The following is a 142,612-nucleotide window of genomic DNA, read 5'->3' on the forward strand; positions in this document are numbered from 1 at the left end:
TGGGGGTCTGTGCACAGTCTCTGACATCAGTGCCAGTGGAGCTGCATCCAGAATCTGCAATCAGATGAGCCGGGCACACCTGGGTGACCCGTGTGACGCTTCTCCCTGACAAAACCGCCGCGTCCCCCTAGGCTCCGTGATATTGAACTGGGAAGTCCCAGTCCTCCTCTTTTCCGTGCATCAGAGCAAACCCAAATTCATTTTTGTCAATAACCTCGGGTTAGTTAATGTTTATTGGATCCATATTGCTCACTAATCATTCTGCTAAACACTTCACATGCATTATCTTGTTTAAGTCTTACCCTAACCTTAATCCTCAGCCATTTAAATAATAAAGTCTGTAAAACAGTCAGAGATTGCGTGGCTCTGAGCAACGTGACTTCTATGCAACTGTCCATGACAAACTGGCTGTGAAGTGCAGGTTGCAACGTGGTGTAGCCACAGGCTTTGCGAGGTTGCCAGCCTTTGAGAGGTGGAATATTACTCAGCAAGGAAAAGGGACAAACTGTAGCCCCACACACAACTCGGATGAATCTCCAGGGATGCATGCTGAGGGGAGGAAAGCCAACCCCCACTGGTCACATGCTGTATGATTCCACTTATGTGATGATTTTGAAATGACAGCATTTTAGAAATGGAGAACCGAGGTTAGAGATGGGGAGGGGTAGGGTGGGAGGGAATGCATTATAAAAGGATGTCATGAGGGATCCTTGCGGTGCTGGAACTGTTTTGTATCTTGACTGTGGTGGTGGCTGCACAAACTTACACGTGATACAATTGGCAAGAACTAAACACACACACGCAAATACATGCAGGTAAGATAGGGAAAGCTGGATGAGCTTCGTGGAATGAATCGATGTTAATTTCCTGATTGTGATCTTATACTATGGTTTTGCCAGATGTTACCATTGAAGGGAAACTGGATAAAGGATGCAGGGTCCTATCTCTATTATTTTTTATAACTGCATGTGAATATACAGTCATCTCAAAATAAAACATGTCCGAGGATGTCCACTGAAGACGATAACCGGGGATTTAACAAGTGGTGGGCAGCTGGGCCAGTCCACTCAGATCCCTACTTTGTGATAACAGAAGTGCATCATCTGACTATACACTGCTAATCTCTAGAACTTTGCCAATAGCCAGTGGAGCTTTTGAGCACTTGAAACACGGCCAGTCCTAATGGACATGTGCTGTTAGTGTAAAACACACCCTGGATTTTGAAGACACAGTACCAATGAAAGAATGTAAAATATCTCATTAATTTTTTATATTGACAACATGTTGAGATGATAATATTTTGGATATATTGGATTAAATATATACATTATTTAAATTAATTCCACCTGTTTCTTTTTTAATGTGACTCCTAGAACAATTTAAGTTACATATATTTTATGTATTTCTATTCGTCAGCGCTGCTCTAGAGCCACCAAAATTATCTATGGTTGTCGTCAGGAACCCAGCCTGCATGTCTGTCACTGGACATCTTCATCTGATTCCCCAAGAAGCCCTCTCCATTGGCTCTGATTTGGCAGGATTCACAGTGGGCTCTGTGTGGGCATCAGAAACCAGCTAGGGTCACAGAGCTTGACCCAAGGACTCCCCTAAAGGTCGAGAAATAATCACTAAAAGCCACACTCATGTGTTCTTTCTGGAAGGTTCTGTCATCAGGTGGTTCAGAGGGTTGGGGACAAGGCTGGTTCGTTCTCCTCTCAGGTCCCAGTGCAAATGTCACCTCCTCAGAGACGCTGCTTTGGGCACCCTTGAGCATGCTCAGGGCCATGGCACCTTCTCTCTACGCCAACCTCGGTGTCTACTGCGGCACCTGGTTCTGCGGAGGCTCCACCTGGCCTCGCTCGGGGAGCACCCTGTTCCGGCTTGCCCCTTGCACGTCTCACCTCCTGCCTGGGGTGAACTCTGCAGCAAGGCGCACAGTGGAGAGCCTCTCACAGCTCGAGGATGTGCAACGCCAACATTCAGAAAGAATTAATGCCGCATGGGGTAGATCTTTGACCAATGGGGGAGCAATGCTGATGGACCAACGCTTCCCCTGACACGCTTCCCACGAGGCTTTAGCTTAGCCTGTGGGACTGAGCAACCAGTGGCCCACAGACAGCCATGGACAACTTGACACATATCTTCATACTGCCTCTCCCTCCTGCCCTCCTTGCTGATTTGCTCCCACTTCCCTGGCTCCTTCCTGGGATCACACCACCCATAATGTACTTGCACTTAAGGCTTTGTCTCAGACCCTGCTTTCAGGGGTGCCCAGGCTAAGACAGAGGACTTCCCTGGCCATCCATTCCAAAGTGGCCCTCCTGACCCCAATCCGTGATTTCCCTCTCTCTCGACATCTGGCTTTCTTTTTTTTGCAGCATCTTTTGTGCTTCCGATGAGTGTGATCATTTGTTTGTTGACCCGCATTTTGCCTCTCTCCCCACCTAGACTGCAAGCCCCTTCAGCGCTCCATCCCCATGCCCGGAACCATCTGCTTCTCTTTCAGGTCGTGAGACTGAGAAACCCAGACACTCAACTTGGCCACTGAGGACAGGCATACTTAGAGTAGGATACATGGTAAGCTAACGGGGCCTTATTTCAAGGAAAGGAAAGTGGCACTTTTTTTTTTAAATAGAACACTGCCTTTCAGAGCCACCCAGATAGGTCCTTGGCCATAAAAGTGATAAAAGGTGAACAGAGAAGCAAGGATTGAAACCCACCAGTCAGAGAGCATTTTGAGCAATTCCAGGTCTTCTTCCCCAGGAGCTTTGGTTACCTTGAGCCTTTATATCAACTGGGCACTATTAGGAAGTCTGACCAGGCTCCAGAGAGCAGGCTGGGCTCTCGGAGTTGAGAACAAGAACTTTCCTTTGCAAAGTGGGAAAGGTAAGTTTCTAAGGTATAGAGCTAGGCTTCCATGACCTCATTCATCAGATTTGTACTGTGGGTTCCTTAGGGGGTTGACAAAGGATTAAATAAGACACACGTGCAAGGGCCCGTGGCTCCTGGGGCAAGTGTAGCTTCCCCTCTGATCCTCCGTTGCCTCTACTATAAAATGGGGAGCTCAACACTCACCTCCTTAGGTTATAGGGAGATTAAACAAAATATTTCATGGAAAGGAGTTTAACTCGGTTCTGCACAAATAGTCAAGAAATGGGGCTGTCCTGGGTTGAATAGTGTCATCGTCCTATTCCTCCCACGCAGAGCCTCAGTCAGTGACCTATATTTGAAAACAGGGTCTTTGCAGATGTAATTAATTGAGCTCAAATGAGGTCAGACTGGGTGAGGCTGGATCCTAAGTTCAATACCTAGCATCTTAATAAGAGAAACAAGTGGGTGATTCTGACACAGAGGGAAGCACACAGGGAGCAGGCTACGTGCAGGAGGGAGCCTTGGAGGGATGTGTCTACAAGCCGAGGAATGCCAAGGAAAGCCGGCAGACCCGGAAGTCAGGACAGCAGCCTGAGTCCTCCTCCCTCGGGGCCTTAGAAGGCACCAACCCTGCCAACACCTTGATTCTGGGCTCCTGGCCTCCATAACTGCAAGAGAATACATTTCTGTCATTTGAACATTGACCTGCACCACTCTATTGGGCAGCCTAGAAAACCAAGCAGGGGCTGCTGCCACAGTCACGTGTGCCGTGGCCCACCGAGCAGGTGCACGTGGAGTGCACAGAGGTGGCCGTGACCCGGAGAGAGCCCGCACAGGTTTGCTTTCCAGCTCAGCTCTGGTTCCCAGCACGTATCTGTAGCTCGGGGGTGGGGTACGGGTGGGGTTCCACAGATCCTGGAGAATGGCTCCTCTCCAGGCACCCAAAGAGATTTACAGTGCCACCTATCAAGCTCTCAGAGGGGCCCAGAGCCTGTGATGAGAAGTACACGTGATGCGGTGCACTCCATCAGCACCACCTGTGCCTGTCACCCGCCCCGTGGGCCTGCAGGGCTCAGCGCGTACCCCAGCACACGCGATTCCCGGCGGCTCCCCAGGCAGGTCTGAGGAGAGGCCAGCCCACCCAGGCCACATGGACAGAGCACCCTGCCCACCGCAGGTCTTGACCACACGTGGCATATACTGAGAGCACACCAGGCATGGCCGCTCGGAAGGTTCTGGTGACCCACCGACTGCATCCCTGTAAAACAGACCTGTTACCGCGCAAGGCAAGTCCACAGCGCGCCGGCCGCATCCACCGCACCCCGTGGGCGTCTGCAGCTCCGGGGCTGTGGCTGGGACGTCTGCCCCAAAGAAATGGCTCAGAGGAACTTGGAGGAGCTATGGCACATGGAAAGCAGAGAAGGAGGAAAATCCATTTGGGGCCAAGAGCTCTGTCTGAACTTTGTCCTTTTCTCAAGCAAAAGAAAATATTATTTCACCCTCTAAAGAACCACACATAATAACGGGCGAAATGTCAAGACCAATGTTGATATAAACCCCCAAGGAAAACAAACATCTCCGTACCTTCTCTGCGGCCTCCCCACCTCGCCCTGCTCAGCTAGTTTAAACAGATCTAGTGGTGGGCAGAGGGGAGGCGGGGGGAGCGGGGAGAGCCGGCCTGAGTCGAGAGGATTGGGAGGGCGGCTGGACCAGGTTCTGGATGAGGAGCCGGCTGGGAACACGCAGCGAGCCTGGCCCGGGGAGAAACACGCTCCAGACCTGTGCTTAAGAGCTCAGCCTGATTTCAAATCCCAGTTTCCCTCACTGGCTGTGTGACTCTTGCGCAAATAGCCTGACCCCTCTGAACCAAGTTTTCTCACTGACAAAACAGATAGGATGACACAGCATAATGCAAGAGCTGAATATGGGTGGCTGTCATTCCTGGTTGTTATTCTCTGCCCAGCCAGGGGATGGGTCCGCCAGGGAGACCCTGAGGCTGCAGGACTTCAGGAACCACCATTTCCTGAGCACCTCCTAGGTGCCCAGCACTCGTCCAGCTACTCTATCTAAATTGCTCCACTGAGTCCATGGAACACTGCAAAGTGGAGATGATCATCCTCGTATTGCAGGAGAAGAAACTGTTTCCAAAAAGGGAAGGGACGTGTCCAAGGCCACGCAGCTAGGAAGAAGGGCTGGAATTCAAAGTCAGGTCTGTCTGGCTGCAAGAGCCCCAGGCCAGGATAGCTCCCAGACTCGTCAAGGAAGCTGGAAGCCCAGGCCTGGTCCCAGAGCTCATGGGACTCTCTGCACCTGGGGGTGGGGGTGGGGGTGGGGATGGGGGGATAAACTGCCCAACAGACCCCCAAGTTTGGCTCTGGCTCAAAGCCACCATTGACCAGCCTCTGGCTATTGGTCCTCAGCCCTCAGCTCCACCCAGTGACTTACAGTCCATTTTTCTTTACTTTTCTTTTTGGAATTTGAGGCAAGCCAATAAATAGATGTTGAGCTTCTCCTTTATGCCAGACTGAGCACTAAGGACATGGAGTTAAATTCTCCTAGAGACCTGACCTCTAGAAGCAACCAGCCCAATGTGGGAGGGGAGGGGAGAAGGGACAGACAGACATAACAAGGCAATTACAAATACTTGCTTTAATAGATACCTATGTAAGCTCTATAGGACCATAGGAGAGGGAGCAACTGGGTCTTCCAGGGGAACCAAAAGGAGGTGGCATTGGGGCTAAGACTCGCAGACGAGCAGGAGTCTGCCTAGGGGACAGGGAGGAAGGTGTTCCAGAAGAAGGAACGGCGCATACACACACCGGAGGCAGGAAAGCCTCGAGTGTCGGGGAAATTCTTGTCGTCCTTTTTGATATCGAACGTGGGGAGACTGGCGAGTCTTAACTGATTCAAGACCACACAACTAGAAAGCAGTTCTGAGAAGTTGGCCAAGCCAGATCACAATGGGCTTAGAAAGAGACGTGTCCCATTGTGAGGGCAGCAGGGAGCCGCTGAAGGGACAATGTAAGACCAAATCTGCATCTGAGAAACATCACTCTGGTACAGTGGAGAGAAGAGCTTAGGGGGGAGGGTGGGAGATGGGGAGGCCAGTGAGAGAAGAGGGCAGCCTGAATAAGGGCAGAGGCACAGGGGGTGCCGATGGGAAGGGGGTTCCCAAGATATGCACAAGGTAGAAGGACAGAACTTGCCTACTACTCTACTACTTGGAGGTGTAGAGAATGCAGAAGAGGGAGACATCTACAGGGACACTCCGGTTTCACACCTGGGTGAGGGGCTAGATGGCGGTGCCTCCCGGTGAGATGGGCAACCCACAAGGAAGGTGGCCGAGGCAGTCCACGGTGGCCATGCTGAGCCTGGGGTGCCATGCAGCGTCCCAGCAGAGACGCCAGGAGGCAGTTGGCCATGTGAGTTGGGAGAGAAGCCGGAGCTGGGGTGCATATTTGCACCTCAACACTGGAACTGAGGAGGAAGAGATCACCCGGGGGCAGGGAGCAGCCGGAAGAGAGCTGGGGCCTGGGCGGGACCATGGGGCATTCCAGTATGGAGGACTGGAGCAAAAATGGCGCAAAAGAGGAAACGTCAAGGAGTAGCTGGAAAAGGAGTAGCCAGAGGGGCAGGTAGTAAACCAGGGAAGAGAAACGATGTAAGATGAAGACAAAAAAGCCTGAAAAGTTGACCAGACAACATGGAGGTCAGAGATGGCTTAGCCAAGAGCCATTTCAGGGGTGGGCTGGGAACAGAGGGCAGATGGCACAGAGCTGGGGGACAGAGGGAAGCGAGGAGGCGGACGAGCACATGGGGCCACACACTAGTCCGTTGAAAGAAAGGAAAGAAGAATTAGAAGGCGGTGGCTAGCAGACAGCTCGGGGTCAAGGGAGGGTTTTTATTTCAAAACGGAAGACTTGAAGAGCCATTGGTGGTTCCGAAGCCCGAGTCACAGGACGGAGGCATTCCTGGAAGCAGGCAGGCCCCTGCGGAGGGCAGTCGGTAGAGATCAGGAGCCCATGGAGGGGGGGATGGGGTTCCTGCATGGAGGCTGAGGGACAGAAGTGATGAGTTGTATGTAGCGACATTAACAGGAGAGGGTGCGTCCCAGAGAGCAGAAGGGGTGGGCTGTGTGACCGGAGGCTGCGGGATGTCGGCACCCGGTGGCGGGGTCTTCGCGGGCACCAGGGACTGAGTAGTGTGGCAGGAAGGCGCAGGCACCGGCTTTGGACTCAGACTGCCCAGGGCGTGCGGCCCAGCTCGGCCACTGGCCAGTGTGACCCCGAGCGCGGGGCAGGGACAAATGCACGAAAGGCATTTAGGCCGGGACCTGGCGAGCCCAGCCCAGGACCTGGATGGTGAACAAGAATAACAAATAACGAGGAGCTATCGGAGGGTTTGAAGCCGGGAAGTGACAAGGTCAAATCTGTATTTTAGAAAGACCCCTCTGGAGGAGGAGGTAGCCTTGGGGAGAAACTAAAAGGTCATGCACTTCTCGAGGTATTTCTCTGAAGTCTGTGGGAAGTTTGTAGTGTCAAGTTAAAGATTTTATTGGTTCCATGTTTGGTTTTTGATTCGGCTGCTTCCTCGGGTCCTCACGTGTCCTGCGCGGCTCTCGCTGGCGCGCTCAGAGTCGGCCTGGCAAGTCGTGCTTGGTGAGTTGGGTCTATTTTGGGGGCTTCAGGATGTATTTCAGAAACGAAAGAAATGGGTGGGAGAATTAAATACAGAAAAATAAATAAGTAAATAACACAGAGGGGGTTCGGTGGGTAGGGCCGGCGCCGGCAGGGGTGGGGGCAGCCGGGCAGCCCATGCAGAGCTGAGACAGGGCGAGCGGCGAGGGGCGAGGGCCCCACCAAGAAGCGGCTGGGGGTGAGCCTCTGAAAGCCCAGATCTGTTCTTCAGGAGTAATCAGACCCCCCCGGCCTCAGGAGAAAGCGCTTCCACCTGGGGAAAGGCACTGCAAGGCCGCTGAGACCCACAGGGAGCCCCAGGGCCTGGGACTGGGCAACACAGGAAACCAGCAGTAATAACACTGATGTTAGCCTGTTGCGGAGCTCGTACGGTGTGCTAGGGCCCTTGTCCACGTGCCCAGCCTGCTAATGAGACACGTACTGTCATTAGCTCCATTTCCCAGAAGGAGAGATCGAGGCTCAGAGAGTCATGCCCCTTGCCCAAGGCCTCGGCTTCAGTTAGGGTCCCTGTTTGTCTGAAGCCAGGACACACACGCTTCTCCATTCTTCCCCAGGGACACTGCCTTACAATGGAGCCCGGAGCACCACTTCCTTCATGAAGCCCTGGGGACACAGGCTTCCTCTGCCTGGAACTCAAGCACAAAGTAGAAAGAGCCCAGAGGAGCAGGTGGCCTCTCCGCTCCCCATAGCTCTCTGCAGTGTGACCGTGGGCAAGTGGTTTCCCTTCTCTGAATCTCAGCTGCCTCCTCCTTGGTCAAGTGTTGTGGTTCAGTGTCTAAACCCCAGTGTTATTTTGTGGATTCCTTTGGCTCCTGCCTGTCTTGGGCTTAGCACATAGTAGGCACTCCATGGAGACCCGAGCCCTCTTCCCAGGGCTTCCCTGTCAAGGCCGATTATCTCCATGGAATCCACACTGTGAAAATAAACATGAACTCAAGTGGCCCCAGTCTCCGTGGCAGCCAAGGGGAAGCTCGGTCCCCAGCCCGTGTCTGTTCTGGGCAAGAACAAAAGTTTCCCTGTGAAGTTGCCCCCACCCCCGCTTCCCTTCTGGAGCCAGCTGGGATGGGGAAGGGGTGAAGGGGCAAGGGCCAGGCCTGCAGCCCCGGGAGCTCAGCCGCCTGTCAAAACCCGGCCTCCCTCCTGCCCAACCCATCCCTGTACCACTGGGGCTGAGGCAGGTAAAGGGCCTTCAAACTCAGGAGCCCCAGAGGCAGAGAGCTGGGTCCAGTGGTGGGATCTGAGCAAGTTAAGATTCTTGAGACAGAGTGGTTCTGGGAGGGAGGATGCAGGGAATGGCGTCCTAGGACACAGATCAGGGAAGCCACCCAGTTATCCTTGTACAGAGCACTGTGCCCATTCACCCATCTCATGCCCCTTCGCCAGCAACCTCCCTGCTCAGAGGCTGTCAGAACATGGGCTTCAGTAGACGGCAGGAAATGCGCTGGCCCTGGAGGATACAGCAGAACCAGCGCAGAACTTGGTGTCAGAGAGAAATGAGTTCGAAGTTTTGCTCCATCATAACTTGCTATGAAACCTTGGGCAGGCGAGCGCCTCTCTGAGCCTCCATTTCTGCAACTGTGTCACAGAATGGATCACCTGCCTGGAGCTGAGAGGTGGCACATCCAAGTCTGGCAGCACACTTCCGTTAGGCAGCTCTCTGTACCCACTGAGGACGGGCAGCCTCCTGGGGACAGACATGAGGCACATTCACAGCAGGTTCGTGCATGTGACAGTCTGGGGGAGAAAGGGAGCTGGGGTGATGGGAGCAGGATTTGGGGGAGAAGGAGGGAAGTCCTGAAAGAGAATCAACCCCAGGAGAAAAGGAGGCAGCAAAAGTGAACCGGACTCCGCCCAGGACCTGAGGATCAGAGGGACAGTGTAGCCACTCTGGGTGGCAGTGTGACATCTCAACACCAGCGTGAGTGCAGCTCTCCTGACAATGGGATCGCTCCCCGGGGAAGACAGGAGCAGTGTGGAAGAAAGCCCTATTTCACGAAACTCTAACCCTGCACGTGCCCACGGGGTCCTGCCGTGGGACCCTCTAACCAAGCATAAGCCAGAGGGGTGGCCTCACCTTGTCTTCCCAAGGTCCCCAGAGCACAGGGAGGGGCAGCTGTGCACGGACAGTGGGCCCCGTGGAGCCAGGCAGGCGAGTGGCAGCAGTCGCGACAGAAGCAGCATTGCTTGTCCTTGAAAGGCCTCCGCCGGCTCAGAGGCAGCCAGGAGCAGGTAGGTACTTGGCATGGCCGGTGGCCCTGAGGGTGAAATTTTCCTAATGGCACAGTGGCATAGGAGGTGAGCGAGGAAAAGAAGTTGTCAAATGGCAGCCAGGACTTCTATGAATTATACCTCCATAAGGCCGTTTTACCTTGTGTCTGATACTTCTTTTATCTACCTTATGGAAAGATGAGTAAAACATATGGATTAAAAATAAATAAATAATAGGGGGAACAAATGTCAAAATAAATTTAGTAGATTGAAATGCTAGTGATCAATGAAAGGCAGGGGTAAGGGGTATGATATGTATGAATTTTCTTTTCTGTTTTCTTTTTAATTCTTTTTCTGAATTGATGCAAATGTTCTAAGAAATGATCATGATGATGACTACATAACTATGTGATAAAAAAGAATGTTCATATTATGTTGATTGGTTTTATTAATAAAAATTTTTTTAAAAGGCCGTTTTATAAAAGCTTCATTTCCCATTGTTCATTGCTAAGATATAGAAATACAATTGATTTTTGTATATTAATCTTGTATCCTGCAACCTTGCTAAACTCATTTACTAGTTCTGGTAGCTTTTTTTTTTTGTAGATTACATTGGATTTTTTACGTAGATAATCATTTCATCTGCAAATAAATGCAATTTTATTTTTGCCTTTCCAAATAAAATGACAACCGGGGCTTACCCGTGGGTGAAGTGCACGCTAAACACCCCTCGGGGACTCTCTGAAGCCCTGGAAGAATGGGGCTCTGCAAGTCACGGGTCTTGTGAGTGGAGAGACTCATGCTCACAGCCAGCGAGATCTAGTTTATGTCAACATGGGCTGGTGACATCAGAGTTATGGTGATCACATTCTCTCCCCTAGGGGGTGATCATAAGAATTCACATTAAGGCTGTGAAAGTGTCTGCTGTGCAGAGTAGGATTTGGAGGCCTCAGAACTGGGCTCCCTGTTGTCTGGAAAAGACATTCACATTCTTAACAATATATTTTATTCCAAAATTAAATATTCCAGTAAAAATGACAATGTAGATGTTCAAATCTTTCAAACTCTTTGACTCTGCAATCCTACCCTTGGAAACGGATAGAAATGTATCAAATGTGCAAAGGCTAGATAGAGAGAGATGGTGGAAAATATCATTGCAACATCAGTTATACAAAAATAAAACGATTAGCGATCATCTGACTATCCAACAATAAAACGGAATGCTATGAAGCCATTACAAATGGCTGTACTGTGCAGATATTTCCTTATGATGTTTTGTATTCATAGCCCAGTGAACTATGTTTCAAAGCAGTATTAAAGGATAATCCCATTTTGATTTTTATAAACACATGTATACAAGAAAATGTCTGGAAGGAAAATATACCATAATATTTATCTGATTATTCCTGAGAAGGGAGGTTAGGATAATATGAAAATTTTTCCTGTTTTCTTTTGATTTAATCTGCATTTTCTCATTTTTCTAGTTAAGGTGATAACAACAATATAAACAACTTCCCCTTATTAAGCAGTTAGTTTATGCCAGGCTCTATATCAAGGGCTTTATATGTGTTTCCTCATCTGATCCTTACATCAACCTAGGAGACAGGCACCACCACGCTGTCGGGCAGAATTCTCTCAGTTGACGCAGCACAAAGCCGAACTCAAACTGGCTCAGCAAAGAAAGGATTGATGAACTTGAGTCCGTGGAAAACGATGATCGCCCTTGTGCAGGGGCTCGCAGTGGCCCACCACACTGTGGTTTCTTTTGGTTTTACTTCCTCTGACAGCTCCTTTCTCAGACAGAAAGTCCCATTTGGGGAGCAAATGGCTTTGCAGCAGCTCTGGGGTTATCCTTCAGCAGCTGCAAGGCCATGGAAAAGAAGTTGCTCGAGCAGAAGTCCCGAGAGTGACTCTGCGCTGCCTTGGGTCACATGACCAGCCCTGAAACAAGGTCTGTGGTCAGGTGATGGAATGCAACTCCTTGGCTTAACTGAGCCCAGGTCATGTGTTCCCCTCCTGGAGCTGAGGAGTGAGATCATAGTTCAGAGCCAGAGAGAATTGGTTCTCCCAAAGCAAAGCAAAATCAGAGCCATGGATGCTAGGTGTGAAAAAAATAAGGCACCTGTTGTAATTATCATCTCTAACTTATAGGTGAGGAAAACTGGAGCTAAGATATGGGAAATACCTTGCTAGGAGTCATACAGGTAATATGGGGGCTGGGATTTGAATCCCCATTGTTTAAAACCAAGGACAGTAAACATGTACTACATGATATTGCCTCCCACGATTATTTGCACAATAAATTTGATAAATGTAAAAGTAAAATAAAAATCATAACCCCCAACCAAGGGGACTGTAGTGCCTGGCTGGGGTCAGGACATGCCTAGGAGACGTCTATGCACCACGACTTCGCCATCTGATAGTGGCCATCTAGGTGCTTCATAAAGCCTGGGTGTCTTTACAGCAAGTCAGGCTGCTAACAGCATCACTGATGCCAGCAAATGGAGCATACAGCTTGGGGAAAAAGAGAAGAAGCTTCAACACACACAATATAATAATAATAGCAAATATTTTGGGTGGCTTATCATGTGCCAGGCACTGAGCTCTTTATTCCTCATGACCATCAGGGCCAGTGGACACTGATTTCAGATGCTGCCCTGTGTTTCAGATGAGGCAACTGAAGCACAGAGAGGTGAAGTTCCTTGCTAAGGTCACACAGCCATCTTCAGTGAAGCAGTTCTTAGGTTTAAGTCTGACTCCAGAGCCAGCCCTTGCTGACGCTCTAATCCCTGTATGACAGTTCCTCTGCAGCCAAGACGGAATTGTAGTGGTACATGCAGAGATCAGTAATGTAGAAAGTGAATGCACCAATAATGAAATTCTTGAGTTTTAAAGGAGCCAAGGAAGGCTGATGCTTCTGGCTGATGCCTGCACTACATTTCCTGGGCATTTGCCAGGAGAGGTTGGAAAGACTGTGCAATCAGGGCTGAGGTGCTGTGTGCAGCCTGGAAATCTACTCAATATTTTTCATGTTTTTATTTCAGCCTTATCTTGAGTTTATAATTATGGTGAAGATGTCATCACCGGAGAAAATAAATCCAACCTCTAAGTAGACATTGAGGATTAAAAGGAGGTTCACTTAGGAAAATACTCATGATACATTGTCAGCGACTTTTTTTTTAAAATGCAAACTATAAAGTCATATATATAACATGATCCAAATGTTGTTTTTGTTTATTAAAAGGATGTTTATACATTAAAAGGCCAAGAGAAAAAAACAGAAAAGGATGACTCTGGGGGTTGGTATTATGGGTTATTTTTATTTTCTTATGTGGTTTTCTATATTTTCCAAATTTTCTAGAATAAACCATGTCCATAATTTGTGTGATTACTTTTTTACAAACATTTCAGATTGTAAGAGGCATAACTTCCATAACAACCTTAAGTCTTGCTTTCCTTTTACATTTCTCTCTCTTTACTCATTCAACAAACACCTGCTGATTTCTCCGGCACCAGGCTCTCATTCCGAATGGATCACACACGCAGTCCCTTGAGGGGCGGAGGGTGGACAGACAGGCAGACAGTCAGCCCTGTACTCCTATGAGTGACCCATTAGGAGTGAGCCCGTGAGGGCAGGGTCCCTTCCGGCTCATCTCTGTCCCCCAGCACCTGGGACAGGGCCTGAACAGAGCAGGGTGCCTGGAAATGTTTATGGAAGATGAAGGAAATCAGAGGGCCACGGGCTCTAACCCCAGCCCATTGAGTCTTCCCACCTCTGTGAGCCCGTTTCCTCTATTGAGACACTAGGGGACCAATACCTACCTGGTGGGGATGTTTGAAGGACCAATCATACAATGCCTGGAAATAGTGCTAGGCCCTTGACAAGGAGGAGAAATGATTTGCTTCAAATCGGGTGGAGGGCGGTGATGTGTACATTCTGAGGTCAGCCTCTTTCTACAGGCACTGGATTTCGGCTGGAAAAAATGTGGCTTCAGATCTGATGAACAATGTGTAGGCTCTACCCCCATTTATCTAAGGAAAGGGGTTTTTCAAAACGGAAGGATAAACCAAAAACTTCAAACAGCAAATTTATCGAGGGGAGAAAGGAGGAAATATTCAACTTCCCCATCTGGGGAATTCCTGATTTTCTTGCAAGCAGAGGGGACAGAAATAGGAATCTGAGCACTCATAATATTCCTTGTTTTGTAGATCTGGCTCGGAAACTAGGTACGTATTTTACGTAATTATAAAACAATGTTAAATGTTTCAAAAAGCAAATTCCAGATATCAAAGGCAAAATGGAAAACAAACACCTAACTTATGACAAGTTGGTGACAAAATCACATGAAGGGAAATTGCCAAGTGACTAAGGCACTGTGATTTTGACTGTCCATCCCTAATAAGATTTTCCCACAGCAAAAATAAACAAACTGCAAAAGAAAAAGAAGACTCTGTTTTAATAGTTATACCCTTGACTGCATTGGTAGTCTTATCTGAGAGTATCATATGTATAAAAGGTGGGATTCAGCAAATGAGTACATCTTTCATCGGAAAGTGGGAAGAAAGGACAGAGCATGGGAGAAAGGGTGTACAGATGTCAGACTTATGAGGTTGATATGAACTCATGATGTAGTGTATATTTTCAAACAATCTATTTCCTAGTTCGATCTGCTAAAAACACCCAGAAGCAATGAACAACGCCATAGCAATGAGCTTTGCTTGAACCTAGATTGTGATGTGAGAGATGCAACTAGGTGAATGAACCTTGAGGACAGGATGCCGAATGAAATGGCAGAAACCAAAAGACAAATATTATCATGCCTCACTCATATGGACTAATATAATGTACAAACTTGGAAAAGTGAAGTCGAGAGCATGGGTTATCAGGTTGGGGCCTACTGTAAAGGGTCCGAGATGTAAGCTCTTACAGTAGTCACATCCATTCAGGAGTTGTAACCACTTTTCTAAATTCTGAGATACTGAACGAGTTGCGTATAACCTGATCATTCCCCGAAACTGAGTATTTATGTAACTCCTGAGACTCAGAGTTAGAGCTCTGAAACTATGAAAGTCAGCATTACCCCATACAGCAACCATTAAAAAGTTGAAAAAGTGATAAGACTTCAACTATAGATATGAAGCTGATCTGGATAGGACTAAGGTAAATCAGAATACAGGGTAAAGGATGAAATGGTCCATATTTTAAAACTTCAACTTCTGTGTGAAACCAAAATTTTGGTGCAAAATTTATATTTCGGGTAGCGCATTATCTAATTTAACGTGTATGGTAGGTGTATTTGAATACCATTAATTACACGGAATCTTCAATAGGGTGTGAGAATGTGTTGGTTTTTTACAGATTAGTGTGATATCCTGATATATCCCAGAGTAATTTGGACAGAGAACAAAAAATTATTTGCAAAGTCCCCTTGGGAGACTGGGGAGAAAGAAAGAAATATTCAACTTCCCCATTTGGGGAATTCTTGACTTTCTCGCAAGCAGAGTGAACAACCAGTTCAGTGGGCTGAGCCCCCGATCTTGGGGTTCACCACCATGAAACTTTTTCCTGCAAAGAAGAAGTTAAGTCCACCTATAATTATGCCTGTGAGTCACCTGCAGAGAACCTCTTTTGTTGCTCAGATGTGGCCTCTCCCTCTAGGTCAACTTAGCAGGTGAACTCACTGCCCTCCCCCACTACATGGGACATGACTCTCAGAGATGTAAATCTCCCTGGCAACGTGAGACAGGACTCCCAGGATAAACCAGAACCTGGCATCATGGGATTGAGAAAGCCTCTTGACCAAAAGGTAGAAGAGAGAAATGAGACAAAATAAAGTTTCAGTGGCTGAGAGATTTCAAACAGAGTCGAGAGGTTATCCTGGAGGATATTCTTATGCCTTATACAGATATCCCTTTTTAGTTTATGGTGTATTGGAGCGGCTAGAGGGAACTACCTGAAACTGCTGAACTGTTTCCCAGTAGCCTTGAGTCTTGAAGACAATTATATAACTATACAGCTTTTACAAAGAAACCATGTGATTGTGAAAACCTTGTGTCTGATGCTCCTTTTACCCGGGATATGAACAGATTAGTAAAAATAAAATTAGGGTAAAAGAGTGAATAAATAATAGGGAGTATAAAGGGTAAAAAATTGGGTAGATTGAAATACTATTGGTCAGTGAGAGGGAGGGGTAAGGGGTTTGGGATGTATGAGTTTTTTTCTTTTTTCTCTTTATTTCTTTTTCTGGAGTGATGTAAATGTTCTAAAAATGATCAACTATGTGATGATATTGTGAGCCACTGATTGTAGAATATGGATGGACTATATGCGTGTGAAGATTTCTCAATAAAAATATCAAAACCTCGATTGTGGTCTCTAAGTAGCATTTCCCATTCAAAGAAACCAGGGTTCCTTGGGGGAAATGGCTGATTCCAAGTCTGGGGCGGAAAAAGTACAAGATGAATCTGTAGTATCTTGTGATTCCAGAAATCAAGTCTACTGGGGTCAAAAGGACTCAGGAACCAACCTGAAGAAGTTCTCTCTGACTCAAGATGGAATAATATGAGCATCACTAAGAAAAATAATTGCAATGGATTAAAACACATCAAATGTATTTAAATCCCTACGTTCATAATGATCCTTTAAAAATAACTCACTGGTCACCTTTGGAAGGTCCCAGGAAAGCATCTCACTATTTAAAAACTGTTAAATAAAGGGAAAGAATCAAATCTTTGTACTGTCTGGATTGTATATGTTAGACTGTACTTGTACTGTAACATAGGGTAACTAAAGACGAGAAGTTTCCCTTTAACAATGTTCCAGCTAATAAATGAAGACGGAAGATAGAATTCGAATGCCATCCTTTTGCAGTCCCTAATGAAGTAATGAATCAAGGCTGCTAACTTCACAAACAGAAAGATCACAAGATGTTACAGGCCTCCTGATGGAAGGACACGACGCCCTCTGTGGAATAGTGTGTCAAAAATCGAACCTGAATCTAATCAGGCCTCTAGATCTAATTAGGGGAAATACAGAGAACAGAGGAATATGTTAAAGGACCCCACAGGAATACAAACAGCAAAATCCAGATTGCGGGAAACTCTGCAGGACAAACAACCAGATTTCTTCAACAAATAAATGGCAAGCAGGGAGAAGTGAGGGAAGAGCAAGAGAGAAACTATAGATTAAAAGAGACTAGGGTGGGCCACGGTGGCTCAGTGGCAGAGTTCTCGCCTGCCACGCCGGAGACCCGGGTTCGATTCCCGGTGCCTGCCCATGCAAAAAAATAAAATAAAAGAGACTAAACAGAATCTGGAATATAGGTTGCCAGGGGCTGAGTCGGGAGTGGGGAGTTAATATTTAAACTGTACAGTTTACATTTGGGTTAATTGTAAAGTTTGGTGGTGATGGTAGCACAGTATTGTGAATGTAATTAACGAACTGAATTATATACGTAAATGTGGTTTAAAGAGGAAATGTTGGGTTGTATATGTCACTGGAATAAACTTTAAAAAGAAAACATGACTGTACAGCACACTGAACCCTAGTGTAAACCACAGAATACAGTTAATAATACAAGTATAAAAATATTCTTGTATGAATTATAACAAATGCATCACGTTAATACAAGTTGTTAATAATAGGGTGTTATGTGAGAACTTCGTATTTTATGCATGATATTTCTGTAAACCTACAACTTCTCTAACAAAAAAATTAATAAGAATTTTTTTAAAGATACTTAAGAGACACACCAACTAATTGCAATGTACGGACTTGGTGGTGGGTTTACAGAAAAATCATGTAAAAAATATAGCATTCCCACAGTCCCCCTATTGCTGGCACTTTGCATTAGTGTACTACTTTTGTTACAACCGATGTAAAAGTATTAAAATTGCAGCATTAACTACAGTCTGTTGTTTACATGAGGTGTATTTTTCCCCATATACTGCCCCATTATTAACACTTTGTTTTAGTGTGGTACATTTGTCATAATTTGTGAAAGAACATTTTTATATTTGTACTATTAATTATGGTTCATCATTTATGACAGAGTTCACTGTGTTATATGGTCCTAAGTTTTTATTTTGTATTCTAGCAACACAATGTATGGACTTTTTAATAAGGTATAAAAACTTAAATGAGACAATAAGGTAATGTGAATACTGACTGGATATATGTGATAATGATTCCTCCAGGTTTGATAATGGTATAATGGCTATATTTAATTTGTAAGAGTCCTTATCTTTTAGAAATACATACTGAAATCGTTATGGATGAGTTGTCATATTGTTTGGGATCTGTTTCAGAACAATTCGCTGGCACAGGGAACTTGGGAGGAGGGGCGGGTAGTATAAATGAAACAAAGTTTCTCAAGAGTTGCGCATGTTTGAAATTCTCTATAATGAAAAGGTTCACCAAAAACAAAAATAAAAGACAATTAGCTCCTTTTCCAAAACAAAGGCAGAGGCAATCCAGAATTCCTTGCGCCTCTGATGTTTTTATGTTGTCACCTCTGTGTGTAAAATGTGGACTAACTGAGTGGTTACTTTTTCCTGGGTGCTTCTTTCTTCAAAGTACCAACTGCTGAATTAGCTCTAAGGTGCCTAAGAAGGTGGAGAGATGGGGTGAGAAGTATGATCCCCGTCCCCATATCAGCCTGCATCCTGGGAAAGGCCACCAACCATCTGGCAGAGGGGGCTGAGCTGGGTTTGGGTCCCAACTCTGCAGCCAGCTTTAGGGGCAAAGGTAGAAGCCCTATAAATCCAATTTCCCCAACCCTTCCTCACCTGCCAAGCCGCTTCCCTCTGATGCCTGGACAGCTTCTCTCAGCCATGTGCAGTTCATCCTGGGCATAAGCAAGGTGGGTTCAAATCCCAGTTCTACCAATCAATACATGTGTGACATCAGATATGAGCCTCAGTTTCCCCATCTGTACAAGTAGGGATGTAATAGTACTTTCCTCATAAGGCTGTTGGGTGCATCCTGTGTGAGAATATGTGAAGCTCTGAGTTCAGTGTCAAGCTGGAGCAGGACCCAACAAATGGTGGTAATTTCTGCTGCTATTACCATATAGACAGAATAGAAAGTAGGGCTTTTTTTCCCCAAAATCATCCCTTATATTTTGACTTCCTACAAAGGTGTTGCATTGTGGAGCTCAGTCCCAATTATTTCATTTGAACAACAGAATGCAGTTTGGAAAAGACACATTAACCTAAAATGACCTCACCTGATGCTCATTTTGACTGTCAACCACAGTAACCTGACAAATGGGCTAAAAGGGAAATAAAGTAATTGTATGTAGGTTTAGAATTTCTCCTGAGAGTGGGGCCTTACACATGCAGGGGTTGGATACTGTTGAAAATAAGCCGTTTATAGCCCACTTTATAACGCAACATAGGAACTGTGCATAATGTGAATTTACACCTACAAGAAGAATAAAAAATAACCGAGTGCCCTAATACTCAGTGAATGGGTATTTGTGGCTTGGGATAACAATGACAGCAACAGATATGAATCTGTATGTCAAACAACTTAGAGATGGGCACTCTGGAAAATGATGCTAGACATATCAAAAAGTGGCTTGGCAATAATAAAGGAGACAGGTGTTGAAAATACAGGTAAAGAGTCTGAAATCAAATTGTTTCAGAAACTGAAAGAAAAAGTAATGTTTCAGTTTATTTCCTTTTAAACCAATTCATCAGGATATTGGATCCAAATTGACTATCAAAATTCCGATTGTAATTTTGCAGGTAAAATCCAACTCATAAACTTAATATTTCAAGTAGGCATTTGACAGTTTCATCATCTTGAGTTGATATACTCAAGTTGGCCAAAAACATTTGAGGAGGGGGTCTTCTCATCTTGAGAATGCAGGGTGTTCTAGCAGGCGTGGGGCATGTATGGAATCATCTCCCAAACTCGCATCACCACCCCCCCATCACCCTCCTGGGACGTCCCCTGCCCTCTCGGGCAGTCCTGGTCCTTTCCGGGCTCCCACGTGCCTTGAGTCCAGCACTCAGGGCCCACGTCCTCCACACACCCTGCCCTCATCCCCGACAGGACACACCCCCTACTCCACATACCAAGAGCATTTAGCACCTAAAATGTTTGCATTTTTGTTGTGCTTCTTAACGTTCTTTTATTTTAAAAGAGTGAACTTCTGAAAAAAATGGCTGTAAACAGATTTTTTTAATTGTTTCTGGACCCCAAACCTTCAAAGCACAGTTTTCACTTTGCTGTCTCCTTCCAGTTGTCCCCGTGGTGAGCCCATTCCTTGGGAACGTGACCCACAGGCATCTCACAGGTGGCAGCATGAGTCAAGTCCTTACATGGAATCCTGACAGTCACCCACTCACTGGGTGCCTATGATGGGGACTGGCTCTCTTGACCACTTGCACCATGCAGTCACACCTGGTGTCTCCTAACATGTGCAACAAGCGAGGGACATCTGCCGAGTGCTCTGAGACCCTCGCCAAGCCCCCAGGAGCTGCTTCTTCGATGCCATCAAGAGTCCCCAGGATTCAGCCTCTCTTTTCCTCACTCCTTCCCATCATCCATCCCCAGGACTCTTGTCTCCCCACCCCCTCCCCAAGATCCTGCCACCTCTGTTTCCCTGGACCACTCTATCCTCCCCTAGAATCTAGTGAACCCCGAGTTTCCATCTGTATCTTCTTCACCCTGAGTTGTGAGTCAAAGCTTTCTTCTTCCCCACCCTTAGTGTTCCTAGGCAGAAGGGAAGGGGGGATATCATGGAGGGGGGGTGGTGAAAGAGGAGAAGAAGGAAGTGGGGTGATCATTCAGTTCCAGCAATCAATTAGTCTGGCATGCCAAGAAGTCCTTTCATGCCTCCAGCCCTCAGCAAGCCTACAAAGGAGACACATACCCCCAACCATCGAGCTAGCACAACACGGACCATACTGTATTTCTGGACAATTGTCCCTTCCCTGTCTTAGCTTCCATTACAGAACCCCTTGCGTTGCCTGGAACTTAAGGGTGCTTTCCCAATCACTCCTTCCTAATCATTCCTGGGTTTCTCCCTGAGTTTGCAAGGGAGCATGGGGAAGGGTAGGGAGAACAGATATTCCCATCACAGCATGAAGGAAAAATGCAGGCTGCTGTGCACATACAAAAGGTAGACCTGAGTCAGCCTGGGAGGGGAAGGAAGGGTTCTTGTAAGAGGTGACATTTTAATTGAGACAGAAAAGATGAATAGGAGTACACAAGGAAAGAGTGGAGAGAGACTTCCAGGCAAAGGGAACTGCCTGTTCAAAGCACTGCGGCAGGACAAAGTATGAGCTGCTTGAGAAACTGAAATGAGGCCAAAATGCTTGGCAAGTCGTGGAGAGTGAGAAAGGGAGGGAGGTGGAGAAGCGGCCAGGAAGGTGGATACTGGTAAGGCCAAGTGGGGCCTTAGAGGCCATGAGGAGGGCTCTAGACTGGGAGGCTTTTCCTGAGTTTGGAAAAGCCCAAATTACCAAGCGCTTCCAGGGAGAACAGCTCGGAGGGCAGATTGCGTGGACGGGAGTATAGGTGGGAAGCGAGGACACAGGGATGGAATTTTCTGGCTTTTCTGTGCACTGGGAACAGTCGCTGGGCTGTCAGGATCTCACAGAGCTCAACGGCATGTCCAGCTCACCAGCCTTCTGAGGCTGCCTGCACACCCAGGCAGCAGCGCAGGGCAGTGGCTATGGCCTGTCTCTGCCATTCAGCAGCTTTGTGTCCTTGGGCAAGTCGTTTCGCCACCTCTAAGCTTCAGTTTGCTCGTATGTACAATGGGTATCAATGACAGCCACCCCATAGGCATATTTTGAGGAGTCCATGAGATCACTGATGCCAGAGATAAGGACCTGATATAATAAGTCATTAATAAAGGTTAATCATTAGTAGTATAGTAGTAATATTAGTATTATTAATGTTTGTAGCCCATTCCAATTCCTGGGCACTGTTTCACCTGCTGGCTGCTGGACTGTTCCAGGGACAGACACAGCCATGCAAAGCGGCCCGGATGCTCTACTTTTTGGCATAAGTGTGCATCATGCATTCAGAAGAGCCCCTCCTTCCATGCTGGGTCCAGCTCGGCTGCTCAGGGGACACATTCCAGAAAGAGTAACTCTGTGTAACATGAAACCCTGAATCTGGAAACACAACCTCTATGGGAAATTAGAGGATAAGGTCTGCTCTGTGGACCGCGCAACCTCATTCCATACAAAAGGGATACTGAAAAACCCAAAGGTCTCGTCACTTGGCCTCCTGCCTATGGTCTCACTCCTTCCAGCCGAGTCCCTTCACCGCAGCCAGAAGGATCATGCTAAAGAACAAATTTTCCCGTGACACTACTATTTAAACCCTTCCACAGTTCCACACTGCCGGCGGGTTCAAGCCCACTCTCCTCAATGTGACCTGCAAAGCCCTGTGGTCAGGCTCCTTCTGACACCTTGTGCCTTGCTCCAGCCATACCGGCTTCCAACGGAGCAAATTCTTTCTGCCTCAGGACCTTTGCACATTGCATCAACTCCCTACCCCTTTTGCAGGCCACTGCCTATTCTTTCAGATTCAAAACCCCACAGACATTGTCAAACCTTCAAATAGTAATGGAAAGTAGTATCGCCCCCACTCTCCAGACGAGGAAAATAAGGCCATGAGGAACCCCACATGGTTCCTCGAACTAAGCCTGAAACCAGAATCCAAAATCACTGAGCTCTAAGGAGGAAGTATGTGGCCTCGCGTCCATCATGATAGAATGGAGGTGGCTCAGATGGGAGAGCCAAGCCAAGGGGGAGAACCAGCCCCAAAGCACTGAAGGCACCTTCCATGCACTCAAAACCCAGCTCAGCTACTCATACACTGTGGACTAAGGCAATCTGACCTCTCTAGGCCTCAGTTTTCTCATCCGTAAAGTGGGGCTAAACAATAATATCAACCTCGCAAGCATCTTGTGGGTATCCAAACATGACATGTACAAAGTGCTTGGTGTATGGTGGGTGCTCAGTGACGCATGATATGCTGCCCTCCCGTGGTGCATCTGGGGCGGCTGCACCAGTTTAGACCAGCCCATCCAAGACTAGACTTGCATCCCTCGAGGTTAGGCAGCCAGGGCCTGGGAACCATCCCTACCCTGTTTTCTGTTTTGGGTTTTGTGTTTCCCAGCGTTTCCTTTGGAAAATGTCCAGCTTCCTCCCTGCTGGAAGGAGGCAGGAGGGGATTGTTCACGCCTGGGCCTAGATGCCCAGAGGAGCCATACAGGGAGGTGACAAGAGCCTGGGGTTTGGAGTTGGGCCAATCCAGGTTCGAATCCAGGCTCTGACCCTTACAAAGCCTTCATGTTTGATCCCATTTCTCTGGTCACCTCACTTCTCTGGTCTCTGCCTGGTCCCTACCTCAGAGGGTACTGGATGCAGATGGAGGGATCAGGATAAGAGAAGATTTGGGATGTGTTTCCCAGTGTACCTAAAGTAAGTCCTTTTGGGGAGGGATTGAAGATCAGGGGAGAAGCCATAGGTTTACAGCAGGAGTTACTACCACAAATGCTCCCTCCCTGGCAAACTGAAGAGTACCCACCTGAGGTAAGGATGTGGTGGGGAGGGTATGGGGTGGGGTCCACAAATTAGCTTCAGATCATCAACACCCTGCAAGAATAAAGGCCTAAGATTATCAGGTCTCTGAGTTTTTGGAGAAAAATCCAGATTTCCATGCAAGATCTCATGATTAAATTATGGTAAGGAGTATATACTGTATAATTCCATTCACATAAAATTCAAAAGCAGGCAAAACTCATCTATGGTGATAGAAAGCTGGACAAAAGTTTCCTTGGGGGAAGAGGTGGGTAATAGTGGCCTAAGAAGGGATTTTTGCGAGCCAGACAGATTCTGTCTCTTAATCTGGATATTGGCTACATGGGTGTGTTTCCTTTGTACGTTGTACTTCATGCACTTTTCTATATGTACATTATACTTCAGTAAAAGTGTCACTTAAAATAATTTAAAAACAAAGAAGCCAAGGTTGTGGGATGGGGAGGAGAGATAGCACGGGACAAACAGAACATACCTGCAGGCTGCATGAGGCACTGTAGACACCCAGTTGAGAGCTGGGATGGGGCGTGGGTGCTCTGAGCCCCTGACACCCTCGACTGCCCCTTGCCTTTAGGGAGCAGGTGTGTGATGGATAACATCCTCCTTTCTGAGCCGCACAGGAAGAATTCTGCTCCTGCCCACCCTGGCTGCTCTGTCGGGAGAAGGCTAGGCACCCACAACTCTGCTCACTGCCGCCTCTCAGCCAGATTCTGCAGAGCTCAAATTCTAGAGAAATAGACACACCCTGCCACACTCACACTGATAAAATGACACACTCATTAAAAAAAAAAAAAAAAGACATCCTTGTTCATTATTCATTTGACTTCACCCAGAATACCCAGAGGGCTGGAATCAAAAGGCAAGGAGAGTTCTGTTTCCAAAAAAGCATTCCTAGAGTCCAGATTTCATCAAGCCGGCCATCCAGCCCTGAGCAGCTCCACGCAGCCAACCCACAGGCTGCAAAGTCATGCCAGGTGCTCACAATATCAGTGGGGCTGCCCCAGCTCCACCCCTCTGCCTGGTCCTGAGAGGTTGGTTTTATTTTCACTATTATTCTTTTATTTTCCGAGGGCCAACAGAAGATGCGCACGCCTCCTGCATAAAGCGGCACTAGCCAAAACAAATGCACATCAAATGTATTTATTTGCACAGACACTCATAAAAACTTTACTAGACACCAAATAATTACAGGAAGGGGGGAAACTCAGGCTCTGACGAGCCTCGGCGTTTTGAAGTAGATTTAAGATAGAGATCAAATAGGATGGGGCGCTGGCCCCAGCATCACTCCTGGTCCCCTCCCCCAGCCAAGGACCCCTGGGGTGAAGGCCAATAAACTTTCTTGCTTTTGAGAATTTGTGTCCAATTCTTACAAAATGTCTTTCTGCAAGTTATCTTTAGTGCTCTAATAGGGCTTTTATGGCTCCAATATCGTCCTTGACCTTCTCTTTGTCCTGGCTCAGGTCTTCAGCGGGGCATCTCCCTCCAGGGATGTGCTGCTGAAATAACCCAACCCATCCATTTGGAAAGAAATCCAAAGATTCTTGATTACAGCATCTTCTTGAAAAGATATAAACAACACCTTGCGAGTTCCACACGATCAGTTTGGGTGCAATAGGCTGAAGCCCTAATTCTGTCACCTTCCAAGGGCTGGACTTCCAGGAGGTAGCTCCTCCCAGCCCAGGGCTCTGGAGCCAGGCTGAGCAGAGAAGGCTGAGGCTGTCAGTCCTGGGAGGCTGTCAGTCCTGGATGCGTGGGCACTGCCTTGGGGTTCTCCTGTGCCTAGCCCACAGTTGCCTGGATCTGAGTTTCATCTGTACAGAAAGAAAGTGTGTGGCTGAGTTCAGGAGGTGTGCTCCCTCAGGCTCTAGCTGCAAGAGAAGGGCGCAGTTGGGATTCCTCCAAATCCTGAAAGCAGGGCACCCATTCCATTCCAGTATTCATCAACTTTTTCTGGAGGTCTATTATGGGCCCTGCACCGTGTTAGCACTTACATTTCATCCTATCAACAACCCCATGGGATAGATGTTATTTTTGTGCCCATTCAACAGACAAGGAAACTGTGGTATGGTGGGCAGGACTTTCCCCAGGCCCCACAGCCAGATTCTGAACCAGATCCAGGTAACTCTCTGGGGCCTTCTCTTGACCACTCCTGACTACGACCTGACCATGGGAAGACCTTGGTCTTGGGCCACCCAGCCAAGGCACCGCCCCTCCCTGAGCTCCAGCCCTCAGGGCTGACAGCAGCCTTTGGAACTGAAGGATCCTAATCTATTGACCCACCTAGGAGGAATCCAGTGATTGATGACCCAGACTTCGTGCTGAAAAGTCATTGATCTGTGGTCACAGACCTCACCTGATGGTTGACCCTGGGGGTCAGCTGAAAGGGAGGACAGAGGGACTTTCCTGGGGTTCTCCCACATTATGCACACACACATACATACACCCCACCACCGCCACGACCACCACCACCAAGGCCCACATGCTGCCTCACCACCAAAACCCTGCCTGTAACCCTGACCCCCTGCTACCCTTCTCCCCTCAGCCTAGAACACCCCATACAGGAAAGTGAGAACCAGCTCCCAGTCTCTGAGCTGGAGGGACCCCAATCCAGACCCCTCCCCGGTCATTACTCATTGGGCCTCAGGGCCTCTGTGAGCTCTGGGACCACAGACACTTTCAACCAGGCTGTGGGAAAGGAACCCATGTATCCATCTGTCCTTGCACCGGATGGTAAAGCCCAGCTGGGGTGGGCAGAGGGGACTGCGTGGTCATCACGGCTTGCTTCTGAAGTCCTCGGCTCTCGGCCCCTACCCGTTCCGCTCTGAGCGTCCTCTCTGCACGGTTCTCCCAGGTCCCCCACCCCGGGACCGCCTCCTAGGGACAGCAGTCCCCAACCCAGGCCACGGCTCCCGGCTGTCCTGAGCCAGTCTGTCTCCCGGGGATCCCAGGATCTCAAGGGCCGAGGCGCAACATCCCGTGCCCGACGGCTCCGGGCAGCGTGGGTCATCGAGCCTGGGGGTTCCGGGGCCCTGGCTCCGGAATCGTCATTCGAGCAGCTTTTCGTACGCGTCTTCTTGCTCCGCGCATCCGGCCAGGGCTACGCCGTCTGCTCCATCCAGCCCCGGATCTGGCCTCCAGGCAGGGTTGCGATCCCGTGAGGGGACCCCGCGGGCTCCGGCTCTGATCAGAAGCACAAAACGGACCGGGTCGGCGCTGGGAAGACAGACGGGGTTCCGCGCGAGGAAGGGAAGGTCATAGGGCCGCGTTTGTGGGGGATGGGCAGCGCAGAGGGGGTGGAGGAGGGGCTGTGAGTGCAAATCCCTAAGGAGAGGAACAGGGGGGACAGGGCAGGGCTCAGTGAAGGTGGGGCGGTCCGCAGGACCGGAGGAGCTTCCTATCGGTTTTTGTTTTCTCCCGTGCGATTCCGAACCGCCGACTCTGTCTTTCCTCGGGTGGAGAAAATCCGAAGCTGTTTCTAACCGCTGAGATCAGAGCGCCAGAGGACCCCGTATCTGCCCGAGCGCGCCAGTACGAACCGCTTAAGCGCGGAGGAACGCTCAGAGGAAGCACCCCGCGATCGCGCCCGGCTCGCGGTCTCGGCCCGTTTTCCTCCGTCCAGCCCGCGCTGCTTGCGAATGAGAAGTGGTCCCGAGGCGCAAGAACCCGATTGCGCTTGGGAGAGACCCAGGGCCTCTGCACGTCGGTGTGCGAAGCACCTGGTATGAGCAGACTCCGCTGGAAGTCTGGGACACGCGGGACGGGGACTACCGGCAGGGAGCAGGACCGATCGAAGTGGTGGTGGTGGGCTGGAGGATCAGTGGACCCTGAGCGGCCAGGAGGTTTGCGAACTAAGAAGCCCCCCACCCCCACCCCAGGCGCGGGAGGCGCGTCCGGGCCCAGGCCTCACACCGCGGCAGCTGCGGACAGCAGCACCCTTGCCAGCGCGACGTCCGCCCTGGTGGTGTGGGTTGTGGCCGCGGCAGGGGCGCCAGGAGGTGTGCCAAGAATATGAGCGGCCCTGGACAGAAGAGCCGCAGTAGCGGAGTAAGACTCGTGGTCTTGCGCTGAAACCCGGCCTCCAGGAAGCCCCCGGAACCGCGACTCTATGTACAATCTACGGCCTCGACTCGGCTCTGGACGCCAGTTCTAGGGTCTCAGAGACGGCTTGGAGGCGGGCAAGGGGGGCTCCCATATCAGCCCAGGGGGAGAAGAGAAACGTGTAGAGGGGGAGAGCAGCGCATAGAAAAGGAGGGGAGTGGGAAATAGAGGGGATGGAACGCTACCTATGCGGAGAGTTGGCGAGGTCCGGGGTGGTCTGCAAGGTCCGTGACAGGGGGAGGCTTCCCAAGCGAGCCCTGGAGCAGAGGACGAGGACCTGGAACCCTGACCTTCTAGCCCACCGGCAGTAGCCCAACAGCGGTGCAGGGACGCAGCGCGGCCAGCAGAGGGCAGAATGCACCCGGTCCGCCGGCCCGTCCCGCGCGGGCTCAGCACCTCCCCTGCTCCGCGCGTCGGAGCCCTGCCCGCCTGGCTTCTGCCGGCAGCTGCCGCGCCCCCGCCCCGGATGCCCCGAGAAGGTGGCCCAGGCCCAGGCCCAGTCCCAACTTCGGGGACTCAGGGCCTGAGGTTTCCAGGTTGTGCAAGGATGGGTGATCAAGGACGTGTGAGACAAACTCCCCACTCACTCATTCTATCCACCCCCCCCAACACGCATATACACACAAAGACACCGAGAAATACACGAAAACAAAGCCACAGAAACAACTCTCAGACACACGAACACGCACATTCAGAAACTTGGAGATAGCACAGATACCCAAAGGTTCCACGGAGACACTACACTTACAGGAAAAAATACCAGACACAATACAGAGGCTGAGAGACGCACCAAGACGTATACATTCGCGTAGAGAGACCCAGACACACAGGGACACACACAAAGAGACCTCGGGTCTCTCCCAAGCGCAATCCGGGTTCTGGGGTAGAAAACCCCAGAAAATACAAAAGCATGCAAAGACCAGAAAATTCACGCCCAGACACACACACACACAAGGATGCAAAGGGAATCAGGCCTAAATTCACTAACACACTCAGAACCCATAAAGTCGCAGAGGCATAGAAATGTGTGTGTAGAGAGAAACTGGTGCACACGTCGCGACAGCCTCAGAGGTGGGAGCGCCGGCAGGCACAGACACACAGAGATACCCACCGACACACACACACACACACACACACACACACACACACACACACACACACACACACACACACAGGTACCGGGGAGGGGAGGGAGCCTCTAATCCTCCACAAAGCCGGGCCCCTTCGCGGGGCCCCGCGGCACAGGGGGCCACTTCTGACCAAGCCTCCCGCAGGCTCCAAATCCGATCCGCCCTCTCGCCTCCAGCGGGGTCAGGGGACCCGCCTTCCCCCCTCCGCTGCCCTCCATCCCCGCCCCGCTTCGCGCCGCTGCTCCGCTTCGGGAGGGGCCGGGGCCACCCGATCCAGACTACGGGATCAGCCCGCGCCTGCCCGGGACCTGCACTCCCGCTCCCGGCCAAGTCGTATCTCCATGGGGGCCCCGGTGCGGTGGACTGTAGTCCGACGTAACCCGCAGGGCACGCGGCCTCTCGCACCCGGCGCGGGTGCCAGAGCCGGTGGGTGCCCGCTCCGCGGGAGCTGGAGTCGGTCGTTACTCTCTGGCTGGCGAGGCCCACTTTGGCTACGCTGGTCAAGGAGCTGCTCCCGCCCGGCGTGGCCCACCGACCCCAGGCCGGGTCCTTCGGCCGCCAAAGGGAGCTTATCCCAGAGGCCAGTCGGGTTTCCCGCGTGCGGCTGAACACACGTCCCCCGGATCTTCCGCCCGGGATCCCGGGACCACCACTCCTCTCTGCGCTCTCCACGCCGCACCCCGCGAGGTCCGACTCTGGCCTACTGCCGCCGCTCCAATCTCTTACACTGGGAACACCCTTCCCGACCCAATCGTCCTCCATCGCCAGACTCCGGCCTGACCTTCCTCTCCTGCCCAAAACTTCCCATCCTCGATCCCGAAGCCTCAACCCCGTCTTCGGCTCACCCCTCTTCCCAATCTCTGCCATGCCTGAAAGCCTTCCCTGGATCCCTCATCCCAAACTCGGGGCCCAACAACCCCCTCCTTGGGCCAGGGCCCCCTTTGGCGAGTCCGGTGCCAGCAGCCCTTCCCTCCTGCCCGCTCCCATCCATCAATCCCCAGAGCCGGCCCTTTCTATGGACCAAGCCGGCCCTGACCAGGCGCAGCCGCCCGAGGGACTCCAACTCAGCCCCATGCGACCTACCTTGGCCAACTGTCGGGGTCCCCAGGCGGCCACTCCTGGCTGGCGCCGTCCCCTGGCGGAGCCGCTGCGATCTCCGCGCTCCGGGCAGTCTGGTCTCGTTCGGGGCCACTCCTCATAGTGCTGGATCTTTACAAAAATTAATAGTAAAGAAGGCAAGAAAGAAAAAAGAAAGCCTTCGTTCCCCAACTCCCAAATCATTTTTTTACAGGGGGGTGGGGCAGAGGGATTTGTTTCGAAGGGGACCCAAACTTCTGCAAACGGTCAGCGGGGCGTCCGGCGTGGCCGAGGCTCCGGGGTCTGTGTTCAGCGCCCCGCGCGGCGCAGGGCGCAGGCTGGGGGCGCGGGGAACCTTCCCGCGGGGTGGGGGCTGGGGGCGGCGACGGCACTATTTGACGTGGAGCCGCCGGCTCATCCCGGCGCAGGGATACGAAGCGCACCAATGAGTTCAAATGTCAGGAAGTTTGAGGAGGGGTGAGGCGGCTCTCGGCCGGAGTATCCCTCCGCCGCCAGCCCCAGCTCTAAACCGAGCGGCTCCGCGGGCGCACCATGGCACTGGAGTAGTGCGGGGAGCGCGCCCGGAGCCCCGCGGCCCGCTGCGCCCCGCCCGGGACCCCGCTGCGCCGTTCGCGCCCCCCCCCTCCAGCCCGCGGGGCCGCCCCTGCACCCCCGCCTCCTCCCCCACCCGGCGCTGCCGCCGCCGCCACCCCCACCACCGCCTCCTCCTCTCCGCGGCTTGGTCTGCCGCCGCAGCCGGGCTTCGGGGCTGACAAGCAGGTGACAGAGGAGCCGGCGCGCGTGGCTGCGAGTGCCCGGGAGAAAGCGGCGCGGGCTGCAGCCGCCCCGGCCCTCCCGCAAGACGCCGGGGCCGGGGGCCAGCGCGCCGCTCCACGCTCGCGGGGGACAGCCGGCGGCCCCAGCCAAGCCCCAGCCCCGCGGGGGCCGCGCCTCCCGGCGGGCCGCGGCGGCGGCGGCGGCGAGCGGGCAGACGTGCGGACCGGCAAGCAGCCCGGCCGGCGGGTCCCGCAGCGCGCCCCGCCCTCCATGGATATAGCAACAGGTCCAGAGTCGTTGGAGAGGTGCTTCCCCCGCGGACAAACCGACTGCGCCAAGATGTTGGACGGCATCAAGATGGAGGAGCATGCCCTGCGCCCCGGGCCCGCCACTCTGGGGGTACTGCTGGGTGAGTGTGGGGCCAGACTGCCCGAGTGGCTGGGGTAGGGGACAGGGGCGTCTTCCCGCTGTGGACACACACATCTGGGCCAACAAATAATGGAGATGGATTTGCAGGACATGGGGGAGGGCAAAGACAGGACTCCTGGGTGATCACCAGAAGGCAATAGGCACACCTAGACAGGCATCCCGAGGGGACAGAGGTGTTCAGAGACACCATTCAGGAGAGGGAGAAGGGACAGCTCCAACCGCCACCCACCATCCTAGCGGGCTTAGATTCTAGAGCTGCCACTCCGGGCGAATGTGGGAGGCGGGTCGCAGGGGTGATGAAGGACCTAAGTCCTCACCTTGTCGAGCTTGGGGGAGGTGCCAGGTCACCCGGGGAGAGAGGCTTCTAAGAGAAAGATGCCCCCGGGCTACCCAAACCAGAGTTCTTGAAGAGACTGGGGACAGAAGACCAGGAACGCCACCAGGGGTTGGGTCAGCCAGCGGGTCCCTCAGCCTCACCTCGCCTGTGCTGTCCCAGCAGGCTACTCCGCGTCGTGGTCGTTTCGTTTATATTCGTATGCGGGCGCTGAAATCTCTGGAAAAGGGGAGAGAGCAGCACCGAGCCAAGGCTCGAGGCCCCGCGGCCTCTCCCCGCCGAAACGCGGACTGGGACGAACTTGCCCGGGCTGCCCGACTCTGATGCGGTGGCCGGGGGAGCGCGGGCGACGCTTCAAGGGCTCCTCGCCCTCGGGGCAGGGGGCGGCGAGCACCGCGCGGCGGGGACTCGTGGCCGGTACGTGACCCGCCGCGCTGACTGGCCCCGGCTTTCGCCCTGTGCGCTGCAGGCTCCGACTGCCCGCATCCCGCCGTCTGCGAGGGCTGCCAGCGGCCCATCTCCGACCGCTTCCTGATGCGAGTCAACGAGTCGTCCTGGCACGAGGAGTGTTTGCAGTGTGCGGCGTGTCAGCAAGCCCTCACCACCAGCTGCTACTTCCGGGATCGGAAACTCTACTGCAAACAAGACTACCAACAGTAAGCGCCTTTCCTCCTCCTTCCCCGTCGCCGCCCGGCACTCGAGCCCGGCTGCCCCCCTGCCGGGCCGGGCCCGCGCCCGCCTGCCGCCGGCTCTGCGCGCCGCTGGGCCCCGCCGTTCCCAAGCCTCCGCGGGCTGCGCGTCTCGCGGCTGGGACGTATCATCCCAGCCTGACCGGCACTGGTGGGGTGGCCGGGAGCCTCTTAGCGGCCCCTGGGTGCCATCCGTTGCTCCGGAAACTGGCCACTGAATTGGGGAGCAGGACAAGGCCCTCGATGACGGGGGACGATGTGGCCGCCTTGGGACAAGGCCTGGCTCCACCGAGAACTGAATTGAGGACCTAGAATTGATTTCCAAACGAAAGAAGTGCCTTTGAGGGAGCCGGGCCCTGGCTTTGTGCTTTCCTAATAAAGAGTCCGGTTCGTGTAGATTTGCAGTTCTTGAAGCAGGTTGGTAGAATATGGGAGGTGGTGAATTGGCCTTAGCAGCCAGGGACACCTCCTTTCTGCCAGGTTCCCTGCTGCACTTTTAACCCCTGGTGGAGAGAAAATATGTTCATCATCCCCAAACCGTTCCATGCGGGTATTTTGCACTTTTACTTCTTTTGGTTGGGGAAACGTAATCTAGTAAGAGGACCTCAAAAGATGGCACACAACAATCTGGGGCTCCCTGTGCAGTGGGAACCAATAGAGCTTCAGCAGGCCTCGTTTCTTGTGTGTTGGGAGTCAGGGCAGTGGCCCGTTTTGCCCTGGTATAGCCCAGACTTTAGGGTTGAGGCCAGGAACTATGGGTCCAGCCCTTCCTTCTGACTTTTGTTTCTATTTGAGTCTATGGATTATATGGTAAGGGGCTGGGGATGGATAAGGGAAGGTCACATCTTTTGCTTTTGACCTTTTGGGTTTTGTGGCTGGCAGTAATTGGGAGAGAGCAGTGAGGAATGAGAGCTTCCCTTCCAGTCTGGAAGTGTGGGGACCCTTAGAGAGACCTGGCGGAGACAAGTGGATGCCTGTGAGAACTTTCTTTCTAGTGAACCCCTGAATACCTTCTCAGTCGGGGCTGCAGGGTGGGCAGGCTACTCTGATGGTTTGGGGCTTAGAGAAGGCAGTGTATCCCAAGCCTCTGGTGATGAGTGCAGCCTCCCTGCTCTGCCTGGGGTTTGTCCCCAAACTCAGGGCCTGATGGGAAGTGGAGTAGCCAGTGTGCTACATCGCTATCTCCCCAACTTGGCTGAGGCCTGAGAAGAGAACAGGTTAGAGCTGTGAAAGGTTAAGCTAGCATAACCTGGCCTTGCCCCCATAGGCTAGGGGCCTAGCAGGACCCGGGAGGGAGAACAACTTTTTGTGCCTTTTTCTTCCTGCCAGCTGGAGGCTCTGCGGGCAGGTATTGGGGTCCAGTTCAAAGGGCCAGCTCTTTTGCTGTTCCAGAGCCCATCTGAGGCCTCCTGCCTCTGAATGGAGTACCCCGGATTTAGGCACACTACCATTAGTTGTATTTGTGCTGCACCCTGGACTGATGTGATTGTAGTTCCAGAAGAAGGTGAGGCCACCGGTCAGCTCAGCTGCAGCCTGTCATGGAGCAAGTCAAATAAAATGAGCAAGTACTTTGGTATAAACGGGGGTGGAAGCTTTGGACCAGCACAGGAAGCTGCCCCTTTTTGCAGAGCATTCCCACCTCGAGCCTCCCCGGCACCCCTTGCCCTCCTCAACTTTCTCCACCCCGAGCTCAGCCCTGATGGTGCCACTTCTCACCCAGCTCAGCCCCAAGCCTCCACGACTCAACACCTGAGAGCAAGGAGCGAATGAACCTCTGACTCATTCGTGCAGTTTGGGGGAAAAAAACATTTCCAATACATTGGAAAACCCTTTTCAACCTCTTGTATCCATTTCACTCCGTTTATGGAGATTCTCTTTGAAACGGGGAAAGGATGCCCCTTGGTTCTTCAAAGAACCATAAAACCAACAGAATTTGAGGTGAGCTGGACAAACCCCTCAATTTACAAAACAATTTAATTTGTGGCTATTTTATCGAAAATGTATTTGTTTTAAAAGAAAAAGAAAGTAAGTGACCGAAGAGCCTGCTTCTTCCAGTGCAGCTTGGGTGTGTTTGCGAGGGAATTTTGGAGCAGGATAAAATTCGCTCTGGAAATGGACTCTGGGTCTTGCCGGCGGCAAGCCTACAAGGGCCGGCTTTATTCACGCGGCTCGCGGTCCCCTCCTCCGCCCTCGTCCCGGCTTTCTTTCAATAATGCCAATTAGGTATCTGCACTAGGCAGCCCGGCTCGGGTGTGCTTGACGGGGGTAGGTATTGTTACCAAGACAAGCCTGAAGACAAATAGGGAGAGTGAGCGCAGCGAGGCAAGCAGGAGCTCACCGGGAAGCGATGTTCTTTGTACAATAAAAATACGTTTCACGATTTTATTTTTTTTTTTAATAATTGAGGATGCCTATTTACTGCATCTGTGCTTTTCGGACAGAATGCAGGCAAGAAGGTGCAGAAACGTGCCTTCTTGATTTTGTCAAGTCTCTACGTCAGCAGTATTGGGAAATTAACGACCCCCCCACCTCCCCTAAGAACTTTTGAAAAAATGTGTCCTCGCTGGCGGTAGAGCTGCGGGGCTCGGTCCTAAGAAAGAGGTTGCCATTTTTACTAAGCGTCTCTTCCTCCTCTTTCGATTTGTTCTCAGAGATCCCAAACACCCAGTAGTGCAGTTATTTTACGCACGACAAGGGTGATTAATTGATGTTCACGCACATTAAATAGGAACTGATAAAAATCTACCCTCACGTTCTAGACCAGCAAAGCAGAGCGCAGGCCGAGGCGGTGGAGCACTTTCACGCATAACTCGAAAGGTCTCCTTTTTCCTCCGTACGTAGGGGCGGGAGTGTCCCATAACGGGCGGGGGTGTCCTTTAAAAAAATGAACCAACAATGAAACCCCATCAGTTCGTTCTCCTCCTGTGCGGCGAGACTCCAGCCCCTCCGTAACCCGAGCGCGTTTTTGGACCGAAAACCTGGTTAGAAACCAGGAGAAAATGCGGCCTCCAAATGCAAATCGGGAAAGCTCTCTCCTTGCTCCACCCGAGAACACATGAAAGAAAATGACAACAACCCCCCACCCCACCTCCCACCCCCCCACCCCCCACCCCACCCCCACACACGCTTTTTTCTCCTTGGTGGCTTGGCCAAATAGAATTATGTAACTCTCTTTTCTTGCCGTCTGTCTCTCGTCTGGAAAAGGTTTCTATCCTGAGGAGGTGGCGAATTCCTGGAGGAGGCTCCGGAAGGGGGGAGGGTCGGTGGGAGAGTCCAAAAATCTGTCACAAAATGGAGTCTAATCGCTTGTAGTACAGCTCCCAGATCTGGCGACCCGAGACTCGGTGTGCGAGCGTGAGCCTGCGTGCGCGGAAAGATGCGGGACTCCTGCCTCCGCGGGCTCCCACCTCCGCGGCCCCGAGCGCGGGTGCAGTTCCCCGGGCCGAGGCTGGCCAGGACGGCCTCGCCTTCCCGCAGCACCCAGTTCGGGATCTCCGCTGAGCCCGCGAGTTGTCCCCTTGGGCTTCTGCCTAGGTAGGATGCGCCCACTTGAGCAAAGGGGTGCGGGATGAGGCTTTGAGTTTCACAAAAAGTCGCCTTAGTCCTCGGGTGATTTTTTTTTTTTTTTAATTTCAATTTTCCCCCAGTTGGCAGTGACGACAGCGGTCCACCCCGTTCTTCCCAGCACATTCCTTTCCTTGGAAGTGTTTACACGGGGAAAGACCTTCCTGGGAGGCTCACCTCTCCTCTGAGCACCGGCGGAATGCTGCGTGGCCTGGGGGAGAGCAAAGTCGGTCTCCAGCCTTTTCTAACTGCTGCTTCTCCCAGCCTGAGAGGCCTTGCACAGTGAGACTCCATGGTGTGGGTTACTGGCCGCACCCCTTCCCCCGTGGGTGCCACAGCTGGCATGGTGCCCCCTGTCTAACTAATCCAGGTCTGTGGAAATCCTTGCCCGAAGCCAGGGCCGGAGGGTCTGCCCTAGAAAGGGGTCTGCTGGGCAGGAGCCGGGGCTTCACCCCAGGCCTCAGGGCTTACTCTGCCTGCCAGATCTGGGGACACTTTGGCCCCTTGGAGGACACCTCTCCATTTAACCCCAGCACCTTGGCTGCAGGCAGGAGGTAAGTGAAGGCCTTCCTGACGCTGCAGTCGCCTGCTGCTGAAGGGAGGCATTATTCACAGCTGACTCCTGGCTCACCCTGCATTCCCCAGGCAGCGGGCTGGCGTGGTTTAATTTGTTTGCCGGATTTTTCTCGAGTGGGGAAAGCAGGCTGTACAGATCTCCTCTGGGGTATGTGATTTGTGACTCTCAGCTCCCTCCTTCTCCATCCATCGGGTAGAGGAAGGATCCAGGCTTAAGAATCACTCAGTCCTGGCACCTACCTGAGCCCCTTTGGTAAAATGGGAGCCTACCCACAGGGGGCTTGGGGAGGGGAGCAGTCTTATATTTGAGATAAGGTGCCCCAAAGGGCCCAGCGTTTTATTAATACTCTGGAAGTTATTGTTGTTGCTATTGTCACCATCTGCATGGCAGGGAATTCCTTATCTCCAAGGCCACACAGCCAAGCTATCCATGGGCTTCATGCCTGAGGTGAGGCCGGCATACTGGGCTAGCCATGAGCCTTTACAGGGGAGCTGGATGAGGAGTACCTGTGGGGGGACTGCTCTGTTAGCTGAATAGGACATTGGAAGGGTCCTGCCTCCCTCGGCCATGAAGAGAGCTTGACTCAGACCCGGCTTGTCTCCCAGCCCCACCACCCAGCAGCTGTGTAATCTTAGCCAAGTGGCTACAGGTCTCTGAACAGTGGGTTTTCTATCAGCAGAAAGTGGATAGTAAAGATCACTTTGAGGAGGGATTGTGATTACATAGGGCATCTGGCACCTGGTGGTTCCATTCTCCATAGAATCCATTATCCCTTCCTGCACCTCCAGAAATGTGGAGAAACTTCTGATTGTGTGGGTGAGAACTGTGTAGTATCAGGAAGGGCCGGCAGCAGCGGGGTGGGCCTGATGTGCTGAACTGTTTCTTCTTGGGGGCGAGTGGATGTGGAGACTGGTCCAGAACAGTGGTTTTTCCACTGGGGGACAGCTGGAATCTCCAGGGTCTGTGTATAGGTTTGAAAAGTATACTCAATAATATAATTTCATATTTAGAAACTTGTCCATGCTCATTGCTGTTGTGATTCAAATGACAGAAAATAAAGCACAACCAGTATCTCGAGGCTGATAGTAAGGTTCAGAAGAGGACCAGCGTGGGGGAGAGATCTGGGAATCTCTGTCTCAGAAGAAAGGAGAGGTTTAAAAAGTCAAGGAAAACCAGCCCAGGAGATCTGAAGGGTCCTCCAGCCCAGGCTCTCAGCCATGTGAGGTGTTGGCCCTTGATGGACTGGCAGTGCTACCCCCAGGGAGCTTCGCTGTCCTGTGGCTATGTTGGGTTTTAAGAAAAGAAAAAAGAAAAAAAGAAACAGCCCTACTTTGACATCAGTTGGGCTAAAAGATGGAAGATACTCTCAATGACATGAGTTATAACTTCCAATTTGTTGGTCACCAGAGTCAGGTCTCAGCTTTGGGCGGGGGAGGCGGGGAGGGAGGGAGGGAAGGATGGTCTTCTCTAAGGAGCCGCGTGTGAGTTGTCAGTTCCTGGGGGTCCTGGAGGCTCCAAGGCCCTCATCTCTCTGACCTAGCCAGAAGCTCCCCTAGCCCTCTTCAACCCCCAGATTCTGTGCTGATGGCAGCAGAGAGCAAAACCAAAATTATATATATTTATTGCCACTGCAGTCAGGAATGGGAGGTGGTGGTGGTGAGGGGGAGTGAGGCTGAAAACCATATTTGAAAAAGTTGATTCACAAAGGCAGAGGAAGCAAAGTGGCAGACGTTTGCCATTTCATCGACCGGCTGGTGTTCTCCATTCATGTCATAAATGTCTCCTGTCATTTGATGCCAATAGCAACATGATTTGGTTCCCCGGTGGCCTACAGGGTTTTTCTTTTTTTGGAGTAAATGTTTATTTGTTAATAATATACTTTAAACAGCCTAGCCTCGACCTCAAGTCTCCTGAAGCATCCATCTTCTCAGAAAAATCTTTCAAAGTTTGTGTAATTTGGGGGGGAAGGTGTAACTGATGGGGCAGTGAAGGGCCTGTGTTTACTTTCACTACCGCTGCAGCATGGAATGGTGGGTTATAAGGGGCCACTGTGCTCCTAATGGCAACTTTCTTGGGTTTCAGGCCTGGCTGACAGCACTTCCTCGCTGCCCTTTACCTTTGCTTCGCCTGGTCAGTACAAATAAATGTCTGCATGGGCCCTTCCTTTGTTATTGCCCCCGGGCAATATTGTATCCATTTTGTTCAGTTTCTTGACTGGCAGCTGTAAACTTGCCCTGCTGACCCTGGAACCCTGGAGGGACCTGGGGAACATAGGGTTCTGGGAGATGTGTGGATACGTTTAGGTGGCTTTGTCTCAAGTGGGAGTCCTGCTCAGGCAGCCTGGGATTGAGTGTGCTGGATGATGGCAGAGCACGCCCAGCTGGCCTGGTGCTTGGTGAACTAAGGGGAAGTATTCCTAAAGGGAAAACCCGGTTCCTGGAGTCTGCTTCCAGAAGAAACAAAGATGTTTGCCTCCTGGCCAGCGGGTGCTATGAGAAGCTTCCTCAGGAACTGTGGGGAGGTTGCCAGTTGAGGAGGGTTCTGAGGACTGCCCAAAGCAGGAGAGGCTCACCAGGGTTGTTGGGGCAAGATGACCACCAAGCTGCTGGATAGAAACAGGAAGATGAACTGAGGAAGCTGGACACAGTGCTGCCAGGGGGACCCTCCCCCGGCGGCTCCTTGCCCAGTGCTGCAACAGTGATGACGGGAGAGGAGGAGCAGCGCTGGGTGGGGACAAGCTGGGTGTGACCACTGTTCCCCCTTCTCCCGCCTCCTGCTTTCCACGGGGACTTGGTGACTATTGTCATGTGACTCTAGGATTGCCATAGTTACTCGGCTGCTGGGGTGTGGGCACCAGCCCTGGCCTGGAGCTGCACGAACCTGGAGACGACGAGAACCAAGGTGCCCTAGGGTCACCAAATCCACATGGAGGGGCCCTGGGTGGGGCTTGATGTCTCAAAGGAAAGAGCGAGATTATTGGTGATTTCAGATGGGGGAATAGAAAACGCCCCGGTTGCTCAGTGACACAGGCTTTGGGGAAGGACTGACCATCTTCCTGAGCTTCAGTTTCCTCCTCTATGAAATGGGCCAAATAATTCTGATTTCACTAAGGTGAAAAACCCAAAAGGGCCTGTCTGCATCGGGCATTCATTCGATGTATGTTTCCTTTCTTCCTGCGGGGAAGTAAGCCTGAGGCTGCTGGGTCTGGCAAGAATGCGTTGTCTGCCCCGCGTGGGAGGTCAAGGAAGTACATCCTCCTGGACGGGCTGTGCGCATTCTCCCGCACCTCACCCAGATCCAGGGCCTGTGTTTTGAAGTTTTCCGTTCGGGAGGGAACCGGGACAGCTCTGTCTGAGAATGTTCCTTGAAGGCAGGGGGCAGCCTGTGACGGGCCTCCATTAATACCGAGCCACCTATGTCCTATTTGTCCCATCCATAATCCGGTTCAGTTTCTTGACTGGTAGCCGCTGGACCTACCCTGCTGACCCTGGGGCCCTGGAGGGGTTAGGGAGTATGGGACAGTGTAAGTTGGGAGCTTGCGGGAAGAGCCCCTGGAGGGGCCACAGTGCATCTAGAAGAAAAAAGAATTGGCATTTGTTGTGTCCCTCTTACGTGCACTGACCTAATGGCCCTAGGTCCATTTACAGCTGGGGAAACTGAGGCGTGGGAGGTTAAGTAATGTCCCCAGGCCCAGAGTTTCTCCATAGCAGATTTCCCCCCAGGCGGGCGTAACTCCAAAAGACAGGATCCCTAAGCCCTCAAGTCCTGACCTTCCAGGAGACCCAGATGCCCCTCTAGAACAGTTCATTTTGGTTCTTCCTAAAGTACCCAGACTGGGGGGAAGGGAAACAGTGTCACTGCCCTGGGCTGGGTTCCCCTCCCAAAGCCTAAATGCCCCCTGCAAGGGCCAGTCCTTGCCAGAGGAGGAAAAGGGGTTGGCATAACTGCCTTCCCCGGACTAGAGAGCTTCTTTCGCCTGCCTGGGAGGACGGGTGGGGCGGGTTTTCAACGACTTCCATCGGCGCCCTCCTCCAGGCCCACATCTCTGCCGGTTCCTTCTTGGCGTGCCTTTCCCGAGTGGGGCAGCTTAGTGCACAGGCTCTTCGGCTCCCGGGGTCCTCGGCCCAGCCGCGGGCGCCAGCGGTGGTTGATGAATTTCGGTGTCACCAGGGGTTTAGCCCGGATTTGGGAACCGCGCGCTCTAATACGCGCACACGGTCCTGCCCTTTCTAAAGCGCAGCCCTTTCACCCAACGGCTGATTTATGAAGGAATCTGATCCTGGGACGGGCTCGGCTGGAGCCGGGAGCTCGCGGCCCCCGCGGCAGCCTTTGGGCTCTTTCGCATTTCTGGGGCCCCTGGCGTCTCGGGGGCTCCTGTTCCGGTTTGGGCTTGGGCGTCTTGCGGGGAGGGAATTCCCGCTGCCCGGGAGGAGCGGGTTCTCTCGGAGCCTCTTAAACCCGCTGGAAGGGAGCGGGGCTGGCGGGGAGGAGTTCGCATTTTCATTCGGGGCTGAGCAAAGCCTTCGCCCTCGCGCCGACTCTTCTCAGGCAAGCCCACAGCAGCAAGTCCGGGAGGTTTGTTTATCGAGGGAACAGAAAATTGAAAAACGAGTCAAAGACCTTTTTGCCGCCACAGAAGTGTACAAAGTCTCTTGGCTCCTGGACGCAGCGAGGCGACCCAAAAGCCGAGTTCCCCGCGCGGACGTTCGGGCCCAGCCCAGCCCCCAGCTCCCTCCCTCCAGCGCCCCGGCCCGAGGGTGACGGGAGGGCGCGTTTTTTGTGGGTTTTTTTTTTTTCTTTCCAGATTTGGTTTGCAGGGGGGAAATGTGGTTGTATCAATCCACAAATATTTACTCTTAACAGACTTGTATCTGTGGAGATTTCGAACAAAGACAGTTTAGGGGGATTACAAAAACCCTAAACCCCGTTTTTCTCCCGGACTTGGTGCTTTAAATGCCAATTACAGGCGAGCCATATCCAACAGCAACGAGGGGAGGCGGGCAGGGTCTGGGAGGGGGTGGGGGCAAGTCCAGCCATTAAATGTAACTTTTCATTATGAAAAGGATTTCACCGGTTTTATCTTCTAATAAGATTATGTCACGGACACAAGTACCTAGGATGGTGCTGAGTGACAAGGCTCTGTCGTTTAATCAGAGGCTGCGCCGCTCAAACCGCGGTGCCCTTTGTCCGACGGAGTGAACGACGGAAACTTGCCGTCCTAATCCCCTTATTCATGTCAAGCAGAGAAAAGAAGCCGAGCACCTTACAACCGTGTCCCCTCCACCCCTTCCGAGGGCGGCGGGAGGAGGAAGGCTCCGGCCCTGGAGTCTGCGATCGCGCTTTGGGGCCTTTCGAGCCCGCCGGCCGTTATCTCAGGGGTGGGGGAAGGGATTGCTGTGCGGGAGCCTCAGTTAGCAGCATCTGGAAAATGGGGCAACGCTCCTGCGACGAGAGGACATGGGGGGGATATTTTGTCCCCACTGACAGTGAACATGCTTCCGCTCTTTACTCATTCCCAAGAAAGGTGGTCCTGCGGGGGCGCACACCCAACACCCCCCATTAAAGTGGGATTGACGAGAAGCCAGAGGCCGAATGGAAATGCCAGGCTGGAGTCCTTCCGTGGGGCGGATTTCGTTGCATCCCTGAGACTGAGGTGGCGGCACTCCTGCGAGTCTCCGGAGTTGGCCCTTCCCGGCTACGCACTCGGCCCTTTGCTTCCGAGGGCGAATTCCTTTGTTCGACCCGGCAGAATCCCGCTTTGCTGCTGCGACCGCAGCGGCTTTATTCTCGTCGCTGCCACCCTCGTCCCACCGTTTGCAGGTCTTTCCTGCGGGGCCCAGGCCGCGCGGAGCCCTCCGGGAGCGCGGAGCGGCCCTCCCGTGGTCGCCCTGCACACGCCTCGGTGGCCGACTCAGGCACTAGAACTACAGCCAGCGCAGCGGGCAACGAAGGCGCGGGCTTTAGTCGCCGGCGTTTGCCTTCGGGCGCGGTGGGTAGCCGCGGGCGTCGGAGAAACCGCAGCGGGGTTCCGGGTCGCTGCATCAGCTGAAAAAAAAAAAAGAACAAAAGCAAAACCAGCACCCAACAAACGAAACCAGCACGTCCTCCAGGCTCCAAATCTGGGCCCTGCCGAGGACCAGGCCGCTGGCTCCCCAAACCGGCTCCGGGGGTTTCAGCGTGAAGGCCCCAGAATCAACGGAGCGGGAAGGGGGACTTGGGAGGAATTTGTTTCAAATATACCCGGCTCCTTGGCCTCCTTTTAAAGCTCTTAGGCTGTACTCTGGGTGGCCTCCCATGGGCCCCTGTGTGCGCTGGGAGCGTTCTGGGGATGCCTGGCTGCACGCCGGCTCTGCACGGAAGGAGCCCAGGCTCCGGGTGCGGGAAAGACGGGGCTGAGAGCCGGGTGTCACCTCGTAAAAGCGACAGGCAAGGACTGTTTTATGGGGAGGGAGAAGGGACAGGAAGTGATGCTTCCATCTCCAGCCGTGCTGGGACAAGGGCCCGTACTGTGGGAGCCCAAACTGGGAAGGATCTATCTGGGAGACAGGATAAGGTGAGAGACAGTCCAGTCCAGTGTCTTAAGCATGGGACCAGGAGAGGCCAGAGCTGGGAATGGGGACTGACAAATCCGGGAACCAGGAGCTCATGTCCTGCTCGTCCTCTCCTGGAGCCCCCTCTGCAATCCGGGACTCAGCCAACAGCCTCAGCCCTTCCTCCCAGGCCCTGGGCGGGGGAGAGACTTTCTCCCTCGAAACACTTGATACCAACTTTGTTTTTTTGGCAAGAAAAATAAGTCTTGTTTGGAGAAGGGGACTGGGGGAAAAGGGGTGGGGGGAGTCGAGTGAGGGAAGGAGCGAGCTGGGGCAGAGCAAACTTTCCGGATTAGGTTTCAGCGCCTCCACCCCACCCCCAGCCCTGCGGTGGTGATTTGTGTGCGGGGGTCTGTGACCCTTTGAGGCATCAAACGGCCCGCGGGAACCGCGGAGTTCAGAGAGACAGTGGGCAGAGGGACGGCCTAAGACAACGCAGATGGTTCCTATCAGCCCTAACGGGCCCGTGCCCTGGGCTCACAGTGTCCGCACACCCCGGGCACCTCCGCCAGGGAAGACACCTTGAGTCTTGGGGGAGGCCACTGCCTGAGCATTAATAGGGGGCCAGAGCGGCACCAGTGAATGCCCAGTTGGCCTTAGCCCAAAAGAAGCATTGTGGCCCGTGTCACCAAGCAGTCCTGACCTGGTCCAGTGCAGAGGGAGCCTGTGTTCCTCCACTGCCCTAAAGTGGCTTCACTGACTGGTCAGGAGAGATTCTTCCGCTTCTTCCAAGTGGCTAGAGTTTGTCCCCCCTTCTTCCTGCAGGTAGCAGGGGCTCATTGAAGTCACAGTGCCCCTCCTCCTCCAGGGGCCCTTAGTTTCCTTTTTCTCTCAAGGAGGTGCCCTGCCCTCAACCTGCCTACCATCAGGGATTGGGAAGCACCCACCTCCCTCTGACATTCATTGATTGATTCACTCATTCTACCACAAAGGTAGAAGCTTCCCACTTCTGCCCTTCTGCTGGCCCTGGGCTAACTCTGAGGGACTCTTCTTTCTTTTCCCTCCAGCCCAAGGGAAAGCTGAGGAGACCCACTCACACAGAGCTTTCCTTTGAGGGATCCTGGTTAGGGTGGGAAAGGCTTTTTGCCCCACCAGTGTTTCCTGGGTGGCTAGCTTTTTTTTTTGCCTCCGAGCCTGCTGCCCTTCTCCCCAGAGGTAGAGTGGTGCCATCAACGGCAGCAAACCCAGTCTCCCTGCCTTGAGCTCCAGGGGCTGGCTCTCTCCATGTCCTCCAAAGGCCTTCCTCAAGACCACAAGGGTGCAAAGGCCCTATCCACTGTAGGGCCTTTGGACCACTTAGAATGTCCCAGATGAAGGGCCCTTGGATTCTTCTAGTAGACAGACCCATGGAGAGCCAGGACTGCTAAGCTTGCTTAGTTTTAGCAGAACAAATTCAGGACCCCCAGTCTGCCTGCTGCCAGGCTAAGGGTCTTCATTGGCAACCGTACAATTCCTTCTAGAACTCTCTCTCAGACTCTAGTCTTAGCACTTGGCTTACTCTGTCCTTCCTGCACTGAGGTCACTGAAGGAGGGGATTTCCTTTCATCCTGTTTCCTGAAAGGAGGTGGCAGGTATGCCTTCATGATGAAATCATTTTGAAAAATTTCTGGATAACTTGGGACCATGTGGATTTGGGAATTTCATTTCTAAATTGGGACATGGAAGGTCAAGAACCAGGTGAGCACAATGCCACTTGCCATCGTCCCTCCATCCTTCTGGTCTCTGATTCTCAGATACCCTGAGCTGGCCCTCCCTCTCTGCCTCAGGTCACTGGGAGGCCAGTGGCTTTGTCAGGGCCACAAAGGGCCAGTGGGCTGATGGGACTTCTTGAGGCTCCATCTCCCAGGGTCCCTGCCTCGGGGGAGCAACTGGCTAGGTCATGTGTGCACAGAAGACACATCTGTCCTCCACATGCTGGAGGCCGAGCAGAGGACATGTGGTTTGGGATGTGTTATCTTAATCATATTTATTAGCCAATCCTGGGGGGGGAAAAGGAGTTTGATATTATTATGATTTGGAAAAGATCCCCAAATCGACACGGTGACAGATTGGGTGAGGCCTCCAGCAGCAGCCAGGTTTCAGCTGAGATGGGGACGTAGCTTTGGACGTTCCTTGGGTTGTTCCTGGGCGATGGAAGCTCTATTCTGTGAAACAACACTTAACTGCTTTCATTTTCCCAAACAGAGATCTGAAGCAAAATTAATTACCCAGCCTTGACTGATAGTTGTTCTGTTGGAGTATGGTTCTAATCCTTATTAACATTCTCTAAAGTCAGCCATGAAATATGACTTTTACACCACACTCTTTGGCATATGTTTTTCTTTTCCAGGATATTTTTCCAGGCTATCTCCAAGCCTTGCTGCTGTTCATTATTTTTGCCATAGGTCTAAAGTCACTAGTCCCACACAGAGCACAGCAAAGGGTTGGGGGCGAGGGGGGCGGCGGCCCAAATGACACATCTCTGCTCACGACGCAAATTGCTTCTGATTATTGAGCTTTGAATGTTTTCCCCCATCATGTTTTTATTAAAAACTCCAGCATATTTACGCTTGATGGTGTCTTCAATTAGGTTTAAAAAAAAAAAAAAAAAAAAGCAGGGGGGTTCCCCTTTCTATAGCAGTATGTAAAGAAAATAGTTGTTATGACCGCAAAATTACCGTCCAAACCTGGTTCTAGTAAAGCCGGCCCTGCTTTGACAAGCCAGCAGGCTGAGTGCTTTTTTTCTAAGCATTCCAGCTGCTGGGGAAACAGACCGGAGAGGAAGCCCACAGAAGCCTCTGTTCTGCAGGGGACTCAGGGCCCCTCTCAGGAGCTAACACTTCCCAAGTTTGTGAGCTGCAGAAGGAGGCCCGACTCCACAGGCTTTCCGACAGGCAGGGCGGACCCAGAGCGGGGACAGAAGCAGAGGCCACAATAATAATCACAGCTGACACTTGCTCAGCACTCACAGGGCATTAGGCACCATTCTCAGCACTTTATGCTCTTTAACGATGTTACAATATAAATGCTGTTATTGTGTTCATTTTCAGGCACAGAGAAGTTGAGAATTTGCCCAAGGTCATGCAGGTACTAAGTAGAGCCAGAATTGGAGCCCAGGCAGTCTGTTGCAAGAACATTTTCAGCAATCCTTTGAGAAGGCAGCTCCTAGCCCCTTGCTGGGTTTGGTGTTTCCAGGGATGACCTGGCACAGAGCTCAGTGCTATTAGTTGAATGAATGACTCTCAGTGGAATGAATGGCTCTGAGTGGCCCCTGTTCATTGGTTGCTGCCTTTGGTAAGGGTTTGATGGACAGAATTGACTCTTCTCTAGGCACAGGGTTGGGTTCTTCATATCCCAGATCATGTTGAGAGTTAGCTGAAAGCACTATTGTGTACTGGGTTTCCAGGTGATGGAGCTGGGGCTCAGAGAGGTGAAGCCACACACACAGGGTCACACAGCCAGTGAGAGTTTGCACCAGGACAGAGCCAGCATCTGTGGAAACCAAGACTGTCTTCTTGACCACTTCTCAACCTCGTGGAGCCTGGACAGGACTGGACCCAGCCTTCTTGGTGGGTCTCTCTAGGGCTGGACACATCCTGGCAGTAGGCAGGGCAGGACATATTTTGGCATTGGTGGGGCAGGCGGGGGTGGGGGAGAAGAGGTGTATCTGTGACCTGCCTCATGCAAAACGGGCATGGCATTATCCCATCCTATCTGCATTTTACAGATGAGGAAGCCAAAGCCAGAGAACTTGAGCAACTTGCCCAAGGTCACACAGCTAGTGAGCAGCTCATGGGAATCAGACTCAGGTGTTCCAGCTTTGGAATGCTTCTTCTCAGAGGATCTGAATCATCATCTTCATCAGCAGCATTTTCAAGCATGACAGTCCCAGAGTGCCTTCTGAGTGCTTTGCAAGTACATGATGAGAGTCTGGAGGCTCAGAAAAGGAAAGTGATTTCTCCAGAGTTTGGCACAGAGAGGTTTGGCTGGCCATAGTCTTCCCCTGCTGCACAGGGCAGCAGAGACCTGTTGGGCAAGGGACAAGGGAGCATGTCCACCTGTGGATGGGAGCTCAGCCAGCCCTCCCAGGGCTGCCTTTACCCCTGCTGTGCCTTCCTGGCCCCGTGCAGCTCAGGGCAGGCGCTGTCTGTCCTTTGAAGGGAATGGCTGTCTGTGTGTGTCACTTTGAACTGCGAAGGGGCCTGTGGCGAGGGCTTGGCCCCCTCCCACATGCCCCCGCCTGCCCACCCCTCGAGGTCTGGTTCCAGTCGGCAGGCCTGGAGCCGGAGGGGCGGCAGGACGGCGGCCCCCCTGTGGGATGTCAGCCTGATAAGTGAGAGGCAGACCCCTGGAGGAGGACGGAGCTGGCTGCCCACTGGTCCGGCTGTCCCACGTGGCAAGAGTTGAAGCCAGTAGCTGAGGTACCATTCTCCCAGAGACATGCCCATGTGACTGTAGAGAAACATCTTCCCAAATGTCAAAGGTTTAAATTAAAATAATAGCAATGATAGTAATAGTAATTTGTAAAAGGAGGCATCTTGCCCCGGGACACGGGGAGTGTTGTAGAGCCAGCCACGTGCTCTCCTTGGTGAGCATTAATGCCAGAGGTTGGGCAGGGTGTTGGGTAAGAGACTGGTTTGGATTTTATCTGGGCAGCTGATTAGCAGGAACCCAGCTGGAGGGCCTACTTTGCTCCTGGGCTAAGTGGGTAAGCGCAGAAGAAAGCAAAAATCGTGGCTGTCTTAAGCTCTGTGCCTGGAAATGTTGGCTTCTTCTGGGATCTTGTACTTCTAGAACCAATGCTTCATGAAGCAGAGAACTTGACCAGCTTCTTGGGTGAGTAGGCAGAGCTTGAAAAATTCTTGTGCCCTGGAACTTCAGGGTTCTGAGTTTAAATATAGGCTCTGCCACTTACTGGGCCCATGACCTCGGGTTAGATGTCTTCCTCCTCTGTGCCTCAGTCCCCTCAAAGCCTGTCTAGAACCTAACACCTGCCTCGAGGGAGTAACATTTAAATGAGGTTTAAAGGAGGGAGTAGATGCAAAGTTCTCATATTAGGTACGTGGTTTTTACTGATTTTGTTACACATGGTCCCACAGTACTTTGTATTGGTCCTAAACAGGCATCTGGCTTTAGTTATCTGTGTCAAGTGGTCTCCTTGCCAGAGGTCTCTATGCCAACAGAGCCTGGCACATAGTAGATGCTCAGTTAGCATTGAAAGGAAGTACAGGGGATCCGCTGTGGGCAACAGTGGCTGGGTTGGAATCCACACTGCTCTGGCCCCTTTCTAGCTGTGTGACCCTAAGCCTGGTTTCCTTGTTGGTAAAATGGAGGTCTTCAAAGAACCTACTGTTAGGATTGTGGGAATTAAATGAGATTATGCTCACAAGGTGACAGACCTCTAAGTGTGAGCTTTTCTTATGGGGAAGAGCCGTGGGAAAGGGTCTGGTTGATACTGCAAGAAGATGACAAGAGGCTCAGTGTTGGGTTACCCTGGACAGGCTACCTGTGAGATGGGAAACTAGAGCTAGGTAGGATTTGGGGAGCTTATTCCAGGTACCAGGGATATTAGGGCCCAAGAATATCATTGGGCCAAGAAAAGTGGGCTGAGATAGTGAGCCTGGCCAGAGGGGCTGCCTTGGGGCTGCTGGGATAGGAGGCTGCAGAAGGGGGCAGGGGTCAGGAGCTCTGCTATGAGGTTTGGATTTTATCTTATGGGCAGGAGGGAGCCATTGAAGGTTATTGGACAGGGGAGTGACAGGACTGGAGAGGCACTTTATGGAGATGACGCGGGCAGTGTGTGCACAGGATTGGAGGCTGGAGACTGACAGGAGGAGGCCTGCTGCCACCTTGGTGGTGAGGACAGTTGTGGAGGTGGGACTGGAGAGGCTGCAGATGCAAGCTAACTTTAGGGGGCAATTCTGTTGGTAAGGGGAGGACAGGACAAAGGCAGAGTCACAGAGGTCTGAGGCTTGGAGTTGGGGTAACTGGACCCCTGGGCACTCAGCTGCCTGGCTAAAGCCTTGGTGTCCTAGATACTGTGGGCTGATCCCAGCAACAGTGCCCCACCTGGCTGGGTCCCTGACAGGGCCAGCTTCATGGGTGTGTGATCTGTGAAGTCACACAGGGCCCTGTGATCAGAAGGGTCTCACACTTGATTTACCCCTCTGCTTGTCATCATTTTGAGATTGTTAGTAATTTTTTATTGAGTAAAATTCTTCATTTTGCACTTGGTCCTACAAATTATGTATCTGGTCCTGGCCCCTGAGCCTCAGGCTCTGGGCCTGGGGATGGATTGGAGGCCTGGGTGGCCTCAGGCTAAAACTAGACCTATTCGAGTTAGGAAGACCCACCTCTAGCATTGGCCTGAAGCTCACTCACAAATCGTTTCTTCTTCTGGGCTCTCAGTTTGGCTCCGCCCACCCCACCTCCCATCTGTCCTTGGGACTCAGCCTCTTCCTCAGTTGCTGTTCTCCACACATCGCAGATACTTGCCCACATCTAGGTCTGGCCCAGGCTGTAACAGCTGTTGAAGATGTGTCCCCTGGTCCCCATCACCCGTTCTTTTCGGCCTGCCCTACAGTGATTGTTTCACATGCAGATTCCTAGGTCTCTGGAAGGACTAGAACTTTCTGGGTGGAACCTGTGGACCTGCATTTCCAGCTGGACCCTGGGGATGTCTGTGCACATGGAAGTCTGGGGCACCTCCAAGCCTGGCACAGTGTTTGGGACTTGGCAGGTGTTTCATGTCCATGAGCTGAATGAACGAACGAGCTGTGGTTGTCTGTGTCCACCTTGGTGCACTCAGAGTCCCTGCGGCACACTGCCTGGCATGGATGAGCATTAGTGGAAGGGTGCCCATGGGTCAGTGGGTGAGACTGAAACAAGGATGGAACTACAGAATGACTGGGAGGATGTCTGGCCCATCGTGAGTCTTTGGCTGAGGCAAGACTCCTCTCTCTCCTTGAAACCTCAGGTGGTTCAGGCTGGGTCAGGCTCTCTGAGAGCCTCACGCTATGGGGGATCAGAATGGGAGAATGTGTGGGCAGAATTAGGACCCCTAGCAGACAGGAAGTGGGCAAAGGCCACGCATCCACCAACACATTCTCCCTCCAGCCTTCCACCTTCCATTTCTCTGGAAGGGCTGCCACCTTCCTGCCGCGGCCCTCTTGGCACACAGTTGTATCGACCCAATGAAGGTAAAGTTTTTCACTTTTTATTTCAAGGGCCTTTACATTGCCAGCACTGAGTTAAGGACTGGCATTATCTCATTAAACCCTTGCAAGTCCATAAGGCAGGGTCTTTTGTTAGCCCATTTCAGAGATGTGGTAACGGAGGCACAGAATGGGGAAGCCAATTGTCCAGTGTCCCACAGATTAGCTCAAGCAGCCGGCCTCTGAGATCCCTCATCCTTCCCCGTGGCCCCTACTTGTGATGCGCCAGGAAAGCACCGTGCACATGCTCAGCACTCAGTGAGTATCTGAAGAAGGCAGGGAGAGAGGGAAGCCCAGCCCACCCATCACGCCTGAAGGAGCCCTGCTCCAGGCAGAGCTGGGCTGGTACGGCCACCCCAAGGTTAGTCCAGTGTGCCTGGGGATGAGGAGGGGAGGGAGACCCAGAGGAAGAGCAACTGACTCTGGTGGGATGGGGTCCGATGAAGCATCCAGGAAGCCCATGGTGGAACACTGAGACCCACAAAGCCTCCTTGCCTAGCGCTAACCAGAGTTCCATCAAAGGGCCTTGATGGGCCAGTCTCTGATGAAATAGCATCCCGTTTCCATACGGGCATTCTAGAAGCACGTGTGGAGCCCCTCCATGCCAGGACCTGTGTGGGAGCAAAACAGACACACATCATGGCCTTGGAGAGCTCACGGTCCACTGGGGGGACAGTGTGGAGGAGACCTAGCCCGAGGGGCACCAAGGTGCTGAGCCAGGCAGGGTCTGGCCAAGGGCAGGGCTTTTCTATAAAAAAAAGGGGCCAAGAGATGCCAGGAGCAGGCCTGGCACAGGGTAGGTGCTCAGGGACATGTCCACCATCAAATGCAGTTTTCAGTTGCCCACGGCCTGCAGCCATCCCTATGCATCAGCACCCCTGAGTGGCAGGCTCTGGGCCTTCCCTAAGGCTGCAGCTGTGAACTGCTGTCCTGGATGATGAGTCCCTTGACCTCTCTTAGCTTCGGTTTCCTTATTTGTAACTACCGCTACTCTCCAGGTAGTTATAGGGACTAACAAGAGGAGGATACAAAACACTTAACATGAGGCCTGACACCCACGCATCACTCAAAAGCGAAAAAATAATAATAATAAAAGATATTTTTTATTGTGGTGGTCATCCTTGTTATTGTTCTTAATCACAATTATAACAAGACAAACCCAGAAAAGGCCAGCCAACTCCCTCTGGGTCCTCCCCAGCCTGACTCAGTCCCCCTTCTCAGGACCATGACTGGGCAAAGCAGGGATGACGATGAAAACCATCTTGCAGATGGAAGGCTGTGATAGACGGGAGGGTTCTTGGGGTGAGGGTACCTCGCTCCAGGAGGTGGTCTGGGGAGGCAAAAGCCTTTTACCGAGCACAGGGCATTTGGGCGGGAGGACAGCTTTCCCCGCGGGGAGCTGCGTGGGCAAAGGCCTGCAGACATGGCACACCTCCACAGTCGTGCCCTCCTTGCCCATTTCCTCTCTGCCTCTGCCTGTCCTGCTCCTCTTCTCCGGCCTCCAGCTCCTGTAGTTCAGAGGATTTGATTCAAAGCCTGCAGGCCCTGCTCTTGACTGAGACCATCAGGTGTGTTTGCCTCTGGCTACTGCCCGGCTCCATCCCCCCCAGTCCTTCTGCTGTCCCTCGCTCCTGGCCCACACACTGCCTGTCACACAGGGGAGTGGGCAAGACAGCCTGCGGCTCACACAAAGGTGAGGGAAAGGACTGCTGGGATTCAGGAGACAGGGAACAACAGCAGGGAGGAGGCAGAGATAAGAAGCTTTTTAAAAAACCCATTGCAATCAGAGAAGATGCTGTGGCAAGGGCACTGCAGACCGAGGGTACTGCTAGGCCAGAGGCCTGGAGGCCGACAAGCCCAGGCCATGCTAATAAATCTCTACACGTCACTGATGATACACACAATCACAGTGTGACCTGGGAGGGTCAGAGGAATAAGAGTGTATTTCAGAGACTGGTGGAGTAGAGCTTGGTTCCATCACTCTGCCACTTAACCTGTTTTTTTTTTTTCACCTGTAAAATGGTTGATCTAAAACCCAAATCAGATTTCCAACAAATGCAGAAATAGTAGCTGCTATCATATCATCATCGTCACTGTCATCATCATCAATTGTTATTTACATCTCACAAAATTGCAACTGAGGAAGCCAGAGTTCAGAGAGGTTAAGTAGCTTCCCTGAGACCACCCAGCTGGGGAGCAGGTAGTTTGGATCCAGCCTGTCTGCAAATACCACTGAGGACGGTGCCTCTTCGGTGTCATGACCTGCTGCCTTCCGAGGAAAGGAGGGGAGAGCCTGTGGCCCAGTCTGAACTCAGGCGATCTGTACCGGAGGCTGCCTGCAGGCTGTCAGCCCTTTGGTGGTGGGCAGTACAGAGGCAACTGCACTCCCACGGCCCAGGATTCAGGCACGGAGGCTCCCCTTGGAGGGAGCCATGCCTATGTTGAGAGACCTCTGGGGATGACAAGTGACCAGCCAAAGGGCAGCCTGATGACTCAAGGGTTGCCTGAGTGTCCTTGGTGCCACCGCCTCCCCTTGCTGGCCCTTTTGGCCCCTGACCCTTCTGCAGGCCTCAACGACCACCACCCCCTCCCCCCCTTTCTTTCGGGTATTTCCTGAGAGGCTAGTGTGTGCCTGGTCCCACGTGGAGGGCACAAAGCAGACCCAGCCCTGCCCGCAAAGAGCTCACAGTGCATTGGGAGAGAGAAAGAGATTCCCTGGCAGTAGCTCTATGGAGTTCTGATAGAAGCACAGAACATTGCAGGCCTCTGGGGTGAGGAGCCCCCAGCCTGGAGGGCGCTGAGAGGCCTCCTGGAGAAGAGCTGGCCAAGCTGAGAGCAGGAGGACCGTCCAGGTAAAAGGGGACTGGGGAGCATATTTTAGGCAGAGAGAACCGCAGGGACCAAGGCAGGGAAGTGGGAGGTGGTGGGAGTGCAGGGAGAGGTCAGATCGTGAAGGGGCTGGGTGGTCGTGTTGGGGCATCTGGCCACTGGGAGCCATGGGGATTCTAAGCAGGGGAGTGTCATGGTCAGGTGTGGGGTTAGAAAATTCACCCTGGCTTCTGTGTGAAAGGGTGGATTGCAGGGAGAGCAGAGATGGGGTTGGGGGAAGGAGAGAGGAGTCGGAAGCTGTGGATGTAGGGAGTGGGCAGCTAAAAGGGCACGTTCATGTGTGTGCATCCAAGTGCGCGTGGCTGAGGGCACACGTGCGTGTGTGCCTGTGTATGGGTGTCAGCAGACTTGAGCTCTGTGGGAGCTGGACCTTGTCCTTTGGGGAAGGGCTGTCACCTGGGGTTTAGCAGAGGCTGGCCCATGCCTAGGGCTCCGTGAATATGTATGGGATAGATGCTGGAGGGCATCAGGTGTCCCCTCTGTGTGACACTGCACATGTGAGCACATCAGTGATGCTGCTGTCTGTCCGCTGGGTATCTGTGTGTGTTTCTAAAGGTATTTGTGTGTGTGTACCAGTGTGTACATGCACATGGCACATTGTGAGATGGAAGCCCTCTGTCTGGCCACATTGCCTAGGAGAGGCCCAGAGAGCCATGGGCAAGCAGGAGGCTGTTGGCCTTGTCCAGACCAATCCATCCTGGCATAGATACCCTCTGCTCTGGACATCCCCCTCCCCTGGCCAGGGATTTGCCAGCACAGCCTCTGTTTAGCTTTAGGGCCAATGCTATCGGGGTTTATAGCTGCTGTAAATTGTCCCAAACAGTTTAATCACTGCAGTATACCTGCCCAGCTCACTCCAGCTGAGCTGATCACAGGCAGGCAGCGAGTGGTGGGTGCAGAGCTCTGGAAAAGGCAGCATCTGGAGAGGAAGGCTCAGTACCTCTTCAGGGACCCTGGTTATTCTCTCACATTTGAATGCCAATGCATATGTCAGGGCGGGGCAGGGCATGTGTGTGTGTCCCTGCATATGCAAGCGTGTACCTAAGTGCGGTATGCTGCGGGTGCATCCATGTACTTACGTGTCCTCCTGTACCGATGGCAGAGTGTGCTTACCTGTCACCGTGTCTGTAAGCCTGGGTCTCAGGGTGCACGTGCATGTTTCTACTTGTCTGTGTATATCTGGGTCAGTGGGGGAGGACGTGGCTGTGTGTGCATTTCTCAGTGGTTGTGTGGATCTGGGTAAATGCATGGCATGTGGTCTGTGTGTCCATCTTGTATGTGTCTGGGCATGCCCATGGGTCTGGGTGTCTGTGTGAATGTTGGCCATTGTGGGCTGATACGTCAGGGTGTGACGAGGGTATGCACACATGCCAATGTAGGCGCTACGTGTGTGATGCTTGGATGCAGAGGTTGGATATGAGGGGTAGAGCAGCAGATGGCCCTGCTTGGCCTGTGATGTCCATGGCCCTGGTTCTGAGTTCCCAGCCCAGGTTTCCGCAGAATTTCCTCTCACCTTTCTCATGATTGGGTGGGCGGAGGCTGGGCCGTGATGACGCATGGTACACTGGGGGGGCTGCAGCTGCAGCAGACGGGCAGGCACCCTCCCTGCTCCCTCGCCGCAGAGGGAACTATCAGCAGCTCCTCCTTTTCTCTCCACCTCTTCCTCTTGCTCCTCTGTCCGTTATGTGCTGGATACAGGCTTAGCTTCAGGGCCAAAGGTCTGAGTACTCAGGACACCAGTCCCCCAAGTCAGATCCAAACCCTGGCAGGGGTTATCCAGGCCCACCTCTTCTGTGGCCCTGCCTGGGGACCTACTTGGGCCCATAGATCAGGGAGCCTCATCTACGCGCCCAGGCTGTGGCCTGAGAGCCTGGAGAGTCCAGGCCTGTCTCAGGTGCCACATGCTGGGGGGACAAGATGGCAGCAGCGCCCGCCGGGGTCAGGGAGCAGGTTCCTGGAAGCCTGAGGACCCCCATCCCAGGTGGGCCCCTGCTGGTGTCCCTGGGAGTTGTGTCATACACGCATGCTCCGGTGGGCGTGCCCAGGCAGGTATGTCCTCACAGGTGTGCCCTGACCCATGTGCCCCAACAGGTGTGCCTGACTGGGTTTCTCTGGAAGGAGCAAGGCAGGCCAGCCTGCTGTGTCCACTGGGGTAAGCCTATGGACCTCCAGGACTCCCTGCAGTCTCTGCCACCACCCCACAGCCTGGAAGGCCAGTGCCCTCCCTGCCGCCCGCCGGCTGCCCTGCCCGCGGCCCTGCCACCCTGGAGAGCTGACCCTGACCCCACCCAGTCCCCCGCGTCCTAGTTCTGGGGCTCACAAAGGGAGAGGAGGGAAGAGAAAAATCGCAGAGATTTGTCTTGTCTCCGGCTGACAGCGGAGCGAGTGATTGCCAGGCCCGCTTGGCAGTTTTTAATCATTTTATCTCTGTTCTCGGCTCTCCGGGGAGACAGCCAGTGCTTAGCAGTCTGCTCAGAAAGACCTCGGGGCGCGTGGCGCAGCGGCGGCTCGGAGCTCCCATTATTAGCTGTGCTCTTCGGAGCGCGCTCGGATCTCTCCCGGGGGAGCCGGTGAAAAATTAACACGGGCCGGCGGCGCGGGCGCCCGATGTAACTGTAATTACTCCATTGATATTCCTCACACAATAGCGCTGTCATCAGTCATTTACATAAACTTTCTCTCCGCAAAGACGAGCGGAGTGCCTAATCCTATTGGGTGCTTCCACAGCATGCATTATACATGGCGGAGGGGCTCCTAGGTGAGGCTGGAGGGAGGGCGGCGAGGAGGAGGTGGCGCTATACAGCCCCGCGGCGTGGCCCTCTCCTGCTCCTAGGTGAGAAGGGGAGGGGAACCAAGGAGGGGAGGGATACCGAGGAGGGGAGAGAATATCTGGAAAGGAGAAATGCAGAAGAGGACAGAGGTGAGGGGGAAGAGACAGGAGGGAGAAAAATTGGAAAGGAGAAATGGATAGGAAAGGTGAGGAGAGAAGAAAAGAAAGGAGCATACAGAAGACCTAGGGGCTTAGACAGCCAGGGGCCCCAAGGAAGCCACAGGGCTGGGTGAGGCCGGGGACCAGAGCCAGAAGCCATCCCTGGAGGGTGGGGCCCCCTGGAGCTGGCCAGTGATGGGGCTGGAGTCCCACTTTGCCTGACAAGGGTGCCCCTAAAAGAGGGGTCAGGCCCCAAGAGCTGGGCAAAGGGGACTCCTGTCCTACCTGCCCCTCCGCCATCCATCTGTCCTGGGACAGGTGAATCTGATCCTCCAAGGGCCTCGCACAAAGCCTTGCCCTGTCTTCACCCATCTGGAAGACCGGACCCCAAGCCCTGCTGTGCTTTTGGGGCTCCGGCTGGGGGCTCTTCAGCTGCTGCTAGGGAGGTAAAACCTCTCTGGAAATTACCCTGTAATGATCTAATTTAAGACTTCGGGGGGCCACCGAGTCCGGGGTGAGAGCTAATAACACCCGCCCAACAGTAATAATCCCGGTGGAGGCCCCCCTGTTACTGACGCAGACTTGCCACCCCCCTTCCCACCACTCTGTGCTTGGCCCCCCTTCCCTGGCGCTGCCTGTGCAAGCTGCTCTTGACTGGGAAGGGGCAGAGGCTGAGCCCCCAGCTGGGGCGGACAGGCAGCCGGCAGGGGAGGGCTTGGGATGGGACCAAGGGGAGAGGCCCAGGATAGTCAAATTTCCGTTGCTGAATATTTAATGAAGCCTGCTCGGTTTATTTGGTTGGCCTGTCGATTTTTATTCTTCTGTCAATAGCTTCTCATATGTGGGGCTGTGATGATCTTTAGCAGGGCCTCTCCAGGGATGGCTGCCACTAAATGCAATTATGGATTTTATACCTCAATGTGTTTGATATTTCCACTGATCTAATTTGCAGCCTGGTAGTTTATTGTTTGGCATTTTAATGGCGTTCAAATGCTATGGGAAATTTGATTTCTTTTTATAATTCCTCCTTAACGCAGTTAATGCGGGTGGCAGGATGGCCCAGATTTTAGAGCCCAATGTATAGAAAGAAGCAATGAGAGGGTAGGGGGTGGTGGAGAACATGCACTTGTCACTATCTGAAGATGTGTCCATTGAGTGGACGTGTCCCTTTGAGCCATGAGGCCCAGGATGTCTGCCTGCCTCCCTGGAAGGAATGTCTCTTGGCTGGTATGGGGACTTGGGGCAGAGGTGTAGGGAAACTGATGGTGGTACCCAGGACTTAGGCCCTGGAGGCCTTGCCGTGGGACATCTCCAAGTTGCTTTCGGATCAGTTGCCGTGTCCAGTCTTAGACAGCTGCAAGAGCCAGGGAGGCTAGTCCTCCCACTGCCCCCAGTTTTGGTGGCCTGCATCTGATGGCAGGGACTGCACCAGCCCTGGCTCACTGAAACTGGGGGTGATTCTGTGGCATGCCTGCCATCTGTGTGACGAGTTCTGTGGGGGCTCCAGCCACATTCATCAGTTGTGCCCTCTCCCAAGTTCCAGGCCATGAATGTCTTTACTTCTGCCCCAGCCTACACCTGTCCTTCCTGACTTGGAGGGTTTATTGATCCTTTCTTCAGGTTGAACTGAGAGTAAGGACGATTCTAGAGATCTTAGAGCAAAGTCAAGGCCACCTATGTCTTCAGGGCAGCTCTCCTGAGCTGAGCCACCTTCTCAGCGGCCGTCTGCTCCTGGTTAGCAGAGGGGGGCCAGGAGGTGAGCAGAGATGCTCCCATGTTCCCCCTGCCCATGGCAGGACAGCTCAGGGCAGACGACCAGCAATTGTTCTGGATTTTCCAAAACATCTTCTGGGGAAATTTGTTCAGAGGCTCAGGAAGCTTTTCCAAGTAGCCTTCTTAGAAGTGTGCTGAGAAATAGTACCAGGCAGGTAGACTGAGTCTCTCCAACCTAGCCACCAGAGAGCTCAGCAGGACAGGCAGTCATTCGACTGGCCTTTATTGAACTATCACTGTGCCCAGCAGTATGCTCAGTACTTGCATACGTTATCTCATTGCATCCTCAGGAAGCGCAGGTACCATCATTATCCCCATTTAATGGAGGCACAGACTGAGGCTCTGAGAGGTTATATCACATACTTGAGGTGAGTAGCTAAAAGCAGGGTCAGGAAGTGAATCAGGTGTGTGTGGCTTCAGAGGTCCAACTTTTAACCACCATACCTGGTGGTATGGTCTTCCCAGGGCTGGCTGAGAAAGCTGCACATCCCTCAGCTGGGAATCTCTTCGTCGTCCTCTTCCTCTTCCTCCTCCTCTTCCTCCTCTTCTTCCTCCTCCCCCTCCCTCCTCCCCCCCCCCTCCGCATTCCTGGCCCTGGTTTCTGCCCTGGGCCAGTCCCATCCCCAGAACCCACTAAGCTGCTGGCTGAGCACAGTGGGCAGGTTCTGTCTTTGGGGGAACTTTGTATCCAGTGGGCTCTCCTCTCCACCCTTCCAGGGGATTCCGACCTGGCCTTCCCTCCCAGGTTTCTGCTGTGTCCAGTCCACCTTGCACGTGGCTGCTTTGATGATGCCAGTCCCCTTGTGAGCAGTTGTGGTAAAAACCAGGGCCAGGCCCTGGTCCTCACCCTCCTCTCACAACTCCACAAGGTGGGGACTGCAGTTATCCCCATATTACAGACAGGGAGACTGAGGCTCTGAGAAGGTCCAGCCCTAGCTGGAATTTAAACTTCCCCAATACCCTCTACCCCAACCAGAACAATTATATATTCTAAAGCTTACTTATGTGTCTCACAACACCTCATGCCATGGAAACTATATTCAAACCGTGTGTCCCCAGCCAGCCTAGAAGGTCCACCCAGGCAGGGACTGGGTCTGTGCAGCCCACAGTCTGCCTGCCACTAAAACAGGACAGGCATGCCCAGATCCCAGAAAGACTGTTGAATGAATGAATGGATAAATGAAGACCCACAAAGCTCGCACCCAGTCATAGGCTCCAATCTAGGTGCCAGCGGCTCAAAGCTGTTCATAATTTTCCTTCCACCTACCTCTCTGGTCCCATCTCCAGTTCCTGAGCCTTGGCCCCATTCTCACTCAGTACTCACTTTCCCTGGACACTCAGCTCTCTCTCCCTTCACCAAGAACACGTTTTCCCTTCTCTTCACCAGGCTGGCTCTGCTCACCCTTTAAGGCCTGGCCCTGGGGTCCTCCCCGGTCACCCAGCAAGGTGGGTCCTGCCCCCACTGCACACCACTCCCCACCCCCAGCTACCCCAGCTTTGCCATTTACCAAGAGTGGGGATATCCTGTTATAGCATAGACACTGGTGAGAAACTGTGATTGGAGAGTGAATGAATGAGTGAAGACATGAAAAAAGAAAACATGGTAAAAGACACTTCCGTTGTCACCTCTCTCATCCTAGAGGTTGAAGACAGCTTGGCCTTCTGCTCATTCAGAAACTCCTTCTCTGGGGTGGGAGGAAAAATGGATTGTAACCCTGTCAGCTCCCAGTGTGAACAGGGACACTGTCAGCAAGTGATGGATACGCAGCCCCCTTTCGGCGATCTCACCCCTGTCCTGAGAGCTGTTTGGGTGTTAAGTGGGTCCCACCTCCAAATAGCAGTGAAATCAGACCTGAGTAATCTGATGTTCCACTTAGGAAAGAAAACAGGATTCCACAGCCTGGGAGGAGGCTGAGGCTGCGGTGGGCAGGGGAGAGCACACTAGCATCAGCATCAGCCATCAGGGGCTTGATAAGATCTTCACAGCTTGTTATCCTAGGTCAGGCTGACTTGTGTGCACAGCTGGGGTGGAGGCTCTCCAGGTAGCTGGGTCTGTTCTCCGTAACTTGCCTGCAGAGGGGTGAGGGGTATTGTGTACACGTGGAGACAGCTGCGGGAGGAAATGGGCCCCCAAGGGCTCCGCCTGCCCCCGCGAGCACCAACTCCCTGCCCTTGAGCCTCCAACTGCATCTGCCAGCAGAGCCCAGCAGAACCAACAAATGTGGACGGCACGGTGCACGGAGTCACACGGACCTGAGATCAAACCCCAGCACAGCCACTTCCCGGCTGCGTCCTGGGGCAAGTCATACACCCACTCTGAGCCTCATTTCTCCTGGATTGTTGCCAAGATTTAGTGGCATCATGTTTGTCCCTGACACAGCTGAGCAGCTCAACAAATTAGGTGACCATATCATCCATTGTCCAAATGGGGGCGCTTTCAGAGCAGAAGTTATGCTGGGACGACAGGTATAAACCAGTTCTATCCCAGGCATCCTGGAGTCCGTAAAGTGCTTTTCCACAGGCCAGGAACTAGGTTTCTTGGGCTCCTTCATGTTTCCCCTGGGACTTGTTGGAGGATGGAGGGCTCTTAAAAAGAGATTAGATATGGAGCACTTAAGACACATGGGCACCGTGTCTTCTCCCTGAATTGTCACAGTAGTCCCACGAAGTAAACACCACCCTTATCCCCACTACAGAAGAGGACACTGAGGTTCAGAGGGGTCAGGTGAGTTGCCAAGGCCACTCAAGCAGGAAGGGGAAGAAGTTGGAACCTGAAAGCAGCTCTGGCCAGCTCCAAAGTCAGACCTGAACCACTGGATCACACGGCCACCCAGCACAGGCCAGGGCCCGGCAGCAGAGAGGAGTGGAGTCCCGGCTGATAAAAGGCCATCTGGAGGCCAGGTGGGCACCATCTCACCTTGCCGGGTTACCAGGAACGGCAGCTCTTGGACCTGTGCGGGCCTCCCCCTAGCCTCCCTCAGGCCTACCCCGGGCTCTCTGTGTCCCGTCCACCTCCCCACCTCTCCCGCCCCCCAGCGGGGCATTTGTGAAATTGGTTTCTGAGGCTGGAGTGTCTCCCCATCAGCTCAGCAGCTGTCACGATTGAAGAAGGAGATGAGGAGAGAAATCTGTAAATATAAACTGTGGTTTTCAAAACCCTGTTTATTGGGAAGCTATTGATTGAGGTGTTCCTCCCAAGTTACCTTTGAAAGTTTGATGACAGACAAGGGATGGTCCTTATTCTCCTTCCCACGATGACTTGCTTATGCCTTATTGTGGTAGCCCCTTCCTGGGATATGCACCCTCTGCAGCCATACTTATAGGACAGTTATCTTTTGGAATCGGTTCTTCTCTAAATCTGATGGTCCAGGTTCCCCCCACCCACCCCCCCAAAGCCCAGGCGCCTGGCGCCTTTTGCTTTGTGGGATGGTGGCATGAAATGCTCAGAGAAGTCCCATCAGTGAAGCAGTGCAGCGGAAAGAGGATTGGCCTTAGCCTCTTGCTGAACTAAGTGAGACTCCTACCCTACCACTTATGAACAGTGGGGCCTTGGGTGAGTGACCGCCCTTCTCTGAGCCTCAGCTTCCTTGTCTGTAAAATGGGACCACTACCCACTTGGCAGGGAATGATGAGAACCACATCTACACTCAGGCTGGACTCGGGGTCGATGCTGAAGGAAGGTCCCGGATGTGTCTTCCTAAGTCAGAAACTGTTGAAGATGGGCATGTTTCACCTGGGATTCTTTCTAGCAAAACAGGCCCTTTCAGCAAGTTTGCAGAGTTCCTCAGAATCTCTGTCAAGAAACTGACAGGGACTGAGGGCCTGGAGGTTTCTCCTGCCCTCCCAGCTCCCTGCTGTCTGTCTTCCCCCGAGAGCACCTTTCTTCTACCTGGCCCCAGTGACAGGCTTGATCAGCTGACTGGGTCGCCCCCACTGCACTGTAGGTCCCCGATGAAAAGCCTTCTGCAGACCAGGAAGCCCACCTCCCCCACATCAGGCAGGCGACTTCCCCCAGAACTCTGCACTTGGCCCCCAGCAGACCCCGCCCCATTGTTTCCTCTGGGCCCAGCTGGCCCTATGGAGAGCCCGAGAGAGGACTCCAACCTGGACCTGTCCTCAGGGAGCACCCTGTCTGCTGAGGGAGCTGGGTCCTTCCCAAACAGTACAGGAGATCCCTGCTGAGCTAGGGCCTGGCTAGGGGCAGGGTCGCCTCTAAGCTAGTTGTCCCCACAGGCACATGGCTTGACAAGCTGAGAATGGACTGAATTTCAAGCCCACTCACTCCTCTGACGTGCATCTTGGTCAGTGAACAACTTGCACAACCCAATATATTGATCCTTTAAGTCAGAGACTGCTTGCAAGGCTAACAGGTAGAAGACCTGCCCTCAAGGGGCTCCTGGATGGCAAGAGCAGGGGATGATGTCAGTCGGGAGGTGGAACTGGAGAGGCAGCAGGGCTTGTCCTCAGAATTCTCAGTTGCTATGTGTAAGAGAGTTGACTCTAAAGTCCAAAGGAAGCCCCAGAGGAGTTTTCAGCAAGGAGTGATGGCAGCCTGACTGCTATGTGGAGGCTGAATTAGAGGGGAAGAAGCTGATGAGGGAGACAGGATTAGGGGCACAGCTCCGCTCTACCCCTCAGATGTAAACTCAGAGGGCAGGACCTGCTGTTGCTTATTCAGCATGCTTAGTACAATACCAGGAGCCCAGTAGGCACTTACATTCTGAGTGAGTTATTAATCTAGGGGCGAAGGCTAGAATCTTGGCTCACTTCTTCTGATTTGAGGCCAGAGATCCCTGGCTACTTAGTAATGTATCCAGGGGCAGAACAGTGTACCCAACCCTGTTCCTCTTCTCAGCGACCCTCCATTCGTTCTACTCTGATTTGTAGGGAAACCACAGGTAGAATGTGGATGCCAAGAGGAATATCTGAAGTACCCTGAAAAGCAAGGTGTGCTGATCCCTCACTTCATTTTTTTTTATCCACTCACCTATCCATCTAACCTGCCTACCCTCACCTTTCTCCTCACCCATTCACCCACCTATCCATCCATCCATCCATCCACCCACCCACCCATTCCCTACCCACCTTTCAGTCTATCTATCCACCTTCCTACCACGTTTCAATCTGTCCTTCCATCCATCCATCCATCCATCCATCCATCCATCCATCATTCATGGAGGGTCTATTCCATGTCAGACAAATGAGAACACAGCGGTGAAGCTACAGGCATATCCTGCCCTCATGGGCGCACTGGGGAAGAAGAGACAGCTAGTCAGTGACTGTAGTGCAGCATAAGCTTTTCCTAAGAAGCCAGGGCTGCTTTGCACATCTGCAAGACGAGCCCCTTCGCCCCTGGGATTCATTTCTGGGGCAGGTGAGCAGGGTCTGGCTCTTAGAGACAGTGTTACCCAGAAACAAACTCTTGGTCCAGTCAACAAATATTTCTTGAGTTCCTTGTCCAGCCATGTCCAGCAGAAGAGGTCCCTGCCCTCGGAGAGCTCACAGTCCGTGTCTTGTGCGGCTCTGGAGCTGCCGAGGCGAATTGGACAAATGGCCCCTAACATTTAGAAGGCCGCAGCTGACAGGGCCCACAGACAGAGTGTGACGTGTTCTCCTAGCACTAGGGTCAACGTTCAGGGGTTTGCTAAAAGGAAAGACTAACACAGTTTGCTTTGGTGGACCAAGGAAGGTTTTTATATAGGAAGAAACAAATGAGTCCAAATATACTCTCATTATTATTATTATTATTGTTATGAAAGCAATACATACTGGAAAATCCTGGAAAAAATTCAAATAGTACAGAATGTGTAAACAAAGAAGTGACAGATTCCACACCAACCCCCGTTACCCAAGCCCAATTCTGGAGATAAACTCCATTAGAAGGTAGAATAAATTCTTCCAGACACTCTTCTAGTTATTTCCATTCAGTTCTACGTGCAGAACTTTTGGCAAAATGAGATGTGCCACACATGCTTGGCAACACACCTGCTTCTCGTACTGGGCAGTTCCTTCCATGTTGGTGCATTCAATTCCATCTCACTGACCATGGATGGGGCCAGCATTCATTTAACCAGTCCCCTATCAAGGGCCAGTTGGGATCACCATAGTTTTTCACTATTATGATCATCTTTGTGGTGAACACCCTTGCACGATAGCTTTGTATAGGTGCCCAGGAACTGGATTTGGAAAGAAGAGTTGGAATCCAGCAGATGGTCCAGAGGGGAAAAAGCATTGCCAGTAGATGGAAAACATCCACAAACTCCCAGAGACGTGGAGCAGCCTTTGATTGGTCTGGGGAATGGTCAGTGGCTCCAGGTGGCTGAAGTATTGTGTGCCTGCAAGGGGGAGTCCACAGCCAGGTGGATCCTTCCCGAGGTTGGGGCAGACATCCCAAGATCCAGCAGGGTCAGGGGAAGCCACGATGGGAGGATGCTTCAAGCTTGCAACTCCTGCTCAGGGCTCTATTGAGCCTGGGCCCATTAGTAAGGCTGCCTGCCTCTTGAAGAAACCTGCAGGTTTTAGCTCAACCCCAAGCCCCAGCTCTGCAAGCCCACACTGGGTCCTTGGGGGACTCCCCAGCCTCAAGGGCCGCCCTGGGCATAGACTGGGTGCCTTCGTAGGATGTGGACTTCTCTCCCCAGGGATCTGACATTTGCCTCCAACCTCTGTCCCCTGTCCCCAAGGGCCTGCCATCTCTGCCCTCCCCTCCCACTCTCCTGACCCTGGAAGCTCCTTGTGTAATGGGGAAGGCAGCTTTCCAGCATGTGATCCTGACTCTATGCAGTATGTATTTTTATTTTTTCAGCACGTTGCAAAATTCATAGTACCCAGTAATGACTTCCTCACTGTACTGGGTAAAGGGAAGGGGGGGAAAAAACAGGCCTTGAAGAAAAATGAACCGTGGCAGGCGTGGACTCCATTTGTAACAATATGGAAATTGATTGTTGAGTCGGAGGAATATTTTGTAGTTTGCTTAGCTGTGCTCCGCACTAATAGCCGGGAACATTAGTGAATCCCGGGAATGAGTTATGGGCGCATTAAGGAGGCTGCGAGACTCCTCGGGCCTCCCTCGAAAGCAGGTTCCAGCCCTGCGTATCGGTCCGCCCTGGGCAATGTCTCCTTCCTGCCCTAGGAGAACCAGGCTGGGCTGGAGCCCTGCCATTAGAGAAAGACACACGTGCTCACCTCGCTGGAGCAGGGCGGGCAGGACCTAGGTTCACATCTCAGCTCCTCCCACCTGTTTGCTGTGGTACCTTGGGCAGGCAGCTCTACCTCTCTCTGTCTTAGTTTTTCCCCTCTGTAAAATGGTGCTGATCATCCCTCTCTAAGGGTTGGGGGGGTACTGGGGAAAAATTAATGTAAAGCCAGAATTACAGGGATTGACAAAGCAGATGGATAGACGGATGGAGGGACAGATGAATGAATGATTTTCCAACTGAAGATGGCTGGAATCAGGTAGACCCTGGGCTGCCTGTTGGAGGCACCCAAGGTGACAGGGCTCCTGGGACTATAGGGTCACAGGACTGGGGAGCTGTGACTTGGAGAACTGCAAGTTGAGACCCGTAATTGGGAGAAGGGAGGCAATGGCTTCCAGCCTTCTCTTCACAGAGGCAACTCCCAGATTCGGATCTCCACCCAGATCAGAGTATTTTCAATTTATTTCTTGGGCCTCCTCACATGAGTCAGCATGATCTGAAGTCATGATCCCCACCCATCCACAAACCTGTGTCTGCTTTCATCCTCCCCGGTGCGGTGCTTTTGTCAAAACCACCTGTATCTGCCTCCATGCCGCCCTCGCCCGCTGTTCCTATAGCCTGGCCTTTTTACCCTCTAACTACCATTCAATTCTATCCCCTCTCGCCATTCGTCAGCCACTCACAACCCAGGCCTCCATCCCTCCCCCAAACAGCTGCTCCGGCCTCCTCCTGCCTGCCATCTACCCGCCTCCACCCTAAAGTAAGAGTGAACTTTTTAAGATGCCGATCTGAAATTGTCACTCCCTTGCCTGAAAGCTTTCCATACTACCTGGTACCTTCCAGGAGCTCAAGACCTTCCAGGGCCTTCCTGAGGCATCTCTCCAGCTTTTTCTTCTGCATCTTCCCAGTCCTTCTCCCTGTCTGTGCCCTTGGACCAGGGTCCTCACCTGGAGCACTTGTTAAAACACACACTGCTACTCCTCCCTCCCCAGAGTTTCTGAGTCCGTAAGTATTTGCATTTAGCAAGCACTGGTTCAGTAAGTGTTTGCATTTCTAACCAGATTCTGGGTGATGTGCCGGGGAACCTCATGTTGAGAACCACTGTGGGGGCACACACAATTTTTTACTATTCTCAGACGTCAATTCCATTTCAGCCTCCAAACTGTGGCACCTGCTGCTCTGGGTGTCAAGAAGGTCTTCTCCTCCCCTTGTCAGCCTGGTGATCTCCCACCCATCCTTTTCCCTGTGTCCCCAGGCAGAGGCCCACCAGGAGATCCCCTGTAAGCACCTGCTTGTCCCCATTGGTCCCACTGAGGGCTGGACATAGGAAGTCCTCAGATAAAGGGCTTTCTGCCTTGCCAGGAGTCCGGGAAGCTTGTCTTAGCACATCAAACAAGGGGTCTGACAGTCCAGGGCACAGGCCATTTATAGGGACACAGACCCAGGTCAGCCCTCCAGAGGCCAGAGGGAGCAGAGGCCTCTGGGAAAACAGGGCCAGAGCCACAGCCCTGACCGGTCAGCTGAAAGTCAGGCAAGGGCTCTGAGGGGGCAGCCCAGTGTTTTGTTTTAATCACAGGCGAGATGCTGACGTGCATCTCCCTGGGGGCAGCGAGGGGGAGACCAGCCCCGTGGGCGGTGGAGGCACTTCTGCAAACAGTGACGAAAACCCGAGTCAGCAGCAGCAGCGGCGAGAGGGCCAGTGGTCCTGCCAGGAGAACGTTAATTATGCCAGAAGGGCCGAGGGGAGTGCCCCAGGGTTGGCTCCGTGGCCCTCCTGCTCACTTCTCTGCGCTGCCTCTGCTTAAGGCTGGCCCTGCGTGCCCTTTCCAAGGACAGCGGTGGCCAGGGCCGGGCGGGGGCCCGATCCGTTGCCGCCAAGCAACTGGAAGTTGTTGGTCGCAGCAAAACTTTGAGCGTATCCTTTCCGTGGGTGCCCTGGGCGGCCCTGCCCGGCCGGGAAACTGCTCGCCGTACCTCTTTTAAACACCAGTGTAATGGTTTATGGCCCATGGAGGGATAATTACGGAGTGCAGAACCGGGCTTTTATGGCCCCTCCTCCCCCGGGCGCACTTAGAGAACAGTATGTGTCATGTAGCCAATTTAGATAATGATTCTGATAAAGATAAACGGAATTGTTTATTATAAGTAATTGGGTCTGCTAAGACCCAGATGAGGCAATGATGGGGAGAGACACCATAGGACACGGGGACGTGGGGACAGGGTCCTGGAAGGGGCTCCCAGGTGGAGGGGACAGGCCTCGCTCCCTCTCCCTCTCTCTCCTTCTCCCACTCTGCCTCTCTCCATCTTCTCTCCCTCGCCTCTCTGGGGCCTGAACGGCTCCTCCTCCATCCTGCATCCTGGGCAGAGACTGCTCCTGGGCATAAATAAATCATAGGGTTTTCTGTTGAGTCAGCTGAGAGGGGGAGGCACCTGGAAGGAGGAACGGGTGTAGGAGGGGGTTCCCAAGGCTGGTCCCCCTGGCCCCTGAGGGCTGCCGTCCGTCTGTCTGTCCGTCCTCCTCAGAGGGCAGCTGGGAGGTGGGGGTGGAGTGGCGGCAGGAGTGCCGAGGGCTGGGGACAGCCCAAAGCTGGGAGCACAGGACTGTCTCAAGGGGGTGAGGGGTGGCCCCCTGTTGGGGTCTTTGTGAAGGATAAACAAAATGAAGGCCCTTCGGGCCCACCCCCTCTCCACAACACACACCTGAGACCTCTAATTATGCCTCAGCCCCAGGCAGGGCCGTGGGAATGCTGACCCTCTCCCCAGCTCACAGCTTCTCTCCTGCTGCCTCCTCAGCCTTGGTGCCGGGCCCTCCCTGGAGGAGAAGGATCCTGAAGATAATGAAAAATGGGGTGCTCGGAGGGTACAGGCCCTGGCAGCAGGATCCCTGTGACACAGAGTCTCTGAGATGAGAACCCCACAAACCAGGCCCTGAGCAGGGGGTTGGGCAAGCCAGGGTCTGTCTGCCCGGAGGAAATCCTACACGCCGATGCCCTGGAAGGGGCAGACCCACAAGCCAGGATCTGAGCTTGGGGGATCCCATAAACTGGAGAAATCCTGTAGACCAGGACCAAGGCCTTTGAGACAAACAAAACAAAACCACAAGCCAAGGTACCTGGTGAGGGAGGGTGGGTTCCCTATGATGTGATACCCCATGAGGCTTGAGGGTCCCTACGAGCCAGGACCCTGGAGTTGGGGTTCCCACAACAGAGGCCCAGGGCCCACCAGACTCAAATGTAGGGCCCCCGGCCTGGCTGCCTGTGGCTGCAGCTCCCCCGGATGGAAACCCAAACCGGAGGAACGGCCTGTCACCGGGCCTGTGATCCGCGGCATGATTGAGAGGGGGCGCGGCGGGGGAAGGGGGACCGCAGGCCCCCAGGCAGTCCCATTGCAAGGAGCAGCAGCACAGCAGGAGTCTGAGGAGGAGAAAGAGCGGGGATTTTCTCTTTCTTCCCTGCTTGCTTATCTGATCACCAAGTAGGGAAGGGCTCCCGTTCAAAGGCAGTCTCCTTATCAGCTGGGGTTTTGTTTGGGGCGTGATAGCTGCACCTGGCAGGGAAACCATCCAGCAGGTGGGGGTGGAGGTGGGGGGTGAGGGCTGGGGGTAGGTAGGCAGCCTGGCCAGGTCTGGGGCTCTGGGGTGTGTGTATGTCCACACGGTGCACGTGTGAGTATGCACACATCTTTGTTTATATCTGCTAGTCTCTCTGTGTGTAGGTCCGTATGCCGTGTGTGTCCGTGTGTGCACATCTGTGGGTCATTTTGTGCTCCCACCTGTGCATGACTTTGTGCATGTGTGCGGGCACAGAGCTGACCTACTCTGGGCAGGAGACAAAAAGAAGGGGCTCAGATTCTGGGCCTGAGACTGGACCAGGTGCCGTTTGGCTTCCCTCACCCAGGATGTGAGGTACCAGACAGGGTTCCCTCCCTCTGGAGTCAGACAGCCTGGGGTCTGGGGAATACGGCGTCACAGTTCACTCACTGGACAACAGGGACAGTAGGGGACAGGGCAGGGGTGAGAAAGAATATCTATAGGGGTGTGGCTGTCCCAGGCCAAGATGTTTACAGAGAAGAGAGTGTGAGAGAAGCCACGACAGAGGCCAGGTCAGTTGAGCAGGATATGTCCAGCCCAAGGGGCCAGGCCAGGCTGGAAACAGAAACGCAGCCAAAAGGGCCAGGGGCTCCCAAAGACAAGAGACAGGGCAGTTGGCCCAAGAATCGCCAAGGAGCCTGGGTCTTTTTGTACTCGGAGTTAACATAACCAGATACCATTTCCCACCCTAGACCTATGACCCCACCCCCGTGTTGTTTTAAGTAGACCTTTTAAAATTAAACTTCTTATTTTGAACTAATTGTAGATTTACCTGTAGTTGTAAGAGATAATACAGGGAGGTGCCTGTACCCTTTATGAAGTTTCTCCCAGTGATAAACATCTCACTAAACCGTAGTACAAGATTATGTCCAGGATGCGGACATCGGGATGATCCACCCATTTTATTCACATTTCCCCGATTTTGCATGTCCCCGTTCATATGCATATGTGTGCTTAGTTCCATGCAATCTTATCACCTCAAAGATGCAGTACATTTTCATCGCCACAGGACCTCACATGTTGCAATTCTGTAACCACACCTGCTTCCCTCCCACCCACCCCCATCCTTGAGTTTTGTGGTTTTAAATCTTAGCTAATGGTTCCCCTCCCTACCAGGCCCCCAAGCTGAACATCCGGGCTTTGTCCTAGTGCATCTCCCCTCTCCTCCCCACGCCCCTGCATCCCGCCGGGTCGGACCCATTGGACTGAATGTCACCTTCTTAATCGTTTCCGGAATTCCTCCCTTCACTCCATCCTCCTCTTACTGTCCCGGCTCGTTCTCACCTGGCTCACTGTACCTGGGCCCTCTGCCTCCAGGCTGGCCCTGCCACCCACCCACTGTGCTGTAGCCCACACTCATTCTCAAACACAGAATCAGCCATGTACTAAATCACCACGCTTCACTGCCGTGCCCCAGACCCCCCACAGCACCCGTGTACTCAGGATGGCTCTACCCTGCCCACCTCCCCAGCCTCAGCTGTCTTCCACTCTACGTTCCAGCCCTTCTAAGCTATTTACAGGGCCCCCCGGATGCCGTGTTATCTGCTGGGGCACAGTACCCAGCCCTGCTGCCTCGTCTTGGGTAATTTCTGCCCCTCCTGCACGTTTTGGCTTGAGTGTCATATCCAGGGATCCTTCCCCAATGCTGTGCAGGGAATGGAGGGGAGAGTGCTGCCCTTTGGCTGAGCTTCCATGGCCCCCTGTGCCTCCCACAGCCCCCTGTGCCTCCCCCACCTCAGCCCCGCTCACACATATTGTCATGGTCTGTTTACTCTCCAGTCTTCCCCAGAGACTGCAAATAACTTAAAGGCAGAGACTGTGTCTGGTGCAGCGTTGTGAACCTTGTGTCTACACGGCAGAAGGCAGGCACCCGAATCTAGTTTGCGTGAATGATGAATGCATGGGTGGTAAGTATGTAGGTCCGCTCAGGGTGGGGGCAAACAGCAAGGGGCTAGAGCAGCATAGAGGCAAGACTGTCTTCTTTGCTCTTGTCCAAACTGTAGCCACACATCCCAGAATGGGGGTCTTTCCTGTGTGGCCGCTGCCTTCTCCCCTTTGACCTGAGTGCCAAGGCCTGAGCACATGGCTCTCGAGGATAAAACAAAGGAACAACTATTGAATGCCCTCTGGATGCCAGACCCTGGACATGTCACAGGAGACAGGGCAAGTTTAGTGGGAAGAATAGAGCCAGTTGTGACATCCGATTCTGAATCTCTTGTTTTCCACCTGTGAGATCTTGGGCTAAGGAAAACTCACTTTTCCCTATTAAATGGAGGGTGATGCTAATATCTTCTTCATGGGGTTCTTAGTGGGGAGCCAGTGGATGTGAATGTGATTAAGGGCTGTGCTTTTGTGATGAGAGAATCAGCCATCCAAAGGTGTCCTGCCCTAGGGCCCTAGCCAAAAGGGGGTCCCCATCCAGCCCTGACTATCTCTCCTTCCTGGGGCCCCACTAGCCCTCCTGAGGTGCCCCTTTGATTCAAAGATCTAAGCTTCCTCCACCAGGTTCCTCCAGCTGGTTCTCCTGGAGGAGATGGCAAGATGGGAGCAGCTGGGTGGGGCTGAGGGACCTAGCCTGGGTGCTGGAAGTGAGGGGGAACCTGCCCTGCACAGAGGAATTCTGTCCTAAGAGGGAAGCTAGATAGCCAGGAAAGTAGCTTCAGGATGGCTGGTGACACAAACTGAATCCTGGCGCTGCCTCTTAGTGGCTGAGAAGCTATTTACAACGTGCAGCATGGATGGAGAGGTTTTTCCTGTTTTCTTCACTGATGTATCCCTAGCACTCAGAACAGTGGCTAGCTCATAATAGGTGCTCAAAAAAAGTGTTGAATGAATGAATCCACCGTGGGCAAGTTACTTCACTTCTCTAAGCTTCAGTTAGAAATGGGGACATAATGGCTCCTGATTTTGTTTTGTTTTGTTTAGTTCAGGCAACATAAAATTCGCTATTTCCAAGTATATAGTTCGGCATTTTTTAAATACATTTAAAAAGCATTTTTAAAATTCAATGTGATCATTGAAAGTAATAATGTGAATGCTCGGTCTCTTCCGACCTGCTCACGGCTGCTTCCGAGGTGGTGCTTTGTTTCTTCGTTCATTGTGTACACCTGGTACTTCCAAAGAGGGGGTGTGGCTGCTGCCAAGAGACAGTCAAGAGTCAGATTCTTAAAATGAAAGCAGAGCATCAAATCCCTAGAGAAGGCAGAAGTAAATCACACACCCAGGCTAATAACTTGCCAAGGAAAAAGCTGAAGTTCAGCTCCGAGCATCCTAGCCGCCAAGATCGAATGGGAAATAGGAGGAGTAGAGAATTCACATGATCTGACCACAGGAGGTTGATGAGTTCATCCGAAGAGATTTTCTTCCCTGCTCCCAAATTCATTTTTTGCAGGTATGCGAGGAATGGAAGACGGGCAGGTGTCAAATCCCCAGCCCTTGCCTGGGGCCAGCCTGTCAAAGGCCCTCATTAAACTTTTACTAGGTGGAATACTCCTCAAGGTCTTCAGCAGAAGCCATCTCCCCAGGCTCTCGTGGTTTCAGACAGGCAAGGACGGAGCCTCTTAGCAGCTTCTTGGAGAAGGCATCTCTGAGGGGTCATTCCTGCTGAAGGAAAGGGTGTGAGGCTGCAGGGAATGCACAGGGCGCCGGGGCAGGTAGAACTTAAGACATCCCTCTGGTCCACCCCTGCTGTCTGTGCCCTCTGCTGGTTGGAGCTGAACCCCCTGGCGAGAGTGTGAAGCACAATAAGACGGCAGGGTTTCCCCACTCGGGCACTACTGACGTCAGCTCCAGCCCGGCCTGTCGTGGGAGCTTCTCCTGAGCACAGGAGGATGTTCCGCAGCCTCCATGGCCCCTGAGTGCTGGATGCCACAAGCGCTGCCTCCTCCCCACACATCGGCACGATCAGAAGTGCCTCGGACTTTGCTGCATGTCCCCTGGGAGGCAAAATCTCCCCCGGTTGAGAACCACGGAGTTGGAGGGACAACCATCCTCTGACAGCCACATTTGGGATGTTAGGCAGGGATAGCCCCAAACTGCCTTCCATCCCCAGATGGGCTTCTGCCCATCATCTGATGAAAGAACCGGTCATTCCTGTGAGGCGGCTCTGATCACCTGCTGCCATTCATCTGATCCATTGTCACCTTTTAAGCAGCTTTTGTGCAATCATTTTAACATTTTATTACAGTTTTTTCTGAAATTTTTAAAAAGTAAAACAAGTGGGAAATGGAAAAAATAAAAGCACCACCACTAGTAAGATGAAATATTCTCATAAAGGTAAATAGCACCAGCTTGACAAAATGGACGTAAGATGGATCTGATTATAAAGGAAAATAAAATGTGAAAACACGAATGTGGCAGTACATTAAAAACACAGTAGATGTATCTTTAAAGACTGGGCAGGTGTCTTATATGACACACAAAATGCACGGAAAAGGCAAGGTGTACTTGAGAATTTAATCTTATTTCCAGGTCTCTGCAGACAGAACCCTGCTCCTCATGTGAAAGTCTCTGCTACCCAACAGCTTCTTATTGTCAGGATTACTTTATGCATAAAAGCAGGTGCTGCCACAGGGCTCGGGAGGGAGGCATACCAGAAGCCTCAGGGGGAAGAGCAGAGATCAGCCTCACTGTAGAGCTCTTGCCACTTGCACAGCGGCCTGAGTGCCTTCACCCTGCAGCTCCTGGGCCAGAGTTTGGGGAATGGGGACGATGTGGATGGAGTCACCCATTCAGTCAGTCCGGCATTCAGCATGCAGTGAGTGAGGCTGTGCTGCGTGCTGACTACCGCACTAGGTACAGAACATACAGAGATAAGTGAGAGAACCCAAGGGAGCGCCAGGTTTTGTATGAACCCCCAGAGCCGGCAATGTACCGTTGTTCAGGTTGTTCACTGCACAAGGCTACCCAGCCAAGGGGGTGAGTGGGTGACTGAAACCTACCTTGCACTTTGCTCACCCAGCAGAAGGCTGTGTCTGGTCGGAAGGGGCATCTTCTTCATTTGCAGCAAGGTGCAGCAAGGACAAGTGGTCCAGGTTTTAGAGCATCCATAGAGGGGAGAACAAGGGGCCTTTGGGCTTTGCTTAGGGAGGGCAGGAGTGGGATGGGAGAAACCTTCCCAGAGAAAGGGCCAAGGAAGTTGACAGCAGAGTTGGAGATTCATAGAGAGAGAATTCTCAGCAGAGCGTGAGTCGAGGAGGCATGGAAAGGGATGTTGTGTTTGGAGGGGGTGGTGACTGGGTTCAGGGGTGTGGGACCATGGCTGGGGGTAAGCAATGAAGCCAACAGTATCGGGTGACACTGTTGAGATGAGATATTGTAGAGATGAGGCCGCAAAGGCACCAAATGCCAGGTTTGGGGTTTGGGGAAAGGGAGTTGGGTCGGGTTTAAAACCCTGGAAGGCCTTGTCGGCACTGGATGTCATTTGGGAAGGTCCCCTGGCCAGAGTGCAGGGACTGGGCTGGAACCAGGCCCGTCTGAAAGTTGGCTGCCCCCTCCCTGAGGCGGCAAGCCTCTGGGGGCCAGGGGGTACCCTGCCTGTTGACCCTCTGCCCTCCCTCCCGCCTGGCAGCCCCCTCTCTCCATCCAAATTCCTACCTCCTGATTAGATTTGGGAAGGACTAATTAGATATAATTCATTATCTGCAAAAATGAGATCAGAAATCAGGAGCTTTCCTCAGAAGAAGGCGGCCTCGCCCCTCATCCATCATGCTTCTAAGTAACCAATTTAAAGGCAGGCGGACGCACACAGCAGCGTTATTACCTTGTCATAAATAGTTAGGGAAAGGCCCCCGAACGAGGCGGCTTTATAAATGGTTTTTATCACATTAGTTTGCAGTTATTTGTCATCCACTTTGCTTAAGATAAATGCCGAACAAATAATCAAATTATCAAGCCAAAACCTCCGAAAATCATTTGCATTAATTGCAGCAGGAGAGGCCAGGCATCCAAATCGGGAGAGCCCCCTGTCTGTCCCAGGCCTGGTTTGGTGCATGGGGAGGGATGATTTCCTCGTGGGGGAGGAAGTCTGTACAGGGCACTGGGGACACCAGAGGCTCCATGTGGGATGGGGCAGGCCAGAGCCAGGGTTGGAGTATGGGGCTGGTGGCGAGTGCAGGCTTCCAGGGAGCTGCGGTGCTGTGCATGCTGGAGCTGGGGTGCTTCGGGGTGGGTCTGTGGGATCACCTCTCCACGTGCACACAGTCACACAGAGTGACACACACACACATACTCACAGACATGCACACATACACGCACATAGACATGCACTCCCATGGACACACAAACACATTAGACAGTACACACTCACACACACACACCCACACACCCACACACAGGGCGCTCCTTACTTCCTGCCACCGGAAGCTGGCGCCTTTTGTCTGGCCCCAGAAGGGCCCTGTCAGACCTGAATGGACCCCCTGTCCCCGCGGAGTATGACAGTTTCAGGCAACTTGTGCCCCGGGCCTGTATGGTTTCTGTCCTGGCCACCAGTGCTGGGCAGGTGGTGAGGAGGGTCCCAGGCCTGAGCGGAACGTGTCCAGGGGCGCCTCTGACCCCCTCCCAGCTGGGCCCAGGAAGCCTCCCTCCAGCAACAGCTCCTCAGCGGAGAATGGCAATTTCACGCCACCCCCAGGAGGCCCTCCTGTGCCCCAGCTGGGCCATTGATGGACCGGCCCTGCAGGCACCCAGCCCCCCTTGCCCAGCAGGGCCTGCTCTGGCCCATCCAGCCTCCTCCACACTCAGGTCAGGGCAGAGACCCGATTCACTCTTCTGGGCACAGACACTGGTGTGGTTTCAGAGGTTGTCCTGTGTGGGTGTCTACACTGGCTTCAGAAGATGTCCTCTGCGGGGGGTTATCTACACCGGCCTCAGAGTTTGTCCTGATGTGGCCAAGGCAGTGTGAGTTTTCTTTGGTCAGTGTAGACCTGCTTGGAGCTGCCCAAGAAGTGACTTCTGAGGCCAGTGTAAATAGTTTAGCAAAAAAGCATGAACGCTGGAGCCGGGTGGCCTGGGGCTAAACTGCCACTTTGACCACTGTGGGACTATGGCCAAGTCACTGTGCCTCAGTTTTCTCATCTGTAAACTGGGTAGTAATAGTATCTACTTCCAAAAATCACTGTAGAGATTAAATCAGCTAAGACCTACCAAGCACTTGTATCGAAGCCATAGTCCACACCAGAGAAAGGTTTGAAATATATGTCAGAGTGACTGCAGAGGTCAGCGGGGACACTCAGAGTGATCTTTACTGGATTGTTTGTTTATCCCTTCCTCTCTTCATTTAACATCTCAAGTTCCTGGACACCCGACGTGGACTGGGGATGGATCCTGCAAAAGCCATGCCTAAACTACCATATAGGGTGGGTAAGAGGAAGGCAGGGGAAAGAGTAGAAAAACATTCCCAGGCAGACACCTGCACACAGGGCAATGTCTAAGGGCGGTAGAGACACCTACACACAAGGCTGCCTCAGGGACAACACTGAGACCCATGCAGAGCCCCTCACAAGCATGCACACCCCCACGCAGCGCAGCCTTGCGGTTCCTTTGACTTACCAGGAGCTCCGTCAGGGCCAGGCCAGGTTTCTGAGTAGCCAGGGCAGGTGAAGCAGCCTGGGATGGGACAGGCAGACATCTCCAGGGCAACTGCTCGGGGCGTGGGGGGCGGAGGGCTGGCGTGCAGGGGGCACTGCAGCTGGGCCAGAGCACATGGTTGCTGTCTGTTTATTGGGCAGTGGAGCAGGTTTAATGGGCCAGCCCTGGAGGCCATGGAGAAGAGGCCCTCAGCGGAGCCATAGATGAGGGAGGCCCCTCCCTCTGTGCTCCGAGTGCCCCAGCTCAGCTTGAGGCAGCCGCCAGCCCAGGGCTCTGTGGGCCCAGTGGAGCCCCCGTTCTGCCTGTCCCCACCCGCCAGCCTGCGGTGGGCCCGTGCCCGGCACCAAGCAGGCACCTCGGACTGCCAGGCCCCGGTGGGAGGGGCTGGGCCTGCCCCCAGTGTCCCCGAAGCCCCTAGAGTCTCTGCAAGGTGTGGCTGCGGCAGGGAGGGAGGACACCTGGCCAGACATGACCTTTGCCCCTGCCTGGGCAGGCCTGCAATGCCCCCGGCCCAGTGGCCCCCACAGCCCCCCAGCCACCTCAATCACTCATCTCGCCACCCTCTGAACAGCTGGTGCTTCCAGGGAAATTACCTAATGAATCAACAATGCGGGGATTGTGGGGGCGGAACGGCGGTGGGAATGGGCCTTTCTCTGAGCCCTGGGCCCACCGGGCGCGGCCCTCCACGGCTTGTTCACCCTGTGCCCTGCAGGTGGACAGCAGGTTCAAGAAATCTGGGTGCCACTGCCAGGCCCTGCTTTGCCACCTGCCCGCTGTGTGGCCTGAGGCAAGTGACTTACCTCTCTCAGTTTCAGTTTTCTCATCTCTGCAAGTCGGGTTACCATGGCCCTGTGTGCTGTGAGGCTGCACCCATTGCAGTGTTAGCCCGGGGTCTGTCAGGAGCAAATGCTTGGTACCTGGCGGCCAAATAAGAATAATAGCAACAGCAGCAGCAGCAGCAAACATAATAACATATAATTATATAATAATTATCATTTTTGTTGATGTTACTATTATTACTATTATACGGCCCAGGAAACACTCCATTTATTTATAGCTCCCAGTGATTCACGGTTGGACCCTTGCCAGGGGCTAACTTTGCAGCCTCAGTTTCCTCAGCTGCTAAGTGGAGCAAGAGCCTCTTTGCTTGAGAGTGGTGGCGGGGACCGTACATGGCGTCTAGCCTGGTTCCTGTCCCTGGAAACCTCCTGGCTCCCTGCCTGGGAGCACAGCCCTGGGAATTCAGCAGAACCAGTTCCCTGGTCGGGCTGTGTGCGGCTCCCACACCCTGCCCTCAGGGAGAAGGATGCCTGCTCCCAGGGTGGGCATAGGGGGCTGGGAGGTACGGGCGGAAGTGTGTGGGGCTGGGACTGGGCTGGGAGCCGGGGGGCGGCCTGTTGGAGCAGGCCCCGAGCTGGGCACAGAGGGCCCATTGTTGCTGGGCCCAGCCAGGCCAGGCCCACGAGATCGGCCACCACTGCCGAGTTTCGAGAAGTGTCTAGACAGGGCAGCCCCAGGCCCTGGCCTGGCCTTCCTCAGGGTGGGGCCATGACACCAGGGACAGGCGGGGAGGCTGGTGTCCTTGGCTGTGATGAGACCCAACATACAGACAGAGGAGGCTTGGGTGGGGGAAGGGCTGCTGAGCAGGAAGAACAGGCCTGGTCCAAAGCACTGCTGGGGGGAAGGACGGTGCTGGCTGCGATGACTCGGTTGGAGTCTAGAGATGGGCCGAAACCTGGGAGCCAGACAACCCTAGGTTCAAATCCTGGTTCTGTTAACATGTGAGCTTGGGCAAGCAAATGCCCCTCTCTGAGCCTTACTTTCCTTAACTGAACAACCTAAGGTTTAAGAATTCAGGGGTCAGAAAAAATTGGGTTCAGTTTTCTATTCCTATTCCTGACTGATAGGACTCTTCTGCCACTTCCCACCTGTGTGACCTTAGCGAGGGACTTCACCTCTCTGAGCCTCAACTTCCTCATCTGTAAAATGGGAATAATAGCAGTCCTTTCCTCCTTTCTAACATGAGATGAAATATGTAAGATGTTTAGAATAGTGCATGGCACACAGTAAGTGTGCGATAAACGTTAACGATGTAGCTATTATCATCATATTCCCAATTTGTTTTGGATGAAACCAGGTTTGCAGATCATTTGCCAGGCCTTGCCTGGCATATAGCCAGTGCTTGGTTCCCAAGAGTGCCTTCTCCAAGATGGCATGCTGGGGCCAGCACCTTCTCCTAGGCCTCGGTTGCCCTGCCTGTGGAATGGACTCATGGATACCAGCCACCTGCAGGGCAGGGGCAGTGAGCCAGTCCGGCTGCTTCTTCGGGGAATCCCCTGGGCTTCTCTGCCTCCCAGTGTGAGGCTATTTTAAGCAAAGCGGCCGGGTGGGAGTTGCTGTTCTTATCTCTGCCTGGTATTTTTGGCACGTCCCGACTGATAGGACTCCTCTCCCTGCCCCATGCCAGCAGCACCCCCCAAGCCCAGGCCTGAGACCTGCGCAGCGTGGGGCCCCAGTCCCAGCCAGGCACACCAGTCTCTTGCCTCCCAACCCCAACCCAGGGGGGCACCAGGTGGAGAAGGGTGCCCGTCCAGCCACCCCTCATTTGCCTCCAGTGGCCTCCTGGCCACCCACAGCCGGCCCCAGGTCTGAGGCAGAGGGGGTCCCACAACTGTAAAGGGGAGCCACGGGCCAGTCTCCCTTCCCCCCCGACACTCTGTGCGGTTTCCATGGCAATGAGCACAAATCCCCCAGCCCTGCACAGAGGAGCCTTGTTTGTTTTGCCCACATAACTCTGGAGGCCAAGTCACAGGCCCAGGCCCCGAAGTCCCCTGGCCCAGCCCAGTCCACTCCCCAACCCGGCCAGCCAGGCGGGCCCAGGTTAGGGGCTGCTCACTCCTCCCCCACTCCCACCCAGCCCCCACCGAACTGAGGGGCTCATCGACCGGGAGCCCCTTCCAGCATTGGAGCCTCACTTCCCTTGTCTGTAGAATGGAAACATGCACTTGAGATTGCATGTGTGACATGCCCCAGGCTAGGTGCTCAATAAACATACAGTCTTTCCTGACCTTCACCAATAATTTGCTTTCCTGAGCCTCAGTTTCTCCACCTGTGAAATGGGAATAAATGTATCTGCCTCATTAGAAGAACTGAACACTAGATGAAATGATGCACATACACTACTGAGCACCATGTTTGGCTCCAAGTGCCCTTCAGGGATAATTGCTCGTCTTCTTCCTGCTAGTAGTGAGGCTGGCATGATCATCCCTGGGTGGGGGCGGGATGTTCCCACCATACCCTCCTGCTTCTCTGGCTTCTTCCAGCTCCCTAAAGCTGCCAGCTGAGCCTGGTCCCCCACCCCCACTCCCCCTACCCCACCCCCATCCTGCAACCTGATTTGGGAGGAGGGGCGACCAGCCTGGCACAGCCCATTGTTGGGGCTTCCCCTTCTGAGCAGGGACTGGGATGGCGGGGGCGGGGCTGCCAGCTGTGCAGTGACATTCCGCAGCCCTGCTAACCGCTGCTCCTGACTCTGGTGGCTAAATTGAGTCTCGGTTTCCTTAAAATGACTATTTATTGCTTTAATGCAGTATTGAGTATTTACTGAGTGTTGGAGAAAAGGCTCGCCCAGCCGGCAGGGCCGCCTCTGCCTCTGAGCGGCTCCGGGAGGGCGCGCCTGAAAGAGGGGGTGGCGTCCCGTTTGCAGAGAAACAAAGGCCCCGCTGGTGCTCCCTGTGCTGGGCTGCAGGGGCGGGGTCACCGAGTCTCTGATCCAGACCACTCCCCTAGGGGGGAATATGTTTGGGGGTGGAGCACTGCATGACATTCCTGCCCCCCCTACCCCACTGGCCCCTCACCAGCCGTGGAAAATCGCTGGCCTTTGAACAGAGCAGGCACCAGCTGCCCCCTGCCAGCCCCCGGGTAGCCCACCTCCTCCTCATTGGGGCCAGCCCATGCCAGCCTGGGGCATCTCAGCTGTGTCTCCCTGCATAGAGACCCCTCCACACCCCAGCAGAGGGGGCGCGGGCCTTCCCTGAGGGTTGCACCATTGTCTCCAGGGTTAATTCAATGTGACCAAAAAACAGAAGGAAATGTGCACTGGGAGGCTGCAATGTGCCGGGTGAAACAAAGATAGAGCTGGCGGCAGGGGAATCATTTTCCTCATTGCTGCTCTATCCCGGCCAGGAGCCGCACCTGGCACCGTGCAGAGGGCGTTATGCCCTTGAGCTCAGTCATCTGGCTGACAGCCTGTGAGGGAGCTACTATTTTTGCCCTATTTTACAGATGGGAAAACTGAGGTTCGAGAGACATGGTGAGAGGCAGAGACTGGATCTGAACCCAGGTCCGACTACTCAGCTCCTTGCCTCACAGGGGCCGGGGGACGGGTAACGTCCACTGAATTCAGCCTTGAAGGGTTAAGGGCATTCGACTGGTGGCATGGGAAGGGGCAGGAGGCAGTACAGGAGGAGGGAGGAGGGAGAACCTGGTCCCCGAGGCAGGGCAGCGTGGATGTCAGAGTCGGGAGTGGCTGGAAGGGGGTAATGAGGTCAATCAAGCGAGCAGGGCCAGATCAGAGAGAAGCCTGCCTCCGTGCAGGCTGCAGCCACAAACTTACTTCCTGATAGGGAGAAGGAGGCAACGAGCGAGAAAGAGGATGGAAAATTGAGAGCAAAAAAATGACCAAACAGGGAAGGGAAGTGTGAAGAGTATATTGTTAAAGTCATAGCAGTGATATTAATACACCTGCTGTGCCTGTGGTCTTTGCTTAGTGCTGGGAATTCCAAGTGGTTTACACAGATGAAAAATTGGGAAAGGAAAGTTCGGTCTTGACTGAGAAGGGCTTTGGAGACCATGCTAAGAAGCAGAGGCTGGTCTAGCCTGCTGGCTGGGAGTGAAGAGCCCCTGGACACTTCGGGACAGAGTGTGACATGGTTCAGTTTCCATCCCCAAAGAGCCAGGGGGTAGGCAGAGAGAGGTGAGGAGGCAGGTGTTAGGCTGGGCAGGGGCTGCACCGGAACGGGGGCCTGCAGAGGTGCCATGCATAGAATGGGAGAGGAAGAGGAGCTGACAAGGGCTCTGAGGTCCTGAACCTAGACGCTGGGAGAAGGGTGGGTGCCACGTGCCCGAAGAGCTGGGCGCTCAGCTTATGGGGAAATGACACACTGGTTGGGATAGCTCCTTTCTCTTTTTACATTATAAGAAGTTATTGTTGCTTATCATAAAATAAATTCAGGCAAATTCTGCCAGTCAAGTAGAACGTGACTGTCCTTACTCCTTCCCCACCCCCTTCCCAGAGTTGGGCAGTTGATTGATAGATAATGTCGTAGACCTTTTTCTACACGTGTGTGAGCATGTTCTATGCACATCCACTATCAGTTTTTTCTCTGCACTGCTCTGCTTTGTGTTTGTTTGTTCCACATGCCAAGGACATGGACCTCCCTCCGTCTTTGCAACTGTGTCATACGGTCCAGGGAACGGGTGAACTCTGATTTATTAACCCATTCCCCCCCCCAACAGACCTTTGGGCTGTTGCCAGTGATTCACTGTCGCACACACAACACATCAGGGAACATCCTGGTACATATATCTTGGTGCACATGTGCGTATGACGGGAGCCAGGGTGTAAACACATTGTGTTGTGCTGCCCTGGGGGCTTCTGCCCTAAAGCAGACCAGGAAACAGTGGGTAAAGGGTTCTGGTGCCTGGGGGAGGAAGGAGAATTTGGAGGAGGGTTTAGCACTGCAGAATTGGAGGTGGTGGTTAGAGGTCTTTTGGCATCAAAATGGCAATCAAAACCATAAGATGGTGGGAGGACAGAGCCCTGGGGTTCCTGGCGTTAAGAGCAGGCGGAGAACCAGGGATCTGCAAATATGTGAGAAGAGACCAAGACCATGCACCTTCATAGTTTCCATGAATGTGGGAGACTGTGGCAAATGCCAGAGGAGTGTGCATGTAAATGTCCAGCTCTTGGCATGCAGTGCCTGGCACATGGTAGTTGCTCAGTAAACATTGGTTGGTTGAATGATTGACTGAATGAATGACTGAATGAGGGCTTTGAGTCTGGAAGATGTTGTGCAAGTTCAGCTGAATGGCAGTTTTGGTCAAGTGGAGGAAGCTGGAGCAGAGTTAATTTAGGAAGTAAGTACAGGTGAAGACATGGTGCCAGCTGGTGTGGAGAAAGTCTCTCCAGAACATGGCAGGCCAGAGAAGGTGAGAAGGGAATAGGTTGAGGAAGTGAAAGGGAGCTGAGTGTCTTGGCAGGTTAGGAGTGAGAGGATAGAGGAGGAGATGCTGAGGAAGTGCTTTGGGGTACAGGAGCAGGGACCTTGCCAAGCAAGGTCCAGAGCCTGCAGGGACCTCTGTATGGGAGGGGAGGGTTACCTCCGGGGAAGAAACAGTATTGGGGCTAGGGAGGGAGCCACACTTCCTGAGCATTGTCCTGGGCTCTCAGCATTCATCATCTCGTCATATCTTCCCCTTTTACAGATAAGAAAACTGAAGCTCAGGGAGATGGAGTCACTGGCCCAGGGCCACAAAGTGAGGATGAAGTGGAGCAGGGACTTCAACCCACATCTTTCAGACTCCAAAGAGCCACTTCTACCCCCACCTCACCTTCCTCATCCTCTGAAACCTTCCTGGGGTTTGAAGCTTAGCAAGGGAACTAGTTCCTTCTACCCACAGTGGTGGGAAAAGTGTTTCCCACCTTGGATGCTTTGCTGGGTAAAGAGACCAAGTCCCAGTCAGAATTGTTTGCTATTTAGAAGAGGACATGGAGACTAAGACGGGCCTGGGGTCCGGTCTGTCTCTGGCAAAAGGTCTCTCTGGCAGCTTGAGCAGTGATGAGAGATGAGCTGCACAGACCTGAGCAGCCAGAGGGCATGAGGAAGAGGAGGTGGTAGTGAGTAGGGTAAAGAGAAAGAGTGTGGCTTGCAAAAGCAAAGAAGATAATGGGGGAGGCCAATCCAGGCAGCAGACCCAGTAGGAATAAAGACCCGGAGGGTATGTAGGTGTACAAGGTGTGCAAGAAGTGGCAGGGAAGCCGAGCAGGGAAGCCAGGCTGAGGGCCGGGATGTTGTCCTGATATCTGAGATGAAATGGGGTGGAGGGAGCTGGGGGCTGGTGAGTCCTGAAGCAGGGCTGGACCAGGAAGGGTGATGGAGCTGGATGGATTCCATGTGAGGACCAGGGTGGCCCTGGGTGGAGACAGAGGGGGGTGGGCAGTCAGAGAGTCGAGTCCTGCCCTCACCCAGCCACCAACAAGCTTTAGCCTGTGGACAAGGCACTCCCCTCTCTGCCTGGGTCTCCTGGCCCACCCAACAACAGCCAGGTAGCCCCTTTCAGGAAAATCAAATCTTCTTAGCCCTTTTCCCCTGAAAGAAAAAAAAAAAGATTCACCTGAGCCTACTTTAAATGTGTGTGTGTGTGTGTGTGTGTGTGTGTATGCATGCGCATGGCCGTGTCTAGGTATGTTCCTGGGTACCTTCGGCTTGCATGGGCACCTGTGGGAGTGTGTGTCTTTGTGTTCATGTGTCTGTTTGTGCCTTTGTGTGTCCAACATCTCCATGTGTTCTTGTGTGTTGGTGTACACTTGGTCTTTTGTGCTCAGGTGCACACACTGTGCTGTCCACAGGGGCTTGCATGCACCTCTGTGTGTGCCTGTATGCTTCTCTGTGTGAGTAGTCAGTGTCCCTGTGTTACTATGTGTTTATACATGCAGGTGGGTTAACCTCAGGCCCTGGTTTTTCCAGGAAAGCCCAGTGTGATGGTCAACAATGCCCCCTTTCCCTCTCCAGAGTCTCAATTTGGATAAAACTGTACATGGCCACCTTTCATACGTGTGACTGCATACCCACATATGTGTGTACCGTGTATACATGGGTGTAATTCTGCGTGCCCCTAACACATATGCTGTTTCTGGCTGGGAACTTGTACCATGTGGCTCTAGGGCTGGGTGTCAGTTGTGTCTGGAGTAGGTCAGAAAGGCAGCCATCTGAGGCCCAAGTCCCTCCAATCTGGGCAGCCCACTTCTCTGTCCTGAGGATGACCCAAACACCCACACGGCAGGACAGGAGCCACAATGACCATGGCAGTGGTCGGGGAGGCAAGTGAAAGGGGCAAAGCCTTCAGAGGAGGCCGAGTTCAGGGCTCCTGAAGGGGGGAGTTGATGACAGCTGGGGACAGGATAGAGGCAGTTGGTAGCACTGCCTTGGGATCCCAGCCTGGCAGTGTTTCCAGAAAACTGGCACCAGGAGTGCTGCACCCCTGCGCCCCAAATCTGTGCCTCAACCTTACAGAACACTGGTGGGACCGAGTCCCCCAAAGCAGTCACCTGATCCTGGGTGACCTCCAAGGGGTAAAGCCCTGAAACAGCCCCCAAAGCCTTCCATGGCTAGACATAAGCATAGGGGAGTACAGGCAGCAGATAGCCCCACAGATGTAAAAATTTGTGTGCATGTGTGTGTGTACAGGTGTATGTGCAGTTGAGCCTGTGCAGATATATGTTTGAACGTAGAGGTCGGCATGTAGATAGCGATGTACACATATGCAGCCTTTGTTTAGGTAGCACATATGCATGTTTGTGTGACTATATATAGACAGTGTATGTGTGCATAAAAACGTACATCCTCATGTTTTTAGGCATGTTTGTTTATGTGTATAAGTGGGCATGTACAGATGTATAGGTAGGTATGAGTAGATACAGCCTTGCATATAGGTACGTGCAGCTGTGGTGCCAACATACACATAGTATTGGCAGGCATGTGTAGGTGTATATGGGTGGGAGATCTCTAGACTATTGGTGTGTGTGCTACAGGTGTGCACACATATGTATGTACAGGGAATCATATATATGTGTGGACACCTGTGTCTAGTAGGTGGAAATATATGTAACAAGCGAATTCACATGGGCATGGGAAGGCATGAGAAGCAGGAGATCTGTGCACACACAGGTCCTCTTCTCCCTGACCTAAGCCAGCTGCTACCATTGTGGTTACCTGGAGAGGGGTGGAGGACAGACAGACACACAGCCTGGGTGTGGAGCACCCAGTGGCAGGGTGGGGAGCAAAGGGAAGCATCTGAGTCGGGGAACACTGCCAACTCTGCCAGAGTTTAGCATCCCGGGCACAGCCCTTACACCCAGCTTGCCCGTGCTGCCGGCAGGAATTCAGTCCCACTCCAGCAAACCCAGCTCTGCACACCGCTGCCGAGCCATGAGCTGGGGGAGGGGACTGCGCTCGGAAATCGGCCATAAATTTCTCAAGATGCTTTAATTTTTTAAAAGCCCCGTGTAGATGCTCTGCATTGCAAAAACCCACAAATATCGGCTAAACGAGGTGCGCCAGCAGAAGGCCTGGCCCGGCCGCAGCCCTCCCCTCCCAGCAGCTGGGCCCGGGCTCAGCCGGGGCCCCTGGCCTGGCCAGCCGGGGCGGAGGGGCCCATCTTTGTTCCGAGCAGGGCTCAGACTGCAGAGTGGCTGGGTAAATAGTCGCTGCAGTAATCACAGGCTGATTCCGAGTAATTAAATCCTGCGCCAAGAGCCCACTCCAGCCAGTACCCCGAGAGGCCACGAAAACACAGACACCCCAGACGGGGCTTTGCTCCAGGTCGGATCTGGCTCTCTAATCCCGTATCTTTTGAAAGATAGGCGCGTCCCGGGATGAGGGGTCAGCGGGCCTGCCCTGTGCCGAGCGGTGGAATTTTTCAATAACCAGCAGCTGGGTCACCAGGCAGACAAAGGCAGTGTAATATCCTGTGGGCTTACGCGGAGAGAGAGCGCGCGGGCCAAGCAGAGCCAGCTCTCTCCGGGCCCAGGGCAGCGGCCCCCCACAGCCCAGGTCCCCAGCGGCCCAAGAGGCCACTTGACCGGGCCTCCGCTCTCATCCCACCAGAAGGGCAGAGAACAGTGGTCTGCAGCCTCGCCGCCCCCTCCTCCTGAAATGGGGTTTCCAAGTAAATTCATCTTCCTTATTAGAAACCGGCCTTGATGCTGAGGCCCCAGCTGTGGCCGCTGTGGGGGCTGCCTGGGGCAGGGCTGCTGGCACCAGGTCCTAGCAGGGACAGCTACAGAGAGCAGAGCAAAGGCCCTGGAGGCACAGGGACTGGGTACGAACCCCACGGGGCCTGTCGGGTGACCTTGGCAAGGTGCTCAGTTGTACCCTCTGTAAAATGGGACTCAACCATAACTGCATGGCTGGGAGGATGAAAGGAGAGCCAGCCTCAGGCACAAAATAAACGTTAGCTCCCGCCTCTCCCTGCCTAGGCCTCGGTTTCTCCCACTGTTTATGGGGGATCAGCCTCCTCGGTCACAGGCTCCGGGAGAAGCAGGGCTTGTGCCTGTGAGGGGCTCCCACACTGTAGAGGGCTGTCCTCAGCAGGAACCATGCAGCACATGTGAGAGTGATTAGAAGCTGCAGAGACCCGATTGACTTCTATTTTATTTTATTCTTTTCCCAGAGAAACAATAGTTGCCCCTCTCCCGAGTCTGGAATGCTTTATGCCCAGGGTCTGGGACCCCTCATTTAAATTGGCTGCGAAGGGACAGGCGCTGCGAGCCCCGGGAGGAGGTTGTTAGGGATAGAGAGCCGGGGCCCAGGAATTTACAATCCGTTACTTGAGAGGTGTCCTGCTTACCCCCTCACCCTGTCCAGGCCTCTGCAGGCCCAGCATGTGCCGTAAAGATGTCACGATGGGTGGGGGGAGAGGAGGATGGTCCAGAGCCTGGCCCCTGGGGGCGGGGGGCGTGCAGCCTGGGACAGAATCCTGGCTGCACCGTGTCCCAGCTGCATGAGACTGGACAAAAGCGTCCCTCTCTGGGCCTCAGTGCCTCCTCTGTAAAGCCTTGGGGGAGCTTTTGTTTTTGTCGACTACTGCCCCACTCCCCCTAATGCCAGCTGTGAGGTAGGAGATGGCCCGGCAATGGGGAGGTTCACAGACCCGTGGGGTACCTTGCAACAGGGACTTGGTCAGAACTGTGAGTCCCTCACTGCCCACTTGGGCCAGGAAATCGACTCACTCACAAAGCAAGAGCTCCTTCTGTTCTTTTCAACGTCACACACTGACCTCTTCTTTGGGCTACAGGTTGTAGCTGTGAGGCTTGGCTCAAGGCGCATTACGCCTCTCAGCCTCAGTTTTCTCAAGTGTGAAATGGGAACACGGGAACCCTGTCTTACCGGCTTGAGGAGAATTAAGCCAAATCCATGAATAGAGCGCAGCCCAGAACCAGGCACACGACAGGTGTTCAGAACGCGGAGCTGTCAGTGCTGGGACAGGCCAAGGTGCAGAGGGAGACTCTGATGCTGCGAGGAAAGGGCATTTGAAGGGACCTGGGGGAGACCCTGGGGGAGGAAAAGGGAAGACACAGCATCCATGGTGGCTGGATTTTGTGGGAACCTAATATGCCCAGGCCCCACAGACAGCCCACTCCCAGTGGGAAGGGGCAGATTTGAGAGTCACATAGGAGCCTGGCGATGGGCTGAATTTGGGGACAGGTGCTAAGGAGGACCTAATGGTGATACATGGGCAGAGGTGAAGGGTGGTTGTTGGGGCATGAAGAAAATGGGGACACAGGAGGGGTCTCTGGTTTGGGAGCCAGACAACAGGTTGGTTTCTTATGAGGGGCTTGTGGAGCCCTCTAGGAAGCCATGAGGAAGAGGGTGGAGAGCAGGCCCTGGCATGGGGACCCAGAAAGCCCTGCTTGCCCCACCCGTGGAAGCTGCACCCTCCCTGAGCAGACATTCCCGAGATTCAGGATGGTGCATCCCCAGGCACTCCAGCTTTACCAGGTCCCCAGGCTCTGTCCTGGGCAGAGAGTGGACATCGGAGACCATTGCTGAGAGTGAGCACTGTGCTGTGAGTCCCCAGGGCGGTATGGGCATCTGGGAGCATTGCTGGGAGCAAGCACTGTGCTGAGTCCTCCAAGCAAGTCAGCTCCCTGGGCACCTCACCTCTCTGCCCACAGGCTCATGGGACTGTGGTCCAGTGGAGCCAATTGCCATTTTGGTTACCAACTCTAAGACCCCCAGCCTAAAGTCCAGACCAAGGACATTCCTAAATATTTAGTAATCTTCTCACTCCTGGTGGAAGAGGCGAGGGCGGGAGACTCATCCCCAAGGGAGGACTGCATGGAAATGTCCTGGGTCGCTGCAAGTGTGTGTGTGAGTGTGTTGGAGATGGGGCGAGCAGAGTAAACAGCCACTGCCCTGTCGTCTTTGCGGCAGTGGCCAGGTACACAGGCCTGTTTGGACAGCTGCCTTGTCTGTCCGTCTGTTTGGGAGAAGCTGGCTGATAGATGGGGGTGGGCGAGCTGTTAACCCATTGCTACCTGGAGTGCTGCATGCTTACCGCCTCCGTCTAAGGGTGGTCCCAGCTGCTCCTACCCCTGCTGCTCCCTCGGTGCAGCTTTGAGTCAGGAACAGTGAGTGCCGCAGGGACAGGATGAAGGGGGCTCCAGGGCATCTGCAGTCTACTGCCCCCCATCAGGGAGCAGAGGGAAGAGAAGAAGGGTGACTCTCTGAGCAGTGACAAGGGTCAGAATCTGCCCTTCTACCTGCCAAGAGCCCTCCTCCCACCCCTGCACCTGTGCCCTAGGGAACCTCCTCCCCGGTTAAGCCAGCTGCCAGGCTTCCGCAGGGCTGCCCCCTCTTCACAGACGCAGTGCAGCCTGGGCTGGAGGAAGAGGAGAGGCTTAGGACCACCAGTTGCAGACCCCTCTGCAGTGCCAAGAGGCAGAGATGGGGTTTGGAGCCAGCTGTGGGGGAATCCCTGGACCCGATGCTGAACCGGACACTGCGCTGGCTGTCAGTACAGTGTGGCCAGGGAGAGCGATGACCCGGCATCTCCACATGGGCGCTCTTCCCAAGCCTGCTCTCCCACCCCTCTCTCAGACCCCACCCTCCATCCACCCACCCCCCATCCACCTACCCCAAAGCCCTGCCGCTTTCCTGCCATACATCGCTCCCTAATAACCCACCCTCTTCATACAGCACTGCACCCCCAGCCCCGACCCGCTGGCTGTCACCCGCAGGGGGCCAACAGTGATCCTCGGAGCTTGTCAACCTGCGCTGCTCCACAGCCAAAGGGATCTTTTAAAAATGTAAATCGCTCAGGCCTCTCCCTGCTTAAAACCTTTCAATGGTTTCCTGTGGCTCTTGAGATTAAGACAAAAATCCTTTAAATGGCCCGCAAGGCCATCAGTGGGGCACAGGTTAAATAAATTAGGGTTTGCCCATACAATAGAGTATCTGCAGCTGTGAAAGGAGGTACTTGAGGCGAGGCCTTGACAGGGAGTCATCTCTAGAACAGTTATGGGGGGGCGGGGTGCAGAGCAGAACAATTTGTAAACTGTATTAGTGTTTCTGTAAAAATTTTTAAAAAGCGGGGGGGGGGACCAGCCAGTCCTCATAAAAAATTTTTTTAAGCAGGGGGAGGGGAATAATAGACCCTTGCTTCTGGATGTATGACATAGCTCTGGAAGGAGACAAATGGTAGGCTGGTTGCCTTGGGGAGGGGACCTGGATGGCTAAGGAAGGAAGGGGAAGGAGATTGCAAGGAACACCCTTTTGTATATTGAATACCGAACCATTACCTATTCAAAAATAAATGCAATTATTTTTCAAAAAGTTTTAAGTAGATGGTCTGCAAGACGCTGCAGACTGCCTGGTTCCTGTCCAGCCTCTCCAGCCTCTTCTTGTCCCCCCACCCCAGTGCCCTCAGATGCATCACCCTTTTATTTCCAGAGGCTGCCTCTCCTGTCTTTGCGCTCACTGTTTTCTCTGCCTGGCCGATTCTCCCTTCTCCCAGGCTCTCAGCCCAAACCTCTGTCCTCAGGAAAGGGGCCTTCTAAGACAACCCCCCCCCAACACACACACCGCCAGCAGGGCTCATTTCTGGCTGCCTCACAGCTGTCCCCAGCACCGCGTCTGGCACACAGCAAGCACATCAGCGGTATTTGGGGGAACAGATGAACTAGGGGGATGGGGAGGGTGCCCTGGGAATTCCGAGGAGGGGCTGTTGCCATGGGGGTTGGGAGTTGCCAGCCTGGGATGGCTGAGGGATGAAAATAATTTTGCCAGACTCACAAGCTGGGAGAGCGTAGCAGGCAGAGGGGCAGTGCACGGCGCAAAGAAAAGGCAACTGGATTTCCACAGCAGCATCCTGCCCGTCCGGGCGCCCTCACGCCCAGGCTGTGCGTCTTGGTCGAGTTAACCTCTGCCTCTGCGCCTCAGTTTGTTCGTCAACGAAGTGGGAGTGTTGGCCGGGACAGCTCGGAGCTGCTGGGGGCGGCGGCCGCCGATCCCGGAGGGGAGGTGCGCACACAGTTGGCGCTGGATAAATGCAGGGAGGCCTGCGGCGGCCGCGGGGAAAGGGTTAAAGCTGGGCGCTTTTTAATTGTCAAATGACTGCGGCCGATTAGCGCTGGCAGCTTCCTCTATAATCGCTCTTCTCTGTACCTGCTGGGAGCTTAATTAAAAAACAAAGAGGCTCAATTTAAAGGCCATTACTATGCTAATGCAGCCGGGCGGGCGGTGATTAAGCGGCTTCGGCGGGCGGCAGCGGCGGGGGCGGGGCGCGGCGCGATCAGTTACCCACTAAACGGGCGGGCGGTGGCTGCGGTGCCAGCCAGGACGCCGTGGGCACGGCGCGGGGCCGGGCCCCGCCACGTGTTCCCTGCCCCCAGTGGGCGGGAGTCAGAGTGCAGGGAAGGCCGGGGCCCCAGGCATGTGATCTGCAAGATCCTCTTCTTGTTCTGGAGCTAAGTCCTGTCGTGGGTAGGAAAGAAATGCCAGCCACACCTCTAAGTGCCTCCTTCGGAGTCACTGCCCCCTCCCCTTGGCTCAGCCTTAATCTATGCTCCTCTGACGCACCCATTTCTCAGGTTCATCTCTCAAGCCCCCTGAGAGATACATGGACTTGGCTGGGTGCATGTTTTGCCCATGCATGATGCCTGTGCCCCTGCGAAGAGCCAATCGGGCACAGAGCGGCCACTGGCCCAAAAAGAGGGCGCAGGCTCCCAACCCCCCTGGGACATTTTCTCCTCTTGTCCCACACCTCTCCACCCTCCAGGAAAACAGGAGATTTTGGTGGGTACAAATCAGGCTGATCTGGGGTTCAGCGCTCGGGTAAAAAAATTGAACAGCGGGAGGACAGGGGTATGGGGAGGGGGCTACTTAGTCCGGATTTCATGAGAGAGACTGGCCAGCAAGGTCCTCAATGACTGGAGCTAACAGAGCTGGCACTGTCCCTGGCTGCATTAAGAGGAGTATAGGTTGGGGAATGAGGGAGGAGACGGTTATTCTCACCTCTGGAGGACTGAGTTGCTGGCCACCAGGCTTTAAGGGCTGCAGGGACAGACTCGGGCTCATTCAGACAGTGACCAGAGTGGAAAGAAAGAGCCACCACAAGAACCGGGGCGTAGCCACAGGAGGGCGCTCTCACTGAGTGTGGTCACTGTCTTTGAGTTACTGAAGGGCAAGAAGGAGCAGACTTTTTCCCTAGGGTCGTGTTGAAGCTTCGCATTTACACACGACATATGCCACCCCAAGGCTGTCTTCACCCCATGGTTTGGGCCCTGAGCAATTTTCATTGACTGGCTGGTAAAATTCGTGATCACAAACTTTGGTAATTTTGTTGGTAACATTGAAAACCTCCTACCTGAGCCAGGAAAAAACTAAGCTTGTTAAAATAACCAGTACAAAACATAATTGATGAGAGCGAAACTACACATGGTAAAGTGTGTCACTGGCTACAAATTAACCGAAGAGTCAAATCTGTATAATCAGTAAAATCCAATATGGTCACAAACCTGATGATAGAGCAAACACTTATGGAAAATTTTGAGTGCAAAATAATTTATCTCAATGAAAATAATTTTAGTAAAATGAAAATGATGAAGTTGTGAATTATTTAACTGCGCTAGAAAGAAAATTGATCAAAAAGTTAAATTGCTTTAATGGAGTTTGTTCCAGAAAACACTTGCTCAAAGGAAGTTTATCAATGTGTTTTAAGCCTAATTAAAATGCTAGGGGTCTATATATAGGGAGTCCAAAATTCTTGAGGTCAAAACAGTGGGGCCATACAACTGGGTCAGCGGTTATGCACTCTAGCGGTGCCCTGGATGTTTCCTTCTGAGACCCCTTCTCCTTAGAATACCTCATTCCCTGTTACACCTGGAGCTCCCTGATGGCAGTGACCCTATGTCTTGTTCCCCATAGATTCCTCATCACCTAACACAGTATTTGACCATGGGGGATGCTTGCTAAATACTTACAGAATCCACAAGTCTTATATTAAAGTGAAAGGCTTAAAGGCAGTTTCTTAAAAGAGCAGGAATCATGGCACAGGGTGAGTGCCTAAGTATTTGCTGAATGGATAGACAGATGGGTAGGTACATGTATGAATGATGTTTGTATGAATGGATGGATGGTTGGGAGAGTGGATGGGTGGGTAATGGGCAGATAGATGGGGGGTAGATGGATGAGTAGTTAGAACAATGAATGGATGGATGCTTGGTTAGATGGATAGGTGGACAGTAGATATATGGGTTAGTAGAAGGCTGGCTGGCTGGATACTTGTGTGAGTAGGTAGGTAGATGGATGAAGGGGTGGATGGAAACAAATGAGACCTGCTTTACCCTCCCTAGGCCAACATTTAAAGCTTCCAGCCTGACCCTTCCCCTTACTTACCTGTACTCCAGCCTGACTGACCCTCTGTCTCCCTAACCCTGAAAATAGCTCCTTTTTTTCTTTTGCCTTTGCTTTTTCAATTTCTCCCTCCTAGAATGGCCTCTGTGTCTCTGCCCCTACACAGAGCCCAGATTCTGGAATCAGACACACCCTTGTTCTCATCCCAGCCACACCATTTCCCCCATTAAAATCCTCTGCACTCTTTGGAGCCCCTTTCTCCAGGAAGTCTTTCTTGACCTTCAGCCTTTCCTTCCCTCTGCCTAGCCAAGTTTGTACTTCACCAGGTCCTGCCTTGGCTCCCCCAGCCTTTCCTGGGCACATGGCTTTGGGCTTGGCCTCTTCTGGCCATCCAGGACCCCTGAGAGAAACTCAAAAGCCTCTATAAAGTTTCTCACCTTCCATCTGTTATTGGCCCCCTGAACTGCAGGAGGCACCACCCCCATCTCTATAGCCTCAGCACCCCCAGCTGCAACCCAGGTCATGGGCCCAGCAGCTCTAGCTGATGAAGCATGTGGAGAGTCACTCAAGGACGTGGGCAGGGTTGAGGAGGCCTAGGCAGGACAGGGCTTCAAGAGCAGAGAGGTCCAAGAAGCCAAGCAACAGGAAGGAGGGGCGAGCAGGAGCTTTGGAGCCCAAGGTCCCAACTTTGAATTGCAGCTGTGACACCAAGCAGCTGTGTTATGCTTTCCAAGTGTCACTTTCCTCACTTGTAAAATGAGAGTCTTAAGGGGAAGAGTCAGTGTGTAAATAAGGCACAGAGCCTTAGAGGTAGGAAACATTCAATAAATATTAATAATACTAATATCATTAATAAAAATAACTGCTGGATTTGGCAACCAGGAATAGTGACCCCAGTAAGTATAAGGAAAGGAAACCTGGAATCAGTCAAAGGGGAGAAGACCCCTACTGTGGGTTCAGTACATGGCCTGGCTCATAGTAGGTGCTCCATAAATGCTAGGTGAATGAATGAATAAATGAATCACAAATGAATTGAGTTAATCAATGAAGTGACAGAAAGAAGAGGGAGGAGAGTCAACCCAAGTGCTAATATAAGACAGGTCAAGTCCCGAGCTTGGTTCAGGCCCAGAGCACACTTTTAATAAAAGGCATTGACCCTCTGATGCCTCACTGGCCCAGGCTTTCAGGCAATTTTTTTTTTTTTTTTTGCTGGGATCAGTGCCCGCAGCCAGGCTGCAAGGGACACATGGGACGAGGGTCGGGGGGAGTGATCCTCCACCTCCATCTGCCCAGGACCACTGTCTCTTCCTGATGGCAGGACGTCTCCTGCCTGACACCAGGAGAGGTCTGGTTCATAGAGCGCCCCAGCACTCCCAAATGGCAAAGGCATTTCTGGGGCAGAGCGTGGACCTCATTTTCCCCCCAAGGGTTAGACCATGTGGGCACATCAACTGGCTCTGTAGGAGTGTGTGTTTATGTGTGTGTCACCTTGTGTGTCTTTCCCTGGCAGTTCCAAATAGGTATCTCCAGCCTGGGCCTCTCCATGACCTGCAGCCTTGTACGTGCAGCTCAGACTTACCTCCAGAATCACCCTCTTGATTCCTCTCTTGCAAACCCCCCACCGTTCTTGCATTTCGTTCTCCATTTCATTCTTCCTCGCTTCACTTAAAGGCAACCGCATCCTTCTGGTTGTTCAGGCACCCAAACCTTGGACATCTCCATACCTCCACTCTTTAGGGCACATCCTCTATGTCCCTGTTTACCTTGAAAACATATTCTGGGTCTGTCCACTTCGCAGCACCTCCACCCTCCTTACCCTGTCTGAGCAGACATCATCTTTTGCCTGGATTATTGTAATAATCTCCTAATGCTTCTCCTGGCCTTCCCCACCTCCCTCGGCCCCCCAGACCCTCTTCGCCACAGAGCTGCCACTAGTTCAGAATCCAGTTAAAATGTAAGTCAGGTCATACCCCTCTGATCAAAACCCTCCCAGATCTCGAATCTCCTGTGAGTAAAAGTTCACACATCTGCCACCCCTCTTCTCCTCTGCCTGCATCTCTTTACCCTCTCCCCTGTCACTCACCTGCTCCAGCCACATGGGCCTCCTCGTTTCCTCAACACCTCGGTTCTGCTCCCTCAGGACCTTTGCACTTGCCCTTCCCTCTGCCTGGACCCCTCTTCACCCAGATATCCTCCCTCTGGTCTCTGCTCAAATGTCCTATCTCAGTAATGCCATTGGCTGCCCTTCCTAAAATTGCAACCCCTTGCCTCCCCGGTTGCTCTTCCCTGTCTCATTTTTCTCCCGCCACATTGTCACTATTTGTTATACCCTGTATTCTGTAGATTTATCTCTTTGTTGCCTGTCCTCTTTTATCTATTAGAATGGAATAGGGGAGGGGTGTTCATTTTGCTCTACTGGTCTATCCCCAGACGCCAGACCGTGTCTGGCACATAGTAGGTGCAAAATAAATATTTGTGGAATCACAGACGTGTGCATGCCTGGCCACGGTGGCCGCTGGATGGTACTCCAGCTCCCGGCTGTGCCCGTCCCTCCCTGCCCCGACCCGTGACCTCCAGCCTCGGCTGGGGGCTCCCGACAGCGCCCCGACCCGGATCAAAGGGCCGAGGGGGCCCGTGGCCCTGCACAGCTGTGTCTGCGCGCTGCGCCCGCAGGCCCGCAGGAAGCGCCGGGGCAGCCCTCACGGCAGGCCCGGCCCCGGCCCGGCGCGGCTGCGGAGGAGGCCCGGCGAGGCCAGCGCGCTGGCGGCGGCCGGGTCCCAGCGCCGGGCTACGGCGCATTCCAGCCGTGTGATTGACGCGCGCACCGGGGCCCCCGCCTGCGGCTCCCGCCGCCGCCCGCCCGGCCCGCCGCCGCCGCCGCATCAAAGCAGATGTTTGCAGCTGGTTTGAGTTGGATCCCCATCAACAGGCTCCTTTTTGTCTCAAAATAAAAAACAGCTACGCCCGGAATGATAAGGACGCGGCAGGCACGTGGGGGAGATGTCAGCGAGTCGGGGAGGAAGGAGGCCAGGCAGCAACCTCTGCCTGCTCACGCCCCATCAGCTCCTCCCAATGACGTACAGGCTCTGGCACAGCAGCCTGGGCCCCAGAGAGTGTCTGGGGTCCTTCCCCTGGGCTACTGGTGAACTCCAACTCATCCTTCAATAGTCACCATCACAGACATCAGTCACTGGAGAGCTACCATTAGCCACCATTATTGAGCACTTACTATGTAGGGGGCCTGTTCCAAGTGCTCTATGACAGTTCCCTCCTAGAAGCCTTGCCCCCAGCCCATGAGGAAGGTAAGGTGCAGAGAGGGGATATACATTATGGAGATTACCTGGGAGGTGGGGATTGTGGGCCCCAGTTTTCAGAGGGGAAAACAGGTTCAGAGAGTAGAGGCGTGGCTTGCCTCAAGGTCAGGCAGCTAGGAAGTGGCAGAGCTAGGGACTCAAACCTACTCCTTCTGCCTCCAGAGCCAGATTCTTAACCATGTCTCTTGTCACCTCCTCCAGGAAGTCCCCAACTCTTCTCCAAATTGACTACCATGCCTTTATGTGCCTCCCAGCATGCTGAACATACCTCTGTCCTACTATGTGAGCTCCCATGGGATGAAATTCCATCTGCCTCTGTTCCCAGGCATCTTGCATGAGACTGAGCTCACAGTCGGCTTCCATGGATGTTTGCTGAGTGAATGCAAGAGGAGATAGCCAGTGGGGACAGAGGGTCTGTGGTTCCAGGCGCCAAGCTTCAGGGTCTCCATGGAGGGAGGAGAGCTTCCAACAGTGGTTGCTTCAGGGGCTATGGGTGCTTAGTTCCAGGGGCTTGATCTAATGTGTTATGGTCAGGGGGTCATCATTTAGTACAAACATGGCACTTGGGCCTTCCCTTGTCCTTGGGATGAGGGTGCTTTTTTTGAGCGGGGGGGGGGGGGGGGGGGGGGGTCATTGCAGAATTCCCAGCCCAACTGGAAGCATGCATGGAACTTCATTGATAGGAAACTGAACTCAGAGTTGTATGCTTGTGAGAGGGTGAGAGTGGGGCAGGCTCACTTATCTTCTTCCGTGGCAGCATTCTCAGATCCCTAGAAATAAAGTACCCAATATTCTCTTGCCCTACCTGATTGCCCACCTCATTTCTCATAAGGTTGTTCGTTCATTAAACAAGCACTCACTGACAACCTCCTTGATGCCAGAGCTTGGGAGTGAATTAGACCCAGTTCCTGCTTTCTAAGTCAGGTGGGTTTGAGACACCCAAAGAGCTGGAAAGTGGTGGGTCTACGAGCATCAGGGAGGAGATGACACTTGAATTAGGTCTTGAAGGATGAAGAGGAGTTCAACTAAAATTAAAAGACAGGCCTTGGAAACAGGAATTTTAAGTGCTAAGGAAGAAAAAAAGGGACTTGCCATGTTCAGGGAGTAAGGGGAAGCCTGGATATTCACAGCGAAGGATCTGAGGCTAGGCATGACAGGGCTGGGGTAGAGCCTTGAGTGCCACAATTAGATCTTTGTGTGTTATGCTGACGTCGTTGGACGTTCTTGGACATTGTGAAGCAAAGGGGGAGATGATCTGATTTGCCTTGGTGAAGAGGGAAGACCAAATTTAGAGTGTTTCTCCACCCTCTCCCCCTGCCAGACTCTGTTTTGTCTATGAAATGGAAGTGAAGCTGTCCCCTTGGCAGGAGTACAGTAGTTACAGAGCTGGCAGAGGAGGCTGGGAGGCACTGCCAAGGTGGGTTAAAGGGGCTGACTGGGGTTATCTTGAAGGTAGAGAGCACCAACATGGGATGTGAGTTATTCTGACAATCCCGCACAGGACTTCATAAACCGTAAAGAGCTGGGCAGGGTGTGGAAATAGGAATCCAGTGAGTAAGGGGAACTTCCACTCCGTGAGGACTGGGAACAGGGGTTGGAACTCTGTGGCATGAGGATAATCGTGTCACCCACTTATTGAGCCCATCCTATGTAAGGCAGTCTCTGTCACTATCGGACAGCTGGGGAAACTGAGACTCATAGAGGGGAAGGACTTGTGCAAGGCCCCAGTACTAGGAACTGACAGCCAGCATTCCAAGCTTGATGCATGCTGTATGGACCCCAAGTTCTGGGGATGAAAACCCGTGTGGAGAGGCTGGAATATCCCCAGGACATTAGGAATCGAATTTTATTGAGGTTGAAGGGCAAAAAAAAAAAAGAGAATCATCGATACCATGTTTGTCCCTTCAGTTGTCAGAGGTTTAAGGGAAATGAGTAAAATTTGTAGTCCATTTTCAAAAGCTCTAGAAAGAGTTGGTTTTCAGAGTTTTGTATGTTAGCTTTACAAGTTTAATTCATTGAGCATTAAACTAAAAAACACAAGTCATGATGAGATGGAGATGTGATCTGATAGCTTGGGATTCTTCAAGAGAAGGGTGTCCCTAAAAGTGGAATTTCTCACTCCATGATCACAGATGATCCCACCAGGAAAAAAGAAAAAGAAAAACACGATGAGTTTGTATGAGGGAGATGTTCAGTTTGGTTTAAAAACAAAACAAAACACAGTCAGCTCCACCCACTGGGAGTCAGGCTCAGGCTTTGCAGTAAGGACTCGGGGTGGATTGGGCCTCTGCCCCAGGAGGTTCACAGTCTTGAGGGCAGACGGATGTGAGAATGATACCCAAAGCTCAGGGGGGGGGTGACTGGAAGTGCAAAAAAACGCTTGGATGCATAAAGCGGAGGTAGCATAACGGAACTGCTATCGTGTGACCTCAGACAGGTACGTGCCCTCTGCACCTTGGTGGCCTCACCTTGGTGTGAAATGGCATAGAAACAGCATCTTCCTACAGAGTTCTATGAGGATTTAATTAGACCATGCAGGTAGATGGTAATTATTAGCACTCAAAAACGTTAGTGAGACAGACAGAGAAATGAGCCAGGAGTGGTTTGTCTGACTCAGGCTAACAGAGGTCCAGACAGAAGATGGAAGAGCAAATCCAGAACCCAGAGTGATCATGAAAGGGCAGTGTGGTTGGGACGTATAAATGGTTGGGATCCCAGGAAGGTGGTCAACAAAGGCATTTTGGAGACACATGGGACAATAGAAAGGGCAGAAGAGAGGTTACTCCAGCTCTTGTTGAGAGCCTTTTCCATACCAGGCATGGCGCCAAGGGCTTTGTATGGTTTTAATCCTTCCAACAAACCCAGAGGTGAATTCAACATTCCCATTTTACTGATGAAGAATTTGAGGTTCAGAGAGGTTAAACGTCTTGCCCAAAGTCACACAGCAAGAAAGTTATGGAACCAGAATGGAACCTCAGGCTGCCCACTTCAGTGCCTTTCACCTTCCCATAGCCCCACATCCTGCTTTCCTCCTAGGTATCACTGTCTCCCCAAGACAGGGGGTCAGGGCTCCCACCAGATCAGTTTGTGGGTGGAGACTGACTTGCTCGGCCTTACATGCAGAACAGGACTGGGTTTGTTCAGTATTCAGTCAACAAATGTTTATTGCACACGTGTATCTGAAGATACAGAGTTGACTCAGGCAGAAAGGGAGATGGGAAAAGCAGACCTGGAAATTTAGAGTCCTTAGGATAAGTGCTGCAATGGGGAGGGAGAGGGGAGGACAGAGAACCCAGAGAGAAAGTCATCTATCTCCTTGGAGTCAGTGATGCCCAAGCAAAATCCTTCAAAATAAGCGAGTGTTTGCCAGGCAAGGATTGGGAGTGGGGAAAATGAGACAAAGATAACCTGAGCAAAGTCTTGGCAGTTTATGAAAAATGGAGGGGGTGGGGGGTTGCCCAAAACCTGTGTGCCTTTGATGTGATGAAGCTGCCTCCTAGATTTAAAGCACCAGATAGGAGGAATTGACATCCAAGTGGGCAGGGCAACTGAAGGGGATGCTGCGGGCAGTACCAGCTACTCCTGCCCCAGAAAAGGGGAGACTGGGGGACAACTTCAGAGCCTCCCCGTGGCACCCTGTACGTCACCTGACCCCCAGGATCTGCCCGTCCTGGCCTCCCATCCAAATGTGAAAGTAGAAACACACCCCTCTTGAATCCCAGCACAATTCCAGAAAGTGGAAACTATTGCCCCCACCTTACAGATGAGGAAACTGAGACTCAGACTTGCCCAAAGACAGAGAGCTGCTGAGTGGCCAAGTCAGGATTAAAATCAGGACCGGGGCTGCAAATTCAGTGCCCTCTTTGCTCAGTCAGGGTCTTTCATGCCAGGCTCCAGACCCCCTCAAGGCAGGAGGGAAAGCAGGAAAAGCTCAGAGCTGTTTAGTCTGGGCAACTTGACATCTCTGGTCAATGTTGGCAGCATTCACACCGGCAAAGCCTGCCTTTGGCCTCAGCCTCATAAACATGCCACAGACCAATGAACATGCCCTTTATGCATGCCACTTTATATCCTGCATTTCCGCACTGCAAAGCAGGCAGCATTATTGAGCCCATTATATAGATAGGTAAGCTGAGGCTCAGAGAAAAAAAAATACTTGCCCAGTCACCAACCATCAAGTGGTGGAACCAGGCACTGAATCCAAGTCCATCTGATTTCAGAGGCACCTGCCTGGGCCTGGACATTCTTCTGAATGACTGATTCATGGAGGGATGGGGGCTCACAGAAAATAGGGAACCCGGCTGATGCCCCCAACCCCTCCCACCTCCACCGTTAACAGCTCTCATCCTGGCACGGTAGACAAAGGCAGCCCCGTAATTGGGAGCGAGTATTTCATGGCATCCCCCCTGATGTTTTATTGGGTGAAGAGATGCTTGGAGACCAAACGGATGGCACATTCTGTTTATAAAGTGTGCGCGGTTTGTTTTATTTTCCGAGTTTTTGCAATCTAGATAACAGATGATGCCCCGAGTGGCTGGCGCTGCCTCTGTAATGGCGGCACAGAGCCTTTGGAGAAGTATTAATAATAGATTGTGTTGATGAGTTTGGAGAAAGTAGCAATCGACCCCCTGCTGCCAAGGCATTAGCGCGGTTGTTCTGAGCACAGCCGGCTCGATGGTGGTGTCGGCAGCAAATGCGGGTCACCCCCACCCCCACCCCCACTTACCCCCTCCCCCAGCCCGAGAAGGCTTCTGCTGCAGGAGCCGCTTGGCGAGCCTGGTTCAAGGACCCTGCCCTTGGGACCCTGACCCCGCCATGCTGGCAGAGACACGGCCAGTCCCCCTCCATTCCCAGGCCACAGAGGTCAGACCGCATATCTCACTAGGGCTACTGGGTCAGGAGGGAGAGTGTGGGGTAGGGCGGGGAAAGAAGAGCAATGGCAGGTTGGGGGTGGCAGAGTAGGAATGTCCTCGATGTCACAGCAGTAGGTTCTGCACTCCCGGGCTCCTTCCTTAGGACCTGAGATCCAGGAGAGGCCTCTGTCCAAGACCACCATGGATGGTTGGGCAGATTGTACCCAGCCCAAGGGCACCTAGCCAAAGGATCAAATCGAGCCCAAGTTCCACTTGGAAACCTCGCATCTGGTGTGAGACTGCAAAGCCGGGAGGAAGGGTGCTTTTTTTAGTTCTCAGGAAGGTGCTGTGGGGTCCTTCCTGTCTGGAGCAGAGAGCCTGGCCTGAGCCCTCAGTCTGCCCAACCTGACCTCAGCCTAACCCAGGCCTTCACTTAACCGCTCAGCAAACACTCCTGGAGGCCTCGTTGAGAATCAGGTAGAGTCAGGTCCCACCTTGTGGAACCCCAGTGGAGTTGGAAGCTGATGCTCTGAGTAATATGCTCAGTATCACTGATTCTGCACAACAGCCCTTTGAGAGGGGTCCCAGTGATATTCCCGTTTTACAGCTGAGGAAACTGAGGCCAGAGGGGAGCTCAGGGGAGCATAGAGGAGTCATCTCCACCAGACTGGAGCATCAGAGAAGGCTTCCCAGAGGAGGTAGTGTTGGAGTTGGGCCTTGTAGGTTGAGTAGGAGCCTGCCAGGTAGAATAGAGGTAGGAGCAGGGGTCACTGGGGGTGCTTCCCAAGCTGAGTGCTCTGGGCTGTGCCAGGGTGGCCGACAGAACTCGGATTAGCCCTGTCCACCACACCCCGTCGGCCCGCCATGGGCGGTACTGATGGCAGCCCCGGGAAGGGAGGCAGGCAAAGCACCTCGCATTTATGGCCGTTTCTGTTCCAGAACCGATTAGTAGAGAATTGCAGCTGTAATCTGTGCCTGTGATGGCGGGCCATAAAGAGGGATGGGACGTGTGCAGCGCTCCCAAGGTGGCGCCCGCAGACGTGGCCTGGGGATGCGGGGAATGAAAAATGGTTTTAATTCCCTCCCAGCAGCAATAATTTGATTCTTCATAAATTTTTCCATCAAAGTGTTGTTGAGGCTGAGTTCCCACAGAGCAGGGCACGTGACAGGGATGGGAGAGCCAGGAGGAGTGGTCAGCAGGCAAGGGCAGAGGAGCAGCTGCACCGCCCAGACCCTCCTGCACCCTCGCCTGGCTTTGTCTCCGGAGATGGAACTGCTTTGTCGTGGAGGGACCGGATTGGACCCAGGCTCTGGAGTCTGCTCCATTATTTAATACCCGTGTGACCCTGAGCAAGTGACTCTGCCTCTTGGTGCCTCAGTCACATCATCTCTAAAATGGGGTTAATAATCCTTCTTGTCTCATTGGGTTGTTGCGAGGATCAAATGCATTTCTGCATGTAAAATGCACAGAACAGTATCTGGCACATGGTACGTGCTCAGAAAATATCTGTTCACAGTGGAGATGCCTAAAATGAAACAGAGGGATTAGTAGAGGTAGCCAAGTCAAGACACAGAGAAAGAATGTGTCGAAAGACCAACATGAGGATGCTTTGGGGAAACAACAGGCTGGTCATGGGACTGCAACTTATGCTAGCAGAGAGTGGTGAAAGAAGAGGCCTTGAGTGTCAGGCTCAGGAGCTTGAATGTTCCCCTAAGGGCACTAGGGAGCCATGGAAGAATTCGGAGCAGGGAAGCAGCATGATCACGTGGGTGTTTTAGAAAAATCCCTCTGGAGGATGGGTTAGAGGAGGTGAAACTAAAAGCAAGATCCCCAGGAGGAGACTGGGACGGTAGTTCAGTAGAGGAGGGGTCCAGACTGAGTGGCTGGTTGGACAGAGCTGAGGACTGCTTGGTAGTGGAGGTGAGGGAGCGGGAGGAGCAAGGATGAGGTTGCGTGCTCCCCAAGGTGAGGGTGCATACCTATGGATGGCCAGCCCTTCTCAGAGCAGAGGCCAACCTGGCCCCCAGGGAAGGTCCAGGCTGACCCTGCACACTGCCCTCTAGTGTTCACTTGGCCTCTGAGCGAGAAGGCAACTCAATTGTTGTGCCCAGGACAGGGCACCTCAGGGCAAGATGCCCAGCATCCACCCTGGGACTGCTGGGGCCTGTGAGCCAGAAAAGTAGGGCTGCAGGGCCTTGTCACTCAGGGTGCCCTGAGCCCAGCCCGAAGTGCCCGCTTTGTGCACCCACAGGCTCTTCGCGGCCAAGTGCAGCGGCTGCATGGAGAAGATCGCACCCACCGAGTTTGTGATGCGGGCGCTGGAATGCGTGTACCACCTGGGCTGCTTCTGCTGCTGCGTGTGTGAGCGGCAGCTCCGCAAGGGCGATGAGTTTGTGCTCAAGGAAGGCCAGCTGCTTTGCAAAGGTGACTACGAGAAGGAGAAGGACCTGCTCAGCTCTGTGAGCCCCGATGAGTCCGACTCTGGTGAGTCCTCGCCTGCAGCTGGGAGCCAGGCAGCTGGGAGGGAGGGGAGCTCGGTAGGGTGTGGCAGAGGGGGGTCCCAGCCAGAGAAGCTGGCTCCCCATCCTGGGACTCGAGCTACCCAGCAGACATGCACACACATGCATGTGCGTGTGTATATTAATACGGACATGACTCTGCACACCCCCAAAAGCACACAATCTGTGCCTGTGGACCTATGGCCACTACCACCTGGGGCACACATACTTGTGCGCATGATCACACACATGGGTGCCCATAACCAGTAATATATATACACATGCATACATGTGAGTACAGACATGTGTGCCCCCCCACAAGCCTAAAAGACCATACCCAAGTATGCACATGTGTACATGCACATGCAAACGTGTACTTATATACACATGTGCATGGAGCGCCTACACATACGGCTATGCCATGATTTGTACACACACACACACACACACACACACACACATCCACAGCCCCTGCTCTCTGGCCCACCACCCTCACCCTCTCTTTCCTTGACGTGGCCCCCCATGACACGGCATATCAGGGGTCTTCACCAGTACCAGGCCTACAGGCCAGCGATGTCTGGGCCTTCCTCTCCTTGGGCTCCTGAAGCTTCAGCAGTGGGGAGCTGACAGCCTCAGCAGTTCTCTCTCTTTTCAGGCTGAGTGGAAGGCTTGGGGCCCTCTGTGGTAGAGGGAGAAAACCCTCATTTCCCAGGATGAGGGCACCCCTCTCCTCTGCTCCAACCCCCAAAAGGGTTATGCCAGTTTGGGGCCCTCCTAGCAGGAAGGACTGTCCAGACTTAAGGAGAGATAGGTCAGGGGACAGAGGGCACACTTGTCTTTCCTGGGAGGTGGGAGGGAAGACTTGAGCCCGGGAGCTCAGGTGGAGATACCCCAGTCTCCCAGGCCTTTTGGGGTGTCACAGGAACCCCCTATGGCTCACCATGAGGGAGGAGTTCGTTACTGCCAGGACCTGTGGTTGGAGGTAGTGAGCGCTCCATCACCATCTGTCCATCTCTGGACACGACCTGGCAGGCTGTGGAGACCCGGGCTCCTGCGGGAGGGCCCAGGCTGGCTGGGGGCTGTTGGCCTGTTCGTCCCAGGCCTACCCTGGAGAGCTAGAGGCAGGGGACGGGTCTCAGAGGGAGGAGAGCTGCCTCCTCCACAGGGGCACAGGCTCTGAGGGAGTCCCCAGTTGGACCTACAGAAAGGGGACGAGTACAGATGAGGAGGCAGCAGGAGGTGGGTGGTGGGTGGGAGGCTTTGCCATTCACCAGGGGCTGGCATCTCTGAGACCCAAAACTCTGGGCATGGAAGTAGCAGTTTGTCCAGGGTGGTGCGGGTATTTCTGGGGGTGAGTACACAGGTATCTGTGCTCCCATGTGCACACATGCGCATGTCTGTTCAGATGCATGTGTTTGCCTGTGAGCATGTGCCCGTGTGCATGTGTGACTCCATCTGTGAGCTGCGTGGCTGGGACCTTTGCAGGCACATATGCCAGGCAGCAGTTCGGTGGGTGTGCCTCTGTGTGTGTGTGCACGGTGTGGCCATGAAAGCTCCTGTGAGGTGCGTGTGTCTTTGCCCGTCAATTCTTAGTCCCTTCAAGCTTAAGGGAGGAGGGCTTCTTGGATTCTTCCCCCAGGGCCCTGGTGCCTGGCTGGCACGGGCCTCGTACAGTGGTAACCAGCTTCCTCTAAGACTGACATGCTGAACTGGGTCTCCAGGGTGCCAGGGCCAGCAGGACAAGGTGAGTCCCTGATAAGATGGGTCAGGGGAAGCCCAGGGCCAGAATGAAGCCACAGATGCCGGCCTCTCTCTTCCAGGGGTCTGCTGATGTGATGAGGTGAGCCCACATGTGTGAACACCAGCGTACCTGTGCACACTTCCATGTGTCTCCATACACAGCGGCATGGGCACAGCTGTGTGTGTGCCTCTGCACGTGTCTGCAGGCAGCCGTGTGCGCCCCACGTGGAGCTGTGTCCGTGTGCTCCCGGACACGTGTGTCTCTGTGCAGCTGCATGAACGCCTGTGTGTCTGTGTCTGTGTCTGTGCCCGTGCATACACACGACGTGCCTGTGTGTGTGTCTGTCTCTGTGCCACTGGGTGTGGGCATCAGAGCAGGTCTGGGGGCCTCAGCTCAGGCCTCCCCTGGTGCCCAGGATGAGGAAGTGAGGAGTGGGTGTTGGCAGAGGGGCGCACAGAGCAGGGAGCAGCAGGAGATGAGGGATCAGATGACACAGGGTCAGTGGGCCAGGGGAAGGAGTCCGATTTTATCCTGAGGGCACTGGGGAGCCATGGCAGGTGTTGGCAAGGGGTGCCAGCATCCCACCAGACATCAGATTGCCTGTGGGTACAAGGCTGGGACCTGGGACTGCCCCGCGGGTCCCCCTGACAGCCCGGGCTGTGTTCCCCACAGTGAAGAGTGAGGACGAGGATGGGGACATGAAGCCAGCCAAGGGGCAGGGCAGCCAGAGCAAGGGCAGCGGTGACGACGGGAAGGACCCACGGAGACCCAAGCGGCCCCGGACCATCCTCACCACGCAGCAGCGAAGAGCCTTTAAGGCCTCCTTCGAGGTCTCCTCTAAGCCGTGTCGGAAGGTGAGGGATGGCCGGGTGGGGTGGGGTCAGGGCTGCAGGGCTGGGCCACCAACAAGCACCCGAACCTGCTGGCTTTCCAGACACCCCCTTCACTTCTGGGGCCAGGGGCATCTTTCCACTTCTCCAGCCGTCCCCAAGGCCCCCGACCCCGCCACCTCCTGGCCGCTGCTCCTGCCAGGCCTGACCTGTCCCCCTTTCCCTGGGCCAGGTCCGAGAGACGCTGGCGGCAGAGACGGGCCTCAGTGTGCGTGTGGTCCAGGTCTGGTTTCAGAACCAAAGAGCAAAGGTGAGAGGCCACCGCCTGCCCCCCACTGGCCCTGGGAGGGAGGCTGGAAGGAGAGGCCTGCTGTGTGTGGAGGGGGTAGTGAGCGCGGGGCAGGGGGCCGGGGCTGGTGTGAACTGTGCTCTCCTTGCAGATGAAGAAGTTGGCGCGGCGGCACCAGCAGCAGCAGGAGCAGCAGAACTCCCAGCGGCTGGGCCAAGGTGAGCCAGGACTGGGGTTGGGGTCCAGCCTGTGCCCCCCAGGTCAGGGACAAGGGGACCCTGGGCTCAGGGTCCCCTGTAACAACGCTGCTAAGAAACCTTCACCACGTCTGCCTTGGAACCAGCTGAGATAAATACAGTAGAAAATGGCGGGGACCGTGGGACATGGGCCAAGGAGGAGAGATGGCCGGATAGGCGGTCCAGAAGGGTGGCAGAATTTCTGCAAACAAAACAGCCACCATCTCCTCACCTTCCCTGGGTGCCCAACCCTGAGCTTAGCATGTAACACACTCCGCCTCAGTTGGGTCTCATCCATCACTGTGACGAAGGATAGCGTCATATCTCACTTCACATATAAGGAAACTGAGGCTCAGTGAGATTAAAGGATTTGTCCAGGATCACTTAGCTAGCAAGAGGCAGAGCCAGACCTCAGCCCCTCACCTGACCTTAGAAGTGACACTGCCTTGCCTCTCGTGGTTGAATTCAGTGGGAGTCTCCAGAGGAATCTCCAAGTTTGTCAGTATTGGGGAATCCAGGGTGAGCGCCTGCTAGGTGGTGAGGGACTAGTTTAAGGGGTGGACGCCTGGTCCCCCAAGATTAGGGTTTGCCAAAATGCTGTTTCCACATCAGAATCCTGAGCCAGGGCTGGCCTCCCAGACCCCATGGGGACATGAAGCGGTAAGGGCCACACACATGAGACATCAAGGCCTTGGAGGAAGGGTGCAGGGAGCTTCTGGGACTTCCAAAGGGGTGGGGCCCCCACGCTGCCTGCTTCCAGGTGAAAGTGGGGCTCCTGGACAGATGCCAGGGGGACTGATGGGCAGCCCCAACTACTCAGGACTCCGGCCAGGCCGGTGCCCCAGGCCAGACTCAGGGTTTCTGAGGGCGTGGTCTCATAGCCGGGTTCTTCCTCTCTTCTCCCTCTGCACCCTTTCCTGGGACAGCCCCTCCTCCTGGGGCTGCAGCTGTGTGCCTCTGGTCACCCAGTCAGCTCCCAAGCTATCTTCCCCGCTCTCCTGCTCTCAGCGGCCTCCCTGTGAATGTCCCATGGTCCCCTCGAAGTCACCACGACCCACACTGAACTCCATATTGCTGTGCACGCTGCCACATGCATACAACACAGCTGTGTCCTCCCCACCCCGCCTCGGCCAGCAGCACCACCAGCCACCCAGTCTCCCCACCCAGAGCCCAGGAGTCACCTTTGACTCTCTCTGCCCTGCACCCACCAAGCTGGGGAGTGGTTTCCTTTCCAGTGTCCCGCATGCCCCTCCTCCTCTGTCTGCCCCAGCCCTGCCCCACAGCCTCCCCCACAGGACCCCGTGACCTAGGTCCCTGCCCTCCCGGCCCTTCTCCACTGCCTGTTCTGCTAAGAGCCTCCCCTGGCTCTCTACAGCCTCAGGGGGAAATCCCACTTACCCCAGTCCCATGATCTGGCTGTTTATCTCTCAACTGTCTCAATCTCTGCCCCACCCTTGCCTCATCTCTCCAACATCCTGCCCTCTCTTCTTTGCACTCCCTCCCCCTGAACCAGCCTCCCTGATCACAGGGGGCTGATTCTCTCCTCTGTGCTTTTGCTCAGGCTGCCCCTCAGCCTGGCATGCCTGCCCCCTGCCCAGGCCTGTCAAACCTCAGCTGCTTCTTTAAGTTGGACCATAGGTGGGGCCTCCTTCCTCCAGGAAGCCTTCCTGGCCCTCTTTGGCCTGGGTTAGGGCCCCGCCTTGGTGCTCCCGGATACAGGGTGCCCACAGGTTGAGTCATTGTTACCTGCTTAAGTATCTGCCTCCCTGTGGTGCAGCCATGAGCTCCCTGAGGGCAGGGCTATTTGAAGAGGGAGGGATGGAGGAGGGGAAGGCAGTTTGGCTTTTGATGAGTTAATTCTGGAAGAGGAGCTATAGGGTGTGTCTAGGGAAAGGGAATGGGGGGGAAGGGATAGCTATCTGGGCTCAGGGACCCTGTGCCCCCAGGAGGGCCAGAGGCAACCTCAGCCCTGGAGGGGTCCCTAGGGAAGTCACCGGGACCGCAGCGGGTACCCTGGGCTGTGGGATCAGCATGGAGTCAGTAGAGAGCTTGATAGAGGCTCCTAGGTGATTGGGGTCTCTGGGGTACATCTATGGGAGCTCTCCAGGAAGTGGGGCTACGAGGGGCTGCCGGGACGGGGTGGGCTGCGATGGGCCATGAAGGCGTGCTCTGTCCCCAGAGGTCCTGTCGAGCCGCATGGAGGGCATGATGGCCTCATACACGCCGCTGGCACCGCCACAGCAGCAAATCGTGGCCATGGAGCAGAGCCCCTACGGCAGCAGCGACCCTTTCCAGCAGGGCCTCACGCCACCCCAAATGCCAGGTGACCACATGAACCCCTATGGTAAGCCGCCCCCCCGCGTGCCCCCCCCCCCCCCACCGCACCGCCCCTGACCCCCTGCCTGGCCCGGGAGGGCAGGGCAGGCCTGGGGCCCCGACAGCCACCTCCCCGGCCAGCACCAGCGGGACCGGCGCACACAGCCCCACTGCCGCCTCCTGGCCGGCAGGGGGCGCCCGCGAGGTGCCTGCCCCTGATTAGGCGCCGGCAGCCAGGCGGCCCCGCCTCTCCCTCCCCTCCCGCCACTTCGCCGGCGGGGCAGACAGGGCCCCCGTGAGCCCCAGTCTGAACCCCGGTCCTGACCGCCGTTCTGCGCCCCCAGGGAACGACTCCATCTTCCACGACATCGACAGCGATACCTCCTTAACCAGCCTCAGCGACTGCTTCCTGGGCTCCTCGGACGTGGGCTCCCTGCAGGCCCGCGTGGGGAACCCCATCGACCGGCTCTATTCCATGCAGAGTTCCTACTTCGCCTCCTGAGAGCCAGCCGGGCCGGACGGACGCTTGGGCAAGGGTCCAGGGGTGGGACGGCGGGCCCCAGCAGCCAGCCTTGCCCTCCCGGCCCTGCCGCCCGCACAGACTCGAGAGACAGCCATACGGTGCCCTCTCCTTGGCCAGCCGGGCCTGGCTAACGTGCCCCTTGGGTACGGCCGGGCGGGCAGGCGAGCGCAGCCGGGGCAGGGGCTGTGTCCTGCCCACAGAGACCTTGTCACCCCCAGGGACCCAGAGCTCTCGGTAGCCACTCGCCTCCCAACCCCTCCTCGGCTTCCATCGTCTCCTCCCCACTCCCCATCTCTTTTTTGGGAAGCTTAAATTCTCTCTATTTTTTTAAACGTCCCCTCTGTGTCCAGCCAACCTCCATGGCCCAGGCCAAGGCACATGGCCCCAGACAATGGTACCTGTTACCTGTGAGAAGTGAATGTACGTGTGTGCTGTGGCCTGCACCCTGTCCCGACCGCCCACCTCCTCCACCTGTGAAGGGACGCTGGGCCTGGCACACCCCTTGGCTCTGCCCTGAAAGGGGAGTTACCACAGGACACAAGGGAGGGGCCACTGAGTTCAGGCAGACACAAGGGGACAGTGACACACACACCTGCAAGCACATGCACACTTAACGTCACACCCAGGCAGATACGTAGATATGTAGAGACCCCAAGACCAAGAGACACTCTGCACGTCTGCCTCTGCCCACTGCAGGAAGGGGAAGGGAGGCCAGAGAGAGGAGGCCAGATACGGGCAGGGATCCCCTCACGTTATGGACATTGGAGAGGAAAGGAGGAAGGAGAGAGGATGGGGTGGGCTCAAAGCATATGGACCCAGGTGAAACCTGGCCTCAGCTCAGATGGGGGCCGCCTGGGCAGGCAAGGCAGCCCCAGACCCAACCTGCTCCAGCAACAGCGACTGAGTCCCTGGAACCAGGTAGAATCAAACCAAATGACAGAACCTCAAGCTAAAAAGGGACCCCAAAAGTCACCTGCTTGGCACTCCCTCCAATGTTTGGCTCCTGCCCAGGTCACCTTTGCCTCTACTTGCATACCTCCTGTGATAAGGAGCTCACTGCTGTAGGGAGCCCCTGGTCGGCTGTCCTTTCCTCCTGGTTTCACCTCTGCCTTTTTTAGCCCTGAGGGCTTGTTTCTCAAAGCCAGGCTTCTCCAGCTCCTCCAGTTCTTTCTCTTAAAGCTGCACCCTCAGATATGCTCCGGTTTTTCCTCTAAAGGTGTGGAGCAGGTGTAGCCCAATCTTGCTGCTGACATTAGCCAGCTCAAAGTGGACAGGCCTATCACCTCCTCTCCTCTAGGCACTCTGCCTCTGTTAATGTGCCCAAGAGTCAATGAGTGGGTTAGGCCACCCAACTTTGGAAGCTCCCCCTGCCCTTCTAACTGAGTCCCCTGGCCCTTGCACACACATGATAATTAAGTCTCATCCCTCTTCTGTGTGGGTGGTGAGTGGTGGGGGTGGGCATTTATTGTTTAGACACACCAAGTGAAGGGCCTCAATTTTTTCCCTGTTACGTCACCTTATTTGATTCAGTCCCACCTGTAGAGTCTTTCTGCACCTCAACTCTGTGACCACTTGCTTGCTTTCCCTTCTCAGCACATCCTCCCATTGTAAGGAGTCACCCTGTGTGTCTCACCCAAGGGCTGGGTGGGTGAGTTGTGGGTCAGACTACACCCTAGGGGCCTCTTGGTTTTTCGCTAGTCCATTAAACAGTCAGTCCACCTTGAATGGTGCATCCCAGCTACATTTCCAGCCCCCTTGCCCACAAGTAGATTGCAAAAGGACCTTGTCAAATGCCCTGCTGGAAGCTAGATACACTATATATCAATTTCCAGATCTCAATCTAATCAGCGCTAACCCTGTCAAAAGAGGAGGTGAGAACAGGCTGATGGGCCCTGTTCTCAGTAACTCCATGGAACAACTCCATCTTCCACGACTTCACGGGCCCCCGAGGATCACTAGTCTTCAGCCAGCATCCTGAGGTCTGCCTGCTCCAACATTTGAGCAAATAAGGACAGTAGGTATCTTCCTCCACTTTTGGGCCTCTCCGCCCAGCCCTCTCTATAATCCTGAGTTCACCAAAACCCCTGTGGTTTTGCTCCTCTGTCCCCTAGAGAGCCACGAGTTCCTCCAAAGCATCTTGAGGTCCTCTTACGATCTCCTTGCCCGCATAGAGCTTTGGAGCTTCCACCTCACCATGATCTTCTCCAAGGCGGAGTTCTCAGCAGGGAAGATGTGGGTCAGCTTCACTCTTCAGGCCTGAGAAGCTGACCTGGCCTTTCCGTGCTCTTCTTGTTCCAAAAAGAACTTCATCGGGCATCTCCACTGATGTCCTTGGTCCTTCTGAAGCCTCTGTCCTCTGGGGCCTGCACCATCTCTTGGTTCTGTTCCAATGCTGGTCCCTTAGCCAGCCATCTGGTTTCCTGGGAGAGGCTCTCTTTTCCCCTTTGGTATGTCACAGTCTGAATCATGCCAGGAAACTTCAGGCAGATTTTAGGGTGGCTATCCCAGCACCCAGGACCCCAAGCCCTTCTCTCCAGGTCTCTCTAAGTTAGAAGAAACCTCAGGAATGGGTCCTCTAGTCCACCCTTCGTATTTTACAGCTGGAAAGCCAAGAGAGGAGAAGGGAACTGCCCAAGGAACTTCATGCCTGCCCCACCCTCCTCATCTTACCAGTAACCTCTAGGTCAAGGGGGTCTGATTTTGATCTTAATAGACTCCTGCCAGCCCCTGGGGTGGCCACCACTTCTTGTTGTGGGTCTTCACACACTCTCCAGAGTCCAGCCCAGGCCCTGCCCCCTCCACCGCACTGCCCCCCAGGGACACCCACGTTCGTGACTCACAGATTGTCAAAGCCGGAAGGGACCTCAGAGAACCTCTTGTGCCAGATAGGTCCCATCAGCGGAGGTTAGGTAGCTTCTTCACAGTGCAGTGCTGCTCCTTGCCCACAGGCTTCCCCAGACATTTGCTGAGCCCACTTTCCCCAGCCCTGGCCTGGCCTGGCACACGCAGCGAGGCGCAGGGCAGCTGTCCAGGATTTCTCTACCTAGAGGGAGAAGCAGACACGCTCCATCCCAGCCTTGTTCAGACAGCATTAGAGACCCAGTTCTCAGAAGAGAAATCTGAAGCTCAGTGGAGGAAGTCATGTGTTCAGGATCACCCAATAGAAGCACGCAGAGCTAAGCATACTTGCTGGGGCTGGGATGAGCTGAGATGAGCCCTGACTTGGTGGGAGTGGGGTGGGGGGACAAGTAGTTAGGACCACCCGTCACCCCTGCCATGATGTGGGACCATCATCACTATGATAGCTGGGATGGGAAGCCCAAGGGAAGAGGGAATGAAATTGTCTGTTCTCCCGAGAAAGAGGCAGAAAGTGACTGGTGGGCTGAGAGAGTCTTGGAGAAAAGCCAAGCTCTACTCCCCTCCTGGGAAAATTGAGGCACAAAGAGGGGAAGGAATCTGCCACAGGTCACACAGAGAGGGCTGAGAAGGGTCAAGAAGTCGGGGTGGGGGGCTCCTGTCCCCAGCCAGAGCCTCACCTGCCTGCTCCGTGAGGCCTCCCACATGCACTGCTATCCTGGGAGACTCAAGGAGGGCCACGGAGACAGGCACACTGAGGCTCCAAGGGGCAGCCCAAGGGCCAGCGTAGCCCACAGGAGAAGGGGTCGATCCAAGTGGGCCGGTTGTCTTGGAAGGCTTCTTGGAGGGGGCTAGGAGAGGGTGTCGGCTGCATCAGAAGTGCAGGGCCTGCAGGGTCAAGCCTTCTGTCCTTTCACTTCGCACACAGGGAGCCTCAGGGGAAGGAGTTACCTGCCTGGCCCCAGCTCTGAGCTCTGGGGTCCACCTGAGGGTGAAGATTTCATCCCCCATCTGGGTGAAGCTGCGACTCTGGGGCTCACTCAACCCTGTATGAAAAGGGGGTCCATGCTCATATGCACACTCACACACACACATGTACACACTCACACCTGGGCACACGCAAAGGCTCACAGATCCGCACTCATGCAGGCATACGTGGCCTGGGGGTGGGGTTGGGGGAAACAGGAATTAACCCCCAACATTTGGAACTTTGGAAGGTTCGGTTTCCAATGAGCCTCTTTTCTGGTGTCCCCCTCCGCGCCCCACTGCCACTCGGGGGTCCCCTGGGAGCTCAGCCCCGCCAGGCGTGGGCACCGGGCCACCGGCCATTCCTCTGTTTTCCTTGTACAGACTCTCACTGCCCACCCGCCATCCCCAGACACATTTTATTTAATAACTTGTCATTGTTAAATTATTTATTAGCGTTTACCACATCACCACTCCCCGACCCTGCCCTCTCACTCTCACTTTCTGCCTCTTCCTACAAAAGCAGAAAATGGAAACAACCACAAAAAAGATGAAACATCAGTATATTTGTAAATAAACCAACCTGTACACGCCTGTGGTGCCTCTCCTTGGGGTGGGGGGCGGGTCCTGGGAGGAGGGGCTCCTCCTGGCTCTGAGCCCATCCTGCCTGAGCCCCCAGCAGCTTTCTCAAGGGTGGCTGGGACAGCAGGTCAAGGAAGAGGGAGGGCTTGGGGTCCCAGGTCTTGCCCAACTCCTTTCGCTTGTGCCGTTCCCATCCCATCCTGTCATCCTCATCTCCTCTCATCCCTGAACCAACTCCATCCTTAAGCTCATCCCATCCCATGTCCATCTCATTCAATCCCCTTTCTCAACACTCATTCATTCCTCCAGCCAATGTTATGAAGGGCCTTCTAGGCGCTGGTCACTAGGCTGAGAGCCGGCATTGGTGGCCCCACCTCAAGGACGTCCTACTCCAGTATGGAGGACAGTGTGAAACCTGCTCAGGTGAGGTATAGTGAGGCCACGTTGGAGTCTGGCAGTGTGGAGCATCATGGAAGGCTTCCTGAAAGAAGCTATATAGCTCTGTGAAGGATGGATAGGAGGTCTCTGGTGTGGCGGGGAGGGGTGGTTCTGGGAGTGTTTCAGGTTTGTGCGAAGCCTCAGACACAGGCAAAAATCTTGTGAATCTCTTAAAGTGCAAGAATAGCTAAGTTTGGAAGGAGTGAGAAGCCACAAGCCTGGAGGCAGGGCCAGAGCATGCAGCCTCTTGCTGCTGAGGGTCACAGGGAGGTTAACCAGGTAATTCAGGGCAGGTGACAATGGCCTTGACCAGGTAGCGGCCGTGGAGAGAAGAGGGGAACAGATCCCAGAGATATTGGTGGAGAGGAGAGTCAAGGCAACCTCTAGGTTTCTGGATCACTGAGGTAGAGGCACAGGAGAAGGAGGGAATTTGGGGAGATGGAAACAATGAATTGGGTCTGGGGCATGTTGGGCTGAAATACAAAAGTGGGCATGTCCTGTATACTTGGCTGGGGCTGTGAGGGCTCAGAGGCTGAGCTGTGGCATCTTCAGTAACCAAGTGTCATTGAGGCGCAGATGGGTGAGCTTGCCCCAGGGAATGGGCACAAGAGAATGAAGAAACTGAGGTCCAAACTCAGTCATTGTGAAAACTTGGGACAAGACATGACTGTGGGATCAGAAGAGATGGTGGCAAGCATGGGGCATGGGGTGGGAATGGTAGAAACTCAGAGGACTTTTGAGTTTTCAGAGCAGTCGTTCACAAAGTATGTTTCTTGAAGTCTCAAGTTCCTCAGAGTATCTGGGGAGTGTGTGTGTGTGTGTGTAGGTGGCTCTGTGGCTGATCTCCCTGCGGGTGCTGTGCTTGGAACTGGTGTCCTCAGGTATCAGACGTCTACCAGCAAGGCTGTAGCTGTCTGTATATGAAGATGCTTCTGAGGTGTGTCTGTGGTCTGGTGAAGATGTTTGTATATCCACATATGTCAGTATCTTCATATACTTCCATATGTGTATCAGGGAGGCTTCTGGGCTTCTTTCCAATGATGCCCTAATGTTCTCTCCCTTCCCCCCTCCTGGCTGGTTCCTCCTTCTCTGCGTCCTCTCACCACTCCTGTGGGAGGAGATCACCTGGAACCAGCGCCCCCTGAGGGCAGTGTCTACTCTGCACCCACTTCCAAGCTCACACTGTTCACAGCTTCTGGGGGATCCTAGCAGCCACATGGCTTCTGGGAATCTAGACACATTGAGGACCTGCCATTCATTTTCTCCTTTGCACCCCACAACAACTCTGAAAGGCAAGTGTTAAGGCCTCCATGGGGAAACCAAGGCTCCAAAGGAGGAAGTGGCAGGTATGACCAAGGTAACGGGTAGTGCAGTCAGGATTGGAAACCAGGCTGGGCTGAAAAACCACAGCCTCGCCACCACCCCTGGCTGCTTCTCCAAGCCCAGCCCACACTCTCTGGCCCTGTGGTCTGGGGGCATTTGACTGTTACACCATTTCCTCCAGCTGGGACAGGGCAACACTGCTGGCCTCCAGCCCTCGTCCAAGGTCAGGTTCAAGGACCAAGGGAAACAAGGGAATTCTCCTATCTTCAGAGTGGTCTTACTGAGGTTCAGTGAAATAATGGCGTTCAGCCCAGACTGCCCAGCACAGAGAAAGGACTAACTTAGGTCTTTGCATCCAAACCAAGCCTTGGCTTAAAGGGACCTCCAAGCTCTGCCCCTCCTCAGCAGTGGGCTGTCAGCTCCCTTGCCTGTAGCAACAGTTTAAAATCCTGCCACTGAAAAATGTGTAAGGGGTGAAGGGGAGGGGACTGTGCTAATCCCTTGTCACCTGTCCTTCTCCCAGCCAGATGGTGAAAGCAAAGGTTAGGGGCGGAAATATGGGGCTAAGTTCCTGGGAGGGCATGGGAGGAGGCCTCCCTGGGGTCCCCCTTTCTAGGGCAGATTCAAGCAGGACAAACACTAGCTGAGCTCCCACCACTGCCAGCCTCAGACTTCAGATCACTGACACTCATAGCAGCACAGAATAGCTCTTATCCCATTGCACAGATGAGAAAATTGAGCTTGTAGAAAAGAGATTTGCCCCAGGGTCTTTTTCTCCAGGAACTTGGGGGTGGAGAGGGTCTAAGCCATGGATTCTACAGGAGTTAAGAAGGAGGGAGGATCCAAGAAAAGAACATGGCTCTGAGCCTACCCTACACAACTCATCTTCACGGAGTCTGAGGTCCAGAGAAAGGGCTGCCGCCTGCAGGTCCTGTCTGCGTGCCCACTGCTCCCGGTCTCTGTGGTCTCCCTGGAGAAACCCACGGGGCTGGGAGTCCTGCATTGGAGAAGGTGAGGTCTGCTCATCAACTGCTCAGGATAAGGTTCAGCCTGGACGCATGGGTCCAATAGGACAGGCGGTCCAACAGGCATTCAGGGGGGTGGTTAAAAGGAGGACCACCACGTGTGGCCAGGCAGCTCCCCTCCAAGGACGTGAATGGTGCCCCCTGGAGATGGATGGGCAATGCAGTGGCGGTCCAATGACTGGCCTGCTAGATAGTTCGACAAGACAGAGCATTGGAAGAAGGCTGCTGGTCCCATTCATTTGCCCTGGAAGTGAGGAAGGGAGCTGCCCTTCGGCAAGTGCTTGCTGTGTACTACACGCTGTGCTGAGCCCTTGTGCATCTTGTTTCACTCCTCACAGTCCTGTGGGGTGGGAAGAAGTGTTACGTCCATTTGTCAATTGAGAACCTGCTCTGCCCAGTTCCTCCCAGGAGTTCCTGCCCTGCAGCCAGGCTCCCTTGGCCTCTGAGTGTCCCCAGATCCCATGCCAGGCAGAACCTCAACCCTGGGCATTGATGGGCAGTGGGAACCTCTTCAGGGTTTTGACTTCATAGCCAGCCCCTGGGGCTTGATTGGAGAATGGAGGCGGCCCCCAGATTACTTCATCCCCTTTGCTCTTTGTCCCTTACTTAACAATAAGGGCAGAGCCCAAGAAGGAGAAGGGCATAAAGGACTCAAAGTGGGGAGGGTTCGTCTCCTATGGCTGAGAAATCGGGGAAGGCCTCCTGGAGGAGGGAACATTTGGGCTGAGCCTCCAGAGCTGGGTCAGATGGGACAAGAGGAGACAGGGGAAAGTCATCTAGAACTGAGCAAAGTCTCGGAGGTGAGTTGCCACAGGGGGCCAGTGTGGTGGAGCACACCCAGGCTGTATTTCAGGTCCCAGCAGGAGGGGAGGTGGCTGGCATCGCCTGCGATGGACACGCCAGGGGTCAGTGAGGCCCTTGGCAATGGAAGGACACCTGACACATCCTGAGATATTTAGCTGGAATAAAATCAACACATCACAAAATACTGACGAATACAGAAGAGTCTACGTAATGTACCCATTTATGGCTTAAAGAGAAATAATAAAACAAATATCCTATACCCACTCCCTAGATAAAAAAAACAACAAACAAACAATGCACACACACATTGTTGATTCCTTGGAGATCCTGGTGTGCCCTGCCATGGTCCTAAGAGCCTGATTTCTCATTTGGGAAACTCCCATCCAACTCAGCACAATGAGGTGATGCCCAGAGCCCCGCGGGAATAGGCCCAACTGGGACCTTGTGCACCCCTGTATGAGGCAGGACACCCAGGCGCCTTTCCATGGGCAGCACCCATTTTCATCCCTCACCCCCCTTTTCAAAACTTGGGGAGCTTTGCTGCTAAAGCCCCAAGACAGACCAGAAGCCAGTTTGAATTTAGCTGCAAAACCTGCAGTTACCCTTTAGGCCACGAGGTGGCGATGAGGAGTCAGACAGGTGAGCTTCGAAGCAGCAGGCTGGATGGACTCCGCGGTGCTTTGGCACAGGCGGCAGCTTCTGAATAGGATTAGAGAAGGGAGGAGGGAACAAACCCTCGATGGCAAGAGGCTTCCGTGAGACAGGCACTGGGTGGGCACTTTACTGGATTCCCCACCACAATCCTAAGAATTGTAACTGTAAGGATTATGTTTATACAGATCAGGAAAATAGGCTCAGAGATGTTAAGTAACCTGCCTGAGGCCACACAGCCAGGAAGTGGCAAAGCTGGAATTTGAGCCTGTGTGATTCCAGAGCCCATCCATGGGGTACTGACAAGACACAAAAGGAGGAAAACAAGAGGATATGGCAGGGGGAAATTAATAAAAAGAATAGCAACCTCTTATTGAGCACTTGCTATGCTTCAGGCACCAAGCCTTGGTATGCTAAACTCACAGACTTCTCACACTGACCTGTGAGGTGGGTATGGTCACTCTCCCATTTTACTAATAAGGAAACTGGGGCTTAGGGAGGATAAAATTCTGCCCATCAACATCCTGGCTCCTGCTCCTAGAGCCCAGAGGGAGAACCCCGAGGAGGGTCGGGAGGCTCAGGCTCCACTCGGGACCCTGACAACCTTGCCATCCCCAGGACGTACTAGCCTGGAGACCTGGTAGAGTACGGGCATGTAAGGGGGGCTCCCCACTGGGACAAGTCCAGGTCCACCCCCCCAGGAAGTGCTGCCCACTGTGTGTGCTCCTAGAGTAGGGACAGAGGTCACACATTTCAGTCACTGGGACCCACCAATGGGGACAACTGATCTGGCAGAGGGACTGTGGCCTGGGATGGGCTGGGGTGCCTCACCCAATCCAGTTTTGGAGAACTGTGTGGTGCAGCTTGGTCAAGCATGGACTTTGGAGTTAGGCCAAATGGGTTTCAGTCCCAGCTTTGCATGCACCAGGTGTGAGATCTTGGGCAAGTCATTTAACTTGTGAGGGTCACATGTGAGTGACCTAGGCATAGGCTTTAGCCTGCCCCAGGTACTCAAACAGTGGGGGCTAAGATAATCCATGGGTGCCCCTCACTTCTGCCCACCCAGAACCCTGAGCTGAGAGGAGCCCATGGGCCCTGGAGGTGGGCCGTGGGGTTTTCCTCACGACTAGCAATGGTGAGCCCCACATCCTCTTAGCCTGGGGAGGCTTCCAGAAACTATGTTTCCTGTGACACTAGCCTTCTTTTTCCTCATTCTCTGAGGCTGGCAGAAAACAGGCCCACAGGTGGCCCCTGGGCCTCCTGTCACCCAGCATCATGGCATGGGCAGTAGGAGCTTGCCCCTATGAGTCGTCCAGAGTTCCCCATTCCCTGCTGTTGGTCCAAGGGTGAAGTTCGGGGAAAGGCATCTTCTTGGATCACAAGTTCCAGGGATAGCTGGCAACAATGTTCATCATCATAGGGGGAAACGAGAGACCATGGCCAATTCACAGACAGGAAGCAAGAGGAGAGATGGACACAGAGAGAGATAGGCAGCCCCAGAGGTGCAGCTTATGGAGATGGTAAAGGGCTAGTAAATAAAGAGCCAATAAAGTGCCTTACTGCTTAAGCTAGTTTGAGTTAGGTCTCTGTCACTTGCCACCAAAAAGTCTCGACTAAAACCTACACCGTCTTACACCTTTACTGGGTGAATCAATGAAATAACATTTCCAAGTTTCTGCCATAAAATCAGTACTCAAAAAAAAAAAAAAGTAGCTAAAATGAGTCTCAACAGACTGTGGTAAAAACCTCCACACCTTCCTACCAATTTTACAACATCTACCCCATTTGTTTATCCAAGTAGGCTTTGTGAAAACTACCTAAAAATGTGCACAGATTGTCAACTGGTTTTTAAGAGGAAATGTTTGGGGGCATTCTCTCTGCAAATTCTATTCAATTGGATATTGTCAGAGATTTCCCAAGAACAATGAAAATGATGATTATTGGCATGGATCACTGCAAGAACAATTCTTGCTCCCCAAGCTTGTGTGCCCGTGAGTGCCTGCTTTGTATGGGAGTACTCGGGTCCCATGCACACACGGAGCAGGGACCCCTCGGGACCACCCGAGCTGGAACTGGGAGGCTGCGCTGCAGGGGCAGGTATTTCTTAAGCCACAAGCTCAATTGAAAAAGTGAATTACTGGTGCTGAGTTACTAATAAGCAACTAATCACATTATACCTATCACAAAAATGTCCACAAAGAGAGCGATTGTGACAAGAGCAGAAGAAAACTGGAGTCCTGCTCGGCCAAATGAAGTGACGCTCCAACTCCAGGAAGGCAACTTACTACAATTGATCTTTCTGCTTATAAAATGCCCTGCCAACAGCGAATAATAATGATAATAATGGTGATATTACAACAATGATCATCGCCGCTGTGCGTTGAGCACGTATCATGGGCCTGTGCTCTGCGGGCACTATCTCATTTAATTCTCAGCCCATCCCAAGAGGTAAGTGCTGTTATTATCCGTGTTCTACAGATGACAACACCAAAGGTCTGGGAGGTGAAAGAACTTGTTCAGGGTCACAGAGCTAGGGAGTGGCAGTTCCTGAGAGCATCTCACCAGTAAAAACAATTGTGCCTAGAAGGAAGGCTGAACAGACAGAAAAAGCCCCAAATTTTCTGCAATTCTGCTCTTTGGAGGGATATTCCCATCCCTCCAAAAAAAGCATATAAATTACAAAGGATAATAAAATGAACTCCAAGTCTCTGAGCCAAGGAGTGCCCTGGAGTGGCCTAAGGGACAGGTGGGAGACTGCTTCCCAGAGAAACAGAAGTGAGGGCTCTGCAGTAGGGCTGAAAGGTGCGGCTTCCCAGGTGCTGGCCAGAAGCTTGACTCCAACATGTCAGGACAGGAGGAGGGAGAGAGGAAGACTGACAGCCAGAGAGCCGTTCTGTGACAGCCCACCTGTGCTGACCGAGGGAAAAGGAAGGGCTCAGAGTAGTCAAAAATTTGGTGAGGCCACACAGCCATCAGCACAAGTGGGAAGATGTGGAAGGGACGGGAGAAGAATTGGTTCATTTCCCAGATGAAGTCTCCCTGCTCCCAGGGAGCTCAGGGGAAAAAATCAGGTAGATTAGGAGCCTAGAAAATTGGTGAACGTTGGGTAGGTCAGAGAAGCAGGAAGAAGAGGGGATCATTCAGGGGGAGGTCAGATATAGGAGCAGGTGTGGCTGGCCTGTGCTGTAACTGGGGCTGGAAGGATGGACAAGACCGGCCAGCGGGGAGCTGAGTAAAGGGAGTAGAGTAAAGGGATTCACAAAGGCTCTCTCAGAAGCCTCAGCCAGCCTGAGACTCCCAGGGGCCTGGGCATTCCCCTCTGGGTTTCCAAATCACTGGGAAAGGTGGGTGCTTGTCCTGGTGATGACTCCTCAAAGCCAGAGCACCGCTCAGGGGTGGACCTGGCTGGCAACATCATTGCAGGGAAGGATCTCTAACCACTGAGCAGGAAGACTATTAAGACAAACTACTGTTGTGGGTTCCCCTCGCCTTCCCTGGAGGTTTTCCTTCCTACAATTGACTGCTTTGTTGTTTGGTGCAACAAGGTATATAATTGTTTTATCTTCTTTGAGAAGTGCATCTTTCTTCTCTAAATAATGTCCCTCTGTGTCCTGTTTAGTGTTTTTTAGCTCTGAATTCCATTTTGATAAGAATATTGTTGCTCCTGCCTTCTTTTTGTCTTTGCCTTTACTGCTGTAACTTTCATCCAGCCCTTTATTTTACAATCTTTCTTTATCATTTCTTGGTGATTTCTTGTTAAAAAAGAAAAAGTATATGACCGGAGTTTATTTTTTATTTTTATTATGTTTGAGACGCACGCAAAGAAAATATACAACTAATATAAAATACAAAGGATAATAAAATGAGCACCTATGAATCCATCACCCAAGGTAAGATCTAGAACACCAGTGGGTCTTCCTGTGTGTTCTGCCCCATCCTTTTCCCCACTTCACCCCTGAAGATAACCACTATTTTGTGTTTTGTGTTTATTATTGCCTTGCTTTTTAGAAACTAATTATTTCTCACATTCAACTTCATCTAGTGTTCTAACATTATTGTATTCCAGTTAGGTAGTATAGCGCTATCCATTTCTGAATTTTTACAATCAGTCCTGTGGCACAATCTGTGATAGAAGGAGGAGGCCTGGGGGCAACAAATGAAGTCAGACGGAAAGATAGACGCTAAAGACTGAGATGGTGTAATCTAGGAATGCCTAGAATGTAGAATGATAGTGACTAAATGCACAAATTAAAAAAATCTTTTTGCATGAGGAAGAACAAAGGAATGTCAATACTGCAGGGTGTTGAAAATAGATGGTAATTATATTTTAAAACTTAAAAAAACTAATTATTTGTTCTCTAGAAGTATCTAGTTATACTTGTTTTTGAACTTTATACAAGTGATTATACCATATGTAGGCTTCTGCTAGTTACTTTTTTTTAAATTCAACTTTGTTTCCAATATTCACCTATACCGATGCATGGAGTCTTGGTTCATTCATTTCCTTGCCATATAACATATAACAGCCCATCGTGAGACTAATCACCATTTATTTACACGCTCTCCTGTGTCATATATTTGGGCTGTTTCCAGATCTTCACTATAATGAACGATGCTGCAATGAGCATCCATCTACATGGTCCTCATGCACACACACCAGAGTTTCCTAGCACATAGCCTGGTAGGGGAGATGCTGAATTGCCAGGATATGCATAGTATCGACTTTATAATCAAAGCTAGTGTTTTCCAAAATATTTGTACTCTCACCAGCAATTAATAATTGTTCCCCATCCTTGACTGCTTATCAATCTTGACCTTCCCCAAATGACCGTAATTTGCTACTCCCTTATTACTAATGAGCACCTCACCTTATGAATAGTCTCCATTCGTGTTTTCCCTTCTGTGAGATGCCTTTTTGTCTTTTCCTCAATTTTCTTTTGGGTTGTTTGTCTTTTTCTCATTTACTTCTTGGAGTTATTTATATATTCTGGATCCAAATCCCTTGCTAGTTATATATGTTACAAATCTCCTCTAGTTTGTGACTTATTACCCCTTTCTGGAATATGTCCTTTGAAAAATAGAAGTTCTTCATTTTATGTAGGCTAATTTCTCATATTTTTTTTAGAGCTTCTTTTGTCTTTGTTGCAAAACCCTTCCCAACCTGAGTCATAAAAATGTTCTTCTTAAATTTTTAAGTTTTGACTTTCAGAGGTTTTTTTTGGTAAGCTGTTTGCTGGGGGGGGGGCATCACATTTCATTCTTTTTCCATGTTACTATCTCCTTATTACAGCACCTGTGCTGGTTTGAAATGATGTATGGACCCTAGAAAAGCCATGTTTTAATCCTAATCCCATTTTGTAAAGGTAGCCGCTTTATCTAATCCCTATTCAGCACTGTATGTTTGAAACTGTAAACAGATCATCTCCCTGGAGATGGGATTTAATCTAGGGTGGTTGTTAAACTGGATCAGGTAGAGGCATGTCTCCACCCATTTGGGTGGGTCTTGACTGGTTTACTGGAGTCCTATAAAAGAGGAAACATTCTGGAGAATGAAGGAGATTCAGAGAGAGCAGAGCAGAACGACATAGCCATGAGAAGCAGAGTCCACCAGCCAGCGACCTTTGGAGATGAAGAAGGAAAATGCCTCCCAGGGAGCTTCATGAAACAGGAAGCCAGGAAAAGAAGTTAGCAGATGATGCCATGTTCACCATGTGCCCTTCCAGATGAGAGAGAAACCCTGACTGTGTTCACCATGTGCCTTTTCACTTGAGAGAGAAACCCTGAACTTCACTGGACTCCTTGAACCAAGGTATCTTTCCCTGGATACCTTTGATTGGACATTTCTATAGACTTGTAATTGGGACATTATCTCAGCCTTAGAACTGTAAATGAGCAACTTATTAAATTCTCCTTTTTAAAAGGCATTCCATTTCTGGTATATTGCGTTCAGGCAGCTAGCAAACTAGAACAGCACCATTTGTTGATTTTTGTTTGGTTTGGTTTTTCATTTGTTTGTTTGTTTGGGAGGTGCACAGGTGGGGAATCGAACCCAGGTCTCCCACATGGCAGGCAAAAATTCTACCACTAAACTACCCTTGCACCACTGACTTCTACATTTAAATCTTTACTCCATCAGGGATTAGGAACAGATGAGGCAAGGATTCAATCTCATATTTTTCCATATGTATAATCAATTGTCCCAGCACTATGTATTGAAGAACCAATCCTCTCCCAGTAATCTGAAATACCAATTCTGTCATATTCTCATGTATGTGAGCATTTATTACTTTTGCATTGGCCTATTAGTTTAATCCTAGTGTGTCAAAACTACACTATCTTAATTACTAACACCTTATAATAAATTTTTATTGCATTTAGGGGAAGTCTTCCAACCATTTCTTTTTCAAGAGTGTCTCAGCTAGCTATTGCTATTCCATATAAATCTTAGAACCAACTTGTAAAGCACTTTTAAAAAAATCCTGTTGAGATTTTTATTGGAATTACAATCCTCTATAGATCAATATGGGGAGAACAGATAAAATGTGGATAATGAGTCTTTCCCTTCTTGAACAGGATTTATCTTCCCTTTTATTTATGTCTTCTTTAATGTCTTTCAATAAAGTCATATCATTTTCTGCATCAGGTCTTGCACAACTTTCGATTTATTTTTAGATTTCTTGCTTTCTGTTTCTATACTAAATGTCTTTTTCTGTGCTGTTTAATTTTATATCAAGTGTAGAGATGAGAAATTTAGTTTTGAATATTGATCTTATATCCAACCTTTTGATAAATTCCCTTAATAATTCTAATAATCTCTCAGTAGATTAGTTTGGATTTTTCTGTGTAAACAATATAATCTGTGACTAATGACAGTTTTATTTCTTTCTAATTGCTATGAATTTTTTTTTTATTCTTTCCTCTTAAACACATTGTCTGGTACTTCTAAAAAAAATGTTAAAATGTCAGTCAGGAGAAATTGGGTTCCTGGTCAATGCTTTTTTTTTTTTTTTTTAGAATTGATTAAAAATATTTAATAAAGTGGTTGTGTAAAATCAATATATAAATATCAATTGTATTTCTGTAAATTGCAATAAAGAGTTGAATAATATAATTTTTGAAAATATGCTAATACATCTAGCAATCAAGCTAACAAAAGACATACACAATCCAAAATTACAAAATGATGTTTAAAGAAATCCTGACAATACAAAGATATTACATTCATGAATAGGAATATTTAATATCAAAGGAGTTAGTTATGTATATTTATATATAATGAAAGAATTCCAATAGCATCCTATCAGGATATTCTAGGAACCAACAGCAAATTATTAAATTTATAGGTGAGAACAAAGGTCCAACATAGTCAGGAAACTCTTGAGGGTGTTAATTTTTAAAGTTATAGTAATTAAGGCACTGTGGTATTACTGTAGGGACAGAAAAAAGACCATGATCAATGCTTTTTACTTTTTTTTTTAACTTTTTTATTGTACAGCATAACATATATACAAAACAAAGAAGAAAAAAAAAGCAATAATTTTCAAAGTACTCTTCAACAAGTAGTTACAGAACAGATCCCAGACTTTGTCCTGGGCTACCACATGATCCTCTCAGATTTTTTTCCTTCTAGCTGCTCCAGAATATGGGAGGCTAGAAGGCTTAAATATTTTTTTAACATCACAATCAACTTTTTAACTTTCTTTTTAAATGAAAAATAACATACATACAAAAAAGCAATAAATTTCAAAGCACAGTACCACAATTAGTCGTAGAACATATTTCAGGCTTTGACATGGGTTACAATTTCACAATTTTAGGTTTTAATTTCTAGCTGCTCTAAAGTACTAGAGACTAAAAGAGATATCAATTTAATGATTCAGCATTCATATTTGTTAAATCCTATCTTCACTGTATAACTCCACCATCACCTTTGATATTTCCATCCCTCTCTTTAGGGGTGTTTGGGCTATGGCAATTCTAAATTTCTCATATTGGAAGGGTCTGTCACTAATATGGGATAGGGAGAAGGAACTATCTGATGTTCTGGAGAGGCTGGGCCCTCTAGGTTACAGGACTTATCTGGATCAGGGACCCATCTGGAGGATGGAATGCTTTTTACTTTTAACCACTGTGATCATTAGGTTCTGGTGTCGACTTGGCCAGGTGATGGTGCCCAGTTGTCTGGTCAACCAGAAGGCTGGTTTATTAAATCATCAGTCAGATGTGGCTGACTATATCTACGATCAACCAAGGGTGTGTCACCCACAAATGAGATGATCCGATCAGTAGGTTTGATCTAATCAATTAAGACTTTTTAAAATTTTTTCAGTTGATGATTTTTAAGGGAGACTTTCAATGTTCCTTCAGCCAGCCTACCTTTCCTGGGGAGTTCATCAAGACCCTTCATTAGAGTTGTCAGCCTCACAGATTGTCTTACAGATTTGGGACTCTTGCATTCCCACGGTTGTGTGAGATACTTATAATTCTTATATTTACAGATATCTCCTGTTGGTTCAGTTTCTCTAGAGAACACTGACTAAGAAAACCACTAAGTATGATTTTGTTAAATATTGCACATTAAGATAATTTCCTTGTACTTCTAGTAAGGTCAGAATTTTAATCATGAAAGGATATTGATTTTAATTAAATGCTTTCTCCAAAGGTTTTTCTCCTTAAACCTATATCTTTGCCTGGTTTTGGTATGAGGATGATGTCGGCTTCATAGAATGAATTAGGTAGTTTTCCCTCCACTTCGATTTTTTTGAAGAGTTTGAGGAGAGTTGGTACTAATTCTTTCTGGAATGTTTGATAGAATTCAGATGTGAAGTCGTCTGGTCCTGGACTTTTCTTTTTAGGAAGCTTTTGAATGACTAATTCAATTTCTTTACTTGTGATTGGTTTGTTGAGGTCATCTATGTCTTCTTGAGTCAAAGTTGGTTGTTCATGTCTTTCCACGAACCCGTCCATTTCCTCTAAATTGTTGTATTTATTAGCGTAAAGTTGTTCATAGTATCCTGTTATTACCTCCTTTATTTCTGTGAGGTCAGTAGTTATGTCTCCTCTTCCATTTCTGATCTTATTTATTTGCATCCTCTCTCTTCTTCTTTTTGTCAATCTTGCTAAGGGCCCATCAATCTTATTGATTTTCTCATAGAACCAACTATCTGGCCTTATTGATTTTCTCTATTGTTTTCATGTTTTCAATTTCATTTATTTCTGCTCTAATCTTTGTTATTTCTTTCCTTTTGCTTGCTTTGGGATTAGTTTGCTGTTCTTTCTCCAGTTCTTCCAAGTGGACAGTTAATTCCTGCACTTTTGTCTTTTCTTCTTTTCTGATATAGGCATTTAGGGCAATAAATTTCCCTCTTAGCACTGCCTTTGCTGCGTCCCATAAGTTTTGATATGTTGTGTTTTCATTTTCATTCGCCTCGAGGTATTTGCTAATTTCTCTAGCAATTTCTTCTTTGACCCACTCGTTGTTTAGGAGTCCTTAAACCTATAAACATAATATAGTGTGAGGGTGTATGATATAGCATGTAATATATGTAAAATATGTGTGTGTGTGTGTGTGTGTGTGTGTAAAACCACCTTTACATTCATTGTATAACTCAAGTTTGGTTGTGTTATTTTATACTTTGTTGGATTCAGTTTTTACTAGTTTTTCTTGACTTTTGCATCTACACAAATGAGTGAAGTTGTCCTAGACTAATTTTAGCAATAAGGTTATACTGCTTTTATAAAGTGAGCTGGGTAGTGTTCCTTCTTTACTAGTCACTGGAATAGTTTCTATAAAATTGCAATATCTGCTCATTAAATGTTTGAAATAATTCAGGCTTGGTTTTTCTATATGGAAATCTTTTAACTACCAGTTCAGTTATGGTTAATGGTATGGGACTATGCAGAACTTCAATTTCTTCTTTAGTCAGTTTTGATAAATTGTTTTTCAAGTAATTTGTCCATTTTGCCTGCTTTTTATCTTTTTTATCTCAGTTCTGTCTCTAGCAATGTTTCCTTTCTCATTCTTAATATTGTATTTATGTCTTGAGTGTTTTTATTCTTTATTGATTTTGCTAAATGTTGATTAATTCTACTAGTCTTTCAAATAACCAATTTTTTGTTTTGTAAATTTGCTATTGTGTCTATTTTTCTATTTCATTAATTTTGGTCTCCTTTATTCTACTTTCTTTGAGTTCTTTTTTTTACCAATTTATTAATTTACATGCTTAGCTCATTAAAAACCAGCATTTCTTTTTTTGCTAATGTACTTAAAGCTCTAAATTTCCCTCAAAGTAATAATTTTTTGTTGCATTACCAAATTTTCATATGTAATATTTTCATCCAGTTCTAGGTACTTTTAAAGTTTCTGTTGTGACTTTTCCTAATTTGCATATGGAATTTTTTACTCATCAATTTGACTTTTAAAACTTAAAAATTTTAACTTTTTATTTTAAAAATACCTTCAAGCTGACAGTACAGTTACTAAATAATACAAACCCCACACAAAGAACTCCAACATACTCCTACCCACCAGATACCCAGATCCACTAATTTTTAACACTTTGCCACATTTGTTCTTTCCTTCTTTTACTTTCTTCCTTCTTTCTCTTTCTCTCTTTCTCTCTTTCTTTCTTCCTTCCTTCCTTCCTTCCTTCCTTCTTTCCTTCCTTCCTTCCTTCTTTCCTTCCTTCCTCCCTTCCTTCTTTCCTTCCTTCCTTCCTTCCTTCCTTCCTTCCTTCCTTTCTTCCTTTCTTTCTTTATCTCCAGCTATTTCAAATACTGCAGTATCCTCACCACCATCCATTAGTAAAATTTTACCATCTCCCCAAAGAGAAACTCTATGGGCATTTTGTATTTACTCTCCATTCCCCCATCCCTGGCAGCTTGTACTCTAAATCTGCCTCTATGAGCCTTCATATTCTCTGATATTTTCTTTGTAGTTGTCATGTGGCTTAAATTTAACATCCAGAATCTATGTTTCTAAACAAAATTTATGTTTCTAAATGCCTCTATCTTCCCCTCCTTTATGTAGTTCTTGTCACAAATTACATGTTTATACCTTGAGTACCTTGAGTTTAAAACAATTGATTTCTCATTACATGTTTTAGACTGTTTTTTAAACTTATTTATTAATTAAAAAATAAAGAAACAAAATAAAACAACATACATAATCAGTAATTCACAATATCATCACTTAGTTGCATATTCATCATTTCTTAGAACATTTGCATTAATTCAGAAAAAGAAATAAAAAGACAATAGAAAAAGAAATAAAACGAACACAGAAAAAAAGATTATATCTACCATACCCCTTAACCCTTGCTTTCATTAATCACTAACATTTCAAACTAAATTTATTTCAGCATTTGTTCCCCCTATTATTTATTTTTATTCCATATGTTCTACTCCTTTGTTGACAAGGTAGATAAAAGGAGCTTCAGACAATAGGTTTTCACAATCACACAGTCACATTGTGACAGCTGTATCATTATTCAATCGTCCTCAAGGAACATGGCTACTGGAACACAGCTCTACATTTTCAGGCAGTTCCCTCCAGCCTCTCCATTACATCTTGAATAACAAGATGATATCTACTTGATGCATAAGAATCACCTCCAGGATAACCTTTCGACTCTGTTTGGAATCTCTCAGCCATTGACACTATGTCTCATTTCCCTCTTCCCCCTTTTGGTCAAGAGGGTTTTCTCAATCCCTTGATGCTAAGTCTCAGCTCATTCTAGGGTTTTTCTCAATCCCGTGATGCTGACTCTCCATTCATTCCAAGATCTCTGTCCCATGTTGCCAAGAAGGTCCACACCCCTGGGAGTCATGTCCCACGTATAGAGGGGTAGGGTGGTGAGACTGCTGATTGTGTTGGCTGGAGAGAGGGGCCACATCTGAGCAACAAAAGAGGCTGTCTTGGGGGTGACTCTTAGGCCTAAATTTTAAGTAGACTTGACCTATCCTTTGTGGGGTTAAGTTTCATATGAACAAACCCCAAGACTGGGGGCTCAGTCTGTAGTTTGTTTGTCCACACTGCTTGTGAGAATATCAAGAATTCAACTTGGGGAAGTTGAATTTCTCCCCATTCTCACCACTCCCCGAAGGGGACTTTGCAGATACTTTTCCACTCACTGATCAAATAACTCTGGGATTCATCGGGGCATCACTCTGGACAAGCCAGCAAAATCTCATGTCCTACCTGAAATTCCATGTACTTATGGCATTCAATCAAACTACATAAATTATATTAGGAAATGCACTAGTCAAAATAGAAATTTTGTAACTAATAAACATTTTTTGCTTTAGTCTCACACAGAAGGTGACATTTTAAAATATTAATTACCATTTATTTTCAGCACCCTGCAATAATGACATTCCTTTGTTCTTCCTCATGCAAAAACATTTTTAAAATTGTACCTTGTACATTACACTATTATTATACACTCTAGGCATTCCTAGATTATATCATCTCGATCTTTAACATCTATCTTTCTTTCTGATTTCATTTATGTCCCCAGCCCTCCTCCCTCTATCATTCTCCCATGCAGCTTCATTCAGTGTTTTAACATAATTATACTACAGTTAGGTAGTATTGTGCTGTCCATTTCTGAGTTTTTGTATCCAGTCCTGTTGCACAGTCTGTATCCCTTCAGCTCCAATTACCCAATATCTTACCCTATTTCTATCTCCTGATGGTCTCTGTTACAAACAAAACATTCAAAGTTTATTCACCAATGTCAGTTCATATCAATGAGACCATACAGTATTTGTCCTTTAGTTTTTGGCTAGTCTCACTCAGCATAAAGTTCTCAAGGTCCATCCATGTTGTTACATACTTCATAAGTTTATTCTGTCTTAAAGCTGCATAATATTCCATTGTATGTATATACCACAGTTTGTTGAGCCACTCCTCTGTTGATGGACATTTTGGCTGTTTCCATCTCCTTGCAATTGTAAATAATGCTGCTACAAACATTGGTGTGCAAAGTCCGTTTGTGTCTTTGCCCTTAAGTCCTCTGAGTAGATACCTAGCAATGGTATTGCTGGGTCATATGGCAATTCTATATTCAGCTTTTTGAGGAACCGCCAAACTACCTTCCACAGCGGTTGCACCATTTGACATTCCCACCAACAGTGGATAAGTGTGCCTCTTTCTCCACATCCTCTCCAGCACTTGTCATTTTCTGTTTTGTTGATAATAGCCATTCTGGTGGGTGTGAGATGATATCTCGTTGTGGCTTTGATTTGCATTTCTCTAATAGCCAGGGACATTGAGCATCTCTTCATGTGCCTTTTGGCCATTTGTATTTCCTCTTCTGAGAAGTGTCTGTTCAAGTCTTTTTCCCATTTTGTAATTGGATTGGCTGTCTTTTTGTTGTTGAGTTGAACAATCTCTTTATAAATTCTGGATACTAGACCTTTATCAGATATGTTGTTTCCAAATATTCTCTCCCATTGTATAGGCTGTCTTTTTACTTTCTTGATGAAGTTCTTTGATGCACAAAAGTGTTTAATATTGAAGAGTTCCCATTTATTTATTTATTTATTTATTTCTTCAGTGCTCTTCCTTTAGGTGTAAGGTCTATAAAACCACCTCCAATTATAAGATTTATAAGATATTTCCCTACATTTTCCTCTAACTGTTTTATGGTCTTAGACCTGATGTTTAGATCTTTGATCCATTTTGAGTTAACTTTTGTATAGGATGTGAGATACGGGTCCTCTTTTATTTTTTTGCATATGGATATCCAGTTATCTAGGCACCATTTATTGAAGAGATTGTTATGTCCCAAATGAGTTGGCTTGACTGCCTTATCAAAGATCAAATGTCCATAGATGAGAGGGTCTATATCTGGGTACTTTTTTCGATTCCATTGGTCAGTATATCTATCTTTATGCCAGTACCATGCTGTTTTGACCACTGCGGCTTCATAATATGCCTTAAAGTCAGGCAGCATGAGACCTCCAGCTTCGTTTTTTTCCTCAAGATACTTTTCGCAGTTCTGGGCACCCTGCCTTTCCCGATAAATTTGCTTATTGGTTTTTCTATTTCTGAAAAGTAAGTTGTTGGGATTTTGATTGGTATTGCATTGAATCTGTAAATCAATTTAGGTAGAATTGACATCTTAACTGTATTTATCTTCCAATCCATGAACACGGTGTGCCCTTCCATCTATTTAGGTCTTCTGTGATTTCTTTTAACAGTTTCTTGTAGTTTTCTTTGTATAGGTCTTTTGTCTCTTTAGTTAAATTTATTCCTAAGTATTTTATTCTTTTAGTTGCAATTGTAAATGGAATTCGTTTCTTGATTTCCCCCTCGGATTGTTCATTACTAGTGTATAGAAACATTACAGATTTTTGAATGTTGATCTTGTAACCTGCTACCTTGCTGTACTCGTTTATTAGCTCTAGTAGTTTTGCTGTGGATTTTTCAGGGTTTTCAGTGTATAGTATCATATCATCTGCAAACAGTGATAATTTTACTTCTTCCTTTCCAATTTTGATGCCTTGTATTTCTTTTTCTTGCCTCATTGCTCTGGCTAGAACTTCCAACACGATGTTGAATAACAGTGGTGATAGTGGACACCCTTGTCTTGTTCGTGAGCTTAGGGGGAAAGTTTTCAGTTTTTCTCCATTGAGGACGATATTAGCTGTGGGTTTTTCATATATTCCCTCTATCATTTTAAGGAGGTTCCCTTGTATTCCTATCCTTTGAAGTGTTTTCAACAGGAAAGGATGTTGAATCTTGTCAAATGCCTTCTCTGCATCAATTGAGATGATCATGTGATTTTTCTGCTTTGATTTGTTGATATGGTGTATTACATTAATAGATTTTCTTATGTTGAACCATCCTTGCATACCTGGATGAATCCTACTTGGTCATGATGTATAATTCTTTTAATGTGTTGCTGGATTCGATTTGCTAGAATTTTGTTGAGGATTTTTGCATCTATATTCATTAGAGAGATTGGTCTGTAGTTTTCTTTTTTTGTAATATATTTGCCTGGTTTTGGTATGAGGGTGATGTTGGCTTCATAGAATGAATTAGGTAGTTTTCCCTCCACTTCGATTTTTTTGAAGAGTTTGAGGAGAGTTGGTACTAATTCTTTCTGGAATGTTTGATAGAATTCACATGTGAAGCCGTCTGGTCCTGGACTTTTCTTTTTGGGAAGCTTTTGAATGACTGATTCAAATTCTTTACTTGTGATTGGTTTGTTGAGGTCATCTATTTCTTCTTGAGGCAAAGTTCATGTCTTTCCACGAACCCGTCCATTTCATCTAAATTGTTGTATTTATTAGCTTAAAGTTGTTCATAGTATCCTGTTATTACCTCCTTTATTTCTGTGAGGTCAGTGGTTATGTCTCCTCTTCCATTTCTGATCTTATTTATTTGCATCTTCTCTCTTCTTCTTTTTGTCAATCTTGCTAAGGGCCCATCAATCTTATTGATTTTCTCATAGAACCAACTTCTAGTTTTATTGATTTTCTCAATTGTTTTCATGTTCTCAATCTCATTTATTTCTGCTCTAATCTTTGTTATTTCTTTCCTTTTGCTTGCTTTGGGGTTAGTTTGCTGTTCTTTCTCCAGTTCTTCCAAGTGGAAAGTTAATTCCTGTATTTTTGCCCTTTCTTCTTTTTTGATATAGGCATTTAGGGCAATAAATTTCCCTCTTAGCACTGCCTTTGCTGCATCCCATAAGTTTTGATATGTTGTGTTATCATTTTTATTTGCCTCGAGATATTTACTGATTTCTCTTGTAATTTCTTCCTTGACCCACTGGCGGTTTAAGAGTGTGTTGTTGAGCCTCCACACATTTGTGAAGTTTCTGGCACTTTGCCTATTATTGATTTCCAACTTCATTCCCTTATGATCTGAGAAAGTGTTTTGTACGATTGCAATCTTTTTAAATCTGTTGAGGCTTGCTTTGTGACCCAGCATATGGTCTATCTTTGACAATGATCCACGAGCACTTAAGAGAAATATGTATCCTGCTGTTGTGGGGTGTAATGTCCTATAAATGTCTGTTAAGTATAGCTCATTTATTGTAATATCCAAATTCTCTGTTTCTTTATTGATCTTCTGTCTAGATGTTCTGTCCATTGATGAGAGTGGTGAATTGAGGTCTCCAACTATTATGGTAGATGTGTCTATTTCCCTTTTCAGTGTTTGCAGTGTTTGCCTCATGTATTTTGGGGAATTCTGGTTCACTGCATAAATATTTATGATTGTTATGTCTTCATGTTGAATTGTTCCTTTTTAGTACATAGTATCCTTCTTTGTCTCTTTTAACTGTTTTACATTTGAAGTCTAATTTGTTGGATATTAAGCTATAGCTACTCCTGCTCTTTTCTGGTTGCTATTTGCATGGAATATCTTTTCCAACCTTTCACTTTCAACCTATGTTAATCTTTGGATCTAAGATGTGTTTCCTGTAGACAGCATATAGAAGGATCCTGTTTTTTAATCCATTCTGCCAGTCTATGTCTTTTGATTGGGGAGTTTAATCCATTAACATTTAGTGTTATTACTGTTTGGGTAGTACTTTCCTCTTCCATTTTGCCTTTTGTATTTTATAGGTCCTATCTAATATTCCTTCTTTCTACACTCTTCTCCACACCTCTCTCTTCTGTCTTTTCATATCTGACTCTAGTGCTCCCTTTAGTATTTCTTGCAGGACTGGTCTCTTGGTCACAAATTCTCTCAGTGATTTTTTGTCTGAAAATGTTTTAATTTCTCCCTCATTTTTGAAGGACAATTTTGCTTGATATAGAATTCTTGGTTGGCAGTTTTTCTCTTTTTTTTTATTAATTAAAGAAAAAAAAGAAATTAACACAACATTTAGAAATCATTCCATTCTACATATGCAATCAGTAATTTTTAACATCATCACATAGATGTATGATCATCATTTCTTAGTACATTTGCATCAATTTAAGAAAAGAACTAGTAAAACAACAGAAAAAGATATAGAATGTTAATATAGAGGAAAAATTTTAAAAATAATAATAACAAAAAAAAGAAAAGGAAAAATAAAAAAAAACAAGAGACACAAACAAACAAACAAACAAAAAGTATAGCTCAGATGCTGCTTCATTCAGTGTTTTAACATAATTACATTACAATTAGGTATTATTTGCTGTCCATTTTTGAGTTTTTGTATCTAGTCCTGTTGCACAGTCTGTATCCCTTCAGCTCCAATTACCCATTATCTTACCCTGTTTCTAACTCCTGCTGGTCTCTGTTACCAATGACATATTCCAAGTTTATTCTCAAATGTCGGTTCACATCAGTGGGACCATACAGTGTTTGTCCTTTAGTTTTTGGCTAGACTCACTCAGCATAATGTTCTCTAAGTCCATCCATGTTATTACATGCTTCATAAATTTATTCTGTCTTAAAGCTGCATAATATTCCATTGTATGTATATACCACAGTTTGTTTAGCCACTCCTCTGTTGATGGACATTTTGGCTGTTTCCATCTCCTTGCAATTGTAAATAATGCTGCTATAAACATTGTTGTGCAAATGTCCGTTTGTGTCTTTGCCCTTAAGTCCTATGAGTAGATACCTAGCAATGGTATTGCTGGGTTGTATGGCAATTCTATATTCAGTTTTTTGAGGAACCGCCAAACTGCCTTCCACAGTGGTTGCACCATTTGACATTCCCACCAACAGTGGATAAGTGTGCCTCTTTCACCGCATCCTTTCCAGCACTTGTCATTTTTTGTTTTGTTGATAATGGCCATTCTGGTGGGTGTGAGATGATATCTCATTGTGGTTTTGATTTACATTTCTCTAATAGCCAGGGACATTGAGCATCTCTTCATGTGCCTTTTGGCCATTTGTATTTCCTCTTCTGAGAAGTGTCTGTTCAAGTCTTTTGCCCATTTTGTAATTGGGTTGGCTGTCTTTTTGTTGTTGAGTTGAACAATCTCTTTATAAATTCTGGATACTAGACCTTTATCTGATATGTCATTTCCAAATATTGTCTCCCATTGTATAGGCTGTCTTTTTACTTTCTTGATGAAGTTCTTTGATGCAGAAAAGTGTTTAATTTTGAGGAGCTCCCATTTATTTATTTATTTCTTCGGTGCTCTTGCTTTAGGTTTAAGTTCCATAAAACCGCCTCCAATTGTAAGTTTAGTAAGATATCTCCCTACATTTTCCTCTAACTGTTTTATGGTCTTAGACCTAATGTTTAGATCTTTGATCCATTTTGAGTTAACTTTTGTATAGGGTGTGAGATACGGGTCCTCTTTCATTCTTTTGCATATGGATATCCAGTTCTCTAGGCACCATTTATTGAAGAGACTGTTCTGTCCCAGGTGAGTTGGCTTGACTGCCTTATCAAAGATCAAATGTCCATAGATGAGAGGGTCTATATCTGAGCACTCTATTTGATTCCATTGGTCGATATATCTATCTTTATGCCAATACCATGCTGTTTTGACCACTGTGGCTTCATAATATGCCTTAAATTCAGGCAGTGTGAGACCTCCACCTTCGTTTTTTTCGCTCAAGATACTTTTAGCAATTCGGGGCACTCTGCCCTTCCAGATAAATTTGTTTATTGGTTTTTCTATTTCTGAAAAGTAAGTTATTGGGATTTTGATTGGTATTTCGTTGAATCTGTAAATCAATTTAGGTAGGATTGACATCTTAACTATATTTAGTCTTCCAATCCATGAACACGGTATGCCCTTCCATCTATTTAGGTCTTCTGTGATTTCTTTTAACAGTTTTTTTTAGTTTTCTTTGTATAGGTTTTTTGTCTCTTTAGTTAAATTTATTCCTAGGTATTTTATTCTTTTAGTTGCAATTGTAAATGGGATTCGTTTCTTGATTTCCCCCTCAGCTTGTTCATTACTAGTGTATAGAAATGCTACAGATTTTTGAATGTTGATCTTGTAACCTGCTACTTTGCTGTACTCATTTATTAGCTCTAGTAGTTTTGTTGTGGATTTTTCCGGGTTTTCGACGTATAGTATCATATCGTCTGCAAACAGTGATAGTTTTACTTCTTCCATTCCAATTTTGATGCCTTGTATTTCTTTTTCTTGTCTAATTGCTCTGGCTAGAACCTCCAACATGATGTTGAATAATAGTGATGATAATGGACATCCTTGCCTTGTTCCTGATCTTAGGGGAAACGTTTTCAATTTTTCCCCATTGAGGATGATATTAGCTGTGGGTTTTTCATATATTCCCTCTATTATTTTAAGGAAGTTCCCTTGTATTCCTATCTTTTGAAGTGTTTTCAACAGGAAAGGATGTTGAATCTTGTCAAATGCCTTCTCTGCATCAATTGAGATGATCATATGATTTTTCTGCTTTGATTTGTTGATATGGTGTATTATATTAATTGATTTTCCTATGTTGAACCATCCTTGCATACCTGGGATGAATCCTACTTGGTCATGATGTATAATTCTTTTAATGTGTTGTTGGATTCGATTTGCTAGAATTTTGTTGAGGATTTTTGCATCTATATTCATTAGAGAGATTGGTCTGTAGTTTTCTTTTTTTGTAATATCTTTGCCTGGTTTTGGTATGAGGGTGATGTTGGCTTATTGAGTGAATTAGGTAGCTTTCCCTCCACTTCGATTTTTTTGAAGAGTTTGAGCAGAGTTGGTACTAATTCTTTCTGGAATGTTTGATAGAATTCACATGTGAAGCTGTCTGGTCCGGGACTTTTCTTTTTGGGAAGCTTTTGAATGACTGATTCAATTTCTTTACTTGTGATTGGTTTGTTGAGGTCATCTATTTCTTCTTGAGTCAAAGTTGGTTGTTCATGTCTTTCCGGGAACCCGTCCATTTCATCTACATTGTTGTGTTTATTAGCATAAAGTTGTTCATAGTATCCTGTTATTACCTCCTTTATTTCTGTGAGGTCAGTGGTTAAGTCTCCTCTTCATTTCTGATCTTATTTGTTTGTGTTCTCTCTCTTCTTCTTTTTGTCAATCTTGCTAAGGGCCCATCAATCTTATTGATTTTCTCATAGAACCAACTTCTGGCCTTATTGATTTTCTTTATTGTTTTCATGTTCTCAATTTCATTTATTTCTGCTCTAATCTTTGTTATTTCTTTCCTTTTGCTTGCTTTGGGGTTAGTTTGCTGTTCTTTCTCCAGTTCTTCCAAGTGGACAGTTAATTCCTGAATTTTTGCCTTTTCTTCTTTTCTGATATAGGCATTTAGGGCAATAAATTTCCCTCTTAGCACTGCCTTTGCTGCGTCCCATAGGTTTTGATATGTTGTGTTTTCGTTTTCATTCGCCTCGAGATATTTACTAATTTCTCTTGCAATTTCCTCCTTGACCCACTCGTTGTTTAAGAGTGTGTTGTTGAGCCTCCACGTATTTGTGAATTTTCTGGCACTCCGCCTATTATTGATTTCCAACTTCATTCCTTTATGATCTGAGAAAGTGTTGTGTATGATTTCAATCTTTTTAAATTTGTTAAGACTTGCTTTGTGACCCATTATATGGTCTATCTTTGAGAATGATCCATGAGCACTTGAGAAAAAGGTGTATCCTGCTGTTGTGGGATGTAATGTCCTATAAATGTCTGTTAAGTCTAGCTCATTTATAGTAATATTCAGATTCTCTATTTCTTTATTGATCCTCTGTCTAGATGTTCTGTCCATTGATGAGAGTGGTGAATTGAAGTCTCCAACTATTATGGTATAATGTCTATTTCCCTTTTCAGTGTTTGCAGTGTATTCCTCACGTATTTTGGGGCATTCTGGTTCAGTGCATAAATATTTATGATTGTTATGTCTTCTTGTTGAATTGTTCCTTTTATTAGTAGATAGTGTCCTTCTTTGTCTCTTTTAACTGTTTTACATTTGAAGTCTAATTTGTTGGATATTAGTATAGCTACTCCTGCTCTTTTATGGTTGTTATTTGCATGAAATATCTTTTCCCAACCTTTCACTTTCAACCTATGTTTATCTTTGGGTCTAAGATGAGTTTCCTGTAGACAGCATACAGAAGGATCCTGTTTTTTAATCCATTCTGCCAGTCTATGTCTTTTGATTGGGGAATTCAGTCTGTTAATATTTAGTGTTATTACTGTTTGGGTAATACTTTCCTCTACTATTTTGCCTTTTGTATTATGTATACCATATCTGATTTTCCTTCTTTCTACACTCTTCTCCATACCTCTCTCTTCTGTCTTTTCGTATCTGACTCTAGTGCTCCCTTTAGTATTTCTTGCAGAGCTGGTCTCTTGGTCACAAATTCTCTCAGTGACTTTTTGTCTGAAAATGTTTTAATTTCTCCCTCATTTTTGAAGGACAATTTTGCTGGATATAGAATTCTTGGTTGGCAGTTTTTCTCTTTTAGTAATTTAAATATATCATCCCACTGTTTTCTAGTTTCCATGGTTTCTGTTGAGAAATCTATACATAGTCTTATTGGGTTTCCCTTGTATGTGATGGATTGTTTTTCTCTTGCTGCTTTCAAGATCCTCTCTTTCTCTTTGACCTCTGACATTCTAACTAGTAAGTGTCTTGGAGAACGCCTATTTGGGTTTATTCTCTTTGGGGTGTGCTTCACTTCTTGGATCTGTAATTTTAGGTCTTTCATAAGCATTGGGAAATTTTCAGTGATAATTTCTTCCATTAGTTTTTCTCCTCCTTTTCCCTTCTCGTCTCCTTCCGGACACCCACAACACGTATATTTGTGCACTTCATATTATCATTCAATTCCTTGATCCCCTGCTCAAAATTTTCCATTCTTTTCCCTATAGTTTCTGTTTCTTTTTTGATTTCAGATGTTCCATCCTCCAGTTCACTAATTCTATCCTCTGTCTCTTTAAATCTACCATTGTAGGTTTCCATTGTTTTTTTTCATCTCCTCTACTGTGTTTTTCAATCCCATAAGTTCTGTGATTTTTTTTTCAGACTTTCCATTTCTTCTTTTTGTTGATCCCATGCCTTCTTCATGTCCTCCCTCAATTTATCGATTTGGTTTTTGAAGAGGTTTTCCATTTCTGTTCGTATATTCAGAATTAGTTGTCTTAGCTCCTGTATCTCATTTGAGCTATTGGTTTGTTCCTTTGACTGGGCCATATCTTCAATTTTCCTGGTGTGGTTTGTTATTTTTTGCTGGCGTCTGGGCATTTAATCAGATTTCCCTGAGTGTGGGACCCAGCAGGTTGAAAGACTTTCCTGTGAAGTCTCTGGGCTCTGTTTTTCTTATCCTGCCCAGTATGTGGTGCTTGTCTGTCTGCGGGTCCCACCAGCAAAAGATGTTGTGGCTCCTTTAACTTTGGAAGACTCTCGCTGCTGGGTGTGTGATGGAGACAGAGGAAAGGTTGTAGGTTGGTTTTAATGGCCTCAAATTGTGAAGTTCTGGGTTCTGTATTCCTTGAGAGAGGGATTCCACCTGAGTTGCGTTTCACCCCTCCCGCAGGGAAGGTTCAGGTGGTAGAGAGCCCTAGAAGCAGCCTGTTTCTGCATTTGGGGCAGTTGTAACCTATGTAATCCCAGCGCTGAGCCCAGAGGCAACGAAGCCTCCATAGAAACAGCCGCAGAAGGCTCTGTTTCACCCCCTTTCCTCTTTTTCAGTTATCCCAATTGGCGACTTCCACTTTGATCAGTTTCGCCTGAGCTGAGGGCCTATTTTTAGTAGTCAGAAGTTGTTCCTTAATGCCACTATTGGTGTTAGGTTGAGCTCAGTCTCTACTACTGTTGGAGACTCTTTCCTTTCCCTCCGGGATGTCACCTGTGGGGGAGGGTCGCCGGCCACCGCGGCTTGGGGAACCACTGTTCCGATGCTCCCAGCCGGCCCAGAAAGCTGCATGTGTGGAGGGGGCTGTGGTCACTGGCCTCCGCGGCTTGGGAGACCGCTCTTCCGAGGCTACCAGCCGGCCTGGGAAGCCGCGTGTGGGGAGGGTCGCCGGCCGCCGCGGCTTGGGGAACCGCTGCTCCAAAGCTCCCAGCCGGCCCGGGAAGCCGCGTGTGTGGAAGGGCCTCTGGTCACCGCAGCTTGGGGAACCTGATCCAAAGCTCCCAGCCGGCCCAGGAAGGAGGGAGGAAGGGGCTCCAGCCGCCAGCCGCCTTGGCCCGGGGAAGCGCACGCCTCTCAGGGACCTCACCGCAGCGGAGTCTTTTAGCCGGTCCAGCCGTTCTGGAATGGGGTACGCTGTGTGTCTGGTCTCTGTCGTGGCTCCAGGAGCTGTTCTGTACTGTTTCTAGTTCTTTCGTAGTTGTTCTGGAGGAGTAACTGTTCAACTACTGAGGGGAAAACACTGGTCTGAACTCACCAATCAAAGTGTGTCTGAAAGGTCTTGACTCAAGTTCGCAGTGGGGTCATCGGGAGCTCCTCCCTCCTTCAGTGAAAGAAAAATGTTCTCTTTTTTGAAGCACAGGCCCAGCTGGAATGAAACTCCATCTTGTCCTGATGTGGAAAGCCGCTGCTGGCTTCGGTTTTCCAGAATAGGGTTTCCAAGCAGACCAACTCCCGGGCTGCTTTGAATTCGGCACTTACCTCTGCTCCGCCTCCATGTTTTTTGATAAGAAATGAGAACATAATGTTATTGAGGCTCCTGTATGAGACATCTTGGCTCTCTCTTGTGGTTTTCAGAATTTGACATTTGACAATGTGATTATAACATGGCACTGTGTGGTTTTATTTGGTTTCATTCTGTTTGGAGTTTATTGAGCATCTTGGATGTGTATACTCATGTCTTTCATTAAATTGGGGAATTTTTCAGCCATAGTTTCTTTGAATATTCTCTCTGTCCCTTTCTTTCTTTCTTCTTCTGTGACTCCCATAATGCATATAATGGTATTTTTTATGGTTGTTTCTTTTTATGAAAGAGAATAAATGCTCACCCGATTGTGGAGAAGAAAATAATTTATTAACGATCTTGCAAGAATTGGTGTGCAAGCAAAACGTAGTGGCTGGCATGCCCAGAGGCAGGAAGCAGCAGTAGTTACTCCCTAAACCTAGCCCACAGGTCCCTCCCTGCTGTCTGGATACTTCAGAGATTACAACCTATCCAAGTAGTGTACTTAGTTCAAATCTCCCAACGAAAGTTTCCACTTTTCATTATGTTTTTCATCCCAGTGACCTGATTGTTACTTATTTAAACTTGTTTTTACCTATATAAGGATCTGGCACCAAGCCAGTTCTAAGCTTACATCAGAGACCCTCTCCTTTCCCTGCCTGTGAGACCAGTCTGAGTGGGTTTTGCAGCTCTTTGTTTAGTAAGTTTCATTTCTCCCATTCCACACCATTTTGTGTGAAAGCTAAACTTAATTCTACTCTTACAAATTGCCCCTCTTTCTTTTGAACCTTTTTAATTTTCACATTCTATTTCTTTTTCAAACTTGATAAAAGCTTTTTCACATTCTTCATCATAGGGACCTTCCTCTTTAAGGGGGTACACATTGTTTTGTCTGTACTGAACAGGCATCTGCTTGGTTAGGGCAGTCTCAGTGAGTCTTTGAGTTAATCCCCAGGCACATGGGATAATGCAACACCCAATCGCTGTCAGCACCCAAGCTATGATGATTAAAGATGTTAAAATGGACAGTGCCCCCTTTTCCATTTCCCTAACCAGCTTTCTAAACATTCCATAAGGGGGTTACTAATGCCTGAATTCTCTACTAATTCTTCAGATAAGGCTGTTAGGCTTTGTAAACCTTTGGTGATAGTTCCATCTGGGGCAGTATTATTGGGGATAAATGTACAATAACTACACCCAACCATAACACAAATGCCTCCTTTTTCAGTTAGCATCATTTCCTAGGACCAAGATACTTTCCCATGTCATTTGGCAGGTAGAATCCAACTGTTCTGCTATTCCCTTAACTACCTCCTTGGTGTAATTGATAAATCTTTGTGATTATAACATTTATAATTAATCCAATCCACATTTTTGTTGATGGTGACCCACCAGAATAAGGATGACTCAAATCCTGCAGCTACTTGATTCCTACCCTTAAACTCATCT

The 142,612-nt window shown here is 51.0% G+C and overlaps 1 protein-coding gene across 3 annotated transcripts; it reads left to right on the top strand.

The window, feature by feature from the left end:
* Positions 1–30,697: 30,697 nt before the first annotated feature.
* LMX1B (LIM homeobox transcription factor 1 beta) lies at positions 30,698–108,983 on the top strand. Of its 3 annotated transcripts, none has more exons than XM_077133490.1 (8): positions 30,698–30,836; positions 31,660–31,846; positions 102,823–103,055; positions 105,483–105,664; positions 105,873–105,950; positions 106,081–106,163; positions 108,328–108,488; positions 108,826–108,983. In XM_077133490.1, the coding sequence occupies exons 1-8, from the start codon at positions 30,698–30,700 to the stop codon at positions 108,981–108,983; spliced, it is 1,221 nt and encodes a 406-aa protein (XP_076989605.1). The 3 variants fall into 3 exon arrangements, with proteins under 3 accessions (XP_076989605.1, XP_076989613.1, XP_076989624.1); XM_077133498.1 differs by having other exon boundaries at positions 106,081–106,147; positions 108,345–108,509; XM_077133509.1 differs by having other exon boundaries at positions 106,081–106,147; positions 108,345–108,488.
* The last annotated feature ends 33,629 nt before the right edge of the window (positions 108,984–142,612 follow it).

The sequence above is a fragment of the Tamandua tetradactyla genome, chromosome 2 (genome assembly GCF_023851605.1).
Source record: "Tamandua tetradactyla isolate mTamTet1 chromosome 2, mTamTet1.pri, whole genome shotgun sequence".
NCBI classification, from domain to species: domain Eukaryota; kingdom Metazoa; phylum Chordata; class Mammalia; order Pilosa; family Myrmecophagidae; genus Tamandua; species Tamandua tetradactyla.

Bases quoted from the DNA above. Each gene is read 5' to 3' on its own strand.
- LMX1B (XM_077133490.1), top strand. From the start codon at position 30,698: ATGGATATAGCAACAGGTCCAGAGTCGTTGGAGAGGTGCTTCCCCCGC. The intron at 31,847-102,822 runs GTAAGCGCCTTT...GTGCACCCACAG, and splicing joins TGCAAACAAGACTACCAACA to GCTCTTCGCGGCCAAGTGCA. The intron at 103,056-105,482 runs GTGAGTCCTCGC...TGTTCCCCACAG, and splicing joins CCCCGATGAGTCCGACTCTG to TGAAGAGTGAGGACGAGGAT.